Genomic DNA, 140507 nt, shown 5'->3' with positions numbered 1-140507 from the left:
AAAAAAGGCACGTTTTTGGGGCTCTGTGATCTTGTGCAGGTCGAATAGGAAGATGCGAGTCCTGGTTTGGGGACTCAAGATATTGGAAGGTACCCATATATACATTTTTGTAAACCTTGTTGCTTGGAAAACTGCAATCAACCGAATTAAGATAAGTACCCCTTTCAAGTCAGGAGTGCCTGGCGTGCTCTGGTCCACGGGTCACGAAGATTCGGACACAACTAAACGACTAACAACAAAAACAACAACACCCCTTTCAAGGAATCACTGTCTTTCGGTTAATAGGCGTTAGGTGGCTGTGGTAGTGCCTCACGAGTAACCAAGCAGGAGCCCAAACAGTCTTTTGCAGTTTTATTGTGCAAACTATGTACAGTGCAGAGCTACAGAAAGCATGTCTTCCTCAGTCGCTGGCAGAATCCGGAGTGGCCCCTTTCGGCTTCTCCCCCAACATAAGAGCTTCGGCACCCTGAGTCTCCTCCTCTCCTCTTTGTGTTTCACCCCTCTATGCAACTGGGGCGATGGAAATGATATGCCTCCCTCCTGGCCAGCCGGGCGAAGTGAGCGCAGGCTCTCAGTGGCACCCCGAAGCCATCTCCCCACCAGGCTGGTTCCTTCCCTCTTCTCCCCACTGGAGGTGTGGCTCCTTTCCCCGCTGGAAGAGGTACTGCTGCTCAATTGGCTTGGGGCTCTCTGTATGCTAACGGACTCTCCCCCTCCGTTCCCCTCAGCGGGCCAGGTGGCAGTTACCTGACAATAGGTTTAGCTTTAAGTGTTAAACGAATCAAATTTCTTTTCCCTCCCTACCTATAATGAAGGTGCTACTGAAGCAGATGCCAGGTGAGCATCTATAGGGCTGTGGTTTGGGAAAGGGCTGAGGCTCAGTGGCAGAGTGTCTCCTTTGCCCACAAAAGGTTTCAGCTTCAATTCTCGTATCTCCAGATAGGGATGGGAGAGATTCCCTGCCTTGAATCCTGCAGGGCCACTGTCAGCTTCTTCTTCTGCTCCTGTTTAAAACCAGCCCCTTTGTTTGAACCATGAGGCCTGGAGCCCATTTTAAAAGGGGATTTTGATGACAATGAAGTTTTGTAGACAATGCAAGGAACACATTCCACAATGTGTAACATTCTACTACATCTAGAGGCAGCCTTAGTTTCCATTGGCTAATTCATCCACTTACTTGTTAACGAGGAGGGAATAATTTTCTATAGATGGTTGGCCAGAGAGGAGTATTGTGACCTAGCTAGCACCTCAGTTGTCTGTAGTGTATTTCATGGTCTCTGGCCACACACACACGCACACACACACACACACACACACACACACGTAGATGTTGCATGGGTGGTTTGGCAGACAGCCTTTTGGTAGTGGCACCCGCCTTATGGAACACCCTCCCATCAGATGTAAAGGAGATGGAGATAACAGAAATCACTGGGTTTAAGCTGACTGAAAGTCCAGAAGTAGCATTATTATATCAATTTACGATGGGGTGGAAGGTTCGCAGGCTATGAAGGACTTGCTCACAAATTTATTGACAGCTGCACAAATTATTATAGCTAGGCGGTGCTTTTTTCCTGGGAGGATGCAGGGGTACACAACCCCTAAACATTTTGTGAATCTAAAATAAATACACAACTTTTAAAAGACACCTGAAGACAGCACTGTATCAGGAAGTTTTTTAATGTTTGATATTTTATATTTTTATATCTGTTGGAAGTTGCCCAAAGTGGCTGGGGAAACCCAGTCAGATGGATGGGGTAACAAATATAACAACAACAACAACAACAACAACAACAACAACAACAACAGGCTGCTGATACTGCTTTCCGGACAGTCCCTATTTTTGGGTGAGATTCAATCACATACTGGCAAATTCAAGTGCAATTAAAACTCATTAAATAGCCAGTATTCTGCATACACAGCATAAATTTAAAGCACGTGTTGTTGTTTTTGTTGTTGTTGTTTTAAAAAATGAACAAATTCTGCCATATTAAGGGTGATAGGAATTGTAGCCCTGCGATGGATAGCTAAAGTTCCCAGGATTCTTGGTGTGTGTGTGTGTGTGTGTGTGTGTGTGTGTGTGTGGTGTGTTTGTTTTACATCTATGGAGTGTACACAGGGAGAAAACAGTTTGCCTGGAAGCACTCAAAAAACATATAGAGCAGGGGTCAACACATTTTTCAGCCATGGGGGGCGGGTCCACCATCCCTAAGACTATGTGGTGGGCAGGACTATATTTTGAAAAAAAAATGAATGAATTCCTGTGCCCCACAAATAACCCAGAGATGCATTTAAATAAAAGCACACATTTTACTCATGTAAAACACCCAGGCAGGACCCACAAATAACCCAGAGATGTATTTTAAATAACAGGACACATTCTACTCATGTAAAAACATGCTGATTCCCAGCAGTGGTGTCAAGTATCCCGTATTGGCCGGGATTCCCCCCGTTTTTAAACGTGTTTCCTGCTGCGTCCCCGGATGACTCAGAAACCCGTATATTCCCGAGTTGTCAATATACGGGTTTTTGAATCATCCGGGGGACGCAGTGGGAAACGCGTTTAAAAACGGGCCAGGTCAGGAAGCTGCTCCTTCCCCTCCCCACTCCACTGCCCGCGCACGTCCCCGCTCCTGCGCGCCTCTCCCTCCTGGGTGTGCTGCAGCTACTATTGCTGCTGCGAGAAGGGTGGTGGTGGTGATAGCCGCAGGCTCAGTCCCTTGGGTGGCTGCGCGCAGCGCTGTCCTAAGGCTTGGATCCGTTTGGCTTCGCCCCCCAGGATTTATAGCCAGGGAGGCTGCTCGTTGCACGACTGCATTCCCCTCCAGCTCACACTCCACCCGCCCCGCTCCCGGGAGAGCCCCTAGTTCTGGGCCTCGCTTCTCCCCCCGCCCCACTTCCTCCCCTCCCAACAAGTGAATGAATCAGCCTCAGCTCAGACCCGCTTCTTCGCTGCCCTCCCCGTCCAGCGCAGCCCAGCAGCGCCGCTAATGAAATCGCTGCCGATGGACACGCCTTCGCCTGTTCCTCTTGTTAACACCACCCGAGGCTACTGCTTCCTTCCCTATCGCTGCAGCAGGGTAAGGGGGTCGATCTGTTTCAGGTGCGGTTTGGATCCCCCACCTCGTTTAGGACATCTTGTTCTCCATAACTTATTAGAGGGGAGGGGGAGAACGATCAGTGAAGAAGACCCTGGAAAGTTCTGTTTGATCTAGGGAAGAGCGCGGGACGGCGTGTTCTAGCTGCTCTGCCCACTTTGCTTCTGGCTCCACCCACCACTGCCATGTGACTGTCATAGGTGAGGGCTGCTGATCCCTTATTTTCAAATCCGAAGGTTACAGCTATGATTCCCCAGAACTTTCCATGGGTCAGACTGAGAAGGCGTTTGGGCCACATCCGGCCCACGGGCCTAGGTTGCCTACCCCTGATATAGAGTCTCTTTCCAGAGAAGGGACTAATCCTGTTGAACTGCAGCAGCTAATGAAAGAGAGGTCCAAGCTTTAAGGGAAGGGATATTCAGCAGGGCGGGGGAAACGTATACAGTAAAACGTCTGGAATTCAAAATCAGAGCAGGAGGTGGAGCTCGCTTAAGATAGACTGTGGAAGTGGGGAATATCTCATGTAACTCCATGGCTATTCTTCAGGGAGGAGAATCTTTCGTTCCTTTCTCTTCCTTCCCCTCCTCAACCCACCTCTTCCTTTGCGTTAAGTAACCTCCGCCCCTCGCCTGATTGAGGACTGTCAGTCCACTGATGACACCCAGGGGGGGGGTCCTTTCGAGACCTGCTTAGAATCCAATAGCACAGAAAGGCTAGACATACCACCACAGGCAATACAACAAAACAAGTTTCGCCGTTAGGCAATGGCCAGTTGAAAGTACCACTATTGTGCCATAATCCAAGAGGTTGGCTCTGTTACCATAGAGATAAATGGTGGGCCTTTTCCCACCTCACCTGGCTAGACTTGGGGTCCATTCCAACTCTACAATTCAGTGAATGCCCAACCTGTTTGCTGGAGCAAGACAGCTGGCTGAAAAAAGCTGCCCTTGTGTGCGGTAAGAAATCAATGCGTTCAAGTAAGGAATGGTCCTTTGAGCCCAGCGCCAATCCAGTCACAGAGGAGGCTGCCCATTGGGTCTCTGGATGAGTCACTGCCTGGGTTCACCCTGATTTCCATTAGCGCCATTCAGAGGTGGGTCATTTGGCCCCATTATTTCACTGGCTGCGATTCGATGGTGTTGATATACAGTCAATGAGAAAAGAGGACAGACTGTGTGTATATAGGGTCAGCTGAAGTATATGCCAAGAAGAGCCTTCCAGTTTTTCACCTGTGAACTGGAAAGGGTGTAAACTGGGGAGGTGGGGAGGGGTGCCTCAGGCCTGGGAGCTGAATGTGACCCTCTGGATTTCTGGGTTCTCAGAACTCTCCCAAGGCCACACTCTGCTTGTGCCCTCCTTGAGTGCGTTTATCTGCCTGCAACGTGTCCTTGCACTCTGACAATATCTCTCGCTTTTCTGGATGCGGGGGAGAGAGTGTTACATATGGAAACTAGCTGCTGTCAAAGGTAAAATCGCACCTATTTGCTCCACCCACTTATGCCTCTGGCCCTGCCCAGCCTTGGCATGCGGCCCTCGAGAATGATGCCCCAGAAAGGAATGTGGCATTTGGACTAAAAAAAAGGCTCTGCCACCCCAACCAGTGTGAGTGATTGCAAGCATTTCAAGTGAGAGCAGGGGGGAAAACAACGCATTGACACGAGAGCAGTGTGATGGTTTATTGGTTGCAGTTCTGGTGGTTTATTAAGATTTTCTCATATTGATCCACAAGGTCACAATGTGGGCTCTTCAGTTCTCATTCAGGTTCTAGAGGAGGAAAAGGGACCAAAAATATATATGTGAATTTGGGCATTAGAATTTAGGTATCAGAATACAGTATTGCCAGGATGGGCCAGATGTATACAGCTTGCTGAATTCGGTCTTTTTTTCCTAGACTAAGGCCGGCCAAATGCCCCTTCTGCATTTTAGTGTGGGGATTTTGGCCCCGATGAAAATGAGACTACGGTAAGTCATGACTTGACTTAAATCCCAGTGGGTTCAACGGAACCAAAGTTCAATTAACTTATTTATTTATTTAATAATTTTTAATATCCCTTGATTGATTTTTTTTAAAAAAATACCCTTAAGCCTTAAAGCTGTTTGCAAAAAGGAAACAATACAATTATCAGTAAGAACAACCCCAAAAAAGCTATTTAAACACGCAAAGGTTAATTAAAATCACAATAAACCGAAAACAGATTAAAAGACATGCCAACATCCTACATACCTGGGTAGGCTTGTCTAAACAGAAATGTTTTTAGCAGTTGCTGAAAGAGTACAGTGAAGGCACCTGCCTGATGTCAATAGGCAGGGAGTTCCAAAGTTTGGAATTTACAGCACAGTCCTACTTATGTCAACTGAAAAGCAAACCCTGCTAAGCTCAAATAGTGTTACTCCCAGCTAAGCATGTCAATTAATCAGTTGGACTTAATCTTTTTCCCCAAAAAAGTAAAAATAAAACCAGAATATGCCAAAACGTTGAAGATTTGACTGTGGACCATCCACTCTGCCCTAAAGGTGGAATGCCACTCCCAAACTGCTCACAATGAAATGATAAAATATGCTCCTCAGTTTCTAACAAAACACAAATGCTGGATTTCAGCATTTGGACACTGAGAACTCTTTTGAGTTCTGAACGAGAAATTAGGCAGACGCTAGATGTTAAAGTTTCCAAGATTGGCACTCAAGAAAAAGAAAAGTCAGCTGCACAGGTAGAATTAAGCCTTCCATCCAGACCATTGCAGCTTTGCTGGGCAAAAGACGGAAACCTCACCTTCTGAATCCAATCAATGTAAGAAGACACACGGGTGAAAACGGTCGGCTTCTTAGCGGTGTTGCAGCCCAGCCCCGATCCAAAGCTCACGATGCCATGAACTTCCCAGTTGCTGCCGCCTTGGCAGTTCAAGGGTCCTCCAGAATCCCCCTGCCAGAAGAAAAACAGGATGCATATACCTTCGTTTCCCTACTATGATCCATGGGCTGGGCAAAATGGAAGTGGAGTCCTGGGTTGACAAAGCTCACTTCTGTGCTTGACAGGGTCCATAGGTCTGTGTGTCTGTTTTATACAGGCTGAACTGTGGCTTTCCAGATGTTGCTGGACTACAACCCCCCCCCCCAATCATCCCTGAACATTGGCCAGGCTGGCTGGAGATGATGGCAGTTCAACAATATCTGGAGTGTTAGTGTGTGATGGAGGGGCACAGATTTCCCATCCCTGCCTTACAGTAGGGCTTTCAGGGTTGATGTTTGCATCCAATATTTCTCCCATATGTTCTCCCTGTCCTTTGGCCCCATTCACCCCCGCCACTATCCAAATCCCCTTAAAAAGAGTCCCACACACCTTGTTTCTCCATCCCTGCATACACACCATCCCTTTAAAGCACATTATAAATGCTGGAGGAAAAGCAAATTCATTTCCTTCTCCTGCACTTCTAGCTAATGCATGTTTACTTTAACCACCAGAGGAAACTGGTTGTGTAGCATTCTAGCCAGCACTAGCTTGTAACTTCTATGCCTAAGTTAACTCCACCCCTAAAAGCTGAGCCATTTTGTTTGTTGCTCTCTCCATACAATATGTCTCTTATTTTCTATGTCTCGTCTTCACACATTGCACGAACAGTTCCTGCATGAATAAAGCCTTCGAACTCCAGAAATGGTAAGTGATTGTTCCAATCTAATTCACCAAAGCTGCAAAGGTCTGCTAACACAACTTCCTAAGTACCTAAGTGGCTTGGCGAGGGTCACTTAGACTGAGTCGGGATTCAAGCAAGGACCGTTGTTCGTTTTCATGGAGAAAAATATGCAAACTAAGTGAAACCACAAGCAACGTTCTTCAGAGTGAGAAAGTAGGGAAGGCTCTATGAGGAAGGAAGTGTTTGGGGAGACTTACGTTGCAACCTGAAGTGACACCATCGCCTCCTGCGCACACCATTGTGGTCTTGACCATGGAGCCCCACCAGTCCCGTTTGGTGCAAGTCTGATGATCTACCACAGGAAGCAAGGCCTGCTGAAGGTTGTCAGAGATGGGGCCATTGGCTGCAGAGTGGAACAGACGGGAGAGTGGTAAGGAGTCTTTCCCAAAGAGTCAAAACCACATTTATTCACATCCTGCTTGCCCCCGTATCCTACTTTGATCTGCCATCTGGCCTTTGCCAGGCTACCTGAGTTTATGAATTCAAAGTTGGCAACTCTGCATGAATAGTGGGGAACCTTCTTTTGGGCAGAGGGTCACATACTCCTTGGGGTGCTGTTGGGAACCACATTCAAAAGTGGGTGGGACTAGCCCCCCCCCAGTGGCAGGACCAGAAAAGCCCACAACCACACACCCTTAATTCACAGACACACAGTCAACAGAGAAACACTTAAGAGTAGGGATGAGGAGGAACTTGGCTTGGTTTGGATTTTAATGCAAACTTATCTGATTTGCATTTTCTGAATCAATAGGCAGACTGGAACACAGCTACTCTTCAGTATTCACGCTTAACTGAATGTTGTATTATAGTTCTCCAACAAGCAGTGTGCAAAAAAAGTGTATCTTAGGAGACAGTTTGCATAAAATGCATAGATTAGTAAAAAACACACACACAACATGTATTCTATTAGGGAAAATTGTTGGCAAAGAAAAAAAAATGTGTATGTAAGGGGAAATTGCATCCAGAATGTGTGTCTTAAGAGAAATTCACTCAAAAATGCTGATGGTTTTCCATAGGTATTTCAAAAAAGAAATTTGCAACTGATGCGGAATGTGGAGCACTGAGCTTAAGACTGTAAAAATGCGAAACTGAGGGAATCTCAAATGACAGATCCATCTCATCTTCTTTTATTGCAAGTAAACAACACAGACCACTCAACTGCGAGAAGGGAGCCTCATTGGTGTACAGAGAAGAATCCTTCGAGAAGTTCTAGGGGAGCTTTGGTACATTTGTATCCAACTAAAGTTGCATTCAGAGTAGACCCACTGAAGTGAATGAACATAAGTTAGTAGTGTTCTGAACTTCATAGGGCCACTCTCAGTAGGACTGGCATTGGATGCAATACCTAAGGTCTGTTTCCAGAATGCTCATGCCCAGGACAGGGGGCACCCAACTTACTCCAGAGTCGTCCCCATCCAGGTGATGTAGCAGGGGTAATCCTGGGCTAGCACGGCATCTGCAGCAGGGAGGCAAGAGGCCTGGATCGTGTCACTGTACTGCACATGCTCGGCCAGTTTGAGGAGGGCAATGTCGTTGCTGAAAAGCGAAACCAAGAGGGGACAGGGGTTTATGTTTTGGTTTTTGAAAGCAGCTTTTCACCCAGAGGAGTCAAACTTCATATTCTCCAGCCTTCCCCAACCTCACGCCCTCCAGATGTTTGGACTGCAACCACCACCAACCCAAGTGGGTGAAATCTGTTATTCTCCTGGCAGCTTCCTGAATGATGGATGTGGGGGAGAGAGAACGAGAGATTGAGGGACAGAAGAAGAGAGAGAGAGGGAGGTGTCAGGAACCAGGACAGTGAAGGGTGGCAAAAAGAGAGAGAAAAGGTGCGGAAGAGAGATATGCAACTGTGTTAGGAAAAAAGGCAACCTATGTCTGCAACAGTGCCTGCATTTAAAAAAAATATATTACAAAGGTATGCACAATGTCTCTTTTTTCAAGTTACATTTTCCATCGGTCAGTTTCATTTGTTGAGACATTAGGGTTACATTAGGAAGAAAAAGGGGGGAAGAGGTGGAGGGGGCCATGGTGTGTGGGGGTTAAAACCCACTTTTCAAGTTCTCTAAGCCAGCAGCCATCATCGTATGTCTTAAGGCAGTGCTGGTAATTTGCCTGTCAGCAATGGCAAACCAATTTAACAGGTCGTCCCGTAAGCAGACACATACCCAAAAACAGCAGCAGCAGCAGCTAGCAGCAGCAGCAGCAGCAGCAACAACAACAACAACAACAACACACTCAATTTCTATGTGATTTCTCCCACTAGCAAAGTCAGATAATGGCAGAAATTAGTTTGGCAGGATCAGGAATTGGGCAGCTCTCTCCTGACTCTCTGGATCCCAAGTCAACTTACATGACCAAGAAGGAGTTCCACTTCTCGTGGACGATCAACTTCTCCACAGCAACAGCCACAGAGCCGGCCTCCTCTTCTTCCAGGTTTTGTTTGCCCAAAAGGACGCGGTAAGTCCGACTGGAGCTACAGACATAAGGAACAGGTAGTGGCGGTGTGTGTGTGTGTGTGTGTGTGTGTGTGTGTGTGGGAATATCTAATGAAATGCAGATCCCTTGATGCCTTCCCCAATAGCTTCCTTCCTTCGTAGATGGAGTATTCTGTCCTCCTAGAAATGAGCAGGGTCTTTCGGCCGGTGTGTGTTATTACTGTGCTGTGTGTTATTACTGCGCCAAATTCAAGGTGTTAGCAGCTTAGGACTAGCTTACCTGCAAAATGCCCTTACCCACTTGAGCACTTTGATCTGCGGAACTGGCATGGTTACAGGCACCACATATATCTGTTCCACCTGATCAATCTTTTAGTGTGGCAGCACCTACACTGTGGAACTCCTTGCCTATTGACATCAGGCAGGTGAATTTGCTGTACATTTTCCAGCACCTGCTTAAAAACACTTTTGCTGAGACAAGCCTACCCAGCTATGAAGAATGTTGATGTGGTTTTAATCTGTTTTAGTTTATCGCCAATTTAAATATTATGAATGTTTTAAATCGTTTTTAATCGAAATTTTACCCCCCCCCCTTTTGTAAACTGCTTTGAAGGTTGTTGGTGTTTTTTTTTACAATCATGGAGTATATAATTTTTTATGAAATAAATAAAACCAACATTTTTATTGAAAAGACATTTGATTGTGTGCATAAAGAAATAAAACCTATCACCCCCCCTTTTGTACCCATGACCCTGAGATTAAGAGCTCCATGTTCTACTGAGTGAGCTATCCCAGATCTCCTACCACATATTTGCAAAATTCTCATTAGCAGTGGTGAGCTATGAATGACCACTTTTGGTTCTACGAAACGGTCTTGGCTTGAGAGCGCGTGATTTTGTTGGTACTTTTTTTCAACTTGAACAAGGGGACCTTATAGACTCATTCCATCCAGAAAAATCCCGTCGCCATTCTGAACAAGTTCTGAAATTCTGTCACAAAAACAGTGACCTCCTGCAGGTGGCTTTCCCATTTTGATTTTTTTTTTAAATTAAAAAAATTAAGTCTAAAAGGTTAGGCTCAGGGTTCTGCAGCGCACACTGATGTGAAACAGGAAATCTGAATGGTTAGCGTGGTTAGAGCTGCCATATGTCCATGTTTTCCCAGACACATCCAGGAATCGGGCTGCAAAAAGTCTGGGGAAACCTGGGCATGTGGCAAGTAGGCGGGTTTTTTTTTTTTTTTTAAATGTTTTTATAATCCCCAAAAGTTCCAAAAACTCAACAACTTTGCCCAGATTTTCATTTCTGGAATATGGCAACCCTAAATGTGGAGACTGTTCCATTGCAGCCTCAGGACCATTGCAGCCTGATGGGTTTCTGCAGTATCCTTGCTGTTGGTGGGGGCTGCTTACCTGATGCAATGAGCAGCTGTCAAGACCCAGTTGGACTCAATAAGGGTTCCTCCACATGTGTGAGCCCAGACGCCATTCTTGTCATACTGGAGGGAGACCTGAAGGTAACCCCCCCCCCCAAGGCAGATGGCTGTTAGTTGTACGCGGCAAGAACAATTGTTTTGATGTGTCGGACCACGTATCTTTGCCACAATATTGGCCCACACCTTGACGTTCCTTATATATCAATTCATTGCATTTATATCCCACCTGTTCCCCCCAGCAGTTCAAGGCAGCACACCTGGTTCTGCAGCCTTCCCACATTTCATCCACACACACACCAACCCTGCGAGGTAGGTTGGGCTGAGATGTAGTGACTGTCTCTCCTCCAAAGCTGGAGATGGGAGGCAGTGGCAACAGCTGACAAACCATTTCTCCCCTTCAGCATTTAGATCCAGCCCACCGTGCTGGATCACCCACTCTGCTAACAGGTCGTGATAATCTTCCTGTCCATGGCTGGGCCTGAGAACATCAGAACCTGCAGCCGCTTCTACCACTTCTGGTGGCGAGATGTTCCGCAGGACGACACTGAACACACTGGCCATATCTCCCCTCCTAAAAAGCAAATGCGACACTTGCTTGCACCCCACTTTGGGGAAAACATTGTGAATTTACCTGCCAAGGCCAGCTATGGGGTCTGGCATCCTCACCTCCGACAACACGGGAAATGTTGGGTGGATAAGCAGATTTGCCACAGCCGTGGGCTGGAAGAAGACAGCAGGTGTGGGGGGTGATGAAAGAGAAAATTAGGGAGAGGAAGGAGGAGACAGAGACTGAGAATGAGCATCTTGGGTACCACAAGGGATCCAGAGCTGGACACAATGGTATTGTCCATTATTGGTTTAGAGAGGCTACTTCACCAGAGACAAGAACCTGAATTCATTGCATTTCCAAAGAACTATTTTGGGCTGGACTGAGACTCGTAACAATGAAAAGACGAATTGCATGCCAAAACAGCCCCAACTAAACTGCTGTATGTACTGCACCAAAGACACTCACCATAGCCCAGGATCAAAGCGATAAAGACCAACTTGAACATGGTGACCAAGTGATGGTGATCCAGGGGAAGTCAGTGTATTTATAATGGAAACCAGCCTTGACCTAAACCGGGGTTAAATAACAGGCTATATCTGACATTGCTACGTTATGGCTTTGCAAATAGAAAGAGCAAAGGGAACGCTGGATTTTAACTATGTGCCATTTAGCAGCTGCACAATTGAGCAATTCAGAGTTGGATGACTGCCATTCTTTATCAATGTTTATCACACAATTATAAGTTTTTCTTTTCATTCCTTTTTTATCTCTTTATTAACTCTTATTTAATTTCTCATCTGGTTCAGTCTAATTCTGCTAATAGGAATCTTCCTATACCATTATCCTCCATATAATCCTTAAATAGTTTCCATTCTTTGTGGACTTTTTGTTTTGACTGCTCTCTTACCCTTCCCGTAGTTTTTGCTAGCTGTCGATATTCCAGCATCAAATTTGCCAATCAGTTGTTGTTGTTTCAGTCGTTTCTGACTCTTCGTGACCCCATGGACTAGAGCACGCCAGGCACGCCTATCCTTCACTGCCTCTCGCAGTTTGGCCAAACTCATGTTAGTAGCTTCGAGAACACTGTCCAACCATCTCATCCTCTGTCGTCCCCTTCTCCTTGTGCCTCCATCTTTCCCAACATCAGGGTCTTTTCTAGGGAGTCTTCTCTTCTCATGAGGTGGCCAAAGTACTGGAGTCTCAACATCAGGATCTGTCCTTCTAGTGAGCACTCAGGGCTGATTTCTTTAAGAATGGATAGGTTTGATCTTCTTGCAGTCCATGGGACTCTCAAGAGTCTCCTCCAGCACCATAATCCAAAAGCATCAATTCTTCGGCGATCAGCCTTCTTATGGTCCAGCTCTCACTTCCGTACATTACTACTGGGAAAACCATAGCTTTAACTATACGGACCTTTGTCAGCAAGGTGATGTCTCTGCTTTTTAAGATGCTGTCTAGGTTTGTCATTGCTTTTCTCCCAAGAAGCAGGCGTCTTCTAATTTCATGACTGCTGTCACCATCTGCAGTGATCATGGAACCCAAGAAAGTGAAATCTCTCACTGCCTCCATTTCTTCCCCTTCTATTTGCCAGGAGGTGATGGGCCAATCAGTAGTATTTGGTAATATCTTGTTCTTCCAATTTCTAGCTACCAATATTCTAGCCGCTGTTATTCCATACAGTACTAATGTTCTTTTTGATTTTTTTAACTCATCTGGCACTATACTTAATAAGAATAATTCTGGTTTTTTTCTTGAATGTACATTTCAATAATTTCTTCAATTCTTCATAGATATTATTCTAGAATATGCTAACCTCTGAACAATGCCACCACATATGCATAAAAGACCCATTTTCCTTACCACATCTCCAACATAGAGGCGACCTATTTTTATACATTTTGGCTAGCTTTTCAGGTGTTTGGTGCCATCTATACATCATAGCAGAAGAATAGCAGAAACAGCGAGTTTAATTGGAAGTCTTTTTATTTAACATCAAGAATGTTTTATTTTGTGGAAATTATGTTACAAACTTTGTTCTTGAATTTTGTATTGGATTGTTTCTTAGTAATATTGTAAATACCTTTATTCTTCTTCTTCTACTACTCTTTCTTCTTCTGCCTTTTCTTTTTCTTCTTCCTTTTTGTTATGTCTTAATGTATTTTATTTTTAATGTTGCTGTGTTTGTTAGATGTCTGAATGTTTTTTAAAATAATAAAAAAAATTTTTTTTTAAAAAAGAGTTGGATGACTGCCAAATAGTCTGAGCAGAGAACTCCTTAATCTGCCTGGAGATATGGGTCCCTGGTAATAGTCCGGTAATTGGAGGAGGTTCCCATAAAGGCAGGAAGACTCATGAAGAAGAAGAAGAAGAAGAAGAAGAGTTTGGATTTGATATCCCGCTTTATCACTACCCGAAGGAGTCTCAAAGTGGCTAACATTCTCCTTTCCCTTCCTCCCCCACAACAAACACTCTGCGAGGTGAGTGGGGCTGAGAGACTTCAAAGTGTGACTAGCCCGAGGTCACCCAGCAGCTGCATGTGGAGGAGCGGAGACACGAACCCAGTTCACCAGATTACGAGTCTACCGCTCTTAACCACTACACCACACTGGCTCTCTCGTGACCTTCCTCGTCGTGGTGGGTTGATGATTTGTGGTTGAGAGAGGTTGGTGTGTTGAGTTAGAGAGAGAAGTGTTAGAGAGGAAAAGTTTTTTGTTTTCCTAAGATCCGTGTGTTATGTATTGAAGTTCTCACCCTAGGCCACGAGGGGTGTGTGTATATAGTTCATTCTGCTGCAGTTTTCACTCAGGTCCGCACATGCAAATGAGGGATTGAAAGTGACGTTCAGGGATTGGGTAACTACAGAAAGTTGTTACTGTTGCTTGTAGCTGAGTTCTATATAAGCAGGCTGCTGAGCCCTTCAGCTCACTTCTGTTCCAGCCTGAGAATAAACAGAGCTGCTTAGAGAATCACTGTCGTCTGCTTTGTCCACCCACTATTTAATACCGTGTCTGTATATATTGTACATAATAAACGTCTTTAGTTAATCCGGTTACTATTGGCAGTGTCTTGGTTCCTGCTTCATCCTGCGCAGCCATCACCACGCTACCAAAGCTTCCTGGAGGCCTGTGTATACTCTGCTATGTCCAACTGGTTCTAGTTGGAGCACTTCACAAGGTCACGTCCCAACAGGGGTTCAGGTTTCCCCAACAGGGACAGCTTGCTCAAAGGCCCTGACTGGATTCCACACTCTGGTTGCTGAAACATCTCACAGCAGGGGTGTTGTTCAAGTCCTTTGCACAGGCCTGAGGACCCCCCCCCCCTTTTATTTTAAGCTTAAATTTTCTTTTAACAAGCAAGAAAAATTGCTTCTAGGGTGGCTTTCTCTCTGGAAACGAGCCTGATTTTTCATCTATGCATCTAAATCAGAGGTAGGGAATCTTTTGGAAGGGAGAGATTCCCTGCATGGAATCCTGCAGGACCACTGTCAGCTTCTTCTTCTGCTCCTGTTTAAATCAGCCCCTTTGTTTTGAACCATGAGGCCTGGAGCCCATTTTTAAAGGGGGATTTTGATGACAATGAAGTTTTTTAGACACTGCGAAGAACACATTCCACAATGTGTAACATTCTACTACATCTGGAGGCAGCCTCAGTTTCCATTGGCTAATTCATCCACTTACTTGTTTAGTGAGGAGGAAATAATGTTCTAGAGATGGTTGGCCAGAAAGGAGTGTTGTGACCTAGCTAGCACCACAGTTGTCTGTAGTGTATTTCATGGTGTCTGGCCACACACACACATAGACACACATGCAGAGGTTGCATGGGTGGTTTGGCAGACAGCCTTTTGGTAGTGGCACCTGCCTTATGGAACACCCTCCCATCAGATGTAAAGGAGATGGAGATAACAGAAATCACTGGGTTAAAGCTGACTGACCCCTTCATGGATCACTGCCTTGTCGTGGCGAAGGGGCTTGAATTACTCAGGGAAGCTATGGACAGGTCAAGATGGACAGGTCATAGTAGAGAGTTTGGACCAAACGTGATCCACCTGGAGTAGGAACTGGCAACCCACTCCAGTATCCCTGCCAAGAAAACTCCATGGACAAAGACAACAGGCATATAAAAGATATGACGCTGGAAGATGAGCCCCTCAGGTCGGAAGGCGTCCAACATGCTACTGGGGAAGAGCGGAGGACAAGTACAAGTAGATCCAGAGCTGATGAAGTGGCTGGGCCAAAGCCGAAAGGACGCTCAGTTGCTGATATGCCTGGAAGAGAAAGGAAAGTCCAATGCTGTAAAGAAAAGTATTGCATAGGAACCTGGAATGTAAGAACCAAGTAATCCAAGTTTATGCACCAACTACCAGTGCTGAAGAAACTGAAATTGATAAATTCTATGAAGACTTACAACACCTTATAGAAATGACACCAAAGAAGGATGTTCTTCTCATTATAGGGGATTGGAATGCTAAAGTAGGGAGTCAAGAGATAAAGGAACAACTGGCAAGTTTGGCCTTGGAGTTCAAAATGAAGCAGGGCAAAGGCTAATAGAGTTCTGTCAAGAGAACAAGCTGGTCATCACAAACACTCTTTTCCAACAACACAAGAGACGACTCTACACATGGACATCACCAGATGGGCAACATCGAAATCAGATTGATTATATTCTCTGCAGCCAAAGATGGAGAAGCTCTTACACTCAGCAAAAACAAGACCTGGAGCTGACTGTGGCTCAGATCACCAGCTTCTTATAGCAAAATTCCAGCTAAAACTGAAGAAAGTAGTGGAGCCTTATTTGCCCCTACGGGTTCCCATTGTTGCGCCCGGTGAGAAAACATGGAAGCAGAAAAAAACACCTGAGGCTTCTGGCTTCAGAGAGAGAAAGATTTAATCTCTGCATGCAGAGGTACTTCGGTGTTTAGATAGCCAAGCAAGTACAAAACTAGCCAATTTTCAGACAGTTCTTATAGACAGTTCTCTGGCTCTCTTCCCACCCCAGAAAACTTCCTCTTGTCCATATAAGGAACATTTCCTGTTGTACATATAAGGCAAATGACATTTAGCCAGAGTTGGTTCATGCGCACTCCAGCAAGGCCATCCTATCTCTTGACCTAGGCAACAGTTCCTCTCTGCAAGGACAGCTACAGTACTCTCTGTGTAAGGTCTACTGTTCTTATCTCCAGACACTTAGTAAGGCAAAGCTTGCCAGAGAGAAATACAATGCAGATCAAAGTTCACAGCTTTACAGAGCAGTTTCATACAGAAAAGCTTAACAGGGGCACTTTTATACTTAATACATTCACTGGACTAACAATACATTCAGGTAAATATATAGGTTAGCCAATTAACCCCTTCCATTCCCTCCTGTTCTCTTGGACCGCTGGAATTCTTTATCCAGCGCGTCCCTGGGAAATGACTGATATTCTCTAGCAAGGGCAATGAGCTAAAGAATCCATGACACAACTTTATATGCGTGCATTGCATTAAACAGAAAATACAGAGGCATTGAAGCAAAATAACAATGGGGGATACAATACCAACAGATACAACAAATACAACTAAGGATCTTTTACTTCAAATATTCCTAACACTAATTACAGAAACTGTTCAACTGGTCACATTATCTGGTAACTGGTCAACACAAATTAAGGCAATATGATCATTCAGTCCTCCCATTCAGTGTTCTTTTCCTTCCTTCCTTTTCTTCTATAGGCGTGCACAGGGCCAATGGCCCCTCCCCTGTGCATTGGCAGCAGGCTTGTTGCTTCTTGGCCTTTGTTGCTTCCCTGGATCTTCAGCTTCAAGGGATGTTTCAGCACACTGTGGCAGGTCCTGTCTCTACATGAGGAGGCAGACACCAGCCACTTTCACCACTGGCAGTGTTGCCAAAAAGACTCTGCAGGATCTTTGCCACTTAGGTTTCAGAGTCTCTGCATAGGGATAAAACTGGCTTAGCAAAGCTACATGGCATTAGGGCACTTGCTAAAAGAATAGGAGATAGTTACAGAGACCATATCTGCCCCTGGAGGGTGGTGTCTTGGGCCCCTCCTGCTTTTCTTTTGCCTCACAGATTAACCTCACAGGTATCGATATTGATCACACCTCAGTCCTCCTCCCTGTTGGAGGTAAGCTAGAATAACCCAATCAAATAAGGACAGCCTCCCATACACTCACAAGATATTACTGACCATGCCGAATCACTATCTCCTCGAAATACAATATTCTTCCGCAATGATTATCCCATAGCTCCTTGATCTACTTCTTTGGCCCAGAGTAATAATTTAGTTCATTTTTCCAATCCATGCAAACACTCTAAACTTGGAATACACACAAATATAAACAAATACACAATACAATCATACACACTATCATCATTAGCATCACCACAATTTCAGACCAATTTAACATAAAACTCTGCTAATGTCAGGGAATAGAAAGATACAATTTCCCCCCCAAATAAAATCCATTTCCTCAACACCACCTTCAAACACACTACTAGAGCCATTGCAATTCTCACTATCTTGACATCCTTCAGAACATTCTCCTTTTAAGAAACTTTTACATAGCATCTAATCCACTCCAATATAACATTGTACAAGTGATCTAGGGTGTTTGGGTATAGCTATTTTCTCCTTACTGTCTTCTCTTTCCTAATATTCCATTTCTCCATCCCAATTATATTACCAGTTCCAACAGCCATATCAGAGACTAACTTTCCCTCCTCTTCTGTTTCCTGCATCCAAGCACCAGCCATTGATCCTTAGTACCTAATTTTCTACTTACCACCTCACCAAGCCTATCAGGACCTTGTGTCCAAGAATTAACTCACCACCACCAACCTATTTTTGACCCTCAGGAGGACTTAAGGTGGGAACAGGGCAGTAGGGAACAAATTCTGACAGAGTTGGGTTGTCAGACAGAATAGAACTTGGCTTATTTATCTCGCTTCAGAGCCATCGGTAGGTCACTCTCATCATCTCACACGTGGCGGCCAGCTTAGCAAAATTGCTAACTCCTCACAACGGTGTTTCATTGATGTGCTCATTCAAATAGTGACAATTTTCAGGTTTCTTTTAGGTAACAACAAATTATGGACAGGGCAATAGGGAAAAGCTCCTGTCTTTTTTTTTAAAAAAAAAAACAATCTTTGAAGTGCTTACTATATCTACCACCTCTTGAATCAGAGCCATCTTCAGGCCTCTCTCATTGTCTCATGCTTCCATGGCAACAACCTGGTGGTCCTCTCCATGGTTTGGACAATGGATTCACCCCCCTAGATGTGCTCTGCAACCTTGGCATGGAGGGTGGTGTATTGCCTTCAATATTGTTTCCTGCTGGGCTGGGGGTTGGACTAGATGACCCTTGGGGTCCCTTCCAACTCTATGATTCTATGATTCTGTGATATGTATACCTTCACTTTATCTTCAATTTTTCTTCCAATCATTCCAAAATTTCTGCCCCCTTTTCCTCCTGAGGTTCAAACTTCCTTCAAATCCTAACTTACACTGTCAGGGCTACACTGTCAGTTGCTAACCATGAGCCCCTTCCCATTCTACTTCAACATTCTCTTCTCCTTCATTACACATTACACATCCCACAAACCTACATCTACATTCCAAAATACATTCTGCTTAGAAGGCATTTCTTCTATTTCAAAACCTTCCCTGAAAAACTTAAAACCTGGGATATAAAATAAAACTTTCCCCTCTAATCAACTTCTGTTGGAAACAATCAAACTGCTCAGAAGACATACTCTTCTCCCCATAATCTTCTCCCCCCCCCCTTGTGGGAGGCAAATTCCCTTCCTTTGCAAGATTCACTGCTGCAAAGAGAAAAATCCTTGCTGTTTAAACTAAGGCTTCTCTCCATTTCTGTCCATCTCCCCACTCTCATTGCTTTACCAAAGGTCAATTAAAAAACAAAATAAGACTGTACCAGCTTTAAAAACAAACTAACAAACATTCCTGATTGCAAGAGCAGCCCTCCTTTCAATGCTTCAGACACACTTTTACATTCACCTTAACATTGCAGAGAAATACTTTTACAGCCCATTCTATTGAAGGCACATGCCTTGGCACACAAACAATTTCCAAAACACACTCACCAAACCCTGGGGTTCAAACAGATTCCTTGAAGGGACAACAAAACAAAACAACAAATACAAATTGTGCAGCCACATATACAAGGGAAAAAAACAGACTTCCCAGACTTCGTTGGCAATGCAGCAAGAAATGAAACCACAATTTTGGGAACACAGAGTTTGGGAACACACAGATTAGGGCTGCTTTCTGCACCACCTTTCCAAAATAAATGCAAGCCTCAAACAGGGACCAACACACACACACAGGCACTACAGACACAGACAAACTCACAAAAATCACACTGCACAATCACTGCAAACACAGAACTCATACAACACACACATACTGAAGGAAAAATCATAAAATTATTACAAGTCATAAATTTTTACACAGCAACAAAAATTCCAATTCCCCATCTCAGCAAGCTCAGGTTCAACCTGGGACAGTGGGACACTCCTTCCACCTAACCAGACTTTTTTCATGCACACACTCTCCGCTTCGCTAGGGACACTGAGTTCCTGCGTCTCATTCACTCAATACATCCACTGGAGCATCCCCACACACCATTCCCATACACAGAGTAAAATCACAGAAAAATTCTTAACCCCCTTCTCTCTCCTCAGAGAGGGCACCCCCCTTCTTTTCCCCACAGCCAACGGCACTCTTTTGCTCTCTGCTGGCTCCTTCCTGGCGGCCCTCTACGGCTCACGGCCAGGCTCCTGGCGGCCCTCTACGGCTCACGGCCAGGCTCCGGTGGCAAATCTACTTGCACACTACCGGATTTTAGCGGCGGCCCTCTACGGCACACGGCCGCTGCAGGATCGATCGCATCCCGCGCTTCCCCTTCCCTGGGAAGCTGCTCCCCCTGTGGAGCTTACCTGTCCTCTGCAGATCTTACTTCCCTTCCCCCCTGCGGCCGCTTTCTCTTTCTCCCGTCGCCACAGTGCAGTTTGGCTCTCCCCCTGGGGTAAGCCAGTCCCTTCCCACAAACAGGCAGGAAGCGCGCTTGGGGCCAGCAAACGCCAGACCAGGAGAGCCTTTTCGCTGTGCAGCGACGCCTCGGACTCCCTGTTTTCTCAATCCCGGGGAACAGCGAAGGGTTCCCGGCCAACGCACCACGTAATGGAGCCTTATTTGCCCCTACGGGTTCCCATTGTTGCGCCCGGTGAGAAAACATGGAAGCAGAAAAAAAACACCTGAGGCTTCTGGCTTCAGAGAGAGAAAGATTTAATCTCTGCATGCAGAGGTACTTCGGTGTTTAGATAGCCAAGCAAGTACAAAACTAGCCAATTTTCAGACAGTTCTTATAGACAGTTCTCTGGCTCTCTTCCCACCCCAGAAAACTTCCTCTTGTCCATATAAGGAACATTTCCTGTTGTACATATAAGGCAAATGACATTTACCCAGAGTTGGTTCATGCGCACTCCAGCAAGGCCATCCTATCTCTTGACCTAGGCAACAGTTCCTCTCTGCAAGGACAGCTACAGTACTCTCTGTGTAAGGTCTACTGTTCTTATCTCCAGACACTTAGTAAGGCAAAGCTTGCCAGAGAGAAATACAATGCAGATCAAAGTTCACAGCTTTACAGAGCAGTTTCATACAGAAAAGCTTAACAGGGGCACTTTTATACTTAATACATTCACTGGACTAACAATACATTCAGGTAAATATATAGGTTAGCTAATTAACCCCTTCCAGTAGGAAAAACCACTGGGCCACTAAGATACAATCTAAATCAAATTCCTTATGAATACACAGTTGAAGTGAAGAACAGGTTTAAGGATTTAGATTTGGTGGATAGAGTGCCTGAAGAACTGTGGATGGAGGCTTGTAACATTACAGGAGACAGCAACGAAAACCATCCCAATGAAAAAGAAATGCAAGAAAGCAAAGTGGCTGTCCAATGAGGCCTTACAAATAGCGGGGGAGAGAAGGCAAGCAAAATGTGAGGGAGATCGAGAAAGATACAGGAAATTGAATGCAGATTTCCAAAGAATAGCAAGGAGAGACAAGAGGGCCTTTCTAAACGAGCAATGCAAAGAAATAGAGGAAAATAACAAAATGGGAAAAACCAGAGATTTGTTCAAGAAAATTGGAGATATGAAAGGAAGATTTCGTACAAAGATTACCACAATTAAGGACAAAAGTGGAAAGGACCTAACAGAAGCAGAAGACATCAAGAAGAGGTGGCAAGAATACACAGAGGAATTATACCAGAAAGATATGGAGGTCTCATACACCCCAGGTAATGTGGTTGCTGACCTCGAGCCAGACATCCTGGAGAGTGAAGTCAAATGGGCCTTAGAAAGCCTTGCTAACAACAAGGCCAGTGGAAGTGATGATATTCCAGCTGAACTATTTAAAATTTTAAAAGATGATGCTGTTAAGGTGCTACACTCAATATGCCAGCAAGTTTGGAAAACTCAGCAGTGGCCAGAGGATTGGAGAAGATCAGTCTACATCCCAATCCCAAAGAAGGGCAGTGCCAAAGAATGCTCCAACTACCGCACAATTGCACTCATTTCACATGCTAGCAAGGTTATGCTTAAAATTCTACAAGGCAGGCTTAAGCAGTATGTGGACCGAGAACTCCCAGAAGTGCAAGCTGGATTTCGAAGAGGCAGAGGAACCAGAGACCAAATTGCAAACATGCGCTGGATTATGGAGAAAGCTAGAGAGTTCCAGAAAAACATCTACTTCTGCTTCATTGACTATGCAAAAGCATTTGACTGTGTCGACCACAGCAAACTATGGCAAGTTCTTAAAGAAATGGGAGTGCCAGATCACCTCATTTGTCTCCTGAGAAATCTCTATGTGGGACAAGAAGCTACAGTTAGAACTGGATATGGAACAACTGATTGGTTCAAAATTGGGAAAGGAGTACGACAAGGCTGTATATTGTCTCCCTGCTTATTTAACTTATATGCAGAATTCATCATGCGAAAGGCTGGACTGGATGAATCCCAAGCCGGAATTAAGATTGCCGGATAAAATATCAACAACCTCAGATATGCTGATGATACTACCTTGATGGCAGAAAGTGAGGAGGAATTAAAGAACCTTTTAATGAGGGTGAAAGAGGAGAGCGCAAAATATGGTCTGAAGCTCAACATCAAAAAAACTAAGATCATGGCCACTGGTCCCATCACCTCCTGGCAAATAGAAGGGGAAGAAATTGAGGCAGTGAGAGATTTCACTTTCTTGGGTTCCATGATCACTGCAGATGGTGACAGCAGTCACGAAATTAGAAGACGCCTGCTTCTTGGGAGAAAAGCAATGACAAACCTAGACAGCATCTTAAAAAGCAGAGACATCACCTTGCCGACAAAGGTCCGTATAGTTAAAGCTATGGTTTTCCCAGTAGTAATGTACGGAAGTGAGAGCTGGACCATAAAGAAGGCTGATCGCCGAAGAATTGATGCTTTTGAATTATGGTGCTGGAGGAGACTCTTGAGAGTCCCATGGACTGCAAGAAGATCAAACCTATCCATTCTCAAAGAAATCAGCCCTGAGTGCTCACTAGAACAGTGTTTTTCAACCACTGTTCCGCGGCACACTAGTGTGCCGCGAGATGTTGCCTGGTGTGCCGTGGGAAAAATTGAAAAGTAATTATAAAATACTTTCTTTGTGTTTATTTGATTCCTATTCAAGAGAATTACTTTATATATAGTCAATATAGGCACAGAGTTAAAATTTTTAACATTTTCTAATGGTGGTGTGCCTCGTGATTTTTTTCATGAAAAAAGTGTGCCTTTGCCCAAAAAAGGTTGAAAAACACTGCACTAGAAGGACAGATCCTGAAGTTGAGGCTCCAGTACTTTGGCCACCTCATGAGAAGAGAAGACTCCCTAGAAAAGACCCTGATGTTGGGAAAGATGGAGGGCACAAGGAGAAGGGGACGACAGAGGATGAGATGGTTGGACAGTGTTCTCGAAGCTACTAACATGAGTTTGGCCAAACTGAGGGAAGCAGTGAAGGATAGGCGTGCCTGGCGTGCTCTGGTCCATGGGATCACGAAGAGTCGGACACGACTGAACGACTGAACAACAACAAAGCTGACTGAAAGTCCAAAAGTAGCATTATTATATCAATTTACGATGGGGTGGAAGGTTTGCAGGCTATGAAGAACTTGCTCACAAATTTATTGACAGCTGCACAAATTATTGTAGCTAGGCGGTGCTTTTTTCCTGGGAGGACGCAGGGGTACACATACCCCTAAACATTTTGTGGATCTAAAATAAATACACAACTTTTAAAAGACATCTGAAGACAGTACTGTATCCGGAAGTTTTTTTTTAATGTTTGATATTTTATATTTTCATATCTGTTGGAAGTTGCCCAAACTGGCTGGGGCAACCCAGTCAGATGGATAGGGTAACAAATATAACAACAACAACAACAACAACAACAACAACAACAACAACAACAACAACAACAACAACAACAACAGGCTGCTGATACTGCTTTCCAGACAGTCCCTCTTTTTGGGTGAGATTCAATCACATACTGGCAAATTCAAGTGCAATTAAAACTCATTAAATAGCCAGTATTCTGCATACACAGCATAAATTTAAAGCACTTGTTGTTGTTGTTGTTGTTGTTGTTGTTGTTTTTAAATGAACAAATTCTGCAATATTAAGGGTGATAGGAATTGTAGCCCTGTGATGGATAAACTAAAGTTCCCAGGATTCTTGGGGTGTGTGTGTGTGCTTTACATCTATGGAGTGTACACAGGAGAAAACAGTTTGTCTGGAAGCACTCAAAGAAACATATAGAGCAGGGGTCAACAACATTTTTCAGCCAGGGGCCAGTCCACCATCCCTAAGACCATGTGGAGGGCCGGACTATATTTTGAAAAAAAATGAACGAATTCCTGTGCCCCACAAATAACCCAGAGATGCATTTTAAATAAAAGCACACATTCTACTCATGTAAAAACCCCAGGACCCACAAAACATGCTGATTCCCAGACCGTCCGTGGGCCGGACTGAGACGGCGTTTGGGCCGCATCCAGCCCACGGGCCTTAAGTTGCCTACCCCTGATATAGAGTCATCTTTCCAGAGAAGGGACTAATCCTGTTGAACTGCAGAAGCTAATGTAAAGAGAGGTCCAAGCTTTTAAGGGAAGGGATATTCAGCATGGAGGGGGAAACGTATACAATACAAACGTCTGGAATTCAAATAAGAGCAGGAGGTGGAGCTCGCTTAAGATAATGGCTGTGGAAGTGGGGAATATCTCATTGTACTCCATGGGCTATTCTTCAGGGAGAGAATCTTTCTTTCCTTTCTCTTCCTTCCCCTCCTCACCCACCTCTTTCTTTGCTTTAGTAACCTCCCTCCCTCTCCTGAATTTGAGGAGTCAGTCCAGATGACACCCAGGTCCTTTCGAGACCTGCTTAGAATCCAATAGAAGAGGCTGCTAAACCAGCCAAACCAGTTTCTCTGTTAGGGCAATGGCCAGTTAAATACCGCTATTTGCCATATCCAAAGAGGTGGCTCTGTTGCCATAGAGATAAATGGGCGGGCCTTTTCCCACCTCACCTGGCTGGATGGAGAGCAACAAGCCAAGTGGGCTGTGTAGGAGAGAGTTGAGGGCTGGAGTTGGGCTGATGCTGGAAGATGGACGGACAGACAGACAGACAGACAGACAGGGCTGGGCTATTGTTATTTAGGTGGTTTTGTTCAGCATTTTTGTTGCTGTTACTGACATTAGTCTTTTTTTGTATCTTTATGATTAGGTCTTATGATTTATGTGATAATGGTTTCAATCTTGTTGTGTACTTTTTGATGTATTTTATTTATTGCTAATGACTACTTTTGTAATTATGTAAATATTTTCTTGTTGTAAGCCGCCTTGAGGGTGGTTTTAATCTGTTGGGGTGTTAGTGCTGTGAGCTCCTCCATCCTATGCTCTGGTTGTATTTATGTCTAGAATAAACCCATATATCCTAAAAACATCTCACTCTACTGACCTTTATTGCAAGGAAACTAAACCCTGAACAAATGCAGGCACCCTGCGAGTCTCTCATCGTTTAAATATTTGGGTGCACACAACTCTATCCTCCCCTCCCTCCCTCCACTTTCTTCCAAATGAAACTCTTTCAATTGGCTTTTTTCTTCCAGGATGAAGGGTAGGATCCTGTACCTGACAACCACGTACAATTATGGCGTAACATCCCCTCTGTAGCCTTTTTGCAGACCTTTCCGTTAACCTTGGGTTCTTTGTTGCACCCAGGAGGTGAGGGAGGAAGGAGTAAAAAAAACACACACCGAGGATTTGAAATAGAGAAAGAGTTTATTATTCCTGTCATTTAGAATGGCAGGAAGGCACCCGCGTGATAACTCACAGCGAACTGCAACTAATGGAAAGATACACACAGCTTTTATGCCTTTTCAGGTTCCTCTTCCCCCCTCCCTAGGAATCCAGCTTCGTAATGTTTTACAACCTTGTTATTGGGTGAAAATTCCTGTCTCGCACTCTTATCTCAAAGTGGGGGTTAAGCAGCTCCTGGCTGCTCCTGGTACCTCCTGCCTTTCCCTCTAATTGGCAGGACCACCCATCAAAGAATTATCCTGTCTCTGGCTATCTGGCAACTCTCACATCCCTCGGCCAGGAATTCCTGTGCCATCCAGGGAAGGGGCGCTCCAGGGAAGGGGCGCTTTTCATTGATTAATGATATGCCAGCGAAGAAAGGTATGCACTAACAAGTTTCAAATAATACAGAGGGCTAGAGTTCTACAAACTCAGGTTAAGGCTAAATATTATACCAGAAACTAGGTATGCTAAACATCAATAATACAGAGAGGCAAATAATGTAGAGCAATTAATACAGAAAGGCAAATAATATAGAGGCTATATATCAAATAAAAGAACTTATAAAAACGTTAGAGAGAAAGAATCTCAGTTTAAAAGACTTAAAAGGGAGAAGAAGGAATGTCAGTTAAAAGGACTTAAAAAGGGGCTTACCTAGAAGAAGGAAAATCAGTTATCCAGGGGAGGCTTCCAGTCCATTATAAATATCAGTTAAAAAGACTGACTTTCAGAGAAAGCTGAAAGTTCCAGTTATTCAGAGAGGCTTTAAGTCAGTATAAATATTAGTTTAAAAAAAAGAAAAAAGACTGACTTTCAGAGAAAGCTCTCTCAGTACCATTCAGAGCTAGGAAAGATAAGGGAGGAGAAGGAGGAGGAGGAGAAGGGAGGAGAAGGAGGCCCCCTTAGCTGCTCACTTTGATTAACAATGTGTCAGTGAAGAATGCATTAGCAGACCAGCTCTTAGCTAAAAACTCCCCCCCCCCCCAAGTTATACAGAGAGAGAGAAAGCTAACCAAGAAAGCTTGGTTACAAAAGGACAAAAAGACTTATAGAGAATAAACTAGAGAATAAAACTCTCCCTCTTCACCTCTTGCTTAGACTTTCCAAAGCCATCCGATTACTGCATTGCAGAGAGTTGGGCTAGACTTGGGGTCCCTTCCAACTCTACAATTCAGTGAATGCCCAAGCTGTTTGCTGGAGCAAGACAGCTGTGCTGAAAAGAAGCTGCCCTTGTGTGCTGTAAGAAATCAAGGCGTTCAAGTAAGGAATGGTCCTTTGAGCCCAACGTCATCCAGTCACAGAGGAGGCTGCCCATTGGGTCTCTGGATGAGTCACTGCCCTGGGTTCACCCTGCTTTCCATTAGCGCCATTCAGAGGTGGGTCATTTGGCCCCATAATTTCACCGGCTGCGATTCGATGGTGTTGATATACAGTCAATGAGAAAAGAGGGACAGAATTTGGTATATAGGGTCAGCTGAATATATACCCAATAAGAGCCCAACTGGGGAGGTGGGGAGGGGCGCCTCAGGCCTGGGAGCTGAATGTGGCCCTCTGGATCTCTGGGTCTCAGAACTCTCCCAAGGCCACACCCTGCTTTGTGCCCTCCTTGAGTGTGTTTGTCTGCCTGCAATGTGTCCTTGCACTCTGACAATATTTCTCGCTTTTCTGGATGCGGGGGAGAGAGTTTCATATGGAAACTAGCCTGCTGTTCAAAGTTAAAATTCGCACCTATTGCTCCACCCACTTATGCCTCTGGCCCTGCCCAGCCTTGGCATACGGCCCTCCAGAATGATGCCCGGAAAGGAATGCGGCCTTTGGACTAAAAAAAAGGCTCCACACCTCAACCAGTGTGAGTGATTGCAAGCATTTCAAGTGAGAGCAGGGGGAAAAACAATGCATTGACACGAGAGCAGTTGTGATGGTTTATTAAGATGTCCTCATATTGATCCACAAGGTCACAGTGTGGGCTCTTCAGTTCTCATTCAATTTCTAGAGGAGGAAAAGGGACCAAAAACATGTGTGTGAATTTGGGCATTAGAATTTAGGTATCAGAATACAGTAATTGCCAGGATGGGCCCGATGCATACAGCTAGCTGAAGAGTACAGTGAAGGCACCTGCCTGATGTCAATAGGCAGGGAGTTCCAAAGTTTGGAATTTACAGCACAGTCCTACTTATGTCAACTGAAAAGCAAGTCCTGCTAAGCTCAAATGGGGTTACTCCCAGTCAAGCAGGTCAATCAATCAGTTGGACTTAATCTTTTTTTTTCAAAAAATAAAAATAAAACCAGAATATGCCAAAATGTTGAAGATTTGACTGTGGACCATCTACTCTGCCCTAAAGGTGGAATGGCACTCCCAAACTGCTCACAATGAAATGATAAAATATGCTCCTCAGTTTCTAACAAAACACAAATGCTGGATTTCAGCATTTGGACACTGAGAACTCTTTTGAGGCCTGAACGAGAAATTATGCAGACGCTAGATGTTAAAGTTTCCAAGATTGGCACTCAAGAAAAAGAAAAGTCAGCTGCACAGGTATGAATTAAGCCTTCCATCCAGACCATCGCAGCTTTGCTGGGCAAAAGACAGGAACCTCACCTTCTTAATCCAATCAATGTAAGAAGACACACGGGTGAAAATGGTCGGCTTCTTAGCGGGGTTGCAGCCCAGCCCCGATCCAAAGCTCACGATGCCATGAACGTCCCAGTTGCTGCCACCTTGGCAGTTCAAGGGTCCTCCAGAATCCCCCTGCCAGAAGAAAAACAGGATGCATATACCTTCGTTTCCCTACTGTGATCCTGGGCAAAATGGAAGTGGAGTCCTGGGTTGACAAAGCTCACTTCTGGGCTTGACAGGGTCCATAGGTCTGTGTGTCTGTTTTATACATGCTGAACTGTGGCTCTCCAGATGTTGTTGGCTACAACCCCCCCCCCAATCATCCCTGAACATTAGCCAGGCTGGCTGGGGATGATGGCAGTTCAACAATATCTGGAGTGTTAGTGTGTGATGGAGGGGCACAGATTTCCCATCCCTGCCTTACAGCAGTTCCCAAACTATTTGGATTTCTGCCTGCAATGCAACTTGTAGGTAGGGCTTTCAGGGTTGATGTTTGCATCCAATATTTCTCCCATATGTTCTCCCTGTCCTTTGGCCCCATTCACCCCCGCCACTATCCAAATACCCTTCAAAAGAGTCCCACACACCTTGTTTCTCCATCCCTGCATACACACCATACCTTTAAAGCACATTATAAATGCTGGAGAAAAGCAAATTCATTTCCTTCTCCTGCACTTCTAGCTAATGCATGTTTTACTTTAACCACCAGAGGAAACTGGTTGTGTAGCATTCTAGCCAGCACTAGCTTGCAGCTTCTATGCCTAAGTTAACTCCACCCCTAAAAGCTGAGCCATTTTGTTTGTTGCTCTCTCCATACAATATGTCTCTTATTTTCTCTGTCTCGTCTTCACACATTCCACAAATAGTTCCTGCATGAATAAAGCCAATATTGGGCATTTATATCCCCACCTGTCCCCCCAGCAGGTCAAGGCAGCACGCCTGGTTCTGCAGCCTTCCCACATTTCATCCACACAGACACCAACCCTGCAAGGTAGGTTGGTATGAGAGGTAGTGACTGTCTCTCCTCCAAAGCTGGAGATGGGAGGCAGCAGCAACAGAACTTCAGAACCTGCAGCCGCTTCTACCACTTCTGGTGGCGAGATGTTCCACGGGACGACACTGCACACACTGACCCATTTCTCCCCTCCTAAAAAGCAAGCGCGACACTTGATTGCACCACACATGGGGAAAAACATTGCGGATTTACCTGCCAAGGCCAGCTATGGGGTCTGGCATCCTCACCTCCGACAACATCGGAAATGTTGGGTGGATAAGCAGATTTGCCACAGCCATGGGCTGGAAGAAGACAGCAGGTGTGGGGGGTGATGAAAGAGAAAATTAGGGAGAGGGAGGAGGGAGACAGAGACAGAGTTGAGCATCTTGGGTACCACAAGGGATCCAGAGCTGGACACAATGGTATTGTCCATTATTGGTTTAATGAATCTGTTTGCGGCTTTTTGGCAGAAGCACCCTTTTTAAAAAAGCTACCAGAGGCTATTTATTCCATTAATTTCTTAATTTATACATTGCTTGATTGTAAACAACAACAACCTCAAAGGAGCTTATAAAATAAAAATAAAAATGAACTCATTTAAAAACTAGAACCATTTTAAACCCACAAAAATATAATTAAAATCAATGATAAGCTAAAGACCAGAGTAATCATGTGTCAATGGTCTACATGTACGGTAGGTTTGCCTAAGCAAAACGTTTTCAGGAAACGCTGAAAAGAGTACAGTAAAAGCGGCTCCCCGATATCAATAGGCAGGGAGTTCCAAAGTTATGTTCATTTTGTGCAAATTTGTATGCTCTTGAACCATGACGAAGCTCATCTTGGAGAGAGAGGCTACTTCACCAGAGACAAGAAACTGAATTCATTGCATTTCCAAAGAACTATTTTGGGCTGGACTGAGACTTGTATCAATGAAAAGACGAACTGCATGCCAAACAGCCCCAACTAAACCGCTGTATGTACTGCACCAAAGACACTCACCATAGCCCAGGATCAAAGCGATAAAGACCAACTTGAACATGGTGACCAAGTGATGGTGATCCAGGGGGAAGTCAGTGTATTTATAATGGAAACCAGTCTTGATCTAAACTGGGGTTAAATAACAGGCTATATCTGACATTGCTAAGTTATGGCTTTGCAAATTTAAAGAAGAAAGGGAACGTTGGATTTTAACTACGTGCCATTTAGCAGTTGCACAGTTGAGCAATTAAGAGTTGACTGACTGCCAAAAAGTCTGAGCAGAGAACTCCTTAATGTGCCTGGAGATATGGGACCCTGGTAATAGTCTGGTAATTGGAGGCGGTTCCCATAAAGGCAAGAAGACTCATGAAGAAGAAGAAGAAGAAGAAGAAGAAGAAGAAGAAGAAGAAGAAGAAGAAGAAGAAGAAGAAGAAGAGTAGTAGTAGTAGTTTGGATTTGATATCCCGCTTTATCACTATCCAAAGGCGTCTCAAAGTGGCTAACATTCTCCTTTCCCTTCCTCCCCCACAACAAACACTCTGTGAGGTGAGTGGGGCTGAGAGACTTCAGAGAAGTGTGACTAGCCCAAGGTCACCCAGCAGCTGCATGTGGAGGAGACGTGAACCCGGTTCACCAGATTACGAGTCTACTGCTCTTAACCACTACACCACACTGGCTCTCTAATGACCTTCCTCGTCGTGGTGTGTTGATGATTTGTGGTTGAGAGAGGTTGGGGTGTTGAGTTAGAGAGAGAAGTGTTAGAGAGAAAAAGTTTTTTGTTTTCCTAAGATCCGTGTCTGTATATACTGTACAAAACAAACGTCTTTAGTTAATCCGGTTACTATTGGCAGTGTCTTGGTTCCTGCTTCATCATGCGCAGCCATCATCACGCTACCAAAGCTTCCTGGAGGCTTGTGTATACTCTGCTATGTCCAACTGGTTCTAGTTGGAGCACTTCACAAGGTCACGTCCCAACAGGGGTTCAGGTTACCCCAACAGGGACAGCTTGCTCGAAGGCCCTGACTGGATTCCACACTCTGGTTGCTGAAACATCTCACAGCAGGGGTGTTGTTCAAGTCCTTTGCACAGGCCTGAGACCCCGTCCCTTTTATTTTAAGCTTAAATTTTATTTTAAGCAGCAACAAAAATTGCTTCTAGGGTGGCTTTCTCTCTGGAAACGAGCCTGATTTTTCATCTATGCATCTAAATCAGAGGTAGGGAATCTTTTGGAAGCCTGAGGGCCACATTAGCTTCCGGGTCATCTTCCGGGGTCCACATTCTAGAGGGGAAAGTGGGAGGGGCAATAAATATAGATGTGATCTCATTGCAGGCGTCTAGTTTCTACACACATTCAGCACACCCCTCATCTATCAGAGTTCATGGGGCGTTTTCCAGCCAGGCAGAAAAACATCAAGGAGGGGGTGAAGGGCATTGACGGGGGAGAAAAAAATTAAATGAAGGTGTCATTAAAAAGAAACATGCCAATTCAGTCATAAAGGAAAAGATGCACCCAAGTGGGAATGATTTATTGTCCCAACGCATTTCAAGCATTGTGACTCTTTTTCAGAGGCAACTGATTTCACATATTCTAAGGACTGGCAGCAGCTATCCACAATTTCAGATAGGCATCTTTCTTGGCCCTAACTGGAGATGCCAGGGATTGAATCTGCGACATTTCCTCATGCAGAACAGGTGCCCTTTCTCCCAAATAAAATAAGATTATAGTTATCATGGACTCCAAACAAAAGGATGATTTTAAGAAGTTGCCTTTATAGGGAGTCCATCTAGTTCAATATTGTTTACACTGACTGGCAGCAGCTCCCCAGGATTTCAGATGGGGTTCTCTTCCACTCCACCCTGAAGGTGCTGAAAACTGAACCTGGGACCTTCTGCAAACCCCATGGCCCCTACGCCTGGTCCCAGGACTGGGTGCACTCAAAGTCTGCCAAGGCTGCCAAGGGCACCCCCACCACCACACACACATCTTCAGCAGGCATCGAAGCCATGGCCTTGACGGGAAAACAGGTGTTTGTGAGACTATCTTGGCATGGCCTTTGGAAAGAAGGAGACAGGAGCATTCCAACTGCCACGTCTCCCAGTGGCACACAGCCAATGGGGACCTTTCTGTTGTTGACGGCATCCTTGGCTGGATCTGCCTCAAATCCAGCCAAGACCCACCCAGAATATAAGATTGGATGGAGTTCATCTGGTGAGAAGAGCTGGGCACTCCACCCGAGGTGCCCTCAGCCATGATTGGAGTCCTCTTCGCTGCTCTGGCGTTGGCCTCCGGGGGTATGGGTCGAACTCAGGATGAATAAGAGGGTGTAATTGCCTGGTTCATAGCCACAGCGCGTGGAGGTGGCCGGCCTCCACTCCTTTAGATGGCTTTCAGAAAAAGAGTATCTAGATTATGAATGAAGGAGAGCTCAGCCAAGAGTTTACTGGCCAGGATAGCAAACATAATAACAGAACTTCCACATGCAGAGGCATTCTCTCTTGGAGGGTCTGATACCAGGGACAAACCATGGGGTTTGTCTCAGTCATTCAGGCTCCTCAGGGGCACCTCTGTGTCTTCTTCTGGAGACACATCACTCGGCAAGTGGGCCTCTCTGGTCTGAATCTGCAAAGCAAGTGGTGTGTTTGAATGGGAAGCCTGGAGAGCAGGTCAGACACTAGACAGTCCTTGACAGGCTGGCGAGGTGTTATCAAAATGCAGCCCTGAGCGATTATAGTCTAGGTATGAAGAATGAGCACCAGTTGATAACAGCAGCAGAGTAGGAATATATATATATATATATATATATATATATATATATATATATATATATATATATATATATATATATAGGCAGGCTGTTCATATGCTATTCTACAGAACTCCTGCAAGCCTCAAAACAAGATGCACAATCAATTCTTCCAGGAGATGTGGAAAACCTCTCTGGATGCTTTTCTGATATGCATCAGGCACTGAAAGCCATTTTGTGGGCTCTGTGTGCAGATATTGTGGGATGGGGAGCAGTGGTGAAGCCACCTGCTCCGGTACTGGGAGCGCCGTACATCCGGGGTTGTGGCTGGCGCGCGTCCCAGGGGGCGTGGCACACATCCTGGGGTGTGCGCAGCAAGCAGCGAGCGTCCCGGGGGTGCGTGATGAGCGCCGAGCATCCTGGGGGTGAGGGTGGGGCAGCCGTGATGTCACCCCCCTGGGTGGCACCCGGGGCACACCGCCTCCCACACCCTCATTCTCCAGTGATGGGGAGGGGTCTGCATTTCCAACTCACTCAGGCTGCATACGCAAAATAGCTTTGAAGCACGTTCAGAGCACATTTCCATTATTATTATTATTATTATTATTATTATTATTATTATTATTATTATTATTATTATTATTATTATATCAGGGGCTCATGTCCCAACCCTGGGAGATATAAGCTTCTTCTTCTTCTTTTGTAAATAGTTTTAATCAGTTTTGTCACCTCTTCCCCCCAAACCCTGAGACAATGAACCCAGCCACCTTTTATTCACAGTTGCATAATCACTACACTACAGAATGGCCTGCACCCAATCTTGTTTTTGTACAATCTTATTTGTCCTTAGTAGCCAAAATTATATTATCAATGTATACAGGCAGAAATCTGGTTCTGTTAAAAGCAATCCTTTTGCTTGGTTAATTGGTTAGGCAACTTCCAGGCACATGATGTGTGGTGCTAATTCCCCCCCCCCCAAGAGTTAATTGATAATTCAGCAGAGGCAGCTGCTGAAGAGCTATGGGAGTCAGGTGAGGGTCATGTGACTTGTCAATTCCAGCAGCTATTGGAGAGGGTCAGATGACTTCTCAATCCCAGCAAGTATAAAACAGGACGACCTGCCCAGGCCACTGGCCTGCCCAGCCCCAGCCCATGCAGAGTACAGACTCAAGGCCATTGGTTTGCACTACACTACAGAATGTTCCAACATTGTGTATGCAATCAAATGCCAACAGTGCCCTTCAGCTCTCTATATTGGACAAACAGGCCAAACCCTACGCCAAAGGATAAATGGACATAGATCTGCTATCAGGAATCACAAAACAGAGAAACCAGTAGGAGAACACTTCAATCTCCCAGGACATTCTATAAAAGATCTCAAAGTAGCTGTCTTAATACAAAGAAATTTCAGAAATAGACTGGAAAGAGAAGTGGCTGAATTACCACTAATCACCAAACTTAAAACCACAGAGAAACCTGGTCTGAACAAAGACATTGGATTCTTATCTCATTATACATAACAAAGCTATCTTTAGCCATCTCACCCCTTGCCTTTCCCTGCAAGACTAATTACAGCCGTTAAGAGTCGTCAACAGGTTTTCCACACCTATCAGCTGATCACCCATTCCCACCACCCTTCTGAGCAATACCCCTCCCCACTCCCTCACTATATTTAAGGATCTGGTGACTTCTGTTTCAGTGTATCTGAAGAAGTGTGCATGCACACGAAAGCTCATACCAGGAACAAACTCAGTTGGTCTCTAAGGTGCTATTGGAAAGAATTTTTGATTTTGTTTTAATTTTATATTCGTCACAATCACATTATCTCAAAAAGAAAAGAAAAAAACTCCCCAGTTCCCCCACTCCTCCCCCCAAAACTTCATCTTCTGGATGTTTACATATTAACTTCTCCTGCCTGTTATATTACACCTTAATATTACATTCTTGAATTGAATACTGTTCTATTCTTGTCATTTTTATATCCTAATTATTTTCAAATTGCCTCATATGCTTTGCTATTTTCCAATTATTACGTCTTAATCTCTATGTTTGTTTTCTTGATTGTGTTTGCTCAAATCCTGCTAGTGAGTCCACCTCTTTACAATATTTCCGTGAGTACAAGATAAATGATTCTGTAGTGTAGTTCAAGCAAGCCAAAGTTAAGCAGGGGGATTCAGGCTATGCCCAAAACGTGATCCAGCGGCAGCCGAGCATGGCTTGGCTCAAATTGCCTGGTAGGCCAGACTCTCCTCACTTCTGTCCAAGAGCCTGTCCGGTGGAAGGGCTTAGATGCTTGGAAACAATCAACTTTGACTCCCCAGTCGTCTCCAAGAAAATTCAGAGCATCCTTCCAAAAAAAGCAGCTCAATCATATTCTGTTTGGTTCTTTCCAGGGGGACTCGGGCGGCCCACTCAACTGCAAACCCTCCAGCGGAAAGTGGGAGGTTCATAGTATAGGCAGTTTTGTCTCCTCCAGCGGGTGCAACACCTACCACAAACCCACCGTTTTCACACGGGTCTCCGCTTTCAACGACTGGATCGCTCAGGTGAGCTCTGCACTTTGAGGCGGATCGACAACCCTTGCTGCTTAACAGGGGACGCATCGCAGAGCCAGTGTGGTGCAGTGGTTAGGGCGTCTGCCTAGGAGCTGGGAGAGAGCAGGGTTCGAATCCCCACTCGGCCATGCAGCTCGCTGGCCCAGTCGCTGCCTCTCGGCCTTACCTACCTCACAGGGTTGTTGTTAGGATGAAATTGTGGGGGGGGGGATGGAACTATCTAGGCCACCCTGAGCTCCTTGGAGGAAAGGCGGGATAGAGATGTAATAAATTAGTAGTAAACAATTATCGTCACCCCGGTTTGGGTTTCTGGATTTTGTACGTGTGTTGAGCTTGCCGTAGCTATTAGCTTCCTCCGTTCCTTTGGGTGAGAGAGCTGTCCCTTCATTACCAAGAGGCAGCCTCACATTAAAGAAAAAACAATAATTTTCCTTTGCATTTTCTGTAGATGATGGCGAAATATTAACACAAGGAATGTCGGAGTGCAGTGAGAACCTGCCACATGTTCCGTAACGACAAAACCAGCTGTGGAATAAACTTACATCTATCTATCTATATAAAGTTTTTATTATAAGTGCATGTGTGTGCCAAGTTTTTGGCAATTTCAGGGCTTAATTTGTTTCTGTCCAGGGCTCTTCCCCTTTGTACCCACCATGTAATGTCCTTACTGATCTATGGTCATTCCACCTTCAATTGCAAGCTGCCCATTGCCCACATTCAGAAGCAGCAGGGAGAAGGTTCTGTAGCCAGAATGTGCATTGAAGCAGGAGCTCAGCCACTCTCTTGCTCTTGTTGCATGTTAAGGGACCACTTTTGGAAAATTGGTAGCAGCCACTGAGAACCAAACAGGTGCCCTCAAACAAAGGAACCCTTCAAGGACACCCACGTCTCAGCCCTATCAGGGAACCAGTGCAGAACCAGCTGGCGCTTCCCAGTGCCCCCAGCATTGCTAAATATCAAACTGGAGAGCAGCGAGGTGGGGTGAACGTCTGGGAAACCCTTGATCACCAAAGAAATAACAAATAAATTAGCCTCGCCAACCTGTGGCCTTCCAGATGTTTTTGGATGTCAACTCCGATCAGCTGGTAGATATGACAGTCAAAAACCGCAGGAAGATGCCAGATTGGCATAGCCTGAAATTAGGGATTAAAGAAGGCATCGTTATTTGTTCTGCCTTTGTGTTGGCCACGTTCAGTATTGTCAGTACAATCTTGTTCTAGCAGAGGGTTTTAAGGGCTTGGCTAATTTGATTGGGTTATATATAGCCAGTTTTTTTTTTCTGGGGGGGATGCATACCCCTAAACATTTTGTGAATCTTTGTACTTATGTCCATTTACTGTATTTATTTTTTCCAATTTGAACTATAAAACGGCGTTTTTCTTGAGTCAAGATGAGAGTACCCCTAAACATTTTTTTTAAAGGAAAAAAGCACTGATTATAGCCAATGCTAGAGTTACTTGGAGTAGACCCATTGATGTTAAGTGACGTAACTTTTTTGGACTGAGTTTTACTGTTTGATCAATAATTATTTTATACGTACCACTTACCTTTCCCCCCGATTAAGCGGTCTATAAACCTTTCCAAGTAAAAAAAAAAACAGGTGAGGCTCTTTTTCGTAAAGCTCCTCACATTTCCTGAGTGTTTGTTCGCGGTCTTAAATCCTAGCTTCTTCAATGCTACACTTTCAGACGCGCTTCACGGCAAACTCAGCCACAAGAACTTGAGCAGCTGGCAAAATTCTAACCTTAAAGTGATATCAGTTTTTGTTTTTCTCCGAAAAAAAGGAAGTAAACACAGCTCTGGACCACACAACATGCTTATGAAATATATTTTTTAATTACTTTTGGTTAAAAAAAATAAAATCATACCACTGAAATGGAGCAGCTTTTGGAATCAAAAGCAGAAACACATTCTTTTCAATCCATCCATTTAAACCTATTTGGTGGGTGGGTGGGTGGAGGAGGAAGAGGGAAGCGGGTTGAGAAGAATGGAAAGAGAGACTGAATACAACACTTTCTGGAAAACTCTCCCCACTCCGAACCCTCAACCACCTATGGTCACAATATGAAAAAATAAACAAATCCTCTGAGATCAATGGGAGTTTTGCAAAAAAAATAATATAAAGGGAAAGAAAGGGAAGGAGGGGACCGGAGGGGATTTCACATGGCAAATGGGAGAGAATGGACTTCTTCTTCTTCTTCTTTGCTGGGTAACAAAATATATATGTAACAAAATATAATGTCAACTCTCTGGCTTTTAAAGCTCAGCTTTGCTCAGGGAGCTTATTCTGCCAAGGGCACGGATTTCCCTTGTTGCTGCCTCAAGTCTCAAAAACAAAGTGGTCTATTCAGCATTGCCAACTTCTAAGAAAAATAGTTGCCTGTCCTCCTCCTCTGCAATAATCAGAAATGAGCAGGTCGAATATGGCATCAAGAAACACACCGCCCCCTATCAAAGTCTGCAGGTCACAATAATTTTTACTCTGCACATCCCAAAGGGGGCACTTCAAGTGTATGGAAAAACACCCCTTCCCTCCAAAACCCCCCAAAAACCACCCCGCCCCTGGAACCTTTATACAGGAATGCTTCCACGGAATGAAAAAGTTGGCAATGCTAACTATCACTTTCCTTTTCAAGCTTTGAGCTAAAAAAGCATATTTTTTAAAGTAGATTTCTCCCCTTGTCAAACACATTGAGGGTTTCTGCTTCAGAACCTGAACTTGACAACCGGGGGTTGTCTCTTTCTTTAATGATCACAGTGCATGCAAAAAATTAAAACAGAATAATAATCCAGATTAAGCCATTGGAACATTTAAAAGCACTTAGGGGTGGTCTCCCAGCCTGAACATTCAACATGAATATAGACTATTACACTTTTCATACAAGTTTTGCCCATGTGTGGTTCTAGATTTGGGTGGATTTGCCCAGAATGTGTAGGTATGAAAAAGGCTTTTTTTCTTTTTTAAAGATAGCTTCATACTTTTCTGCAAGAAGAGTTGCCTGTTGCATCACAACTTCAGCACTTGGGTTATTGCCATGATATAAAACACACACACACACATGCACACACACACACACAGAGAGAGAGAGAGAGAGAGAGAGAGAGAGAGAGAGAGAGAGAGAGAGAGAAATATGCTTTTTTCTGGACTAGCTCAATTGGTAGAGTTGTGGGTTCAAGCCCTACCTTGGGCAAAACAAGCATTGCAGGGGATTGGACTAGATGTCCCTTGAGGTCCCTTCCAACTCTACAATTCTATGATTCAATGTTATGCTTCTCTAGCAATAGCCCAACTTACAATGCCCTTTGACCCCACTGCCCCATGCAGCATGGTTAAGGCCTTCATCCACACTGCACAAAGTCAAGTTTACTGGAAGTTGAGGGCATCTGTGGATGGTGCTAAAATAAGGGTGGGGGGCAACACCGTAAATAACAACAACAACAACAACAACAACTATTATTATTATTATTATTCCACCAAAATATGCATGCCAGACCACTTTCTTTTTCCTGAGCAGCAGCACCTTTTAAAATGGCAAACTTACGGAGCGATGAACTAATCAGCAGCAGGAAAATAAGTCTTTTGAACGCAAGCCGACAGCTTATGAGAGAAAGGACCCCTCAGATGTTGGAAGATGATGCCCATTACCCCTGACCATCAGGAGCTGATGGGACTTCAAGTCCATCAGCATCTGGTGGATCAAAGGTTCCCCATCTGCGACTTACAAGGACAAGGTTCCCTATCTAGTGCAGATATTTGATGGGAGGCCGGGAAACTCACCGTATTGAGCGGATGCAACTTAGACGCAATGGAATGTGCCAACTTTGTCACAGGCTTAGAAGAAGACGGCTGCCCTTCAGGGCAATGGGTTTCCTGTATTGGCTAGTGAACCTATGAACCGTGAGTCTAGGATGACAAAACCTTAAGGCTCCAGCCTAATTGGGGGGTGGGGGTGGGGAGATAATCATTGGGGTGTGTGTGTGTGGCCAACACAGCTTTCTCTCCTCGACAATAAGGCTGAACCGTAGGCAGTCCTAATACTCCCAGCCAGTTAATGGCCAGGGAGCCAACACAACACCTTCCTGCCCGCAGTGCGAGCAGGAGGAAACACAACCCACTCCCCAAGGAAGAAAAGCGACCCCCTGACCAGGTGAACAAAAATGCAATGCTACGCTACCCCTTCTCTTAAGAGGGGGGAAACGCATCAGCCCACCCTCACTTCAAGCAGTGGTAACCGGTGCCCACTGGGACCAGTAGGGTGGAAGGCAGGGGGGCCAACAGTAGGTGGTGCCAGAGACAACGACAGGCAGTGCCTGCTACTCATTCTGGCTTTGTTGCCATCCTCTTTCCTGCCGATTTCTACAAGGGGCAACATTAAGACTCAGGATACAGGAAGGGCCACTCCTTTGGATTGGCTGTAAGGGAGGCAAGTGGGGGGCTGGCTAAGATTGGTGAGGAATGGACCAGCCTCTGTTGCCTACAGGCAAGGGCAGGGGCACTTGGGAAACACATTCACGTAAACTAGCTTGAGCTTAGCTTTGATGCTCCAATGTGGTAGGAATGGGTCCTTTTCGGTTTCAAATTTCCCCAGTCTTCGGTTCAGCTTGCCACAGTCCTACACTGGTTTGCCGTTTTTTAAAGCCTTCATGAAAATTACTCAGCATTTGAGTGCACATTTCCGTAACACACAGATTTGTGTATGCATTTCCCCAAGCATTTTTGCTCTAGTAAGATGTATGGGGGGGGGGCTATTTCCATGACAACGTCCGTTTTAGGTGCACTTCCGCCTAAAAAACATGCATTATTTCTTTGGCTAGAGTACCGTATTGCAAAAAGAAGAAGAGAGGAATGCAGATTTTAGAAAGATGCATTTCATTTCTCGTGTTGTTCAGGAAAAGGGCAAATTCTGCAGGCTGGCATTGCAAACTGAGCCACCCTGGAGAGTCTGCAGATTTCCCACTTTCCATCTCACACACACACACACACACACCTGGTTTTTTGGCAACACTTCAAGCAAAGGGACTTTAACGTGACCAATTAAAGCATTTTTGATTGGAAGGGATTGCACACGCTAAAGTTGCATTATTATTATTATTATTATTTTTGCACAAGCACAGCTGTCGGAGCAAGGGTACGTTCAGGCCTTCCCCACAAACCCCGGTCTTCGACCATGAGCCACAATCACAGCGATCACCAAACCGGCTGGGAGATGAAATGGTTCACAAGTCGAAAGTGCAAAGCCTGAGCTCAGGGCACGCCACGCAGTTACAAAGAGTTAAGAAACTCCCACCAGACAGACAAGACACGCCATTCACAGGAAAAAGACACGGAACTGGCCCACAGGGAAGTGGATGGGAGCGGAAGCCTCTGAGATGTTTGCCTGTGGTATTTACAGGTCAAGAAGAAACAAGAGAGGCGTTGTTTTCACAGCCCAAGGCCTGAATGACTTCAGATTCAACTGCAAATTCTTTTCAGCATTGGTCCAAACACAAACCACAACCTAGGGCTTCCAACTGACCGGGAAACCCCTAACTGGGCCTGCTCTTGCGCCTTCAACGGCTGCCTGAGCGGCAGAAAATGGGAATGTTTCACAGCAGGGAGGTAAGCCTCATCACCTGCAGATCAAGCGGCCGCTGAAGGCGCGACTCAAAAGGTGGGAACCGCACAACCGCCGGCAACCTTGCATTGTTCCCGGTTTCGCTGGAGGACTTTGCCAGGGCGGCTTTCACCGCCGACAAATGTCCCCCCCAGCAGCGCTCGGGCTGGCCCTGTCACTGCTTGAAGGCCGACTGCAGTTCTTTGAAGGCTGCTTTCCTCTGCTTCATCTCCTCCGCTTGCCGCCGCTTCTCTTCCTGCTCCGCCTTGATCTCCTCTTCGAAGCGGCTCGTGACATTCATGGCTTGCACCTGGAAGCAGAAAAACTGGACAGGTGAGATCAGAACGGTCCAAACGGGCAGCTCCTCTCACTACAAACACTTAGCGCCAGGAAGCGGAAGCAGCCGATGAGAAAGAGGAAGTATGAACCAAAGATCCCAGCAGTGCAACATCAGAAAAATGCCTGCAAACCGAGCCTGGCCATTGGTCCACCGACCTCAGTATTGTCAACACAGACCAACAGCAGTTACCCCATGAGTTTCCCTATGCATAAAAGAAAGGTAAAGAGACCCCTGACCATTAGGTCCAGTCGTGTCCGACTCTGGGGTTGCGGCGCTCATCTTGTGCTACTGGCCAAGGGAGCCGGCGTACAGCTTCCGGGTCATGTGGCCAGCATGACAAAGCCGCTTCTGGCGAACCAGAGCAGCACATGGAAACGCCGTTTACCTTCCCGCCAGAGCGGTACCTATTTATCTACTTGCACTTTGACGTGCTTTCAAACTGCTAGGTGGGCAGGAGTTGGGACTGAGCAACGGGAGCTCACCCCGTCGCGGGGATTCAAACCGCCGACCTTCTGATCAGCAAGCCCTAGGCTCTGTGGTTTAACCCACAGTGCCACCCACGTCCCTTCCCCATGCATACCTACCTAGAAATATCAGAGATTGAGCCTGGAGCCTTTTGACTGCAAAGCATGTATGTGCTCTACCACGGAGCTAAAGTCCTTTCTCTAAAAGCGAGGTAAGGTTGTAGTCCTCATGGTTTTGAACAGAGGGCTGGTTTTAACAGGAAATTGCCTTTTTCTGGTCTATCTAACTCCATACTTGCCAATACTAACTTGGACGTAGCTTGTCAGGGTTTCAGACAGGACTTTCTGTTTCACACACCTACCAAGGAATATCAGAGGCTGAGTTCTGGACTATTTGCATACAAAGCCCACCTTCTGCTACTGAGCTGCACCTCTTTTCCGTCTGAAGATGTCCATTCAGTGGATTCAATTGGGAAGGGCCAGTGTGGTGAGTGTCTGACTAGGGCTGGCTCCTGTTAGTAAACTAACAGGAAGAGAAGGTGGTCTGAGGACTTCCTTTGCTTATTATTATTATTATTGTTGTTGTTGTTGTTATTGTTGTTGTTGTTGTTGTTGTTTTAAGGTAAACTTGGGCATCTAGAAATGCTGTTTCTGACGCGCACTCCATAAATGGTGCTGGAATGGCACTCCCTGCCTGCATTATCAACCTCTGCTTCTAACCAAGCAAGTTTCTAGTCCCTCTTACCTGTGGAAAGCATATAGGGAGGATTCTGCCCAATCGCTCCTCAATAAGTCACCTTCTTCCCGCCTACCACTGCTCTAGCCAATGAGTGGCAAGGCAGCAGGACCGACTGACAAGCACTTGCCTCTGAGGGCTATTTTTTATGGTTTCAGGGAGGTTGGAGGCACCACGAAAGGCCTCTATGGGCACACAGGCACTCACTCCCTGCTTCCAACCCCTGCCTTGGGCTATGTGCAGACGCTGGTGTGATCCCAAGGGAACAGAGGACCCAGCCGCTCCTTACTTTGGCCTCGAAAAAGCTCTTGGCTCCCTTGACACCCTCCGTCGAAACGTCGATCTCTGACAGGCGGGCTAAGGCGTGCAGGCCGCTGTCTTCCTCCAACTCGCCTGCTGCAGCTTTGCGAAAGATCAGAAGAAACTGGAGCCGGGGGGTGGGGGGGAGAGAGAGACAGAAAACACAAACCTCCTGTGAATTTCATTCCTCCAGAATCCCGTGCGAATCCTGCTTGCAAAAGGGACAGAGTAATACAGCGCAATTGCACCGTAGGCGCGTTCAACTGTGCAACTGCAACCAGACAGTGTTGAAAGCTGGCAATAATCTTGCAAAATTAAAATGCATGAAAGTTGGAGAGCTTTTAAGCTTCCAGGCTTACTTACTAGGCTCTGGGATGTTCTCATGAGATCTTAAAAGCTCTCTGTCTTGCTTGGGGTGAGGGCAAGGGAGACTGAATTGGCTGCGGGAGTCAGGGGCGGAGGGAGTAATCTGTGCTCCCCTCCCTCCACTGTACAAAGCAGAACTGAACCAATATTTCTCAGAAGACATTTTATTTATAAAGAGCCTATGTACCCTGCTTTTCAGCCCCAAAAGGCTCCCAGAGCAGCTTACACACAACCAAAACACGACCATCGCTACCTGCAAAGCTTACAATTTAAAAAGAACACGGCGTGCAAAGGAAAACAGACAGGGAGGGAAGAGGAAAATCAAAACTCCCACACTGATTTCTTCGAACGGAGAGATGATGAGCAACCCTACTATATGCATATATATCTATAAACTTTTGTATTTTATTAGGATCATTATTATTTTTGTCACCGGAATTAAGATTGCCGGAAGAAATATCAACAACCTCAGATATGCTGATGACACAACCTTGATGGCAGAAAGTGAGGAGGAATTAAAGAACCTTTTAATGAGGGTGAAAGAGGAGAGCGCAAAATATGGTCTGAAGCTCAACATCAAAAAAACTAAGATCATGGCCACTGGTCCCATCACCTCCTGGCAAATAGAAGGGGAAGAAATGGAGGCAGTGAGAGATTTCACTTTCCTGGGTTCCATGATCACTGCAGATGGTGACAGCAGTCACGAAATTAGAAGACGCCTGCTTCTTGGGAGAAAAGCAATGACAAACCTAGACAGCATCTTGAAAAGCAAAGACATCACCTTGCCGACAAAGGTCCGTATAGTTAAGGCTATGGTTTTCCCAGTAGCGATGTATGGAAGTGAGAGCTGGACCATAAAGAAGGCTGATCACCGAAAAATTGATGCTTTTGAATTATGGTGCTGGAGGAGACTCTTGAGAGTCCCATGGACTGCAAGAAAATCAAACTTATCCATCCTTAAAGAAATCAGCCCTGAGTGCTCACAAGAAGGACAGATCCTGAAGTTGAGGCTCCAGTACTTTGGCCTCCTCATGAGAAGAGAAGACTTCCTAGAAAATATCTTGATGTTGGGAAAGATAGAGGGCACAAGGAGAAGGGGACGACAGAAGATGAGATGGTTGGACAGTGTTCTTGAAGCTACTAACATGAGTCTAACCAAACTGCGGGAGGCAGTGGAAGACAGGAGTGCCTGGCGTGCTCTGGTCCATGGGGTCACGAAGACGCGGACACGACTAAATGACTAAACAACAACAACAACAACAACAACAACAACAACAACAACAACAACAACATTGTTTTTGTTGTTGGGGGGAAGCTGAAGAATGGAGACAAAACAAGCATGTCTCCTTTAAATAATAAATGATTTCCCTGCCTATAAAGAGGATGGAGAATTTTGAGAGGCGGTTTGGATACAGCCCAAGCCCAAAGCAATTCAAGTGGCTGCTTTAGGGTAAAACCAGGGACCTATTTTACATCAGAGCCATGGAATCTTTCCCCCTACAATGTTTCCTCGCTGCAGATTTCTCCACCTCCACGAGAAGCTATTCGTGGCAGGGGGAGTGGCAGTATTATATATCCCATTGGTCCTCTCAGCCATGTAGGAAGGAATCAAAAGGAAACCTTTCTGAGCTGCATCGCTGCAAAGGCAGCTAGCTCTTTTTCAGGGCACTTGCCCCAGAGCTTTTGCTTCTTTTTTTTCAAAAGGAGAATTTTCCTGCCGTCCCCATTTGAGAAAGAGTTTGATTTTTCTGCCTTGGCTTTATTTTTATTTCTTGCTTCTGGGCAGAAAAGAAAGAACGAATTAAGAGTCTATTGCAGCAGTCCTACAGAACAGCATCCACTTCCATTTGGGGCAGTTCATTGTTGCACTTTGCTTTTTAGTATTTTTTTTTTAATACTCCTCCCATCCAAAGCGACTGGAGGCATCATTTTTGAATGGGGGGGCCCCCTCTTCTGTTGAATGGATGGCCATAATTCAAACCAGTGACCCAACTGGCAGAGTCCTTTTCCTGCCCCCAAATACAACTTTATCTCTAAATTATATGCATGAGTATTTTTTCCAATGATGTTTATCTATTCCAGAGGGCCGCATTCCTCTGTGGGCAGTCTTCCAGGGGCCAAAAGCTATGTTGGGTGGAGCCATAGATTACTGTATGGCAGGCTCCGTTCCAGAGCACACGGCCCCTGTGAGGTGGTCCATGAGGGAATGTGGCCCTCAGGTTCCCCATCCCTTATTGAAAGCGTTCTAAACCCTACTTTTTGAATCGGGTAGGCTCTCTTGCCATAACCATTACCTCCCGAAAGCTGAGTTTGCCGTCAAAGTCTTCGTCCACCTCCTTAATCATGTTTTTCAGCCCCAGGTGCGTTTGGGGAGCCCCGAGTTTCTCCATCATCAGCTTCAGTTCCATCAGGTCAATGAAACCGTCTTTTCCTGCATCGTACCTGCAAAAAAGAAGAAGGAATCTTGAATCTAACCAAAATGCCAACTACAGTTTGCAGGCACAAAATCCAGAATGGGCTTGCCTCTCTCCCAATAAGTTAAAAGCCCTCGTGTCAAAGTGTTTAGTCTTTTTTATATAATCTTTTTTATTAATTATTCCAAAAATAAAAAACACACAACAAAAAACAATACATAATCCAAATATTGAGATTACTCTGAATTTCCTGACTTCCCCCCATCCCTTCCATGGGTCCTTTTGATTCAATTTTCAACTGCTTATCAGTACTTCTCCAATTTTCCTTTCCCCCAGATCATCTATATGAACTGTTACATTACAAGTGTATTTAAAATCCTGCTAATGTTTTGACATGTTTACAATAATTTTGCATATACATAATAAACATTTCCCATTCTTTTTGGAATTTCTTGTCTTCCTGATTCCTGAGCTTCCTAGTTAATTTTGCTCGAAGAGTTTAGTCTTCTCCCCCTGAACCCACTAAAGAATCACCTGTTCAGTACTGTATTAAAAAAAAAAAAAAACCTTTGCACAACCTCTCTGCTCTTATCATACCCTCAGAGTTTCCATCCACCCGTCTTTAAGGTTATTGTTTGGGTTTATGTAGGCCTTTCCTTTCGCTGTACAGTTACAGATTAACTAATGACACAACAAGTTCCCTTCTTTACGATTCTCCACGCAATTTGCAAGTCAGGCGTGCTGCTTTTCCAAAGTTAATTGGTGGCAAATGAGAGTAACGAAGGCCACCTGATCAGTACGAGACGGCAGTTGCTTACGGCTCCAGGGCGGCCCAAGGCCTAAATGGCCGCCAATCCAAATTAGCAATTGAGTGGGGTAAGGCTAGTTAGCCTCTGGGCCCCCAACATGGCTTATCTTCAGGGAGAGATGCCCAAAGGCTGTTGAAATGTGAAAGGTTCTCTTATATGAGTGGGGCTGTGTGTTATGTTAACAAATTTTGGGATCCAATGGATTTTGAACTTGGCACCACACGAAAATATCTACATGGACCCCGGCTTGGGCTGAGCTTCCTGCGTTTGTGGGAGATTTGCTCCAGTTCGCATAGCACAAGTTCCTTTAGAAAGATGAAAAACGGAATTTAAGAATGGAAAAAATGAGAAACCAAGGAAGCTGAAACGGACATATCCTTCCCTCTTTAGTATGGACTACCCAGAGACCTCAAAATGGAAGTGGTGCTGGAAAAACCATGGGCCAAAAGCTAGGCTGGTCTTGGTGGCCTGTTTGATAATGCAACCCTGGTTAAAACTGGATTCCATCAGAAACAATAAATCAAGTCTGGGTGTTCCTGAGTGTTCCACTTTGGCCACACTTCTTACATAAGGACGTCAAGGAACAGTCCTTAGTCTTAACCAGTTTTGTTTTGTTTCGGCTTCCCAAACTCCAGATCAGAAACCAAAGAGAAAGCTTAGAGTCTTTTATCTAGGATTGTCATATGTCTGAATTTTCCCAGACATGTCTGGGATCCCAACGACGGGATAGGCATCCGAGGGGAATTTCAGGAAATTGGCAAAATGTCCGGGTTTTTGTAACTTTAGCAAAAATAGCTCAACTTCCCCCCCCAAAAAAGTTGGCCTGATTTTTTTACTTCTTGAAATATGGCAATCCTACTTTTATCAGAACTGCAAGGGTGTGATTCTCTTTGCATTCCGGTTCCAAGATAGTTCTTATCATGAAGTCTGCAGCCTTTTAAACCAGCCAAAGGGCAAATACATATGCAGATCAGAGCTGTGCCCTGTGAGTAAGGGCAGTGTGTCAGGGAGCATTCCTATGACAACCCCCTTTTGCTTCAGGACAGAGCAAAGGCACGTAGTCACATCAAACCTCTTGTATATTAACCCTCAAAGGTACGCAGTGCAACCTTGGGTAGCAGCCTCTGTGCAGCCAGCCGCACTTGATAACTGGAGAATCCTTCAAAACTCAGCTTCCCCAACAAAGCTGCTAGTCCTCATGGGTACAGATAGATGTCTGGGGAAGTGTCTGCAAAGGACGCCAACATTCCTAAAATGGAGCTAACCAGAAAGTGTGTGACAACATGTCCTTTGCACATGTCATAAATATTCAAACAATTTTTTAAAATGTTGCAGAATACACCTGCAAAAAACCATAACAACCCTTCTGTCCCCACCTATCTGGAGGTGCCCTTCTCAGCTGGGAAGAGAGGAGTGCAAGGGTATTTTGTTTAAAAAAATAATTTTATAAGTTGTGTGTCTTTGCTTCTCAATTTGTATTACGTTATTTTATGCACTGTGACTTGCTGTTATTTATTTATTTAATAATTTTTATTGCATGGCTTTAATTAACAAAACAAGATTACACGATAAGATTACAAACTTCCAGCCATTAATCAAATCATTTTCAAAAATAAATGTGATTACATACAAACGTATTTGGTTGTTTGTGTTTTGATTTCACTATTTTGCATATAATACAATCATTACAATAAATAAATAAGTAAATAAAAAGTAACAAAAGGAAAATAATGATAATAATGATAGTAATATTGATAATATTCTGTTTGTTCTTCCCCCACTTTACCTCTACTTCCTCCACATTGACTTCCTGTCAACTCCCTTTGCATCAACTTATGTTAACTTGAATGTTTACAACACAATAAAATATCTTGTACCTACTATCCAGTACATTCTAGGTAAAGTTATACCTTCACTTTCTTTTCACCTACTTATTCCCATTGCCTTTATTCCTCAAAAGCTGGCATGGAGACAAAGCTTTTGTTGTGTTTTAACACATATCTCCTGTAGACATCCCATTTTCCAATGAATTTTTGCTTTGAATTTCCTCTTATATTATTTGTAAGAAAAGCCATTTCGGCTGTTCTTTTTTTATGGATTACATTTTAGAAATTATTTGTTGTAATTGTTAGGAGTGAATTTATGTTTAATCATTATTTGCTGGTATTTAATTTTATTGTGCACTAGTATTCTAGTCTAATGGATTGTTGAATATTACTTTATTTGGTATGCTGCTTATTTTAAAGTTGTTTTTATTATGGCATTCTTCTATTGGGTCAGGTTGTTAAAAAGTGTGTGATCTATGTTGTTTCTTCAGCTTGTAAACCACCCTGTGTTTGGTAATATAGAGAGGCGGTTATACAAATTAAAGGTGAAATGAAACGAAACCTAATTGCAACTAAAACCAGTAGCTGCACTTTAAGTAGGAACGATCTGGGGGCTATGGCAGGTTGGGTCACCCTCCACTTGGCCTCAAGAGTCCCCTGGTACTGTTGCTCTGGGAACATCTGAAAACTCCAATATTCCAGATCTCATTTAAAAAAAAAAAAATCCCAACTCACTAATATTTGCACTGAGTGTGTTCCAAACCACTGGAGTTATTGCCAAACCGCTAAATGGACCCTGGAGGGTTTTTAGGCTCTCAATGGAGGTGGTTTCTTCGTACTTGAAAGGATGCATTCAATGCACCAAATTGATGCTTTGCAAACCTGCCCTGCTGCGGTCCGGCGGAGGTCGAGGCTAATGACATCCTTCGAAGGCTCCCTGACAATACAGATACTCTCAATACAGGCACAAAGCTTCCATCAAAAGATGACCGCCAGGAAACTACCAAACTCGCTCCCCGCAAGAGGTAGTGATGGCTGCCAACTTGGAGGGCATAAAAAAGAAAAGAAAAAAGGATTAGACAAATTCATGGAGGATATGGCTACCAGTGGCTACTAGCCATGATGGCTATGCTCTGCCTCCATGGTCAGAAGCATTATGCTTCTGAACAGCAGTTGATGGACGGGAGAGCGGTCGTGTGTTCAAATCCTGCTTGTGGGCTTCCCATTGGAGCACCTGGTTGGCCACCGTGAGAACAGGATGCTGGACTAGGTGGGCCTTTGGCCTGATCCAGCAGCAGGGCTCTTCTCACATTCCCTTGCATCCCTGACAAGGATCATAGAATCATAGAATTGTAGAGCTGGAATGGATCCTGGGGGTCATCCAGTCCAACCCCCTGCAATGCAGGAACAGGCCGCTGTCCCATATAGGGATCAAACCTACAATCTTGGCATTATCAGCACCTCACTCTAACAAACTGAGCACACATAAATATGTGATATTTATTATTAGGGCAGCATCCTCCGTGTGCAGGGCTTAGCCCAGGCCGCTTGCTGCGTTTGCAGCAGGCATGAAATTCGAACTCAGGACCTCCTGACTGACAGTTCCATCTCTTCTCCCACTTTTTTTTAAAAAAACCCCGATGTGATAGATATATAGACCTCATTTAAGCCCATTCTACCAGCCTTAACTTGCACACAGGATTTTTTTTGGTGCTTCTAAACAGGCAGAACGCTTCCGACATTATTCCGTTTGGTGACTAATTGAAAGCTGCCTTCCGACCAACCGCAAGAGATTAGAAGGAAGAGGCCCACTGATCTAAAGTAGCTCTTTGCTCCCGGTGCACGAGATTAATGCCCATGACGATTCTGCAAAGCTGATTAAAGCTAGATACATGTGTGGAAATTGCTCGTACCTGGCTCAGAGGTGGAAATTGGGTTTTTTCTTGGGATGCAAAGGAGAACGGCTGCATTGTTTTGAGTGCACCACTACTGAAATCATCATGTGCTGCAGCTGCTTTGCCCAGACTTCCATGGCGAGAATTTGAGGAGGAATTAAGGGAGTGCCAAAAGAGGTTCCACTGTACATGCAATTCCCCCACGCCCCTGGCCTTATTGGCGGAGGCTGGTGGAGTCTCAGTGGTGGGCGGGGCCCAAGGCAAAAGTGGGCGGAGCAACAAATGCAGATTTGACTTTGTAATGAAGGCTAGTTTCTACATACAGACACACCTCTCCATCCACTGCCAAGGCAAGTGAGAGGTTTTAGCAGAGGTCAAGCGAGTACATTGAAAGTCAGACACTCCAGGGCTGGATCTACGCTGATTGTAAAACGGACCACTCTTCTACAGAGCCCTCTTGTGGCACATTTTTATAATGCATTTTTAACATTACAACTGACCAGTGTAGATTTGCCCCAGGAGTGTGCAAAGTATAGCTAGGAGGAGCTGCAAGCGCTAGTTAAGCGATGCCCGGAGGGCTATGCTCCCTGCCCCCATTCCTGGGCCTGAGTTTCTCCACTCTTGATGTAGGCTACAGTGGTACCTCTGGTTAAGAACTTAATTCGTTCCGGAGGTCCGTTCTTAACCTGAAACCGTTCTTAACCTGAGGTACCACTTTAGCTAATGGGTCCTCCCGCTGCCGCCAGCGCACGATTTCTGTTCTCATCCTGAGGTAAAGTTCTTAACCCGAGGTACTACTTCCGGGTTAGCGGAGTCTGTAACCTGAAGTGTCTGTAACCCGAGGTGTTTGTAACCCGAGGTACCACTGTACTTGGAAGGAACCTCCATATCCAGTGGCAGTCTGCTGCTGAATATCAGCTTGGTTTCCAGACCTATTATCATATTGGCCGCCCTCCTCTCTACACCTTCCAGCTTGTCAATATCCTTCTTAAACTGGGGTGCCCAGAACTGGACACAGGACTCCAGGTGGGGTCTGTCCAGAGCAGATTACTTCCCTTGATCTGAACACCCTACTCCTGTTGTTGATGCAGCCCAGAATAGCATTCACTTTTTTTTTTTTTTTTTTTTGCTGCAGCATCACACAATCGACACATTAAGCTTGCGGTCTACTAACCTCCTAGATCAGTGTTTTTCAACCACTGTTCCGCGGCACACTAGTGTGCCGCGAGATGTTGCCTGGTGTGCCGTGGGAAAAATTGAAAAATTACTTTATATATAGTCAATATAGGCACAGAGTTAAATTTTTTAACATTTTCTAATGGTGGTGTGCCTCGTGATTTTTTTCATGAAACAAGTGTGCCTTTGCCCAAAAAAGGTTGAAAAACACTGTCCTAGATCAGTGGTTCCCAACCTTTTTTTGGCTATTCACGTGGAGGAAGCCTAAAAGGTCTAACATTCTCAAATTGCCCCCCTGTGGGGCATGTGCCCCATGTTGGGAACCACGGCCCTAGATCCTATTTTGCATGCACTGCTGTCAAGCCAGCTGTCTCCCATCCTATCTTTGTGTCCCTTGCCTAAGTACAGAGCCTTACGTCTGTCCCTATTGAAATTCATTTGGTCAGCTTTGGCCCAGTTCTCCCATCTGTTGCGGACATCTTGAACCCTGGTTCCATCTTCTGCAGCATTAGCATTACCCCTCCCAGTTTGGCGTCATCTGCAAAGGCAGGCAAAACTGTCGGAATAAAGCAACTTACTATGCAGGAGCATTTTGAGTAATTGTGGGCTCCAAAGACATGCCCAACCTTTCCGGGCAGCGGTGCAGCAAATTCGCCATAAAGCCACCCCCAGCTCTTGCATGCTTACCTTTGCAACACATAGCAGAGGCTGAGTCATTTCCGACACAAAGCCCCGCATCGAGGAGTCTGAGCAAATTGGCAAGCGGCCCGGCGTAGCCCGGCTCAACCCTATCAAACATCCTGCTCAGATCGGTGCGGCATTCAGAACAGACACAGGGCGGGGAAAGCAGATTTGGCAGACTTGCTCAAGAGATGCAGAAACTTGTGACTATTTCACACTTTTGTGTGTGTGTGTGTTTTCACACCCCCAATCTTATAGATTGGAGGGGTGGTGGTTTACTCATCCACAGTTACCAACCTACTGGTCTGACTAATTTGCAGAAAGGCAAGGAAGCTGTAAAAGCTTTATTGCTTAATGCAGAGTTCTTCCACAGGCTATGGCACAAATAAAGGAAACTTCTTGTTCCTACTCTGGGGATTGGTGGGGGGGGGGGGCAGCAGCAGGAAAGATTATTGCCTCCATGCAATGCTCTCTGGGCATCAGGCTGGCTAGTATTTTTTTTATATTAAGAATTTATAAGATTTTCCAATTAAAAAGCCAATTAAAAACAATACAATAGAATACAATACATGGTTAAACACTCCAAACTCCCCCCTCTCCCACCGAGGGGAGCAACAAATACAAAACCCCCCTCTCACAGAGGTAACAAAAATCATTTCACATTTAACCACATATTTTCCAAATCATAGCCTGGAGCTGACCCTCTTCCTAGGTCAGTTAGTTAAATTCCCATCATTGCTTCTTACAGTGACTTCCTCATCCCCCCCCCCCTTACTGATTTCCAAATTATCACATAATTCCAGATTTTTTTTAACTTTAACTCTAATTTAAAATCCATCTCATCATTTTTTCTATTTAACATTTCTCTACTTCCGTAGAGAAGTATTTTCTCTGTATTTTCTGTATTTTCTCTGTATTTTCTCATTGTCTTAACCAAAATCTGTATTTTCTCATTGTCTTAATCAAAATTTTCCATATTACTCGTACTCCTCCCTCCCTTGTGGTCCCAGAATTTATCTTTCAAAACCTTATCCATTATCGCATTAAGGCTGGCTAGTATTCACCTGCCCAGATTAAGATCGACAACTGAGCAGGAGATGTGAGATATGGTTAGGGTGACCCATCTTAAAACACAACTGCTATGAATCACCCCATGTTGTCGGCGCCTGAACAAATGAAGGCAGCTGAAAGCACCCTGAGTGAACTCAGATTGCCAAGCTGAGAGGTGTGGGTATCTCCCCCAACCTCCAGAGGCTGTTGGACTCCACTTCCCATCAGCCTCAGCCAACATGACCAACGGACGGGGATGATGGGAGTTGAAACCCACCACAGGTGGGGACCTCTTTTCAAACCAAGGGCTGCAAAAAGCATTATCAGAGTTCAAGGACAAATCACATTAAGGAGTGCGAGTGGGGAGGGGATGTGGCCGGAGTAGGTTTCTGAGGGCCGGGTGGAGGGGCTTAGGGGGTCACATTGGGTCCCTGGGCCTGAGGATCCCCCCCTACCCATGTTCTACTGGTATATGTTAGTTCACACATGCAAGCATTCTTCCCTCGACTAACTTGCAACGAACCAAACCAGTTGAAAAGGACTGCATTTGGGACAAGACAAAGCCTATGTCCTGGCAAGACATTGCAATCTCCACCCCCACCCCCCGATCTTTCTCCGCTAAAAAAGAAAGTATGAAATATTCTCTCAAGTGTTCAGCTAAAATCAGACTGCATGTGACATACTGCATTACTAAATCAATTACGGAGCCAAGTTGGACGGCAGCCACAGGGAGAGTTTCAGCCGTAGGGGGTGCCTGGAAACATCTTTATGTCGGGTGGAAAAACCCCCCGCTCCGATAGCCTCCTGCGTCAGCCCGGCTGAATTATTTGCAAGGTCCAGCCACCGTGCATCTCTGCGGAGCCTGCACAAGATTTGTTTCCTGTGAATTGCGCTCCTTAGGATGACAGAAGGGCATCACTGCAGGTTTACGGTCTATTAAATCTATGTGCGGACAGATTCAGGTGCTTTGAAAAATCAGAACAATTATCATCTCAGGTCTGCTCTGGGTAGGCAGAGGGAAGTCCCACTGAGCTATATGAGAGGGGAAAGTCCTAAAGCGCCCTGTGGCACCTCAAAAGACTCACAAATGCATTATGTCAGAATATATTTGTGATGCCATCGTTTTCTTCCTCCATCTATATCTATATTTCGAAAAGTTATTTGTCCATCTGTTGTCTATGCATTCAGACTCAAGATATCAGCACCAAATTTGGCGTGATGGTTCCGATCAAAGAGAAGATTTGCATTCATGTTTGGATACAACTGGACGCCATTTTGAATCAAGATGGCAGATAGAAACTTATAAAACTGCATTGGTTTTAACCAAATTTGGGCAGGATTGCACATAATAGTTTACAGTGGTACCTCGGGTTAAGAACTTAATTCGTTCTGGAGGTCCGTTCTTAACCTGAAATTGTTCTTAACCTGAGGTACCACTTTAGCTAATGGGGCCTCCCACTGCCGCCGCGCGATTTCCGTTCTCATCCTGAAGCAAAGTTCTTAACCCAAGGTACTATTTCTGGGTTAGCGGAGTCTGTAACCTGAAGCATCTGTAACCACTGTACTCAATAGCATTAGAAGGAAAACATTGGTTTTCTTTCCATTTTGAAACTAAAACATTTTTTCCAGTTTATATATCTTAGTAGTTTTTGGTTTCTTAGAATTCCCAAGCAATGCCAGCTACTGTCTGTTAGTCTACTATATTACACACTGGAAAATCACCTGTCTGTTTGCTATGCACTGGGATATCCCTTAAGATATTGTAACCATTTCCCCCCCAGTTCCTGGGACTGAAAAGGAGGATTTCACCTATTTTTGGACACAATTGGATGCTATTTTGAATCAAGGTGGCGAACTGAACCTTTCAAAACTACACTGATATTATCCGCTGATTTCAAAGGTTTGCTGATTTTGTTTGTTTGTTTCTTAGAACTCCCAAACAATGCTGCGTACTAGAGTGCATAATAATCTGCAGCAGACCCAGATCCAATTCTGCCTCCATGTCCACTCTGGCAACACTGTCACAGGACCTAATAATGTCATCCACAACACCAGGGGTTAATTCCCCAGCTCATCTTCCAATGTGCTATCGCTTGCATTCTACATAGGACAAACAGGACCAGCTCTACAACAGGCATTGGGAACCAGTGGCTGTCTGGATGTTGCTGGACTCCAACTCCCATCAGGCCCAACCAGCACAGCCAATGGTCAGGGGTGATGGGAGCTGGAGGCCACAAATCTGACATCAAACGGCAATATCCAAGAAACTCAGTGGCAAAACATTCCAACCTCCCAGGAATTCTGAAACTAAAGATGGCTGCAGACTAAAGCAGGACAACTTCAAAGGGAGAGTGGAGTGTGAAACCAGTGAATTGCAATAAATCAGGCGGTTCTATGCTATCACTGAGTCAGGAGGGTGGATTTTTATCACATCACTTGTGTTTGTTGGCTAACCAATGCTGGCCTTTTTTTTAATGAATGGCCTGAATGTTTACTTTTCTGCATTTCATTTCCCTTCTGACTTGATTTTACCTTGAAGTAAATCTTCCCCAAGGAATGCGGGTGGCGCTTTGGGTTAAACCACAGAGCCTAGGGCTTGCCGATCAGAAGGTCGGCGGTTCGAATCCCCGCAACGGGATGAGCTCCCGTTGTTGTTGTTGTTCAGTCGTTCAGTCATGTCCGACTCTTCGTGACCCCATGGACCAGAGCACGCCAGGAACGCCTATCCTTCACTGCCTCTCGCAGTTTGGCCAAACTCATGTTAGTAGCTTCGAGAACACTGTCCAACCATCTCATCCTCTGTCGCCCCCTTCTCCTTGTGCCCTCCATCTTTCCCAACATCAGGGTCTTTTCTAGGGATTCCTCTCTTCTCATGAGGTGGCCAAAGTACTGGAGCCTCAACTTCAGGATCTGTCCTTCTAGTGAGTACTCAGGGCTGATTTCTTTGAGAATGGATAGGTTTGATCTTCTTGCAGTCCAAGGGACTCTCAAGAGTCTCCTCCAGCACCATAATTCAAAAGCTCCCGTTGCTCGGTCCCAGCTCCTGCCCACCTAGCAGTTCGAAAGCACGTCAAAGTGCAAGTAGATAAATAGGTACCACTCCAGCGGGAAGGTAAATGGTGTTTCCGTGCGCTACTCTGGTTCGCCAGAAGCGGCTTAGTCATGCTGGCTACATGACCCGGAAGCTGTACGCCAGCTCCCTTGGCCAGTAAAGCGAGATGAGCGCTACAACCGTAGAGTCGTCCACGACTGGACCAAAAGGTCAGGGGTCCCTTTACCTTTACCTTTACCTCTTCCCCAGTCATTTACATATGTACAACCCCCACTTCCACAATCAGACATACTCATGTATGTCTATACTATACAACAATATTGTAAGGCTGTCATCGCGCTGCAGTGTGTGTGGCTGCCGATAGACAGCCACAGCGAAATGACAGAACAGCAGGCAAGCAAGCAAGCAAGCAAGCAAGTAGTCCAGGCAAGCTGTTTCAAGGAGGGTGAGAGAGTGTTTCAGAGAAGGTCTCACCAAACCGCTCTCTGACGCGCCCCTCTTTCTCTGTTAAACAATGCTATTAAAAGGAGTTGGGGATCGGGGTGAGCTATGAGGGGATGGGCAAGTTGTGAAGAAACGAGTGTGGGGGAAGAAAAGTTGGCAAAGGTGTAGGTGGTTTTGGCGAGGAGAGTAAGCAAGCAAAGCAGTCCCTAGTGTGTGAGAGAGAGAGCACAAACACCTGCCACAAAGCATAGTACTTCAACGATCTGTAGTCCACGAAATCTTATGCCATAATAAATCTGCCAGTCTTTAAGGTGCCACAAAAACACTTCGTTGCCTTTTCCTCTAGATGATAGTTTCTTTCTGGCTTTGTCAAACTAAGCAATGATAAGTGACGGCAAGTGAGAGCGGAATACTTAAGAGATCTCACAGGGAGAAGGTTGCTGTTTTGAAAGTGTCTGAGCAGGAAAAGCAACTACAACCAGGGGGAGGACCTCCAGGTATGGAAGGCGGCATGGGAAATACTGCAAACTGGCCACAGCCAGAAAAACAGCAACTCAGTGTTAATAACAGTAAAGGAACAGGACGCAATAAGAGGAACGCGAAAATGCATATTACGGGAACGAAGAGACAGGAAGCCAAGAAACTTGATAGTTACGTCTTGTGGTGTCAGATGCAGAGGGAAAGCGGTTTCAGGTTTGTCACACCATTGTCCATAAAACAGCAAATTTTGTGTCCTGTGGATTTGGTTTAATAAGGCATGCTGTGTGTGGTGAGCTTGTGGCCCTCTAAACTTTTTTTTTTAATCCTCATGAAAATTCTTCAGCATTTTAGTGCAAATATCTCTTAAGGAACACAACTTTGTATAATTTTAACTTATGTGCACATATTTGCAAGCAATTCCCCCAATAAATTGCGTTTTTGTATGTTATTCTCACAAGTATATTTATTTTAGGCACATTCTCTCTCCCCCCCTCCCACCCCATATATGAAAAACATACAAAACATTGGTTGAAGGGTGGTTTCTTTCTATTTCAGAAAGTGTGAATTAGATAAAGTTTGGCTTTAAATGTGAACTGAATTGACTTTCTCTCCCCCCCATCTGCTCCAGATGTTGCTGAACTTCAACACCAATAATAATAATAATAATAATAATAATAATAATAATTATTATTTATTTATTTATACCCCAGCCACTCTGGGTGGCTTCCAACAGAGCATTAAAATCTATTAAACATTAAAAGCTTCCCTAAACAGGGCTGCCTTCAGATGTCTTCTAAAAGTCTGATAGTTGTTTTTCTCTTTGACATCTGGTGGGAGGGCGTTCCACAGGGCGGGTGCCACTACCAAGAAGGCCCTCTGCCTGGTTCCCTGTAACTTGGCTTCTCGCAGCGAGGGAACCTCCAGAAGGCCCTCGGCACTGGACCTCAGTGTCCGGGCAGAACGATGGGGGTGGGGACGCTCCTTCAGGTATACTGGACCGAGGCCGTTTAAGGCTTTAAAGGTCAGCACCAACACTTTGAATTGTGCTCGGAAACGTAATCCCTAGCCACTGGCTATACTTGTGGGGCAGATGGGAGTTATAGTTCAACAAAATCTGGAGGAGTATAGTATCATAGAATTGTAGAGTTGGAAAGAAATTGTCATCTGGTTCAACCACCATGGGTTCCCTACACCTGGTTCAAGAATAGCCAGCAGGATCAGCCTGACCCCATGTTTATCTGCCTTCCTGGCTGCCCTAGTAAACTGTAGCTAAGATGTACAGAATCCGACAATTTGGGATTTCACTAAAGTGGTTTTTTTTTCTTATTCCACTCTTCAATTCCATTTACCACACTTTGACATTAGTTTGTGATTTATTTTTTAAAAAAAAGAGCACCAGAAAAATCCACTAGCATTTTATTGCCCGTTCCTCCTAAAGCACACATTTCTGTGTGCAATTTTGGCTTATATACACATTTTCCCAAGCAATTTTCGCTAATGTGTTTATTTTCATTATGATTTGCCTTGCCATGCACACTTCCCCCTAACAGACGCATCTTTGTACTCCTGCCTTTGATGTGAGAATCGCACGGCAAAACTGGGAGACATGAGGATTTTAAGAGGCGGCTGGCTGTGTTTTGGTCCGCAGACTGTTTCGGGATGTGGAAACGAGGTAGATTCGCATTGAAGTGCAAACCTACACCATAGATGATTCCACTTGAGTTGTCCCTTGTAAGGAAGCGTAATGGAGCCCTGTAATCGTTTTACATCAAGTGTATTGTTACTACTGAAGCCTTGCAGGCGCCATGCGGAGTCCCACTGCCCGTCTGTTTCTTGCTGAGATCCTTCTCAAAGCATATCCATGGTTTCTCTCTCTCCCTGTTAATGATCCTAAACTTGATGTGGGGAATTGATGGACCTCCAGATGTTGGGGACCCCCCCCCAACTCCCATCAGCCTAGCCTGGACATTTCTACCTACAAACATTCGCACACATCACTCTTATCCAATGTGTCCCAAGTTCTTTAGGACCCTGGACCATCCATTTCTGGGCACCACAATTTAAGAAGGATATTGACAAGCTGGAACGTGTGCAGATGAGGGCAACCAAGATGATCAAGGGCCTGGAAACCAAGCCTGATGAGGAACGGTTGAGGCAGTTGGGTACGCATAGCCTGGATAAGAGGAGACTGAGAGGAGATATGATAGCCATCTTCCAATATCTAAAGGCCTGTCACATGAGAGGTGGAACAAGCTAGTTTTCTCCTGCTCCAGACGGTAGGATCCAAACCAACAGATTCAAGTGACAGGAAAGGATATTTTGTCTAAACATCAGGAAGAACTTTCTGACAACAAGAGCTGTTTCACAGAGGCGTGGACTCCCTCGGGAGGTTGTGGACTCTCCTTCCTTGGAGGTTTTTAAGCTGAGGTTGGATGGCCATCTGTCATGGATTCTTTAGTTGAGATACCTGCATTGCAGGGGGTTGGATGAGATGATCCCTCCCAACGCTACAATTCCGTGATTCTATGATCCCTGGACTAACTGATCATCATTTGCTGCAGCATTTGGGTTATTCACACAACTAACTTTCTCAGAACGTTCCTGTTCAGCTAATATTTGATTGTTCCCTCTTAGCACAGGGTTGCAAAAGATAGGTGACACAGTTGCTGCTACGCTGCTGTGCTACATCTGTGCATGCTCCTCTCTGTTCTGCAGCACTTTCACAGCACGGGGTGAATAAACTAGGGCAAGACTGACCCAGCTTCCTGGGTACATCAGCCTGCAACTTCCTCTCTCTTTTCCTGGCCAGCCTCTCATCTGCAATTGCACTCTCAACCCTGCACTGCAGCCAAGGATGCATTTCAAACAAGGAAGGCAACTTTAGAGGGAGTGGTTCAAGTGCTCTGCCTCTGGGACACCCCCAGCACTCCAGGCCGCTTTATATTTCCCTTGCTAAGGACAGATGCTGCCTCTTTTGGCTTGACACCAGCAACAGACACAGGTAGAGAAATTTAGCAGCAAGAGATTCTGAACCAATGCAGGCTCCAGTGTGATACCAGATTTCAGATGCTGAAAACGTTGGATTTCAAAAGAGAAATACAGTACTAAACACAGTTCACCTGCCTGCTGTCTCTCTGCAGCTTCTGCAATTTAAACCAGCAAGGTCATCTCCCACAGCATTATTCTACTTTCCCCAGCTGGAGCAGTCATTTATAAGTTAAACTGCAGCCTCCTTGGGGCAGGGGACCTCTCTTGCCCTATGAAGAAAGACTAAAACACTTGGGAGAGTTATAGTTTAATAACAACACTGAGGCTCAAACTAGACATGGCACTAAACATCCCATTTAAACACCCATAAAATAATAATTACAGAAATAGCAATAGCAGCAGCAGCAAGTAACTGGAGGGGGGCACTCCTGATTTTCAGCATGGAAGGGGAGGGATTTGCACCAGGAAGGCAGCAGTGGAGAAAAAGGTTAAAGCTTCTCTCTTCACATGTCAGAGAGAGTCAACGTGGTACCCCTGCAGATGTTGTAGACTACAACTCCCATAATTCCTGAGCACTAGCTATGCTGCTGTGGCTTTGGGGATCGTCATCCACAACTGTTCTTCCTGCTGCAACCACGCAATCAAACTAATAAACCTGTAATTAAATATAGTTTCCTGTATTTTTCCATGCTGGGAAACAAGGGTTACCCACTTAGGAACAAGCCAAGGCATTAAGCCAATTTCAAACCGTAGTTTTATATCCTGGCTTATTCTGAAACTGCTAACTATAATTTCCTGGTTTGGGTGAAACAGGAACCGATATGGAATTAAAGAGACTTCCTGGTCTGATTGCACATGCCAGAGAGGAAGTGGAGAAATGGACTGTGTGTGGCAGTGAAACTTGTTCTATCTCAGCTTCTGAAGCTGATGAACTAATAATAATAATGATGATGATGATGATGATGATGATGATTTGCGCCTTGCCCATAGCCACTCTGGGCAGATTCCATCAAAGTATAAAAACACAGTAGGACATCAAACATTAAAATTTTCCCTATACAGGTCCGTCTTTTTCTTAAACTCATATAGTTGTTTCATCATGAAATGCTTAGCCATTTGACCAAGTCCAATCTTAGCTCATTCTAGCCCAGAGAAGAGTCTGCAGTGACCACTTCCTATTCCTTGGAACGTTAAGCTGTTTCACTGCAAACCAGCATGAGTGGCTTTGAGTTTAGAGGTTGAGGGTTTTTTGGTGGAGAGGTGAAGGATGAGGCCAGGGATCTAAAGCAAAACACATTTCATAGCCTATTGTAAGAACACACTGCAGATCAGCCGTAAAGGTTGTGCAAGGCACAAGGGCTTGAGTGCGCTTGTGACTGCATTGCACAAGGACAGAAAAGGACAATTTGTGATCGAGTTGCCTTAGGGCTTGTGCCTTCATAGGCAGCTTAGAGCCCTTCAGACAGGGGTAGCCAATGCCGTTCCCTACAGATGTTATGGACTAAAATTCTCATCCCTGGCTGCTGGCTGGGACTGAAGGGAGATGCAACATCTGGATGGCAACACATTGGCTACTCCTGCCTTAAGCCAAGGTCTTATTTTGTGCCATTTGTTAAGAGCAACCTTGCTGAAACAGGTCAAGGTAGGTCCATCTACTTCCAACAATTATCAGATGGAGATCTATGGCAAGAAGACAACAGCTGTCACAACTTGTTCACCCCCAAAATCTGGGTCTGCTGCACCTAATAAGGGAGCTTTGTTGAGCTTTCACACCTAACAGCCATTGGCAGACCTATGTGACTTATTCTCCTGGAACATTTCCCAACTTTGGGTCCCCAGATGTTGGGTTTGTTTATTTATTTGACAAATGTATAAATAGCCCTTGAAACAGTGCACAAGAAGATAACAATGAAGCAGAATACAAGAAAGTACACAATCTAAAAAACAAAACCATCTCCACAATTACTGTTCCTCTATGATTATCATTCTATCTGACTAACTATGCTATTTATTATAATTATATACTACTTACTGCCCAGCTAAAAACATAAAAACCTATCACACAACCTTGTTAAGATTCAGGATAATTAAAAACACGCAATCAAAGAATCCCATTATTACGACATTAAAATCTATATGACCACAATGTAAACCATTTCTACACATGTTCAATCTGTAGCTGAACCACAGCTTGCATCACCTTTTACTATTGGCCATAGTCCAGATGTTGGACTATTGGCTGATGCAGTCAAACGTCTGGGGACCCAAGGTTGGGGCTACCAAGTTACTAAAGAATTTAGCACATGACCTGCACAAATGGAAACTGTGCAGAGAGCCCAAGGGGATCTCCATTTTCATCAGACACGCAGGCAACTCATCTGGATCAAAAAAGCACAGCAGTCCTTTGAGGGCATAACCCTGGGATTCTTGCACATTGCACCCAAAGACTAGCCCAGAATGGGGCTGTGGCAGAAGAAAAGAACAGGGAGCTGGGAAAGGTACGGCGGCCCTTGCTGTGTCGCTTTGCCTCTTGCAACCCAGCTCTTCCGGAGAGGAAATCCCTTTACAGACAGAGAGGTCACGTCTGCCGGGAAAATAGGAGCAAGATGTCTCTGGTTTTACGTTTGCATCATCATAGGCTTATCTCTCTGGGGCTGCCCAGGTCGCATAGACGTACAGTCTCCCCCCTTGGGACTGATTTTGTGGGCATCACTCATCACTAAGCAGGAAGTGTTCCTGTCTGGAAATGCGTTTACATGGGGAAGAGGATCGCAGCCCAGCAACAGAGGTTCTCTGCTTTGAAGGCAGGTCTCAGGTGCATCTCCAGGTAAGGTGCATCTGCCAGTCACTGCGGACAATCCTGAGCTCAATGGACCCATGGGCTGACTTTGCCCAAGTGTTCCTCTCTTCTACACAGAGAGCCTTTGCGGGGGGGGTCACCTTTACCTTGCCCTCCTGGCCTCTAACTTCAGGTGTGTGGCAGAAAGGTATGGTTCCTCAGTGGTGAGCAAAGAGCACTCTGTACATGCCTGTCTGCTCCATCTCCATCTCTCCCCCTCCCCACACACATGCCTTTCAGGAAACTGAGACAGTTCATTCCCACATGCAACTACATCCTCCTAATGTTAGTGTGTGTGTGTGTGTGTGTGTGTCTGGATTTTCTTTCTTTGCAGAGAGAGAGAGAGAGAGAGAGAGAGAGAAAATATCATTTTATTTTTCTGATCTGCACATTGCACAAAACAGTTCCAGGTTTGCAGCGCTGCAGAAAACCGGAAAGATTTAAGGCAGCCCATTTTCACCCAGCCAGCTCTGCCCCACCCCTCCCTGGATTTCCCAGCGACTGGCTGGCATGGCTCAGAATACTAATGACTCCCCTCTTCTGTCAAAAGGGAGCAGAATTTAGTGGTGGTGACGTGGTGATGGGAAAGGGGGAGGAGCAATAAGGTTTGCAGACAGGTAAGGAAAACAAGGGAAAATCCCCTCTCTGTTCCCCACCCACCCCACAATCCGGCTGCAGTCTCGGCAGGTTCCATTCATACATGAAAACTGGGCGGTGCAAATGTACCCATGTTCATGAGTGTACAAGGGGAGTGCACACAGAAGGGAGGGGGGATTTAGATTTTCTGCATCTGGCATCCAAATGTCTTAGCCCTGGCACCTTGGTGAAGGTGGGGGGGAGAGAAAGAAGAGGGCACTTGAGAGAAATGGTGGCACCCCCCCCCAATCTCCTTCTTTGCCCCCAGACCAGGACTTGAATTACAAGTGGTTGTTGTGGGGTTGTTTTTTTTTAATGAAGTTCTAGAGAAGGCATAGAGGGGAGACATCAGTGGGCCAAAACCATTTTGGGGGGTGGGTGGGAAGAGAAGAGAAGAGAAGAGAAGAGAAGGGGAATCATTGGGGATTTCTTTAGCTGTCACTCAACCTCTCCCCACCCCCAGAATCCAAGCACTGCCCCAGACTTCAAACTTGCAGATGCAGTGCTGTAACAAAAAACCCCATTTCTCTAGAAGTGGGGTTCTCCGCAACCTCTCGGTATAACCTTAAAAATACCTCTGAAATGCTGATGTCGTACAAAGAAGGGCAGATCTCAAATTATGGGAGAAAAGGTGTGTCTATGTGGGAGTTTATAGACCCCGACTTTAACCCCCAATTTTAACCATATCCTATCTCCTCCCTGCATAAAATGTAAGGAAGCCCCAGGCCTTCCATCCAATCAAACTGGTTTTCTCCTCCGGCAATCAGAAATACCAAAGCAGACCAGCAGCCCCTGGAACGTACGAAACAGAAAGGCTCCTGAGCTAGTACAGAGCGCATTTCTGTAGGGAGAGAGGGAAAAGGCTGCCCGGGTCAGAGCAAGGGGTGGGGCGGGTGCAGGAAGATAAATTTCCCCATCGCAGCGTTTCCAGATTCCGGGAGGGGGAAAGGAAAGGAAAGCAAGAAGGCACTCTGCTCATGCTCAAGAGGCCTCTTTGCCACTCACTGTCGAAAGAGCCGCTCCATGTCCTTGATCTGCCTCCGGGAGAACTCGCGGAACTCGGTGTAGGGACTGAAGACGCGGTGCTGGGCGCCGCCACCGGGGGAGAGCTGCGCGGGGTCGTTGAGCTCGGTGCGTCGCTGCAACTTGGCGCTCAGCTCGCCGTCGGCGCCGCTGTCCAAGGCCGGCGGCTCGGGCTCCGGCTCGGGCTCCGGGTGGTGCTCGGGCGGCTGCGGCTGCTGCTCGGCTTCGCCATTGTGCTCCTCGACTTGCAAGCGGCGGCTCAGCTTGTCGGCCAGCTCGTCGGTGGCCATCGCGGACGAGAGGCGAGCGGGAGACAAGCTGATCCGGCCCGAGCGCGCCTCCTCCCGCTCGCTCGCTCGCCGCCGGCTCCGCCCCGGACCCGCTGACTGGGCGCGCCGCGGCGCGGATGGGCGGCCGCCGGACGATGCCTGCGCAGGAGACGCCCAGACAGGCGGGCAGGGCAGCAGCAGGAGGAGGGGGGTTTCTGCTAACGCTTACTCCCGAGTAAGCCTGTAGGGGATCGCAGTGCAAGGAGGGAGAGAGGGAGGGGGAAGCAGGGCTTGTGGGCAGCAGTGCTGGGGGGATGGACTCCAATGCGTCCTCTGCGGTTTACTCCAGAGTAAGCGTGTAGGGGAACGCGGTGCATGGAGGGAGGGAGAGAAGGGAGGAAAGAGAGTGGGGACCCACAAAATCCACCAGGGCTTGTGAGCAGCAGTGCTTGGGAAAAGGACATGAATGTGTCCTCTGCGGTTTACTCCCGAGTAGGGGGTAGGGGTTCAAGGTTGGGGAGCCCCACAGAATCCACCAGGGCTTATGGGCAACAGTGCTTAGGGGGTGGACTCCAATGCGTCCTCGGCGGTTTACTCCCGAGTAAGCGTGTAGTAAGGGATGGAGTGCAAGGCTCTGGAGACAGGAAGCTCCATGCTTGAATTCTCTGGGACTGCTTCCCTAGTAAACACGCACCCCAGGGTGCATTCCACCCTGTGGAACGCCCTCCCGTCAGAAGTCAAGGGAATAAACAACTACCTGACATTCAGAAAACACCTAAAGGCAGCCCTGTTTAGGGAAGTTTTTAATTTGTGACTCTGTATTGTATTTTGATATTTGTTGGAGGCCGCCCAGAGTGGCTGGGGAGACCCGGCCAGATGGGCGGGGTATAAATAATAAATTATTATTATTATTATTATTATTATTGCATGGGAGTGATGGCTTTCTGTGAGGCATGCTCCCAAGTATACAGGATCCGGGTGCAAGATGGAGGGGAGCCCCACACAACCAGCTAGGGCTTGTGCATAGGGCCAGGCTGCAGTGCTTGGAGTGGGTGGCATTGTGTTGTCTTGGGTTTTGCTCCCCCCCCCCAAAATAGGTGTGCAGTAAGGAATTACCTCTTTGCAAGGCAGAGCATGCAAGGATTTGGGGGAGCTGCTTAGGGAGTCAGGATGGAGGCAGATCACAGCGTCCATCCATAGCTTCTTTGGAAGAGCGGCCTGGGTCAGAGCTGACACTCAAATGGGCTAAAGTGGCCCAATCTAGCCTGATCTAGCAGCTGCCTCTGTATAGATGGAACATCCAGGAAATCCTCTCCATCAGATCTTGGTCTAGGTTGCACTACCATCAAGGAGGGGAGAGAGGCATTCCTTCCTTCTCCCTTCTTCATCACAGGCCTCAGCCTTCATGGCAAGAATAACCAGCCACACTCCAATAGGGCATTTGTCAAGATGATTTGAACAACCTTCCTGGCGAATCTCAGAGGAATGCAAAGTGTCCCTTGCAATTCACAAGTGACAGAGGTCATTTAAGAGCGCGGGATGAGCCTGCCGCTTCAGGCCAATGACCCATCTATTAGCAGCCTCTTCTAGCAGTGGCCGACCAGATGCCCGTGGGATGCAGCAGCCAGCAGATTTGTAGGAGATATTATCAAGCCAGCGCCATCCGCTGACCTTTTCCTTGGTGAAATTTGTACAATCTGTCTGGAGACTCAGCAGTGGGCATCTTGTGGAGTGGGGGGGGGAGAGTAGGTGCCAAAGATGGGGCGGATCAGTTATCATGCAGAGGTGTAAAACTGCTTACAAGCCCTGTCTGTGCCGCCCCCCCCCATTATTTCTTTCAAACTACAATGGAATCCTCAATCCTGATGGTGAAACATTTTTTTTTTAATGTTAAGGTAATTAATTGCTTGCAGAGTCATGGACTCAGTTTAAATACTTGAAAAAATCAGTGTTTTTTTTTTTTTTTTTAGAGGAGGGGCAGCTAAACATTAAAGCTTCTGGCACAGCTTTCTAGCTTCCATACTCTAGTGCAGGACCCCCCAAGATTCCTGCAATGCAGGGGGTTGGACTAGATGACCCATGGGGTCCCTTCCAACTCTATACAGTTCTGTGATTCTAACATGGTACTTGTGGGCGCAAAGGTTCCAAGGCACCCTTGGAGTTTTTCTGAGGTGCCCACAAAACCTCTCAGCCTCACCCCCCCCCCCCACTATCTCCTTCGGTCACGAGGGATGGTTGACGTTCTTCTCCCTCAAAAAATCCATAGAACTGAGGGAGTTTGGATGATCGTCACCCTTTCTCACTTCCTCTTTCAGCGCAATGCGCTCTTCGAGGCTCAGATCAATTCTGCCGGAACCCATTTCCACTTGGAACTGTAGAATAAATGAAGTATCTGAGTGCTTTTCTTACATTCTCTCTTACATGTCTCTCTGCAGGGAGAGAAGTGGCTGGAAGTTTGGAGCCCCCTTCACTTGCTCAGCCCAGCTGGCTATTTGGGGTGGGGTGGGGGGCTGGATTCAGTGTGCTCTCCTTCATTTGCTGTCAAACATCTGAGTGGCAGAGCCAGTGATGGATGCCCTGCTAGTTTAGTTGATTAATTCACCGAATTATCAGATTAACGCCACAACAGACACCTAACTTCTAGGTAACAGAAAAAAGCAAAGGAAGTAGTGTCAGCTTAATAAAGGTATTGCCCTACTATGGATTCTGGTCTAATCCAGTTAAGACTACAATCTCCTCCTACGTGATGTCTTAAGACCCTGACGAAATGCAGACTTCAAAGCATCAACATCAAGAAAACTTTCTGCTTATTTCCCTTTCTTCACTGCTTTGCCTGATAAAGAGTTCTGGAGATATTGAAATCTTGCTTGCAGTTTTTGTGATAGATGAGTATTTTGACTGGGTATTTCGGTGTTTTTCTAGATATACAATCGAATTCCAACAGATGCACCAGAACTACTCTGCAGAAAGCAGTTGAAGATCTGTGTGCACATTAGTGTATCTTGCTGGGCAAGATAAAGCAAACAGCAAATTCAATAAGTAATAATAATGATAAACTTCCTTTTCAAGCGGCAGCAACCAAACTTGTACACACACAGTCTGTTCCAAATGTGGCCACATCACAGATCTGAATAAGGACATTTACATGCAGTATATGCAGTATTTTTATTATTTATTTCTGAATAATCCCTAACAGTAACACAATTCTACATGCTCAGAGGAGGCTGGCTGTTGAGCCTCTGCATGCATTACTGCTCTGGGCTTGCAGTCACCCTCTGCGGGGTTATTGTGGTCTCCACATCAGGAGTAGTATCAGCGTCCAATTGCTGCAGATATGCAGCAGGGGGACAAACCCTCCTTCAAAGGTGGCGGCAGTCGTGTTCATGCTCTGCTGTGGATCTGGGCACGCACAATGGGCTTTTTAGTGACATTAAGCCATACAGTGGTAATGATCGCAGGGGGCTCCTTGGATGGGGAAGTGTTTTTGCTTAGGGGGGGGGACACAAAACAGGCAGGCAATTTGCTTTAAATTCTGCTTCGTCTATCCACTGCCTCTGACATCTTGAGTTCTGATGAGCTTTCTCCTTTCCAGCTCAGCTTCTGTTTCCGCTGGAATCCCCTGCAGCGGTCATAATCCTCCATTTGTGACACAGGAGCCTTTGCTCTGCAAGGGATTATGACGTCCCAGCGCTGGCATTCTTAATACTGATTGCCCTGGCAGAGCTGGGTCACGCAGGAGAAACGGCGCTGCCAGCCTCGGGGGTTCAAAACCATAGTTTAGGCTGTTTGTGCATGATGTCCTTATTTGACAGCTGCAGCCCTGATTTTTTTAATGCTCGTCTCTGGAGAAATCTCATCTTTTTGTATCCCTTGTTATACTTTTGTTAAGTGTGTCAAAATAAGACAGGGCATTAAATGCATCCTTGGAAAGTGCATTAAAATAAAAACCGTAAGTGCAGAAGGGGAGATTTGCATTGGGGCTTAAAAAATAAAATAATAAATACATAGGTGTGCCATTTTCTTTGCATATGGAGGGGAGGTTTATGTCTTTCGTCCCCAGCTGGGATCCCAACAACCCACCCACCCCTGGTTCCACTATTAGCCTTAAAATAAAAGTCCCCTTTCCTTCGTCTTGTGGGGAAAGAACATAGGGACTTAGGAACTTTACAATGAGTGAGGCCTTCGGGAGAAATGTGCTCTAAAATGCTGGCCTATCAATAGCTGCAAATTGCTGTGGAAATGTGGAGAACTGAACAAAAAACGAGAAACTGAAAAAATATGAAATTGACATATTTCTCCATCTCTGTCCTGGAAGCAAGCCTTTGATGAGACGTTGTTACGAGTTCTGCCCTTAAGTGCACTAGAAACCGGGTTTTTAGCATTGCCACTCTAGCCCTCTGGAATCAATTACCAATGGAAAGGCGAAAAGTGCCTGGTGTTTTTGACATCTATTGGAGATATTTTTGTTTAAGAAGACTTTCTCTGAAGGACGGCCTAGTCATTTTACGGAATTAATTGTACAACTGTAGAGATAGTATTATTGCTTATAGATTACAGTGGTGCCCCGCTAGACGAATGCCTCGCTAGACGAAAAACTCGCTAGACGAACAGCAGTCGTCTAGTGGAAGCTGCCCTGCAAGACGAAAAAGTCAATGGGGCTGCTTCGCAAGACGAAAAAAAATTGTCTTTTTTTTTTTCATTTAGCGGAGCGCGGCTGTCATTGCCGCTTTGCTAGACGAAAAAACCGCTAGACGAAAAAATTCGTAGAACGAATTATTTTCGTCTAGCGGGGCACCACTGTACTCTGTTTTGTAATCTTTCGTAGTCTATCTTTGTCTTATTATACACTGGTATGGTAACTTTTGGTTGCAAAACAGTTTAGGAATCTGCAAATAAAAAGTAAAAAAATCCCCTTTGGACTTGTGCAAAATGCTCACCCCTGTAAACGTACAGCTCGATCCCTTCGCAATCGTGGCAAACCAAGATTTGTACCCAAACAGATCTGAGTCCAGATGGAGACGTGCTCTTCTAAATGATGGCTTTCTGGATTTCACAGAACGTTCATAACTTGAGCGTTGTATTTTTGAGATTCCTGGCAATGTGCATTATTTGGATAGCTTTGATTTGTGCTTGTTGATGCCTATTTTGACAACACCGCGGACGGTAACAGGTTGGTTCCACATGGCACTTCTGGAGAGTCAGTGATTTCCTAAGAAAACAAGCTCCCCCCCCCCCCCCCCCCGCTTCATGATAGGAAACCAATCTGGATGAGTGGGGGATTTTTAAAATTTATTTAAGGATGGTGGTTTAATCTGTTTTGATGGATGACTGGGAGTGGTGGCAGTGAAAATGGGAAGAGAACCCTTTTCTGTGCTTGAAAGTGTGAAGCTTTTCATTAATGTAACAGATTGTATTATGGAAGGTGGAATTATCAGAGAACGTTTTGAATGGGATTAGAAGAGCAAAACTCATCTAGAGCAAGAGGAGGATGATGTAAACTTCTGACTTAGAGCCTCAAGACGCAGATGCCAGGAGTTGGCTGCTGGCAAGGTCAGCTCCCGGAATTGCTGGGAACTAACGGGGGCTAGCAAACGGTTATTTTTGGAGGGTGCAATTAATGCTAACGGAACATGAACCAATTACTCCAGAATTCTATTGGGAAGATCTGGTGCCAACCAGTCCTCGCGGAACAGATGGGGATGGCTGTTGCAAAATGTTCTGAGGCAGAGGAGACGTGCAAGGTTGTGTGCTGTCCTGAAATAAACCCTTGTATATTGCAGAAAGAGAGGGCGCAGACGTGGCCAAGGGGGCTCTGGAGTAAACCGGAAAGGTTCTTGGTTATGGATACTAGTGTTATCAGCACATCTGTATGCAAAACATTCTGATTTCTCCCAGATTTCTCCGGGCTTCCCCCAACTACGAAGGCAAGAGTTATCAGTGACACAGTTCCATCTTTTATATGTGGTTTGTATGCCACGTGTCTTTTATCGTGGTACCCAGGCGGTCTCCCGTCCAAGTACTGACCAGGCTCAGGCCTGCATAGGAACACGGGAAGTTAACCTCTTCCACCTTTTGCAAAGTTTAGAAACATGGGAAGTTTCCTTATACCAAGTCACACTGTAGATTCATTTTGCTCAGGATTGCCTACAATGGTTGTGGCCAGTGCTTTTTTTGGGGGGGGGTATGCAGGTGTACACATACCCCTAAACATTTTGTACCTTTTTTCCATTTACTGTATTTATTTTTCCTGATTTGAACTATAAAATGGTGATTTTTCTGGAGTAAAAATGAGAGTACCCCTTAAAAAAATATATTATTATTTTAGAAAAAAAGCACTGGTTGTGGCTCTTAGGGTTGAGGACAAAAGACTTTCCCAACTTTATGTAGAGATGCCTCTGAATGAAAAATTTTCCCTTTGCAGGACTTACTAAAACTCTGTTGACTCCAGATCAGTGTTTGGCCAACATTCAAAGCTATTCCTCTGTGAGCTTGGTACTTGGTATCTCCTGTTTTTGCTAGTTGTGGTCCTGGTCATTTGCTGTCTGACTTGGTGCCTTTTCCCATGCTTGGCCGAAATACTCCCACAAACCTTCATCTAAGATGGGAGGCAGATTTGGAAGAGACCTCAAAGATCATGTAGCTCAACCTCCCCACCAATGCATGCATAAATAAATAAATAAAATCTGTCAAATAATGATGTACAAAAGAACCAGGTCCACGATTCCAAAAGATGGGATTCCAGATTGGACAAAAGGTTGCATCCAACCAAGTCCTACTCAAAAGTAACACACTGAAATTCATGGACCTAGGTTAGTCATGACTACCTCCATCAATGGGTCTACTTTGAGTAGGACTAACACTGGATACAATCCATCTCTCTTCCCTCCCCCACAAAAAAACCCTGTTACGGGTGTTGGAAGATCTTAAGAATTTATACATAATTTTGAGTTGAGTCTCTTTACATTTCTCGTAATCAAGATACAATGTACCATATATGAGTATCATCTGTACAAGTAAGTCTATACATACATACATATATATATATATCTGTATAATAAGACACCAGGTGTTTTATGCAATGTTGTAGCAGCATCTTCTATTTACAAGCTTGGACAAGGAGCTGGCCAGAATCTCCCTCCTCTTCCTCTGTTGCTTTCCTTGGGCAAGCAGGATTGTTCCTACGCAGAGGCGCTGCAGTGCACTCGTTTCTTACAGGCTTCTCCTGGCCTCGCAACCACCTGGTTTTCAGGGCATGGTTTCTTAGGGGCTGCCGTCTGCATAAAACAGAAAAGGGAAGATATAGAGCAAAACGCATGTGTGTGCTTCTACATTTTTACTTTAGCAAAAACGGCGAGTCAAATGCCTGTCAAAAGCCAGCTTGCCAGGGTGGGGGCAAAGAGCAACCGAGTAGGATTGAAAGCTCTACAAAGGGTGACTTGAAGGGTTTCAGTCATGCTTTCTGCAAGCTCCCAGCACACCAGCGAGTTCCCTGTGGGTGCACTCAAACCAAGCAGGATTAAACTCTCTGCTCGTCATCTGATGAACTCAAGGATGGGTGTGCCAGCAGGCTCCTCCCAGGGAACATGCTCACACACCCAAACCAAGCAGGACCGAAATCCCTGCCTATCAGATGATGTGCGGGGAGCTCGATCTCACTGCTGCGTTCCCACCTGCCCCACACCAGATATCACTTATGACACCAGTTGTGGGGCAAGTGGTGTGGTTTGGGGGAAACGGCCTGGTGGGCCAAGAACGCACGAAACAAAGTTGAGAGCTTTCTGAAAAAGCAATCAGGTTTCTACCAACAATACCCCTGCTCTTCAGGACCTCCCCCTCCCCACTTATATTAACCAACTATCTTCATTTATGGCTTGTTAGCTAAGAGTGGCCGGGCAATTTCCTACCTTCCTATCCCTGAATTTCAGAGTGCAGGCATAACACGACGAAATCTCACTCTTCTTCTCCTCTAACTGATTCTAGGGTGGAAACAGCAGGGAACAAATGGCAAATCTCTCTCTGGCAAAGCAACAGAGCTAAGACACAATGCAGCTGTCGCTTTTCTCCGAGCTGTGTTGGTTGAGTGCGCTGGAATAAGTCTCTGTGTTTTCAGTTAAACTGGCAGGGATGTAAGTAAGTGAAGGATTGCAGCCTAAAGCAATTAGGAAAGTGCACTTGTGTATATAATTGTCACCTAACTCAGTTTGCAAGTCAAGCCCCAGCAACCTGCTGCCTTTAATGAGAGAGAGAGAGAGATGCCCTAACAATACTCCATCTCTAGCATCGGGGATGAGGACAGAACTCGGTGGCGTGTGACTATGGGTTTCTCCAAGTACAGGGATTTCTCATTCCTTGCTCCTAAGTGATGCCTTCAAGCCTGTTCACCCTTGAGAAATGCAGAAAGAGAAAGGCTGCTTAGTATGGACTAAAGGTAAAGGTAAAGGGACCCCTGACCATCAGGTCCAGTCGTGTCCGACTCTGGGGTTGCGGCGCTCATCTCGCTCTATAGGCCGAGGGAGCCGGCGTTTGTCCGCAGACAGCTTCCGGGTCATGTGGCCAGCATGACAAAGCCACTTCTGGCGAACCAGAGCAGCGCACGGAAACGCCGTTTACCTTCCCGCTGGAGTGGTCCCTATTTATCTATTTGCACTTTGACGTGCTTTCGAACTGCTAGGTGGGCAGGAGCAGGGACTGAGCAACGGAAGCTCACCCCGTGGCAGGGATTCGAACTGCCGACCTTCTGATCAGCAAGCCCTAGACTCTGTGGTTTAACCCACAGCACCACCTGGGTCCCTAGTATGGACTAAGGACTCCTTAATGCTGTGGAGGCGATGCTTTTCAGCAGTTAAGCTGAACCTGGAACAAAAATGGCACTTAAGCTAGTGCCATTAGATCTGGAAATGTCTATCCTGGTGGCCAAGATGCTTCTATCATGTTCACTAACAAGTAAGTTCCATTCTACAAAGGTTCCCTGCAACTTAAATTAGAAGTTTCCCCCACTTGTGTTGTTACTCACTTCCTGGTTCAGTGCAGCCACACCATTACTGATTAATTCCCCCCTAATTAGCAAGTTTAACAACATGAAGAAAATAAATAAGGAGAACAGACTAATAAAACCACTCTCAAGGGAATAGGAGCTCATTAATTAAGCGGCAACCCATCAATAGTGCCACTAGTGTTGAACAGGAAGCAATTACAGGGGGTGAAGCTGAAAGAAGGAAGTTTTTAATTAGAGGAACAGAAGTCCTGTTGGCCCTTAGCAGCACTTTCCTAGTCAACTGGCGCTGCAGTTGCATTTTAAAAGGAGAGTGGTCATTGCAGATCTGGAGAGAGACACAATGCAACATATTGGTGATGATGTATGAATTTTCTGCAAAAAGTGAGTGAAAGATGGGTAGTAATTTCAGCTGAAACAGCTAGTGTAGAAGTGGAAGTTCTGACTAGCGGAGTGGTTTACATACAGAAGTTCCCGAGCTCAATCCCTAACATTTTCAGGTAGGGCTAGGACAGAGCTCTGTCTGACACTTTGGACAGCTGCTGCCAGCCAAGGCAGACAATACAGAACTAGGTGCACCCATGATATGATTTGGCATACGATAGCTTCCTATATCCTACAGTGTGCTGCTGAATGGTAAGACAACCTGTTGCATAGTGGCCTTAGCTGGCATAGCCTTGCTTGGTGGGCAGGTGGTCTACAGACTGGGCAGAGCAGCCCACATGCCCCTGAAACTGAAAATCAGACGGCAGCTCATGCAACCAGGAGGATCCCCAATCCTGATACTCGTGGCCATGGAAAACAAGCAGACCAGGAGAGTCTTCCTCTCCCCCAAACTCACCCTTGCATTTAAGCACTAGCCTGGTAGCCATAGGCGACCAGGGATAGCATGTGGGTGAGCACACAAGAGTTCCATGCAGAAGAGTGAGGGGGCTGGCAGGTGAATGTTCCATCCCTCCCCTACAGTCAATGTGAAAACCAAGTTGGCTGCTAGAAAAAGAAAGCCCCTTCCTTAGCACCCAGCAGTACACAACTCTCCATTTCCCTTTCTGCTAGCCCCCCAGCAGGGAAGTAGTATCTTTTTCTGCAGTCTAAGAACTTGATGGGGGCAGGCTTACTTACAAGGCTGCTTGAACTAGCTTCTGTGCAAAGGGTCCCTACGTGGAAAAGACTTTCTTTGCCCCTTCTGCATCTTGCCTCCTACCCCCAATTGACTGCATCCTGTTCTCCTTTCGCCCCATGAATGAAGCTGAGCTGGATTCTCTCCCTGGGATGATGGCGACCCATCAAAATTTGGCTCTAAGGGGATGGCACACACACCCTCCCCACTGCTCAGCCAGTTCTCCTCCCCAAGGGGCGAGCAAAATACAAACACAGCAGCTGCATGGAAGATGCTGTCAAACATCACCTGCCTAAGTGCAGAGGTTGCTAAATGGCCTTCACACCGGCAGTGTAGCTGTGCAGAGGTTTGCCAGTGGTGCTGTGGATCTCTGTTACCTACCTTATGGTGTTTGAGAGCCCTGTTCAGCTTCTTCTCCTGAGTCAGCTGCATTTTAGTCCTCTCCAGAGCTTCTTTCAGCAAAGCTTTCTCTTCAGCTTCTCGGTAGATCTTGTCAGCCAATTTGGCCAGCTCAGACTGGCAGGCTTGCAGAGTCTGCTTGTTTGTCCTGTGTGATGAGACAGACAGGGTAGCTGGAAGTTGGTGTGTTGCAAACCACATTTTAAAATGGGAAACATCACCCTGAAGCTGACAATAAGCGAAATCTGCAAGTCATTAGACGTTACTAATCAACAATAACTTAGTAACCAGTGCTTGGAATTCCCAAAAGCACACCTGCTTGGTCACCTACAGGCACTCTTTACTTGCCTACAGACGATGTTCAAGCATGAGGCTATATTTAACTGCACTGAGGACATCACTGAGTGGATGGTAAAGAAACACCCAGAAAAAATGAATACATTCCACCACCCCTCATAATAAACGGAATGAGCTTCAATCATGACAAATTTATCAAGCACTACCATATCTATTTCATTTCATTTCTGAATTCCTTTCCATGAAACAATTCAAAATTAACAGAAACATGATAAAATCATTAATAAAAAAATGAATAAAAACATATATAAAAATAAAAATAATTTCAAATCCAATACAGACTAACTAAATTGTCTTCCCTTAATGAAAGGGCTGGTGCCATGCCATTTTTATTGCAATCATCTCTATTTTTAATAGATCTTTCATATACTGTATATATATATAGAGAGAGATTGTTTTAATTTTATTAGTGTTTAGTTGTTTTTCTCCCGCTCCCCAATGTTTTTAGCTGTTCTTATTTTATCTGGAAGATGACTTGAGTCCGTAAAGGAAAAAGACAGTGTGTGCGCGCGTCACCTTTGTACCTGAACTGCCCGACGTCCCTTTCGTACTCTTTCAGCAGCGACTCTTTCCTCTCGAGTCGATCCTTGAGCTTCCTGATCTTGTCGAAGAGCAGCCCAAGGTCCTTCTGCCGTCGCACCCCGAGCTTCTCCCTCTCATCGTAAGGAAGATGCTTCACCGTCTGCATCCCCGTCAGCTCCTTGACGTTCACCAGGTTGGCGAGATCCTGGATCAGGTTGAGGTACTGGAGGGAAAGAGCAGGGAGCAAGCTATTGGCGAGAATGGCAAGCTTTCCCCAAGCTGGAAAAAGAACCCCCACTCTGAAATCAAGCGGATGTCTTCATTTTGCATTACCACTGGAGCTGCAGAGCTAAGTGTGCAACCCACTCATGTTCCTGATTCACCCACCTGTAATCCATAGGAGGGCTATGATCAGTACTATGTAGCCACGTAAAGCAGCAGCAGGGTACCATTTTCAGTCTGAGGGCCATATTCCCTCATGGGTAACCTTCTGGGGGCCACATGTCAGCGATGGGTAGGGCCAGAGGCAGAACTGGGTGCAGCCAGATATGACTCTTACCCTTGTTATGTCAGAGGTTTCTACACACAGCCAATCCTACATACATCTCCCTGTATAGTCCACCCAGCCAAACACACTAGATCCAGAGGAGGGAAGCGGAGGTGGCCTGGAAGTTCAGGTAAGAGAGGCCTGGAGGGCCACATTTAGCACCCGAGTCTGAGGTTTCTGTGCCCTGATGCAAACGAAGGTCAGTGTCAGCTTCTGGCACCTTTAGGAATTTGCTGAAACCAATCTGCCCTCGAAGGGCATGCCCATCTGTCCCCAAGTCATGGGAACATCTGGAAGTCTTGCCACCATGGCAGAGTATGCCTGCTAAAGGCAGGGGATGGGGTGGGTACTTGAGGGCACTTGGTGATGGGTGGGCTCAAACCTGACACCATCGCTGATATGAGTGCATGGTAATAACAGTATTTGTAGCATGCTCTCTTGGGAGCACATCTCTGCCCCTAGACACAGATCAGGAGAGGACTGCATGCTGTGATGTCCTCTGCAACATAAAGCCCCACCCATCCACCCCAAAGTACTTTAACACATTCCTCATTTTCATACCATGTTCTCACTGAGGTCTAAAGCATCAGCCATTTCCAGCTTCGCAGTCCTCTCTATGGTCAAGTTGAGATCTGTTCTGGAAACACTGCTTTGAAGCTGGGAGGGTAAAGGAAACAGAATCATAACATTGTAGCATTGTGGAAGAGACTCCAACCACCTGCAATGCAGGAATCACACCTAAAGAATTCATAACAGATGATTGATCCACCCTCTGTTTAAAAACCTCCAAGGATGGAGAGTCCACCACCTTCTGAGGGAGCCCATTCCACTATCAAACAGCTCTTACTGTCAGAAAGTTCTTCCTAATGTAAAATAATGAATTCTGAAATATTCATGACACGTTTTCTAAAGAAAGCATCACCAGGATACCGTGCATTGTTCAGTTTACCTGATTAGCATCCGCTGCTGTCATCAAGGTTGTCACCTGCTCCTTCTCTGTTCTTTCATCTCCCTTCTCAACTGGGCCTTTTTTAAGCACTCTAAGTGGCTCTCCAATTCTCTCTTCAGAACCTGAGAAAGAGAAGTCATACTGTGCCACTTCCCGTTTCACTTGAAACTCACATTAAACAAGTTTTGCACAGGATGAAAGATTCCAGGGACAGAGGATGAAGACTATGGGGTGGAGTGCTTGGGACTAGGGCAGGACAGGCCCATGTTCAAATCTCCGCTCAGCTGCGAAGCTCACTTGGTGATCTGGACTAGACACTTTCTATCTCACATGAAACTCAAAATTCAACTGGAGAAGTGGTGAGCAGGTGTTTAATCCTTTACACACACACACACACACACACACACACACAATGGCAATTCATTAAATTGCTCTCTTTCTATTAATTCACAGAATGGGGCAGGGAATCTGAGGGCCACGTGCCAGTGGTGGGTGGAGCCAGAGGCTGAAGGGGGTGGAGCAACAAATGTGAATTTTTACCTCTGTGAGTTTCTGCAGACACTTGCACCGTTCTCCACCCGGGCAAGCAAGGAGCATTATCAGACTTCAAAGACTCAGTCCCACCAGGCAAAAATACTCAAGAGGGTGAAAAGCAGGACTGGTGAGGGGCATAGCTAGGGGAGAAGGGGTGTGGCTGGGGAGCATCCCAAGGGCCAGACAGAGGCTTGGAGGGTCACATTCGGCTCCTGGGTCTGAGGATCTCCACCCCTGCTATAGAAGTTTCTGACACAAGGATGTGGTGATGTCTATTCTGGGCCCATGGAAGAGCCCACAGAGCAAGGCAGGTGTTGCAGCGCTATGAAGAACTACTCATGAGCAACTTGCTCTGATGAGGGAGAGAGGTGGAACATAGCCCTTTTGAGCATTTGTACCTGAATTTAAAGGCATGTAGTAGCTCTGCTAACAAGCTACTTGTGACCATGTGTGTGTTTTACACTAGACCTGTGCAGGTGCTTGCAGAAGAGAAGCCTTATAGCAATGCTTGATTTCTTACTGCTGTTTCTCAGGTACTCAAATTCATCCCACAACTTGCAAAAGCTAACTGCACAAATCACTGCCTGCAAGCATTCCGTTAAATGTAGCACTCACCTAATGGGTGACCCCTTTCTAGCATTCTGACTCTTTGCCGCAGCTCAGCCAGGGCACCTTTCTGGCGACTGATGATTTCCTCGTGTCTGGAGCCTTTGCATCTTGCTCCCAGCTCAGCCAGGCTCAGGGAAGATGCCTGAAGGAAACAGGCTCAGGTTAATAATTCTCTTCTGAGGCAACAAGGTGATAAGGGCCCCCTCTGGGCAACTCACTTCCATGTGGATTCCTCTATGCAGAAATTACAAAAGGCGCTACATGAAAAGGGGAAGAAGGTCACCCGCAAAGAGTTACTTTTTTTTTTTTAAATGGGGAAGTAACTCTCTTGCATCAAAATGCCTTGGCAATGTTCCAGCTCACCATACAGGGAACAGAGACTGACAGAAACCTCAGGGCACAACCGGTATCTGGATTTTACAACATCAGCTAAGCTTGGTTCCTGTTTTTATCTTTCCTTATCTCTGCAATTCCCCCCTTCCTCCACTCTGCATGCACACACATTTTTCTCCCTTAAACAAATCCTTTGGTCTCATATTAGATCTTCTAAGAGCCCATTTATTTTTTATCTTTTAAAAAATTCCGAATTGACACATTTTTAACAGAGGCGTATTATTGATTTTATGGGTATGTAGTTTTTTAAGTGTTCAGAATTTGAGTATACATATGGAAATAGTTTATAAGATGTTTTGTGTACAGAAATTACAGAAATTATAGTAATGAAAGAGTTATATATATATATATATCTGTCCTTTTTAAAAATCAGAGTAAGAAACCCTTAAAGTCCACCCTAATCCACCAATGAAAAGGAACTATTCTTGTCCAAATTGCTCAGCAGACGCAACCTAATTAGTTGCTGCTACATATGGCTCAGAAAAGACTTTGAAAATTCACTTGTGGCTTTCCTTAGGGTGGATAAAACAGTCATTTGCAAAGATCCTAGGACCGTAAGACCATTCTGCTTTGTGTGCACTTGTGCAAGTATTTGTGAAATATAATGGGAGCGCCTGAGCACGTCCCTTTTTATTTTTTCCCACAAGCTGCCTTTCCAACTCTAATGAGCAATTACAATCACACTTAGCAGTTAACAAGACTTCACATTTTGCAAAGCGCTATAAAAACATTTTCCAGTTACCTATCACAACATGCCTGGATGATAGGTACTTAATGAGAATCAAGTTATATGGGACATGAGATAAATGTTAGCAAAGTCCTGTGCTGTTGCTTAAGCTGCTGGGGGTTGCCTCCTCTTGGGGAACAATCCTGCACCAGCTCCAGGGAGGTTTTGTTGGACAGAACAACAGGCTTCTGGGTCCTGCTCCGTCCACCCAAGATGAAGAAGCTCTTTGCCCAGTTCAGCTGGGCTTCACAGCAGCTGTACTGGAGCCCTGATGCCGCATCATCAATGGCAGTTACTTGTACTAGCAGCACGGACAGTTCCTATCACTGGAACAGAAGGGCAAGCTGACCTACCTACTGTGCAAAGGCTCTGTGTTTCGCATCTTCACCAGATGGGAAGACAGCAGGCTGCACGAATGCAAAGTGCCACATGAATACCGGAGAGTGGTTAAACTATGACATGACCAATCTGCTCCCCTGAGCAGGTATCAGTTTACAGGTAAGAGCTGGCACAGCCTGTTGTTAACAGTGCAAGTGGCAGCCCCTGGTTCAAATCTCAGCTCTCACTAAGTGGCCGTACGCAAGCCACTAGCACTCAGTCTCAACAGTTCCGTCTGTAAAATGGGGATAATAAGATGGCTCAGCTTGCAGGATCATCGTAAGGAATGCAGGAAGCTGCTGCAGACAGAGTCAGATCATGGGTGCGGCTAGTACTGTCTGCACCAGCGGAGGAGAACCTCCAGCCCGTGGGTTAAATAGGCCCCCAATTTGGCCAAGCCACGCCCACTTGCTCTGCACCTTACACCATATATAATGCAGGGAAAAGACAGAGCTGGTCTACACTTGACTGGCAACAACACTAAAAGATTTCAGATAGAAGCATTTTCCAGCCCAACTTTGTGGTGCCAGGGACTGCACATGCAGCCTGTTGCATTCCAAACAGGCTGCCTCCCTTCCCTGAATATTAATGAGATGTGTAGGTTATGTGACCGCTCATCGTGATGATAATCGCTTGGTGAGATATGCGGGGGTCTCACTTAGTCAGGCTCTGGGTACGCTGTCATTTTTCTAGGTTACAATGGATCATTACAGGCACAAAATGACATTTTGGCAATGCTGACTCATTCAACAGCTTTAGAGCAATTTAACATAAAGGGCATCTTCAGTCATTTTGTTTGCTTCCAACAGGCACAATTCTTTTGGAGCAAGGTGTCATGGGCTGGTTGGACGCAGAGGAATTATGGGAGGAACCAGCTGGGAAATCCCAAGGGAAAAGGCTCTGAGCTTGGGGACTGGCAGTGGCACGATGATGAGTGGTCAGAGGGAGAAAATTGGGAAGAGGTGTTGTAAGCTGAAGAGGTAACAGGGCTTAGTGAGCCAGGAGAGTCTGTGGCTGAGAGAAGTCCAGAAGCAGAGGCAGAAACTGAAGCTGAAGCAGGAGAAAGGAGGGAGGCCAAGAGGCGGAGATGACTCACGCTGGAGAAGAGTCATGAGGGTCTCTCCCTTCTGCTGTGACAAGCTCCCCTCTCCCCTGGTCTCCCAGAACCAGAAGAGGCATGAAAAGGGTGGAGGGGTCTGTGTCTGCATGCAGGCGCAGTCTCTGGTTCCCTGGAAAAGCCCTGGAGAGGAGGGGGCTGATTTTCATAGAGGAAGACTATGTGCTCATTAGGCCTGACACTCAACCATGTCTGTGGTGATCATGTGTTTGCTAATAAAGAGTTTACTCCAACTTTGAATTGTGTGATTACTGACCGGTGTGCTCTTGAGACACAAGGGTGGGGAACCTCAGCCCCAGGGGCCAAGTCATGCCACCCTCTTCCCAAGCCACATCCCTCCCCTCTGACAAGTAGCCCCTGAAAACCTGCCCACAAAGGAATTCACCTTTGGGCCAAAAAGAGTCCTCCACCTTTGTCCTGCAGGCACATAGATAAGCAGTTGGAATCAATCAGCCATGTGGCTGTTTCAAGACAAGATTCCTGACCAAGTTCAATCCTTGGCATCCCAAATTTGGGCTAGAAAAGACGCCTATCTAAAACCTTTGAGCACTGGTTACAGGTGGGTAGCCGTGTTGGTCTGCCATAGTCAAAACAAGATAAAAAATTCTTTCCAGTAGCACCTTAGAGACCAACTAAGTTTGTTCTTGGTATCAGCTTTTGTGTGTATGCACACTCCAAGAACAAACTTAGTTGGTCTCTAAGGTGCTACTGGAAAGAATTTTTTATTTTGTTTTGACTTTGAGCACTGGTGAGTGTAGACCAGCTTTGCCTTATAACTGCCCGACACCTGACATTGTATATATGGTGTCAGGGTAGAGTAGATGGGCATGGCTTAGCCATTAGCCCCGTGGGTTGGAGGTTCTCCACTGCTGGTGCAGACAATACTAATTGGACTCATAATCTGACTCTGCATACAGAACTCCCTGTGTTCTTTACAATTATCCTGCAAGCTGAGCCATCTTATTATCCCCATTTTACACCTCGCCACTGTCAATCTGGTTGACAGGGATTTGGTGCCCCAAGTCTTCTGCATCCATGTTCCCAGTGCATTGCTCTGAAGGCAAATACCAGGTGCAGGAGAGGTCCCCACTAGTACTACCAGAGTGCTCCGCAGTGTTCCCTGTTTCGAGTGCCACTTGCCTTCTTGCTTGTGGGGACTTCGTCCGGGGAGGAGGACCTCGTCTGCACGCTCTTGTGCTGCACAATTTTCTTGGGCTCACCTGCCTTTTCCTTCATCTCTGTCGCCAGCTCCTGCAGCTTCCCTCTGAGGTTGCTGTACTCCAAAAAGGAAGAGGAGGAAAAGGGGAAGGAGGAGGAGAAGTTGTTGCTAAAGGAGAATGATGGATGGTGGACACCAAAGGGTACACCAAAGGTTGATGTTAGCAAGCATCTAGTGAAGAACAGATGTTAGGAGGAAGCAGCAGAGTCAACCTACTGGCTGAACAAGCCCAGCAAACATCTACTGCATCTGGGACCAGCTTTCTATAGGCTTTTCCATCCCTTCTGACTCCGCTTTTTAAAATTGAGATATCAAGGGGCTACACCTGGGACCTTCCAACTGTACTCCCAGAGCTACCACCATCACCAGGAAAGAGTTTTTAAAACACATGGTTCTGGTGCAGCTGTATTTAAAACACATGGTTCTGGTGCAGCCCATCCAAGGGAGCCTCCTCGCCCCACCCCCCACCCCTGCACTCGCAGCAATGGCTCACACTAGAGATCAGTCTGGCATAGTGCTAAGAGTAATCAGGCTGGGACTGAGGAGACATGGGTTCAAAACACAAAACTTGCTGGGCGGCCCTGGGCTAGTCACTATCTCTCAGCTGAACCAACCTCATAGGGTTGTTGTGAGGGCAAGTCTGGGAGGGAACCATGAATGTTGCCTTCAGCTCCTTGGATGAAAAGTGTGATACAAACAACCCCCCTACCTTAATTCTTTGCTTTGTGCTTTGAGGTCTGCATCTTTCTGGTCCACAAGCTTGGACATCTCAAAGAGTTTCTCTCGAAGCTGGTTGAGTTCGTGGGCTTGGCTGTGGACAAGACGCCGTTTCTGCTCTAGCTCCATCTTCTGTTTTTCACTGAGTTCTCCTGCACAAATAGAGTTCGGAGTGGATTTGGGCTATCTTAGCTGTAGATCCTATAGATTTACATGCTGGCTGGGGCTGATGGAAGTTGGAGGTCCAACATCTGGAGGGCCAGAGGTTTGCCACTCCTGATGCAGGCACACACACCCAGGAACAGGAAAGACAAAGATGATGAACTATGACCAAACTTTCAGTAACTTGGCCCGATACACCTAAGAGGGCTTCACTTCCTAGGTCTGACTCGGAAGAGGGGGATTACGCTGTGGGCTCCCACAATACTTTTCATTTTCTCTTTCCTCTGGTACATGCGACTGTTCACCTTCTCTCTGTTTTTTTGTGTTAGCTTTGTGGAATGTTACACCTGCAGCGATTTTAAAACTAACCATGGTTAGTTTCAAACCGGGGTTTACAACCTGGGGGTGCACACATTCTAGTGTGAACTGGATTAACATTGGTGTAGATGAAATCCCAACTAAAAGGAAGAAAAAGGAAGCTCTGTGCATGATATGAGAGGAGGAAGGATTGTGTGAGCTGATAGGTGCTCCCATTTTCTCCTAACCAAACTTTGGATATTAGAAACTTAGGTCTCCATAGGGGCATTTGTTCAATTAAGAAATATCTTCTTTTAAAAGCATCTCTGTGTCGCATTAGCACAGCAAAGGATCCTAGAGCCATTTACAGTGTTGGCTCTACCACAGAGGTGGGCAAGCTGTGGCTCTTCAGATGTTGGTGAACGCCAACTCCCATCAGGCCCAACCCCCATGGCCAAAGCTCAAGGGCTGATGGGAGTTGGAGTCCAACTGTTTCCGGAGAGTCACAGGATGCTCACCCCAACTCTATAAATGTGGAACTCCCTCTCTCAAACACTTTCCAAACTGTAGGCACCTATGCACGCTTGCCAACAAAGTAAAAGCAAGGATCATAAACAAACAGCAACAGGGCCATCATGCACCATAAAAACTGGCACACATTTTATATATGTATTTGCTGCAGCCCAGACAAAGGAAGACACTTTCCCAGCAGTATCTTTCTCTGTATTAGGAAGCAAAAATTTGGTATCTGATTGAACTGATCCACTGTCCCTTTCTATTAAGGTGTTCCAGTTTTTTAGTTCTTAACAGTGCAATCCTATGTTTGGCTGAGTTTCACAGGCCTTGCTCCCAGATAGGTATGGGCAGAGCATTCCTGCTTTAGACTATAACTCCCATCAGGTCTGGCCAGCTGGGAGTTGTAGTTGGAAAACATCTAATAGGTTCCAGGCTGAGGATAGGAGGGAAGGTGGTAAAAAACATATTAAGTTATGTGATGCCATTTCACAAACCAATCACATCAGACACCCTGGCTCTGGCTTCTGAGAGTTCCTTCTTTAACTCTGAAATGACAGCCTCGTTGGACGCGATTTCATGCTTTGCAGCTGCTAATCCTTCCCTGAAGTTTGTGAAACAAAAATGAAGAAGCAAAAAATTCAGTCTGAATAACGCAGCTTGAGATGCTCGTTCTTTATCAGATTATTTTAAAACCTTTTAAGTCTTATCATGAGGAAGATTATGGAAAAACAAATCCCTCCAGTTTTGATGGGAGTCAATACGTATTTTGTGGGTACAAATGCAGATGGCTCTCATCAAAGTGGCTCATTAGCATACTGTCAAGTTATGCCATCAGAATGGGAGACTGATTAGACAAGCCTCAAAATATTACAATGCACTTTGGAAATATGACTCATTACCCCTGTTTAGAATTCTCACAAACATATGTTGCTATTTCCAAGACTTCCTTTTCCCACAGCTTTTGAGTAATTTATGCTATAGAGAGCAGCAATAGGAAGCCAATAGGACGTTTAGTGACTTACTTCAGGAAAACATTGGACCCTTCCGGGCAAGGAACCTCTGGTGGACGAGCTGGCAACAACTTGCAAGATTGCATGTCTGAGGAAAAAGAAAGACACCCGGCAGAAATATAAAAATATTCTGAGAAATGTTTCACATCTGGATTATTATCCTGATGACTTCTCAAGAAGAGAATGGAAAACAGCAGAGTAATAAAACCATACAATTAAAAACAAAATAAAAAAACTATTTAAAACATTTTAAAAAGAAATTGAAAGCATTAAGAGAACATTTAAATCGGTCTGGAGACCAACAAAAGGCTTTTGATCAGTAAACTATTGAGACTGATCAGCTGTCCCTAAAATGGTAGTTCCTTTAAGATCGTTTTTCGGACTACAACTCCCATCATCCCCGTGTTTGCTGGGGGGGAAAGAGAGTCGTAGTCCAAAACATCTGGAGGCCACTAGCTTAGAAAAGGCTGATTTAAATCAACATTTAATTGTTTACTCAGTTAGTGATTAAAACATTTTGATTTAAGAAAAAAAGTCACCCCTTGAGTTAATCAATCAGCAGGTTATTTTAGAAAACTTCAGTACAGTTTGTTGGCATGAACTGGCCCCAAGTATGACAGGATATGCCAAGGGCACCAGGCAAGAGCATTCTCTGTTTTCTCTGCTGACCTTCTATTTGCTTCTGAAGCTTTGCATTTTCCTCCTTTGCCGCCTTCAGCTTCTGGACAGCTTCCACAAATTTGTTTTCCAAGTCCACTATTGTCTTTGAGTGTTGCTTGATCTGTTCCTTATATTCTGTTATCTCCTCCTGATGCTTCTGCTTCTGCATCTCATTCTCATTCTCAATGCTCTTCAGACGTTTCTCCCAGACGGTTAGCTTCTCTTCCGCCACTGTCTAAAAAACAAACAAAAAAACAACAACACCCAAACAGAACTCATTCATTTTGCTCAGCACGTGGGTGACTTTTTCAGATAAAGCCATTGTCAAGGGGGCTAGGAGAAAATCAAACCAGCAAACCTTCATGTTTAGTTATTTATTTTATATGGTATTTTCTGTAAAGGCATGGACCTCATAAATTTAATAAACTTTTGTTGTTGTAGTTATTTATTTGTTCAATTTACATCTTGTCCTTAATCAGTTTCCTTGTCCCCAGGGCATGTTATTCTTAACAAATGTTGGGGGCAGTTGGGAGGGAGGAGATTAAGATTCACTTGAATTAGAAAACTTTCTTAATACAGCACTTAAATCAGTAACTGGTTTATCTCAGAGACGTGCTTTGAGATGTGGGAGGTGGGTGAGGCCAGACCTTAATCTCCAACCCTGCAAAATGGCCTGTCACAAATCTCCCATTCCAGCAGCTGCTGTCTTTCACCTCCAAGTTGAAAACGTGGGAGCAGCTGTCACTCCTCAAAGGGCCAAATCTGGGGCTAGGAGTTTCTAGCTGCTGAACACTCAAGCAGAATTGTTTGCAGTCTTCTGTCACCAGTTACCTTTCTCCTCATAGCCTCTTCTAGGCTCTGCAGAGCCTTCCTTATCCTGGAATTTAGAGCTTCTTCTGATTTTGTTTTAAGTTCAATTACCTGTAATGAACATATTATCAAGAAGTGAGAAGACAGAACCCAGGCTTCAGAGAATGGAGTGTGGTTTGTCTTAGCTAAAAGTCTGGCAGACCAGAGTTTAACTTGCCAATAACTGTGCTGCAGGAAATCAGACACCAGGAAGAGTCTGGATTAGAGAACTTCAGGTGAGAATGGCGGGGTGGGGAAGCAATGAGACGACACTTTATGTTATCCCTCTTTCAATCCTAACTTAGTTCACATATATTGCCATGCTACCGCAAAGGAGAACATGCTTCAAAGCTTACTAACTGGTGTTTTGCATTTATATCCCACCTTTTACTAAATGCAGCATATCTAGTTCTCCACTGCAGCCTCACAAAGAACCTTGGAAGGTTGAAAGACAGTGACTGGTCCATCATCACCCAAGTGAGCTTCATGGGCAAGTAGGGAATAGAATCTGGGCTGCCAGTATCCTAGTCAAGAGCCCAGTTTGCCTCCCTCCTCCTCACCACCACCTCCTCCTCCTCCTCTGTGATCTGGCTCCCTTTGAGACATACTGTCTCAGACATCCGGATTACATGAGCTTGCCCTGCAAATGAGGATCAGAAGCCACATTCAAACCATAATGCCCATTCTAGTGAAGAGGGCAGCACAGACCATACTGTACTTGGCTTTGACTCAATGTAGTGGAATGGTCAGAGTGTCAGGCTATGGCTGGGTAGACCTAGGTATGAAACTCCCGCTCAGCTACTTGGTAACCTTGAGGCACCCATGCCCAGTCTAGCTCCAAGGGTTTTTTCGTTTGTTTGCCTGTTTGTTTGTTTTTGAGAGGGCAAAATGTGGAGATGAAGGGAGGCAAGAACCACATACTCTGCCTTTAGCTCCTTAGAATAATAGTGGGATATAAAAGCGGAAAAGGACCTATGGTTAGTAAGTAACGTAATGTAGGAAGAAGTGCTTCCTTTGAACATTCAAAATGCAAAATATAAATATTTATCTCTCTAGCTGTTTGCTAGAGGAGATTGTGGGATGGCAGTGAGGAGGCAGGCACACGGATTTCTACATACTTCAGCCGATCGCTTCATCTGAGCTTCCAAATCTCGGACCTTTTTCTTTTCTTCATCAATGGCCTCCTTTAATTTTGCTTCCTCCAGGGCAGCCAGCCCCTCCAGAACCTGGGAAAGTAATTTAATTCTTCTTGTTAACATGGTTAAAGCAAACGAAGGAAATTTGCTAGGCAGAAATGGCTTGGTGACAGATGAACAAATGTTAAGTTAACATTCTGGTGGGAGAGGCCCTAAAAAATAATTAGCTGCATTGGGCACAGCATTGGGGGAGGGGGGAGTTACAAAATACCAAGCATATGAGCTACTGAGATGTAGTTTCACAGCATGATTGGATGGAGGATCAGAATTAATAAGATACCAGTTCCAAAGGGGGTAGACTTAGGTAATTGCATTTTTGTGTTGTTTGTTTGTTGTTACTATTACTATTATTGTCATTCATTCAAATAACCAGCTGCTTGCCACATAAAGAGTCTCCAAGAAACTTACAGAAATTTTAAGAGCATAAAGCATATCATTAAAAATGAACAATACATTTTAACAAAACCATACAATACCCCATAAAAAGAGCAATAAAAACATATAATCAAATAAACAGCAAAATCATCACCATCTATTAAACACTTGGGAGAAGAGACAAATTTTTTACCTGCCACCAAAAGGATGTTAATGACAGCACCTGGTGGACCTCACATCAATAAAGTTTGGTTAAGGACTGGAAATGAACCAGAATGCTAAACCATATAAGTGGTTTTGCAAACCATGGTTTCTGTTCACCATGGTTATGTGTTATATCTGTGCTGAGCAAACCCTGGTTCAAGAAGTTTCTCATCACCTCTCTGCTGGAAAGGTGATAAGCTGGTTCTACTAGGGCCCAGTGCTGGTGATCAGAGGACCACTGGAGCAGAGTCTGGAAGGCAGGTGCCTACTGAACTGAATACCATAGCACCAGGTCCCATAGAACTGAAGCCATGATCCTCATGAGCACCTTTCCCTAGGTCAAAGGAGCCAAGTACCCTTCAATATTGTCAGGTGGTCTGGGGGAGGGAAGGGTGTCAATCTGGATCATATCTGTGCTCCTCTTCCAGACATGTGATTCTGTATCAAGGAGGCTTAGAATGTAGTAGGAGAGGCCACTGAACCAGTTAGCTAAGTTTCTTCAAAGATAATGGCCTTGGCTGGCCAGTTAAGTACTGTTATTTACCATATGCCAAAAAGGTCTGTTGCCACAGAGGCAAATAGGTCATTCTAGGATGCACAGCAATCAGCCCAGGGGGCTGTGTGAGTGTGTGTGAGCTGGGCTGATGCTGAGAGTTGGAGAGACAGGCATGTCTTGCTCTGTGTTGGATTTGGGGCCCTCTTGGAAACTGGATGGGGAAGCAAGATCTCAGGATGTAGATATGTGAAAATAAAACCATATATACCAAAGACACCACAGTCTCTGCTGACCTTCATTCCAAGGAAACCAAACCCTGGGTAAGCATAGGAACCCCTAGCGTCTCTTGCTGCTCAGAGACTGCAGTGGTACGTAACCACACCTTGCAGGGAAGGCACCAGGTAAGAGCAAAGGAGATGTGATGCCTTTGAAAGAACATGGTTGTCCCAAAGGGACAGGTGTGCTTTTGTTGAAACACGTTGCTCACTAGGAGCTCTTTGTGATGCCGCAACAACTGACCTGCCTTGCTCTGTGGGCTCCTCCCTGAAAGCAGATCAGGGCATCTTGTTCCACCTTCTTCAGTTCTTACTATGTAGGCCTAGTATGTCCCCATTGCCACTTCCATTTAGCAAGGTGGATTCAAACACTTTTTAAAACACCCCTAAGCTTCTGCCTTTCTGTGTACCTTCTCATTCTCCAGAAGTTCTCGGTCTCTGTCTCGAAATTGCTCCTCAAGTTTTTCTTTCAGTTCGTTTAGCTTCTCCTGCACGAGGGAATCCTGAGACATCTCTGCCATCTTCAGCTGGTTCTATGGCAAAAGATTCAGACCATCAGGCCTGCGTTGGGCTACTGGCCTCAGCCAGAGAAGCTCACCTCAGGGAAAACACCTTTTACCTGCAATGTCTGGAGTTTGGCCATGGTCTCATGGTGTTTGCCCAGCAGCTTCTTTATGTAGGAAGCCATTCCTGACAAAAAAAAAAAAAAAAAGACAAGCATGATAACAGAAGGGAGTGACCAGGCTTCATCTCTCTCCCCTGTTTCCTGGAAGATTCCTTTATTTAGCCAGGTTTCCTTAAATGGAGCTCAGTCTGGTGCAGCAGTGAAAAACGTTTTGGACTAGGGCAGGACTAGGGATCCTGCAGCCCTCCAGAAGCTGACGGACTCCAACTCCCATCTGCCTCAGCCAGTATGGCTGATGGGTATTGTAGTCCAACAATGTCTGGAGGAACACAAGTTCGTGGACTAGGGAGACCCAAATTCAATTCCCCTCTCAGCCATGAAGACTGCTGGGTTCCCTTGAGCCCGTCACTCACCTTCATTCTAAACTACCTCACAGAGTTGTTGTGAGAATGAAATGGGGTGGGAGGGATCATGAACACAGACCTGTGCTCAATGGAGGAAGTTCAGGATTGAAAGGGGTGTGTGCTCGCACATGTATGTGTGTATGTACATACATAACGCCATTTCCTTCTACCTGGACAATTAAATTTTCTCTTTCCTGGATTACATGTTCTATTTTCAGGATCAAAAAACACATGGTTTGAAATCCCAATGTCTTTTTATTTTACAAAAAGCAGCTATAGCAGGTTCTGTTTATTTGTTTAGGAAACTATAAACTGCAGTTCTGCCAAAAATGGCACACAAAGCAGTGTACAATACTAAAAACTAAAAGCAAAATTATTACGGTCATGCTTACTAACTTATCAACCATTATAAACTTATGGCAGGTGGTGGGGCAGATCATGGTTACAATGCGGGTGCTGGATTTTGATTATGATGAGGAGGGAAGAGGGTACTTTGGCTAGGGCAGTGAACTTAGGGCAGCATTGCACTCTCACTTAGGGTCCTACAGTATGATTAATGTGCACAGAAAATGTAAGACAGACAAGGAAACCTTTTTCAGAGCCAGACACTTCAAGCCCCACATCCCGAAGGAGACATTCCACTGCATCCACCCAGCCCAACAAACTGCAGAGGACTCCGGCTGTTGAGGTCTGGACTCCCAAGGCAGGCGGGGTCAGGCACAGATTCTGGAGATTACAGATCTCTTTCTTCAAGCTGCTGCTGCAGTAAGAGGTTCCCAAGAAATCCTGGCAAGAAAACAGGGAAGAGAAGAAGCAAACTCACACAGAAATGAGTGTGGCTCATTCTTATCTTGAGGAAGCAGTGAAGACCCATTTCCCCACATAATATTCTCGGCTGTTTTTGTAACAGCTAGTTGCTCTAGCGATAAATCATTTGGTGTTGTGTTTCAACAGCCCTCATCTTCCTGTTACAAGGAAGGAATTCAGAAAAGACAACAATCCCCCCAAGTCATCTCTCAACACTCCAGAGCAATTACCCAGGCCAATTATTTTTCTTTCTTAAAAAAAAAGTAATTCCCAAGTATAAGCCTGATGAACTGGATACTGGCAGGGGGCAGACAGACGGATTCTTTTGGGGAGTCGTTTTAGCAATCTGGACTGGACTTATTTAGATGACCAGTGGAGCCTTTTTCATTACAGTGATGGGTGGGGCCAGAGGAAAAAAATGGGTGGAGCAACGGGGGAAATTCTTTCCTTTGTACAATTGGCTACATCCTGGTGGTGCCTACATCCATCCATTTTACCATCAGGTAAACCAGTGACATTACTGCAGTTCAAGGACACTTCCAGCTAGGCAAAAGCATTCAAGGAGGGCATGGAGCAGGACTGGTGGGGGGTAGAGCCTGGGAAGAGTCCTATGGACCAGGCTGAAAGCTCTGGAGGGCAGCATATGGCCCCTGGCCCTGAGCTTTCCTGCCCTTGCTGCAGACCATTCCTGTTTTCTATTTCTCTCTTTCACGCTTGTGTAGAATTCCACCATAACTCATCTAAACAAAATGAGAAAGCCAATATCCAATAAAGATGTGTCTAAAGGCATTACCTGAAGTTGATCCAATGCTTTCTTCAACAGCTCAATATTTTTAGACACTTCCTCTATTTCAGAGTTCTTGGCAAGTAACTCCTCTTTCAGCAGTGCCTCCCTTTGGCAATACTCTTCACTGATCACCTGGATTTCTTCTATCTTCTCAACGATCTGATATGTGTGGGTTAACAAAGAAAAAGTCAGTATATATTATTTATCTGCTCACTCCTGGGATTTATGCTTCACTTCCCAGCTGAAATACATTTGAATATTCATTTCCTCATTAAAAAGTAAAACTGTGTGTTAAAAGCACATGTCCCCACCCCGTTTTGCTCAAAATTCACCTCTTGTATCAGTGCAACAATAATGGGATCTGGTGAATTATCGCCATATACCTCCACCCCATAAGGAAGTGTGTGTGTGTGTGTGTGTGTGTGTGTGTGTGTGTGTATGGTTTGTGTGATGCTTTTAATCAGGGCTGGCCTGCTGGGGGACCTTTCAGTGGTCTCCTATGGCTTGCAGGCACAGCTTGCATTCACCAAGAGTTGTGTGTTCAGTATCATGGGTCCAATTGTTTGGAACTCACTTCAGACAGACCTCCTCCCTACGCAACTTCCAGCACCTACTGAAGACTATATATATATATATATATATATATATATATATATATATATATGTGTGTGTGTGTGTGTGTGTGTATGTGTGTGTGTGTGTATGTATATATATATATATATATATATATATATATATATATATATATATATATATATATATATATATATTCCAGAAGGCATTTTAACTGATGTTCAATTTTATAGCTTTAACTTATTTTGTGTACTGTATCTTTGTAAACCGCTTAGGGACTCTTGTATTTTAGAGGTATATAAATAATTTAGGTAATTTTTTAGTGCCCATGGCATGGCAAGGAACTCACCAAAGGCAGTGGGCAACAGCATGGTCCACAGCACAACATTAATCTTCCTTTCTTTAACGGGTGAAGATCTTACCTGCTGATCTGTTAGTGCCTTCTCTGGAAGTTGTGAAAAGAGAGCTTCGGTAAGTTGGTGTCTAAAGCGCTGTGCCTAATGGCAGAAAACAAAAAGTAAAAAAAGGTTGATGGTAAAACTTAACTGACAGCAGGGACCCCCCCCCACCTTCCATCACAGAACTGTAGAGTTGGAAGGTACACCCAAGGGTCATCTAGTCCAACCCCCTGCAAGGCAGGAATCTCATCTCAAGAATCCCTGACAGTGAGCCATCCAACCTCTGCTTAAAAACCTCCAGTTAGTGCACTAACTTCCTTGCTGAGAAATACAGTGGGTTGGAAAAGCAACTACGAATCTTGTGGAACCCAAAACATTTTCTTGTTGTATACATTTTAATGGACCAGAATCCACTTGATCATTTAAACAAGCCACACTTTGGCTAATTAAACCATGTGCAAACCAGGCCACCATTTCTGATGTTTCAGGTGCCCCTACCTGAGTTGCTGCCAGATCCAGATCCGACTTAATGAGGCGCTCCCTGCGCCCCATTTCTTGTAACTGTTGGGATCGCCTCTCACACTCTTTTTTCAGGTCCCCTTCAGCCTGAAACAGGGAAAGTCTGGGGATAGCAAGGCTGTACAAAAATAGGGTGGGGACCAAAAGGAGGGCAGACTTCAGGCTTACTGCATCTGCTTTGCTTTGCTTCTTATAAGGAATGCAAGACCTACCAACCAGACCAAACTGCAAAAGATACAAAAATCAAAGGACAAGATGCATCTCTCCCAGTTAGCTTTTCAGTAGCCTAAATTAGGTGCAAAAAGTCGCTTTGTTCTTGCTATTGTTAAAACAATTTGGAGTCAGAAACCCTTGCAAACCACCCCAAAATCTACCAGTAGATCATGTTCTATCTACTCTCCACTCTTGGTGTAAGTGATTCATAATGCTGCTTTTTTTCACCAGTATCATAGCTAATTCCTTTCATTCCAACTCTTTGATTCAATGAATCTATGATCAATGTAATTCTCTATGTCAGCCTTTCTCAACCTTGGGTCCCCAGATGTTGTTTTCTACAACTCCCATCATCCCTGACCACTAGTATTGCTAGCTAGGGTTGATGGGAGTTGTAGGCCAAAAACATCTGGGGATCCAAGGTTGAGAACCACTGCTCTATGCTTAATGTGCTTGACTGGAATGTGCCATTCTGCACTGGCCAGTCTCTGACCAGATGCAAACATTTTAACCTGTGGTTACTTTGCCATCTAGTGGCAAGATAGGATATGCACAGAAAGGCCACTTTTGGTGGGGCACTAGCTTTCATCAATGCTCTTAATGGTGTGTGTGTGTGTGTGTGTGTGTGTGTGTGTGTGTGTCTGTGTGTGTGTTCTACTTTTCTGTTTGCTGCCCTGGGCTCCTTTGGGTGGACCCATGGAATAGAAATTTAAATAATGGTAATAACACTGATTTATATTTATTTTTATAGGAGGAATGTGCGGCTGGTACTCTCATTCCCAGAACTCCTATATTCCCTTAAGGGAAACTGTGAAGAAAATAGCCATTTACCTTTGTTTTTTCAGCAAGTTTGTTGGTTAACATTCCGTGCTCCGTGCGTAACTTATTTATGTCTTCTTTGGATCTTTTGACCTGTAGCTCCAGCTCGCTGATTTGCTGTAGACACCAGAGGGAAGTGGGGAGGATCAGTTGTAGAAAACCACACCAACCTTTATCCCAAGGATGTTTTTAGTATGTAAGAAACACAAGCAAAGGTCCTCTGAGCTACGGGTGGAAAGAAATTCTAGTGGACTGTGGTCACAGTTTCCATTCTGATTCAAAGCAGAACTGATGCCTCTCAAGCAGTTAATGTTGGTTGGTTGCCGACTAGATCCGATTTCTATTCCAGTCATATTTAAACATGTAATACTTAAGTCACACCTTCTGATATTGAACACGACTGGTGTGTGCTGAGAGGACTGCAGCCAAAACAGAGCCAATAAGGAACAAGAAGGAAGGGCAGCCTGCTTGGGGGAGCCTCAAGCTTTGCAGAAGTTCAAACTATAGATAGATGCTAAAGGAGCAACCTCCCCTCCCCCGAAAAAAGGAAGTTTGAGCGTGCACAGCGGCCACAAGATTATATTTAAAAGCAGTCCTACTTATGAGTAGACTCATTGAAATTAATGGGCATTAAAGTATTTCAATGGGCTTACTCTGCAAAAAAACTTTAATGTAGTCAACTAAACACTACTCAAAATCAGACCCACTGAAATTAGTGGACCTAAATCAGACATGACTCTTAATTGCAGTGGGTATACTCTGAGTAGGAGTAGCCTTGATTCAACCTAGAATGTTTACTGCCAGCTGGAAAAGGGAAATAGAAAGTTGGGGTGGGGGCAGAGAAATGGGATGGAGTTTCCTAGAAGAAAATGAGGCTGGAATGCTCAAGAGGAGCATTCCAGCTAGGAGGAAAGCACACAGTGTGAGACAGGTGCAATAGGCAATCTTAAAACTAATAAAGGATTAAACTGCTATCGAATCCATCTATCATTCTAAGTCTGCATGGGTGTTATATTCATAAGCAAATGTTAAGTAAACTGAAGGCTAACTCACATTCTGATAAGCATTTACTTCTCTCTCTTTGAATTCACGCTTCATTTCCTCTTTAATCCTAGCACACTGCAATGAACAGAACAGCAACGAAGGGAAACATGATCAAGCAAGGGAGGCATTACCATGTTCACACTGGCGCTTCTGGTATATAGAAGGGTACCTCATTCCCATTTGAAAGTTCAAATTTCACACCAAATGATGTTTTGTTGTTGTTTTTAAAAAAACATAACCCCCCCCCAAGCAAAATATCATTTCTAAATGCAGGCGCCTTCAACCAGCTCCCTGATTATTAAAGACTTCTGCAAGAGTTTTACAGCAAATGAAGAAAAAACAAAAAAGCCACGAGCACTGAATCTGAGCAAGAACAACACAGGTTAAAGAATGTCAACTACATTGCCAGTCAAAGCCAGCTTGCTTTGGGGAAAGCAGGAGAAGAAGACCTTTTCTTTGCCACTTAAAACATAAGGTATCCTGGACTGTGATCACTTACACACAGTAGTCCATGTGTTGGTAGTCTCAAGACTTGATTACTGCAATGTGCTTTATGTGGGGCTTCCCTTAGGCCTTGGTCCAGAATTTTCAGCAAGGCGACTTGGTTGCTGATGGGAGCAACTTTCCAACAGCATGCAATACCTGTGCTGCATGAACTGCGCTGGCTGCCTATACACTACCTGTCCAGGTTCAAAGTTTCGCAACTGGTGTACAAAGCCATAAACAACTTGAGCCAGAGGACCTTAAAGAGCACTTCACCCCCTTTTAGGCTGACCAGAGCCCTGAAATTTTGGGAAGTGGCCCATGTCCCAGAAATCAAATCTCTTTATGTTTCAAAGGTACCGTTCAACAAAGTCACCGAGCAAAGTAACCGGTGAAGGTTTCTGGCATGCTGTGAAAACATTTTTATTTCAACAGGCATTTCCAGAACACGGATTTCATCTAGCCACTTTTAATGCTCCTGTTTTATTTATGGTGTATGTTATTCTGTATTTCTATAGCTTACTGGCCTTGCTTTGTACCCCAAATTTTATTGCCCTTGTGTCCCTGAACTCTGATAGTGCTTCTTGCTTGCCTAGACAGAGGATAGAGGGGGTGTGCGAGTGAGTGTAGAAACTAGCCTGATATACAAAAGTAAAGTTCACATTCGTCAATGTGCCCACTTTTGTCTCTGGGCCACCCAACAATGGCATGCGGCCCTTAGAAGGTTGGCCAGAAGAGAATGTGGCCCTCAGGCTGAAAAAGGCTTTTCAAATATCATGAGATCAAAACCAATAGATGATTTCCATCATTATGATTGCCAGCATTTTATGGAAACTATGTGGTCTTCCCATCCCAGATTTCTTTTGTAGAAAGTGTCCCCTCGGCCATAACTTTTGACAAAACAATGAGTTTATTGCTTACGATATGCTTGCGAAATGTGGCCAATATCCAGGGAGTTTATAATGTTCACGCCCATTTCTTTTTTTTATGTTTTGCCTCTTAGGGATGGAGGCTAAACTTGAGCATTTATTAAGCCAATTATTTATTGCAGATGACACCAGCAAATAGCAAGCTATATAAAAAGATACTCAGATAACAAAAAGGATTTTAGAAGACTGAAAACTACCTGGTAACAATTGCAAATACTTGAGCTAGATGCACATTATAAGAGCAAGGCCATTAACAAAATATATTACCTACTAAGCCGCTTGCTTTTTTAAAAAAATATATTTTTATTAAAGATTTTCTTGATTTACAAAGGTAATGCAATGTCTCTCTCGAGCCCAGTAGCGCCTGAAAGACTAACAAATTTATGTGGCGCAAGAAGACTTTCTTGTTATTTTGGAAGCAACAAAGTAACATAGCTGCCCCCTCTAGAAATTGTTTCTGGTTTTGATATACTTGATTTTATCAAGCAACCGGACCAAAGGATGCAAAGTTTGCAAAGCCTGTATTTAAGGGAGGTGATTTTCTTTTTAGTCATTTTTGTTTGTTTTGTTTTGTTTTGTTTACATGTTGGCTGCAAGCCACCCTGAGATTTATTTACATACTGTAGATTATATTTATTCCATATTTCAGAGAAAGCTCTGAGAAGTTTACAGCATCATAAAAATACCAGCAAAAGGCATTTTTTTTTTAAACCCTACATTTTGAAGCCACGGCACAACAATTAGGTATGCCATAAAATAAAATAAAATAAACCAGCCAACATATAGGGACCATAATAACTACTAGCAGTTCCAAAATACAGAAACTCAACAGAGACAACCAGAGCTACACATCAAGTATACAAGCATGTATTTATAAGTAGCAGTAGCTTTCTCACATGCAAGCTAAAGAAGAGCTTAGTTGCTGGATCAAGACACAGGCTGATCTAGTCTACAGTGTTCTCACAGTGGCCAACCAGATACCCCAAAGGGAAGCCTACAAGCAGGTCCTGAGTGCAGCAGTGCTGTCGCCACTTGCGATTCCCAGCAGCAAGGGTTCACAGATGTACTGCTATCTCCCATAAATCCAAACACAGTTTTCTACTGAGGAGATAAAAAGCAGCCTGGCCTGCTCCTCTGCCTTGAAACAGCTGCCTGGTCTGCAACAATCCACAGGCTATTTTCAGGGAAGTGCTACTCTCAGCAGCAGACCAGCTGTTCTAAGGGATAGGGACAGACGGGTAAAAAAGTTGCAAGCAAATCCAGACCAGGGTGCACGTGTACTGTGGACCAGGTGATAAACAAGCCAAGCGTCAAAGGAAGGACCAGTAGTAGCTCCTTGAAAACAGGTGAGGTGATGGCCAAATGAAAAGAATGCCCCAAATACAAAACGTATATTTACTTGGGAGTACTTTGATCGCAGGAATGCAGTCCTGAGCCATATTCATTAAAAACATTTGTTGTGAATTAACCTTGCCAGCTGGAAACCAAAGCACCACACACTGTGAATGGTTTCATTGTCTTCCAGTGGTGTCACAGTATATTTTTAGTAGAGTATGGGAGTGAATGGGTAGATGGTGTCTTTGTGTGGATTGGTGGATGACTGATACTGCATGAGCAGGACGTACCATATGATTTGTGTAAATGCATGGCAGAGTTTGGATGAGAGGTGTAGTGGGATGCATATTTTGAATCATGCTTTGCCTTTGGCAAGACAAAGGCTGAAGAAGCAAGAGGTCCCTGCTAAGGCGCTTTCAAAATGTGATGGGGAATTTTACTGTTTTACATTACATTGCACTACATCATTGTATTACACATTGTTTTCCTGTTTCATTCGACCACCACCACCCCTTATATATCAGGTGTGAGGAACAGTTGGCCCTCCAAATGTTGCTGAACTACAACTCCCATCAGTCCCAGCAAAAATGTGCAATGGCCAGGCATGAACAAATGTTCCCCACCTCATATATATATATATATATATATAGATAGATAGATAGAGAGAGAGAGAGAGAGAGAGAGATTGTGTATGTGTCCTTGTGTAAACCACCGAGAGACTGCCTTAGGGTTAAGTGTATAAATAATATGAATACTGTGCATAGATAAAACAAGTCAGCCAAAAAGCATCTGAATCAGTATTTTTAACTAAACTAATTGAAACAGAGGGTGGCAGCATCCACACTGCCTTTTGCTCATGCATGCCTAGAAAACTGGTTCTGCGTGTTTGAAGCAGAAGCTGGCTGTGCACTATGCCAGCTGTCTACAGCTTGTGATGGGGTGTGTGTGTTTGTGTGTTTTAAATAAGGATTCGAGCACTGGGATAAACTTCCAAATTGCATTTGAATTAATGTTTATAAAATTGCAAGTAGTTTGCCTGGAGTGGAGGTGGGGGTGGGTGGGGGAAGAAATGCATCGCACCTGGCATATTTGGGCAGCTGCCAAGGCCCATGAGCCCCAGCAGAGCTCGCCAGGGCTGGTATTATCACCTTGCCTCGGCTGCTGCTTACGATACTGGCGCTGGCAGTGCTACAGCCTCCAGTTACCCTCTCCCTTCAAAAAGCATTACGTGCTGCAGTGCAGTCTCTGTTGGGAGCCAGGTGACGGCTCAGCTCTTGACTTCATGCCATGCAAAAATTCCAACAATGCAATGCCCAGATTAGCAATGAGCTGTGGGAGTTGTAGCACAGGAGTCCTGAGCACTAAGTGGAGCAGAAGCTGCTCAGCTCGTAACAGTAGCTATGCCATGCTGGGTAAGCCCGTCTAGAAGGTGACAGGCGACCACAGTTGTGCCAGGGGAGGTAAGTGGTAGTGGGCACCAGCAGCAATGGTGGCATGGGGTGGCAATGGGGAACTAATGATTTAGGGGGTTCCTGACTGCTGGTGCTAGGTGTGGGTGGGTGTCCAGCTGGTAAATATGTACCCAAGCCTGGTGCCATTCCTGCAACCCAGTTAGTAATTGATTTGCAAAGGCAGTGAGAAGGCATGCTTACTTGCGGGGCAGGTAAAATGCAGGGAGGTATCTTCGGAAGGTACATCAGTGTGAAGGGACTTTCAAAAACAGGTTGCAATACGGTGTGGAGAAAGTCAGAGATTTCATTAGGCATGAAGACCTCTTTGGATCTTAGCCATTTCCTGTGATAGTAATGATCAGGAAATTTATTGGCTTAAAAAAATACATCCCCCAAGTATCAAATCACTGCAGGAGTACTAGTGAAAAATGGATGCAGGAGAGGTACTGTAAAGACCTTTGTGCAAAAGTGAAGGTTTGTAAGAGCACTCATCGGTTAAGAACATTACAAAAGACGGGGATAGAATCAGCAATGCACGAAGCAGCACAAGTCAAACCTACAGTTCTTAGAAAGGGCTTTGATCAGTCAGAGATGCACAATAATCTCTTTTAAGTGTCCCTTTGCCTATTGCTTTTAGAATGCTACGGGGGGGGGGGCATGATTTGGCTAAAATTGGGAGGAACTAGGGGCTGAGACTGTGTAGTTCGTAAGACGTCGCATAACACCTACCCAGCCCCAGAATTTAAATACTCTGAAAGGGAGCCTTATTGTTACAAAGGCAGGCATCCAACATAAAAAGACTTCCATGGTTTTCAAAGACACACCTAAGAATCAGGAGTGGTGATAGAAGTGGAAGTGCATTAATGAGTCACAGTGGAATTCAAGAGCCAGACGAATTCAAGAACCAACCTGAAAGTGAGCATGGGAGGCGCAGCATCGTGCAGCGATGGAAATAAGGTAGAAGGAATGACTCACGAAGCAAAAAAATGGCAGCCAGGTGGCCTTTCCTGGTTACTCCAAGGAAGAGCAGTAGGAGGCCATGAGGCTGCAGAGCAGGCTGTGCAGAGGGGTTGGTTCTACTGCATCACCTGACTCTCTAGGAGAGAGTTCTGCGGGACAGTCTCCAAATACCTACAGTTCCCTCTACAGTGAGTGGAGCCAGTCTACAGGTGTCACAGGGCTTGAGCTGCAAATCTCTACTGCAGGGGTGGGGAACCTCAGGAACCAAATGCAACCCTCTGTATCTGGATAACTCTCTAAGCCACACCCTTCACTGGCTCTGCTTTGCCTTGCTGGAATCTAATCATGCACTGATTAGAGGATAGAGAGGTGTGTGCGGAGAAACTAATATACAGAACAAAGCTAACATTTTCAGCAACTGCTCTGCCCACTTTTGCATCCGGCCCTGCCCACCTCTGGCATGTGGCCCCCAGGCTGAAAAGGGTTCTGAGCCTCTGCTCTTGTGAGATGTCGTAGGTGACTGAATCAGAAGTGTTCTGAACTGAGGAGCCACAGTTCCAAAACCAGACAAACGTGTCAATGTTAATCCAATATTCCTACAATTTAGTTATTCAAAAGACTTGCATGGGTGTGTGCATTGTGAGGGGTAGCACCCCACATACTAGAATCCAAGCAGGGTTTTAAAAACATGATTATTCACCTGGGCAGAAATCTGGGCAAGCTGGTTATCCTTCTCCCTGCTTTCTCTCCTAAACTTCTCCACATCTATTTTCAATTGCTGGATGTTATGATCCTTTGATGTAATGTCTTTTTGCAAACTGGTCACCAGTCCTGCGGGGGAAAATAATAAGGCATAATTTTTTTAAAAAAAATCTTCATAATGTCTTAAAGAATATTAATGAAATAAATAAATTGCTCAGAGGAGACTCATTGAAATGAGTAGACTTCACTTAGTCATGTTCATTAATCACAGTGGTTCTACTCTGTGTAGGATTAATGCTGGTTACAACACTAGAGGTTCTTGTGGATGACTGCAAAAAGGAAGCCCTTAAAAGCCAATTTGAGCTTCCCAAATATAAGGCGGCGAGGGAAAGAACTGACCCAGGCTGTACAAAATAAGGAGCAATTGATCCTGAAGTTATTGCTGACTGGACAAAGCACACCTGTTGTAAGAGAATAGCTCTTCTTCAGCGCCTCAGTTTCTTGCTTCCAGTGTGCAATTTGTAGATCTCGTTCAGAAAGGGAATGGTACAACACTTCACTCGTGTTACTCTGCAAGTTGCAAACCTATTGCAAACATGATTACGGAAACAAAAGATAGAACACAGCCAGTTCACACCAATTTGGATTCAATCGTGCATTTCTATAGCACCAATGCAGACAACAAAACCCCTGTGAGGCAGGCATGCAGAGTGATCCTACAGTCACATTACACTGGGTGGGAAGTCTGGAGAAGACAGGATCTGTGCAGCTCAGCAAACCTAAGTCAGAGGGAGATGGCAATCTCACTGTGGCAAGTGACTGTGGCCCCTGGTCAGGCATTTCAGGCATCACAGTAGTGTAGCTGCAATGGGCATTAAGGCTGCTGCAGAACTGTTTCATTTCCTCCTCATTCACTCATTACCTTCTGGAGCAGAGGTGGGGGATCTGGGGGCCTCCTGGTACAGTTGGACTCCAATTCCCATCAGTCCCAGCCAGCGTGGCCAATGGTCAGAGACGATGGGGAGTTGGAGTGTCACATGCTCCATATCCCAAGGGGCGTAGGAAGGGGTGTGTGGCCCGCCCCAGGTGTCATCCTTGAGCGGGGTGACAAAATGGCACACCGTGGGGATCGGCACTTACCGCGGGGCCTGGCCTGCAGTGCACCCGAGCCCCACGTCTCTATTGGGAGTGATGCGGTGGCTCGGGCCCCGCACTGTCCAAAATGGCAGCATGGGGCTTGCGTATGGCAGGCGGACTCCGTTGGCAGCTTGACACGCCGCCCCCCTGGGTGGATTGCCGCAGGGCCCCCGTGCGTGGATGGCTGCGGCGCCCCTGTGGACGGCTCGCCCCGCCCCCAATGCTCCGGGTGCCGGAGCAGCTAGCTACGCCCCTGCATATTCCTACAATGTATCTTCATCACCAGCTCTCCAATTTTGCTGTCAGGCTGCCGAACCCCAGGCATTGGCTCTTCCATTCTAAACCCAGACATCTATGCAGATCTCTACAGCTGTGCATTATTTTATGCTTATCTTTATCCCACTGGCAACTTCCTTGGATCACCAAATAACCTGTGAGCCCCCAGGTGCAGAATGTCTACAAATTTAATAAATGCAGCCCGGGAAAAGGGCTGATAGTGGTGAGAACAGCTTTGTCTGTTTTCATACATCAAGTTTAAACTGCTTTTGAGTGCCTCTTGCAGCATTCACACACATGTTGTTAATAAATAAGAGAGGTGATTGGAATGCAAGTGAATATACTGCCCAATGTAGGTATTCCATTAACATTAAAAAGCCGGATGAAAGAAGCACCGTTAAGCCGTAAATGTGTGTGTGTGTGGGGGGGAACCCGAAGAGCCAAAAGCAGTTGCATTCCCTCTTCCATCTACATGCTCCAGTTCCCTCCATGACTTCCTGATTAATAACAAACTATTGCTCACTGCTACATCCAAACTGGGCAAACCATGGCTTGCCACTGATCATTAAGTTAGAAGGAATAAAAAGAAAAGAAAAAAGAGAGAGATGGAAGGAGGGGGTTGGTCCAATCCACCCTGTCCTTTCCCATTTTACATAAAAGACATCCTTTCCAATGTATTCACCAGTAAAACAAGCATTTTGTTATGTAAAACACCTCTTTTTGTGTGCACTTTTTGTGCAGCAGAAAAAGGACTCCAAAATCTGAAGAAGAGTGCAATCCAACCAGGAGTTGCATTACAATCTGCAAGCCAGTTCATGAGTGTCGGATTGGGTTGGTCCGCTTCGAAAAAGTGGACTGAACATACTCCTCTCCAACCCCAGCTGTAGCTCTGTGATACAAGTACATGCTTTGAAGGCAAAAGGTTGCATGTTCAAATGCCGGCATCCGTAGATGGGCTGGGAAAGCCCCTTGTTTGAAGCCTGGAAAGATGCTGTCAGTGTAGACAATACCAAATAACAGGCTAATTCAGAGAAAGGCAGCTTCCTATATTTCTGAACCTCAGGTCCATCACTGTCCCCTGTCCCTCCATACCTCCTCTTTCAAGGTTTTAATCTCTTTTGTCTTTGCGGCAACATCTTGTTCAAGGTCCACCAGCTTCTGATGAAACTCAGCGTCCTTCTGGGCAAGAGCTACCGTCATCTTCTCTGTCATCATGGCAATCTCATTTTGAAGATTTGCTATCACCATGTCTTTGCGACTGCACTCGCTTTCAAAGCCAGAGAGGCGGCTGATTTCATTCCCCAGCTTCAGAATTACTTCGTCCTGTGTAGAGGAATACAGCTGCTTGGGACCATAATATGCCTTTGTCCTTGACTAGCTTCTGTTTTTTCTTATTCCTCAACAAAGTGAACAATGGATTCCTTAAGAAATGCCAAATCCCTCTATTCTAGTTATTAATTATATACACATTTCACCATATGAAGCAGTAATCTGCATAATATTTACTTGCCCTACACCAGGGATGACTAACCTGCAGATTTCCAGATATTGTGGGACTGCAATTTCCATTATCTCTGTCCACTGGGCATATTAGCTGGGCCTGGTGGGATGTGAAGTCCGTGAACATCTATCTGGAGAGCCACAAATTTGCTATCCTGCCCTTTTCCCTAAAATTCACCTTCTAGTAACGTTCTTATCAAACCAGTACTCAGGCACCATGAAATAAGAAGTGCTTGGATGCCCTTCACATCTAGCATTGTCTTCTCCCAGCTGCTAATCAGGTGCCCCTAGGAAGCCCGCAAGCAGGATATGAGAGCAACAATCCTCTCCTGATTCCCAATAACCAGTACACTGCTTCCGATACTGGAGTTAGTACTATTAGCCACATTCACTGTTGGTTTTGACTTTCAATGCCCTCTACAGCTTGGAACCAGGGAAAGATTGCCTCCACATATGCCTGTCCAGACTTTGAGATCTTTTTCCAAGGTCCTTTTCCAATTGCCCCAGCCAGGTGAGGTGTGGCAGGAGACTAAAGTGGGGAAAAGCTTTTTCAGTAATAGCTCCCCAACTACAGAATGCTCTCTCCAGAGAGGCTCGCCTGGCGTCTCCTCTGACATCATTTTGGTGACAGGCAAGGGCCATTTTTGTTTTCTCAGGTCTCTTAATCTGTTCCATCTTTCAGCTTTATCTCTGCCAATTGATTTTATACTGCATTAATATGCCTTATTCCTGATAGGGTTTTATTTATGTCTTTGCCTGCAACACCTTCCTGAGAACTTTGTTAAAGGGTATGATATAAAATACCAAGAATAAATAAATATCATTCTCATTTACTGCTGCTGCCTCCTCTGATTGTAAGGCTCTTGGGGTGATAACTGTCCAGGTGTTTATAAAAATATCATGCATACAGATGGTGTTACATTATGATCATTAATAAAATAATTTTAAAGAACGTAGTAAGAGGCCAGCCACTTCTGACCAAAGGTCAATGTAGACTTGAATCCTAATTCCCCAGTGGCCAACCAGATGCCTTTGGGAAGGCCACAATGAGGACATGAGCTCAAAGCCCCCTCCTGCTCATGTTCCTCAGTACCTGGCATTCAGAGGCACTCTGGCACATTAAGTTATATAGAGTCATTGCCACTGGTTACCTTGCCTCCTCCATGAATCTGGCTAATCCCTCTTTAAGGCCACCCAATTTGGTGGCCATCACTACATCCTGTTTCACAATGTGCTCCAGGAAGAGGCAGTTGAAAAGTCATCACCGTCATCATGCTCAGATGGCCTTGGTTTTGGGAATTCTCCTGTTCCAGCATGTCTGATCCTTCTGTCCATGTTGATCCCCAGCAGAATTCCCCATTAAGCATGACAACAGGGGTGATACTTCCCCACTAGGTACTAAAGACAGTTTAGTTACCTACTAAGAGGCCTTCAATATGTCTCATCATCCCTTGCAGGACTTTTCATTGGAACCAGGGAGAGGGTCTTCTCTGTAGCTGAATTTAGGCTTTGGAATGCCTTCATGAAGTTAAGACCATTTCATCCTCTCCTTAATAGCATTTCACTGTATTGCTAAAAACTTCCTTTGTGACCATAAAACACATCAACCCTACAGCTATTTTAAAATGTTTTGTTCCAATGCTGTCTGTCTGGAAATGGTTTTACTTGGTAGACTTATCACTGTTGCCCATCTATTATTTTTCTGCCTTTAGCCTTTTAACTCTGTTGTTATTTTTAAGCTTGTTTGTCGCAAAAAGGTCTCCAAGTGACTTACAGCAGATTGAAAAGCATAAGCTAAGTATAAACACATTATAATACAGACACATTCACATAAAAACACATGCAATTGATAAAAAATAGACAAAAAAACTCCCCATAACAGCAGCAGAACACGTTGGAAGTACACCAGCACCAAAACAACATAATCATTGCCTATCAAAAAAACTGGGGTGCCGGCGGGCTGGGGAGCTGCAACAAGATATTCAAAATTATTTATTGGTTTCAAAGTGTTAGCAGCCTTGGAACTCAATGGAAGGTGGAATACAAATGTTCTTAGTCGGGCTTTTCCAATCTGATGCCCTCCAGATGTAGTTGGACTCGGGGACGATGAGAGGTGGAGACCGACAATACCTGGAGGGCACCAGGTTGAGGAAGACTGCTTTAAACACTTAGAGATAATTGTACACTTCCACGTAGGAACCTCACCTTTTCCTTGAGAAGTGCATCCCCTTGATGAACGTTTGTCAAAGACCCAATAGCAGCTCCGCTTCCTGGAACAGAACAAGACACTCAGAGAGTGACAGTGAAAAAGTAATCTTACCCTGAGTTTGATGGTGCATTTTTATTGCTGCTTCTTGCCAAGGCACTTCTGTAACTTGGCTTCAAGCACTGATAAGCCAGTCTCCCCACCCCACCCCTCACTTCTGCCAACTCATTAGACAATAGCAATTTGGGGACAGAAGTGCGGGGTGGGGGGGTGGGAGGAAGTACAATGCTCTATTATTATTCATCACTGTTTGGTTTTCTTATAAGTGCTTAAAGTATGGAAACTAAAATACACCAGCAAGTGATGCTGACACCTTCCAGGCTTAACTACCATGCATTTTTGAAAGCTGCTTGTTTGCTTGGATACATCTTAAGATATTTTAAACAAATTTTGCATGCTCGTTCCTGAGATCAGGTAGCAGATTTTTGTCTATGTTTGGATACAATTGGATGCTGCACCTTTCAAAACTGCACAGATTACAAAACTGCACTGACTCCTTGATTTCTTAGAATTTCTGAGCAATGCTGGGTACAAGACTGCTAGTTGAAATAAATGCTAGATTTGACATTTGAACACAACTACACATTGCAAATTTGAAAATATGTAGACTTTGGATTGTGTCGCTGCTATTAAGCAGAAATCAAGTAGTGCACAACAACCTGTTGTTATTATTACTCACCCATCACCAGCTGGTCCCAGGGTGGGTTACAATTTAAAATTCAGAAAAATACCGGTAGTTAAAACTTACATCATTCACAAGGATGGGGGTGGGGGTGGGTCCTAAATTCTCTCACCCTTCAGATCCCTCCCCAAAATTCTTCTGTAAAGCATTTGGGCTCACTCCCAACCCAAGTAGAACCATTCACCTCTTGTTACTCTTCTCTCACTCTCTTTATTGCACATTCTATTCCTTTCCCCCTTCCACCCCTTTGTTTTCTCTTGCACATATGCCATTTAGATTGCAAACTCCTTGCAGGCAGGGACCTGTGTTTTTGTTTATGATGGTCTGCAGAGCGCCACAATGCCACCATTTACACAATAAATAACCACTGATACCTAGAACCACATTACTGGGCCTTCCAAGCAATGTGACACGAGGCTTAGGGCAATACCTGGTATTGGTGCAGAAGGCTTGATGAACGCATCAGGAGAGAAAGAAGGTGAAGCAACTGGTCTGCCCCAAGCATTTACAGGCCTTTTCCTAAGCGGTGGATGTGGCAAAGTCCCACTTCCGCCATAGGACCAACTGCGGCTAATGGGCGGGGACCTTTGAGACTGAAGGGATGGAAACTGAGAAGCGGCCACTGGCGAAGGAGGCTTTGTCTCTGTGACTAAATGGAGCTGCCCCGGCCAGGCTACACGGCGACTCACAGGAGGGCGGGAGACCTATGGGGGGGTAAGTTTTTAAAAGTCCATTAAAATAATAAAACGTAGGCATAAATCAAACCCTCCCAATAAAGTCTTATTGTTAGAAACATGAAAAAAGAACCACAACAACAGATTCCATGTATTGATTAATTATAGCATAGTATCTAATACACTCCTGCCCACCTAGCAGTTCAAAAGCACATCAAAGTGCAAGTAGATAAATAGGTACCGCTGCGGCGGGAAGGTAAACGGCGTTTCCGTGCGCTGCTCTGGTTTGCCAGAAGCAGCTTAGTCATGCTGGCTGCATGACCTGGAAGCTGTCTGCGGACAAATGCCGGCTCCGTTGGCTTATAGAGCGAGATGAGTGCTGCAACCCCAGAGTCGTTTGCGACTGGACCTAACGGTCAGGGTTCCTTTACCTTTACCTATCTAATACACACACACACACACACACACACACACACCTTCAGATAAAGACCCTCTCCCAACCAGGTAGACCACTAGGATAGGTAGAACTCTGCTTATCATTTTAGTTTATATGAGAAACATCCATCTCAAATAGGTCTCAGTTGCCTCAGGCATAATATGGAAAGCTGTAAAAATAAAACTGGCATTAAGTGCTTCAAGTGTACTTGGGATTCAATGCACTAAGTGCTGTCTGAGCAACATGGCAATCACTGTGATACAACTCAGGTTATTGTACATGTTTAAGACTGAAGTGCTAGAAGCAAACAGCAAAGTATAAAAGGGCCTATGAAAAGCATTAAACAGTGACCTTATAAAATGAATGATATCACCTTTACCTGAGGTCCATTTTCTAGCACAAGCTCAAAGGCTGTTCCATTGGAGCCAAACCGCAAAATGTCTCCAGGGCTCACTTTCACTGCCGCGTTCTGAATGTGGCAATCATTAACAAACGTTCCATGGGTCGAGTTGAAATCCCGGAGAATGAAGCTGTTTTCTGAATCACTGAATTCGATGGCTGCATGGTGCTCTTCAATCCCTAGAGACTGAAAGTTACATTTCAAAACTCAGCAGCATAAAAACTTCCTGGAGATACAGACTTGTTCAATACTACTGCTTGATACTTGTTTCTCAAACCAGCTTCACACCTACTAGAGTCATTAAGCAGTTCCTAATTTGCCTCTAGCCAAGGTGTGAACACCATTGCATAGACATCCCTGCTCTGTCAACTTCCCCTGTTGTGTACAATTCTGACACTAATGAAACCATACTGATGTGAACAGCTGGGGGCGGGGGAAGAACTGTGACATGCACTGAAAAACAAAACAAAAACAAAAAACTGCTCTCTAAGACAGTAAAGTGAGCATCCCTTAAATTAGGCTGTTAGAATCCCTGATTTGTAGTAACTAAGATGTACGTTCCAGGGTATGCTTCTGCTTTGCTCTCTGTCTCTTTCTGTCTCTCTCACTCTCCCCCCTCCACTCCCTGCTCCCCTATTTTGCATCTGGCTCCAGTTGGTGGACCCCAATTGGGATTCTAGTAAAAAGTGAAAACAAAAAGAAATTAGATCCTACAAGCCACAGAAGTCTACCCCAGAACACAGTCTGAAAGCCAACAATTTGGTGCAGGTCCCATCATCCTTTGTTGTTGTTTAGTTGTTTGGTCGTGTCCAACTCTTCGTGACCCCATGGACCAGAGCACGCCAGGCACTCCTGTCTTCCACTGCCTCCCGCAGTTTGGTCAGACTCATGTTGGTAGCTTTGAGAACACTTCCAACCATCTCGTCCTCTGTCGCCCCCTTCTCCTTGTGCCCTCCATCTTTCCCAGCATCAGGGTCTTTTCCAGGGAGTCTTCTTTTCTCATGAGGTGGCCAAAGTATTGGAGTCTCAGCTTCAGGATCTGTCCTACCAGTGAGCACTCAGGGCTCATTTCTTTAAGGATGGATAGGTTTGATCTTCTAGCAGTCCATGGGACTCTCAAGAGTCTCCTCCAGCACCATAATTCAAAAGCATCATTTCTTCGGTGATCAGCCTTCTTTATGGTCCAGCTCTCACTTCCATACATCGCTACTGGGAAAACCATAGTTTTAACTATACGGACCTTTGTTGGCAAGGTGATGTCTCTGCTTTTTAAGATGCTGTCTAGGTTTGTCATTGATTTTCTCCCAAGAAGCAGGTGTCTTTTAATTTCGTGACTGCTGCCACCATCTGCAGTGATCATGGAACCCAAGAAAGTAAAATCTCTCACTGCCTCCATTTCTTCCCCTTCTATTTGCCAGGATGTGATGGGACCAGTGGCCATGATCTTAGTTTTTTTGATGTTGAGCTTCAGACCATATTTTGCGCTCTCCTCTTTCACCCTCATTCATCATTCATCCTTAGCCACTGGCTATGCTAGCAGAGGCTGGTGGGAATTAGGGCCTGACAACATCTGGAGGGAGACAGAACAGTGAGCTTCATGGTTGATCAAGGATTTGAATCTGTATCTCTCTGGTTCTGGGTTGTGGGTGTAGCCAAGAGGGGGCAGGGGGAAGCTGCCCCCCCAGATCAAGTAAAACAATAGAAATACTTAAGTAACTGACCGATCCTGTTAGTTCTGCCCATCCTAACAAAAATCCTGCCTATGCCCATGTCCTAGGTCCATTATTTTTACCAAGGGGCAGGGAACCTGTAGGTGCTCCAGATGTTGCTGGGCTCCAACTCCCATCAGCCCCAGCCAGCATGATCAATAGCCAAGGATGGTGGGAGTTGTAGTCCAACAACATTTGGAGGGCCAGAGCATCCCCATCCATGCTCCAACCACCACACCTCACAGGCAATTCTGCACAAGTTAAAAAAGCACAGTTCTAAAATGTGGTAAGACATCTAACAGCAAATACAATAAGCAGAATCAGTTAATCTGATAAAATCACCTTCAGGATGATGTCAGAGTCTTCATGCCATCCTATAGTAGTTATCTTTGGCCTCAGTGCCAAGATGCCATCAGGACTCTTCAGAAAAGCCTTCATGGTGTTGCCTATAAAATGTATGCAAAAAGCAGGTTTGAATGCTCATAGGAGAGAGCACAGCCATGAATATCAATTTTTGTTTTGTGGTTATGCCGATAAAACAAAAGGTTGTTTTTCTTAGGTGTCTTAAATACCATTATTGCTAGAAAGGGAGCATACAAAGTTCTGTCAATCTTAGCCATACTCTGAGGAGGAGACCTAATGCAATCAATAAGGGGGTATTGTTTTTATCCTGGTATGCATTTTTTTATATACCCGGTATATTCTACACCCTGTAATCTTTGGAGGGAAGGTGGCATAGAAATTTAATAAATAATAATAAGTGCATTAATTTCAGTGGGTAGAACTTATATGGATGCATCCCATTTAGCTGTGATTTCTGCATTGGCTCCCTTCCCACTCTACAATTTTTTGTTTTCTTCTATTTCTTCAGAGAATAAACGAAAACAAACTCTAAGATCAAGCAGGTGAAATAAACAAAGCGAGCCAAAAATAAGCTCTTGCTCCTGCCAATTCCCTGCCTCCCAATTGCACAGGTGAGGTGGAGGAGGAGGGACTTCTCTACAGTTGTATGCCTAGGCCATGCACTCTGCACATGCTTAAGGGAGTAACGCTCTCACCTTTAGCTTTCTTCCTCCAGGGGTTGAAAGCATGTGGTCGGACTAAAGCTTGGAAGAAATTAAAATACAAACACACACAAAGAAACACACACGACACCCACCCACAGCCCCGCCATGGCCCCAACCAACCTCCCCCTCAATCCAGTCGACCAGAGCCGCCACCTTCAGGCCTGTGCGCGCTTGTGTAGCCGACGGACTCGTCTCCATGGCAACCCAGCTAGGCCGTGGCCTCCACCTGGAGGCAGAGCATGAGAAGGAGGAGCGAAACCAGCCCTCCGGTGGCCATGGCAACCGGATAGGCCCAGCTAGGCCGCGGCCTCCGTCTCCATGGCAACCAAGAAGGCTGGGCTAGGCCGCGGCCTCCATCCCCGCGTGGCGAGCTTTCCTTTCCCCGTCGTTTTCCCCATTCCGCCTTGACAAACCGCCTTTGCGATAAGGAAAAACTTGACAACACGCCCCCCCCCCCCGCAGTGATCATCTGCACTCACACGTGCGTTTTATTTGCCTGCTGTACATTTATTCCCCGCCCCTTTCCCCCTGCAAGTTGCCAACCCAGCATGGTTTCCTCACGCCCAATTTCATCCTCACAACGACCCTGCGAGGTGGGTTAAGCTGAGAGGCAGGAGCTTTAAACCTGAACAGGGATTCGATCCTAGGTCTTTCCAGTTCTATTCCAAAAAAGTGGCCACAATAAAGTGACCACAGTACAACTTAGTGTAAATTTCCAGGGAAAGCCTTTAAAGGCAGGTGTAATTTCACGGTGAAGCAGGTTGCATTCACAGTTCAAATTCAATGGTGCCACAGAGTACAGTATTGGTAAAGCTTCCTGGTTTGTGGGCAGAAGCTGCCCCCATAGTCAAGCCTTAACTGAAAGCACAGAGATTCAGCCATCAATGGAAAATGCTGTCTAGCAAAACAGAAATTCAAAATTCTTACAGCAAAGCATGTTTCTGAAGTGCTCTTTGATGCTTTCATTATGATCCATATTAGGACCTATCCTATTACTCGATTGTAAATAGCTACGAACTATTCTTAATATGGTAGTTTTGTATATGTGACTGGCCCTGGGAGGTTGTGCTGAAGGGAGGGTAAGAAATCTATTTATGAACAATTAATTAACAATTATTATGAACAGTGAGCCAGATGAGCCAGCACCCATAGCTTAGTGGTAGAACACGTGCTTACACTGCCAAAGGTCTTGGGTTCAAAACCCCAGCAGCTCCAGGTATTTCCGGGAACAGGCCATCTGAAACCCTGGAGAGGTGCTGCCAGTCAGTGTAGACAGTACTAAGATAGATGGACCAAAAGTCTGATGTGGTTTACCTCTTCCTGTGTTTAGTGCTTTCCCATACCCCATAATGAAAAACCAGGAGTCAAGGATGCTTTAGCTGAGATTCCTGCATTGCAGGGGGTTGGACTAGATGATCCTTGGGGTCCCTTCCAAGTCTACAATTCTGATTCTAGGACATGCTTCTAATGCCAGTTTTCATTCTAAAAAAAGGTTTGTCAGCTGATTGTCTCCTGTTCAGTATTACCGGTTCATACTGCTGAGAAAGCTGTATTGATGCTGCAACTGCCTCTTCTGCACCAAGTAAGTGATTTATGCATTTATAAGATATATAACTTGATTTTTTTATTGCAGCCCTATGTGTCTTCACAGCATTACCAAAATGCAGCAACAGATGCAAAGACACATATATAAAGAAAAGCAGTTGAACTAGAGCTACTAGCTGATGTCTCTGCTTACCTCCAGTAGTTAGGAAAGTCCAAGGACCACAGCAACCACTCCCCACTCCTATGACTACCCAGAGAACAGCAGGTGATGGACGAAGCAGCCATCAATCAGGCTTGGCGTCAGTACCAAGGCTGGCTTAGACATGTCGGGGCCCACCTGGACGCACACTGGTCACTACAGCATCCTTATACCCCACCCCCCATTTTATAGCCACAGAAGAGTCATTTTATTATTTTTACTTTAAAACTTTATTATCCTTTTCTACAACAAAATTCTGCTTATCCCCATGTGTGCTTATCTCCAGGCTAGCAGAAGGAAACTCCACCTCATTCCTGTAGTAACAATGTGCTTTTTGAATGCAAAATTGCACTTGCCAAGCATTTGGCAAGCTTGCTTTCGAAGCTGCATTAAGAAATGGGTGAACCCAAACAAAAGCGGCTGGGGCAATGAACATGAGTCTTCTAGTAGGCTGCATTCCAGCCCCTAAAAAGGCAAAGGGTTCTACACTCCCTGCTCCTCACTAAATTCCCAAGGAGGGTGCAAAACAACACTGGTGAAAGATGTGGCCTAGGGAGGGGAGGAGCTTAGGGAGAGCACTGAGGGTCTGATAGAAAGCCTCAACAGGCCACATTTAACCACCTGACTGCAGGTTCCCGAACCTCACTCTAATGTATCAGGAATGTAGACACAATTAAAAAGCACCTGAAGTATCTCCCCCGCCCCTGCATTGTAAGACCCTTTCATCCCGCATCTAAATTTATGTAGCTGTGTCACTGCTTATCTGCCTCCCTTTCCTAGAGGCATTTAGTGCTAGATGGCCCTGTGGAGGGGAAGGCTTAAAAGCCAAAAGGGTGTTTTAAAACATGTGGGGGGGGGGAATTAATTGTCCCACTGCAGGGATGGGGAACTTTTGTAGTTCCAGCTATTGCTGGAACCACTTTTCCCAACTTTCCAAACCACTGGTTGTGCTGGTGGGAGATAGGGTGCAAGAACATCTGGAGGGATATGCCCCCCCCCATCCGCTCTACAGTATGAGACCAAAAAGCAAAAATATTATAGCTTCTTCAGGAGCAGCATGAAAAATGGCAAACTGTGCCTTAGTGTTTATGTGCATGAGGCCCAGAATACAGCCTCTCCCTCCAGCCTCAGAGATTTAACCACCAGGAAAGATAGAGGACTAAACTTGGGGGAAGGTGAGGAAATGATGATTCTGACCAATTCACACCCGTAATAAAAATAAAATAAAATAAAGGGTGCTATATTGGGGCAGAGACCAGAAAATCAGGGACTGTAGGAGCACATGCTTATTATTGTACTTTGCACAATGTGTGATGCCCTTACACATTGCTAAAAGAAACTCCAGGTTAGACAACACACACATCACACACATTCTTTTTTTAATAACCCACAGCATCCCAACTCTGACATATTACATACTGGAAAAAAATTCTTATTTACAATACAGTAGCTAAAAAATTCAAAAAGGCTGTGTGTTAGAAAATCAGACTGTCATCTTCCTGTGGGAACCTGAATTTTCTTTGGTTGCTTTGGGGGGGGGGCACTAAAGATTACTCCTTTAGCAGCAGTAAACTTCCCTCTGTCTCCGTAACATTTTATTTCTCTGTGATGTATAGATATATATGGCACCTGTGCATACTGCACATAATCTAAAATCTGGTGAAAAGAGAGCCTTTGATATCTCAGTGAACAGAAACTGCCAAAGTAAAGATGTAACCATGTCAAGCATCTGGAGAAATCATTAAAAATGACTGCCAAAAGAGGCATACAAAAATGTGTCATAATTTATATATATACATATAAGCTCCCTATTGCTAAAATTCAGGTGCATCTTGGTGCAGGGCTGGGAAACCCCCAGCCCAGACTAAGGTAGTCACATGAGACCTCCTCATTTGGCCCGTGGGGCAGTTAAAGTCAAGCCATACCCACCTGTCCTCACTAGGCATATTTTGTGATGTCACGTGATTGACAAGTGGGCAGCCTCTCCCTCCTGTCACAATTTCCTCCACAGGCAGTGGGGCTGAAAAGGATCCAGCCCACTGACCAGATCTGAATTTCATTACATTAGACATAAGAGGATTCATTTGTGCTTTGTTCTCACCAAGGCAGCAGACCTGTCGCCTGGCTTCACTTCAGGACAAGGCTCTCATGCCAAGAGAAAATAAAATAAAATCCTACATATAAAAAACCTCTAGCATGTCAAAAAGAAGCTTAGGCAAGAATCCTCTCTCTGGCAGACTAGTATTATATGCACAAGGAAATTATTTTTTAAAATGGGGAAACATTTGACACAAGACCCAGGATCTAGCTTGTTGTGTCCCAGACTGATCCACCTCATTCAAAGAGTCACCAAAATAGGTGTGTGGTTCGCCCTGGCTTTTTATAAAGCCACAAACTTGACATTGCCGCAGAAATCAAGTTATTAATTGTTTTTAGTCAGCAGTCCACACAGTTGCCTCAAGTCTCTTCCCGGTTCTCTGTGTGCTTATTGGGAACCTCATCGTACTGGGGCGGAGGGGTCAGAGGCTCTATTGTTATCCGCCCCGTGTTATTTCCAGCAGGGAGGTCTAAGTTGAGGTTTTTTAAGTGTAGCTTTTCGGACATGATCCTCCGGACTTTCAAGGGTTTGAGTCTTTTGCTCAGGCGGGAACTGTGTCTGCTGGGCTGACGTTCAATGTTGGGCCTTTCTTCGGCGGCAGCAATGGGCCTGGTTGGTGTGGTTTCATCAATCCCGGTGAGAGATTCGTAGGAGGGCAGAGACATACTGATCCTTGCACTTCTGTCTATGTCACTCAGCTCAGGGTGCCCTGTGTTCATGACCTCTTCGTAACTGGGCACAGAGTAGCGAGAGGGTGTCTCGTCGTCCTCTTCTTGACTGCAGAGGGAGAATTAGAAGTCATCATTGCCTCACTTTAGCACTTTAGGTTACAATATCCCAAAAGCCAGAAAACTCACTGGCTGGTATTTATTTTATTTAAAGTATTTTTTATCCAGCACGTCTCACTAATGTACTAAGCCTTACACTATTAAGACTGTATAAAAAACCCTGCAGTTCTACTGTTCGCCAGCACCACAAAAACATGGGCCCGAGGCAAAGATCCTCATGGAGCTTTTCCTTTTTTTAACATAAGAAGATGAGAACAAAGCTACCAAGTCACAGAACACATGGGCAAGTGGATAGCTCCATTGGTAGAACATGAGATTCTTAATCTCAGAGTCATGGTTTCAAGCCCCATGTTGGGCAAAAAGATTCCTGCATTGCAGAAGGTTGGACTAGGTGATCCTTGTGGCCCCTTTCCAACTCTACAATTCTCTGGTTCCATCTGTGAATACAGAGGTGATATGATTTGACTGGAACTTTGAGGCTTGGTGCCACAGAAACATGCCATTTTTATGGTTCAGCCAATGGAGAAAGATGGGACCTGTGATTGGATGAGATTGGGGGAGGGGACCTGTGAAAAATAATTAATTTCAAGATTGGTTAGGGGATCCAATGTGTGCGTGTCTTTCCTTCTCCCTCTCCCTCTTGCCTTCTCTCACTCTTGACCCCTGTAGCACCCCACCTTATTCCCCCCCCCAACAAAGCCACCCTGCTTTTTTTTTTGGAGAAAGTAGTTCCCATCACCCCTGACCACTAGTCATGCTGGATGGGGCTGATGGGAATTGTAGCCAACATCTGGAGAGCCACAAGCTCTCCATCCCATATATCAATAATTTGCTTGCAAGGCCTGATCGTATCTGGTCTTGCGACAATCTTCTCACCTATCTTCCTGTGGCTGATGCTCAACCGAGACTTGCTGTCGTATCCTAGAGATGCTGTCACTTTCCCTTTGCCTCATTCGGTCACGGACACCCAAACAAATGGAGAAAAGCAAGAGCAAGACCCCAGCACCAGCCAGGACGTAAGCCACCGAAAATGTATTGCTTTTATACGTATTTCCTCGACCACCGTCTGGCTTGCTGCTGTTTCCAACTGAGTGTGGCTTCCCACTTGGGCCAAATCCCGGGACCATGTTCCAGACGGCCATAATGATCCCAAGAACAAGCATCCCCAACCCTATTGCTGTCAAAGCATAGTGAGATCCATTCGACCTGGAGTGGGCCATCCTGTTACAATGCTGGGGCCCCTTGATCTGGGCACGGGGATGGGGTGTGGGTGGGCAATTCAGAACATATCTTCCATAAATCAAGGAACAAAGTCCAGGAATGGCTCCAGTTTGGGTTCCTTCCAAATATCTGAGTTTAAAATGAGACCTGGAGAAAGAAAGGAGGAGCAAGAAAAAAATTAAAATGACATCATTTACAATGAAAAATCTTACCCCCTCCATCCCATATCAGTTAGGTAATTTTTGCAAGCCATTTTCTTCAACTTAATGTATTTTTCTGCATAATTTTCACTAATATGTGCATTTTGTGTGTGCTCACTTTTCACTGATACACATTTGTGCACACAGCTTTTGGCAGTAGAGATGCATTGCAAAATCCAGAGAAGCATGAATTCAGAAGCACACCTGCACTTTGCTTCACTTCACACTGGTCTGAGTAGTTCAAATCAGGCCAAATATTTTTTTTCTTTTATTCTTACCTTCCACTCCCATCATCCCTGACCCTCAGCCATGTTGGCTGGGGCTGGTGGAATTTGGGAGTCTGAAAACATCTGGATGGGACCCACATTGGCAACCTCTTTTGAACTCTGCAAAGCTGCCTGAATTTTTTTTTTGCGCTGGGAAAAACAGGACGGAAGTACTTTAATTTAAAAAATAAATACAGTGGAACCTCAGTTTTCGAATGTAATCCTTTCCGGAAGACCATTCGAGTTCTGAAATGTTTGAAAACCGAAAACTCAATACAGAAGCCTCAAAACGGGAAAAAATATGAAAAACTCAATACGGAAGCTGCCTCTGAAGTTGAAGTTCGAAAACGGAAACATTTACTTCTGGGTTTATGGTGTCTGAAAACCAAGGTTCCACTGTAAATAAATAAATCAAGGCTCTGTGGAAAATGCGAATTTTGGAGAGGGATCTGAAGGAAGTTGGAGAGTTTGGAGAGGCACCCCCACTGATAACAGCAGCAGCTGCTGCTGCCACCTTCAAAAACTACCACAGGCTTGGCACTTCCTCAGAGGTAACTAATTGCACATCTGCTAATTAGCTAGCTAAGGTAAATATACTTTAGCTAAACACCCAACACTAGTTGCTCCTCCTGGAATAGCCATCAACCCACTGTTTAAAGATGGGAATATAACAGAGAGGAGGCACATCTTAAGGGCTATAAAGGGAGAGCTGATGGAAAACTATGAATGCAGGATAATTCCAGTTTGCTTGTTGGTGCTGCATTTGTGTGAATCGTAGCTAAGAAGTTCCTAGGCATGTGCTCCACGAAGGGATGGAGAAATCTATCAATTTCACAGTCTCTCAGCATCTCGTTTTTTCCACCATTGGTGCATGGGATTTCTACCACTTTCCAATTTTTAAGACCTGTCAAAAATTCACCAGCATTTTGCACTGAGACACACAATTCTGTCCCTTACATGCAATTGTGCTGAATATAGTTTTGTATATTATTTTCATGAATATGTTCATTTTTACCTTCACTTTCCAACTATTAACACATTTTTTGGTTGAACAAGTACATGGCAAAATTATGAGAAGTGCTGATTTCAAAGGACTGCCGTGTTTCAGATCTCATGACTTAAAAGTGATTTATATTAAACAAATAATGTTTCTCTCCCTTCTCTCGAGCAGGGGGCTTTGGGAATGTGGGTATCATTGATTTTATACCTGTGAAATGTTGGAGGCCACGAAAATGGTGCACGAAACACCATTAAAATAAAAGAAAACCAATGCAAGAACAATATACTCATTTATCTATAAATGCACTCTATTTTTTTACATTTTGTTGTGAGTGCCAATGCTCTGGACAGCCAAAACAGCACCATCCACTCATAAGAGGGAGGTATCAATAAGCATTCACAGAAGTTTGTTTTTTTTTAATTGCAAAACAGCCAAGCAAGGGCTGAACATGATCAGTGAGCAAGAGGGGAAGGGAGATTTGAATGGAGCACCCTGGGAAAGTACCTGGTAGAAATTGTGTACAAGGACATTTTGTTACTAGTCCCTCCGGTAATAATTTACATCCCACATCTTCCACCCAAGTATGGTGCTCAGATGCCAGACAAGATCTACAACATTTTGAACTTGAATGTAAGAGTATAAACAAACACCACATTAGTATAGGAAACTACTTGACTAGCTGAGGCTGTGCAGGGCTTCAGGCAGAGTTGTCTCCCAGCCCAACCTGGGGTTGCTCAAATTTGAACCTAGAATCTTCTGCATGCAAAGCAGTTACTCTGCCACTGAATGAAGCCCTCCCCTGCATATAGATGAAGCAGAGCATAGCAATGGAAGAACCTGTCCTTAAACTGAGCCATACCACTAGTGAATTAACTGTTGCCCACACTGACTGACAGTGGCTGTCCCGAGGTTCAATCCAACTAAATCCTACTCAGAGTAGACTCACTGAAACTCATGAACCTAAGTCATGACATGGTGCGCTCCTTCTGGGGTAGTTTGTCCACCTTTGGTCCCCACCATGCACTCAGCTCTCACCTGTGGCTCCTAGAAGCTGTCGGCATGCGGCAGCAGCCACGCCCCAGGAATGGCTTTGGCTGGCTGGCTAAACCAGGTGAGGGTAGCTGATGGGTCTCAAACTCTCGGTGAGTTTGGAACTTGCCCTGCAGGCTCTGGCAGATTGAGCAGACAAGACCAATAGTAGGTCCAACAGCCAAGAAGGCTGTTTCTGCATGTGCTGTAGAGGGAAGTGAGGGGATATCTTTGGGAGAAGGCTAAGGAGTAAATCCTACACAAACCCAGAGTGGAGTCCTTAAGACAGTTGGATGGCGCCTTGTACACCTTCTGGCAACTCCTGCTGCCAGGCTGGTGCCAAACATATTGCTCTGCTTTCTTTGGGCCACATCAGCAAGGTTGAGACAGAAATCTTGTTGTTTGAGCAGCCCAGGGCCTCCATACACTTGTGCCCCATGGAGGCCACTTTGGTGCTGCTAACACTCCATTGTCTCTCAAGATAGACAGATGCCAACAAGAACTATTAGTAGGGCAAGCATTGGAGTCCTTTCCAGCCCTACTGGGAGATGCTAAGGATCAAACCAGGGACCTTCTGCATGCAACACAGATGCTGTCCCAGAGCTACAGCCCTTCCGCAGCACATTCAGCAATAGTTCTGTGCAGCTGTCTGATTGAACCCAAGATCCAATAATACACCTTGCTCTGCCCGTTTCCAACTCTGCCTTCCCTAGACTAGAAGTGAAGGTTCAGCCTTAAACCAGCTAGGTTAGAAGGAGCTGTTTAAGCAATCAGGATCTTTGAACGTGAACTAGCCAGTAATCATTACGCTTAAGAACAACGCCCAGCATTAGCAATCTGGCTGTGTGCCAACATTTAAAGCACTTTGTTAAACTCGGTCGTCACAAAGGTTACCTGGGATTCAGTCACTCACTCTCAGTTGTCAAGCAAAAAAAGGAAGAAGATCAAGAGAGAGCTTCTGACTGTATTTATTTAGACTTCTGGTCCACCCTGACTTTGGATTCAAGTGACAAGGATATTATGACTAAACATCAGGAAGGACTTTCTGACAGGAAGGACTTTCTGACACTAAGAGCTGTTTGACAATGGAGCAGCCTTTAGGAGGTGGTGGACTCTCCTTCCTTGGAGTTTTTTAAGCAGAGGCTGCATTGCAGAGGGTTGGACTAGATGACTCTTGAGGTCCCTTCCAACTCTACAATTCTGTGATTCTATGATTCCCAAGACTACAAAGCTATGGGGGAACACAATCATCTGCAGAGCAGACTGAACACCTGTTTCATCATCTCTGGATTAAACTTTTGCAAGCTCAGACAATAAACTCTGCCGAGCTTCAATATGACTACATCATTGTGTGTGTGTGTGTGTGTGTGTGTGTGTGTGTTAACCCCTGAATCTTTTGCCCCTGTCAATGATTTACCCCATAGACTCGAAGATGTTGGGAGGTAGCAAAAGTGAACCCTGTCCTTCAGGCCAGTTATGCCCGTTAAATGAGGCCCTGATGAGAGAACTCACCCAGTTAAGAAATGCCATTGCGTTCTTTCCACCTCCAACCCCACCAATTTTGCAACTGCTAATGGTACTATGGTGCGTCTGGAAACAGAAGCCAAAAGTCGCTGCCGGTTTGCACAACCGATGATGAATCCAGCATAACCCAAAACAGCCAACATGTTTGAAGTGCATAAACAGTGAACGGCTTAGCACTGGCAATGGAGAAAGAGCAGACAAGCCAAGGCGCATTCAGGAAAAAGAAAGAAAGAAACATTATCCACGAGCAATTCCAGATGGCTGTGCTTAAGTAGAACTTGCTCACTGTTTAGGTTTGGGGGGGGGGGCAGAGGGGAGGAGCTTTGGAATAGCCCTTCTGCCAGTGGACACTCTTCCCCACCTCTCCAATTCCTGTCCACTGCACTGCTGCTTGCTGAATGGTAGCGTGGGGTAGTGATTAGAACCCAAGCTACCAATGTGGTGTCTGTGGGCACAATGACGCTTTTGAGGACATCTGAGTCACCCCCTCCCTGGATTTTTATTCATCCTCATAATTTTACAAGGGTCCCCTCAAAACCATCATCAAATGGGAAGGCAGTGACACAAGACCAGGCTTTCTCAGTGGCAGCCCCAAAGACCAGAATTCTACCCCAAAGGATATTTCACCTGCTCCCATTGCAAAGGTTATTGAGAAACTGGTTCCAGGCATTTTTTCATAGAATTGTAGAGTTTGTCCATGCATTTGGAACCTGAAGCTGAAGTATTATTTGTAGTCCAGTCCTAATAATAGCTTTTGCAATCACTGTTTAATGTGTTTTATTTAAATTGTTGGTTATTTAAAATGGTTTTATTATAATTACGGTGCTTTGTTGTAAGTGATGTAGGCTGCACCATGGTACCTTTTGGAGGGCTAAATCAATCAGTATAATCAAACAAACAAACAAACAAACAAACAAAGGACAATGCTAGGTTCAGAGATGCATTTGATGATTTGCTGGTGGTTTTGCTCTCTCATCTCATATAAATATCATGAAGATCTATGAGGATCCACATCTTGAATGGATTTTTTTTGGTGCTGGCAAACAGATCTATAATTTTTTTACTTTGCAGTCTGATAACAACAGCAACAACAATGGTGTGTTAAAATGAATCAACTTCAAAGCAGAGTCTGAGAAGCTGGCTTGTTTCAAACGAACCACAGTTAAAATTAACCACAATTGATGGTTTGGATGTAACATTACACTGTGGTTATTCTACTATGAACGTGAAGGAAAAGAGGGGAGGGAGCAGAGTGCAACATCAGATTTACAGTGGTTCATCCTTGCAACACTAAACCATGCTGGAGCCACCGTTGCATTAAAAAGCTCTCCATCTTCAATAGAGTAATTTCTTAAACAAATGAGCTGACAAGGTTTCTGTGTCGGGAGCACCCTAGCAAATACCTAAAACCCTCCAAATCAAGGTAAGGTGGGCGGGAGATTTTCCATTAAGTTAAGTGCTTCTTGGTAGCTCATCAGCTGCTAACCTAACAAAGCTAATGGACATTGTCTTTGCTCCTCTGTTTCGTTTACAGAGAAATGGCAGAGATATGCTTATAGCTGCTTTTAAGCAGATAAAGTGGTCGTTCGGAGGTTAATTACTCCTGATAAAAGCCATTTTGCAGAACAATATTAATTTGGTCCAACCTCCTCTTGAGCTGTAATCGTGCATGTCTAATGAGAAGCAGGGCCAGGGATCATCATCATTAACACCTGTTCCTCACTCTGCATAGGTCCTCCAAGTGTTTGGTGGCCCCCCGAGGACGACTGGGCTGCTGGAGAATTAATTCAAAAGCATCGGCCCCTCGCATGGGCATGGCTGGGGAGACAGGGTGCAGCTGCCGCCCCAAATGAAGTAAATAAATAACAATAGTTAACTAACTGACCAATCGTGTCGCAAATAGCTTTGTTCTACCCCACCCCCAACATAAATCCTGCCCAGTTAACATAAATCCTGGCCATGCTCATGCTCCCTTGATGTCATGGACTGGCTGGACACAGAGGAATGGTGGGAGGATTCAGCTGGGGTATTCCCAAGGGAAAAAGGCTTAGAGCCCGGGGATTGGTGATGGGATGACGATAAGTGGTCAGAGGGAGAAGATTTAGGGGGAGGTGTCGAAAGCTGAAGAGGTAACAGGGTTTAGTAAGCAGAAAGAAACCGTGGCAGAGAGAAGTTGGCAGGGGTGTCAACTTGAATAAAATATGGGGGGGGGGCAGGTAAGACCCGCCTCGCATAATCAATCACAAGACACCACGCATGCACACCATTTGATTTCGCCGAAGATGAAATCTTGGAAATAAGCCTGGAAGAAGGGGAGGATCTTTCTCCAAGGTAATACTGTGCTAATCCCCCCCATCATCAATTGCTTTCAAAAGTCCCCCTGCCCCGGTCCATTTCTATGGTGGTGCTGCTTGGGGTCTTTGAAGGATGGGAGGCAATAGAAGCTGCTGGGGACTTCCAGGGAATTGAGGGATCTCAACTGGGGGTTTGAGAAGGGAGCCATTTCCTTTCTGACACAGACATCCCTGTTTCAGTTCTATTCAATGGGCCATGAATACTGTAAATAAGCAGTATTTTATAAAATACTTAAAATAATAAAAACAGTTAGGCTGAGTGGCACTTCAAACCTTTTTCTTACACAGAAGCTGTTGCTAATACAAAACCTGGGGTGGTGGTGTGGGGAGACAGGGGGAAATGTGAAATGTACAAAAAGAAAGGACACAGCAAAGAAAAAAATTAATAAAGACTGTGCAGGAAATTACAGCATGACAAACTGAGAAGAACAATAAGAGGAAGTGTTAGGGTGCACGGCCAGAAGAGGCCAAACCCAACTGTGTGACCCAAACAAACTAATTTACAGCAACCCACTGGTCCTAGTTAAAGACCACGTCTAAAATAAAGCATACCTGTCACTCGCCGCAATTTAAATTTGGTGCCAAATACATGGTGTGCCACTTTTGGCTGGGATAGGATGACCTCGTGTCATACAACATCAAGTGATGGATAGGTGGGCAGCCCCACCAACCCATCAAATGTCATCGGTGAAAGGTTTGGGGACAAATAGTTCCCTAAGGTTGATGTAGATGGGAAGCATAGTATAATGGGATGAATGTCACACTCTTGACTGGAGAGAGATGGGTTTGAATCCTCAGGAAGAGCTCCAGGTGACCTTAGGCCAGATGACATTTCCTCCTCCTTCACCTCCATAAGAACATAAGAAGAGCTTGTTGGATCAGGTCAATGGCCCATCTGGTCCAGTCTCCAGCCAGCCCCAGAGCTTCCATTACAGTTGTGGATATTTTTGGTACAGTATTTTTGATCTGGATTGGAGAGCGGCAGAAAGGGCATTTAAAGGATATTTAGAAGGTGTCCCCCAGTTTAGGCAATTTCACTTATGCACACGGGGTCTGAAACGTAAGCCCTGCATAAGAGGACAAGTCACCAGTATGTTTTAAATTTCCTATTTGGGAATTCTGTGTGCTGTCGTTAAGTTGCCCACCACAGAGGCTCTGGTATAGGCAATGCGTATATCCCATGAAGAAAATAATTTTTTAAAAACACGGATGTGGAGCAATTGGGAAGAACCCTGGTGTCCTTAGAGGAAGGGTGTGGTACAAATGAAACTTAGTCATAGCAAACAAGGACTGGAGGGCCTGTTCCAGTTTGTCTGGATGCTTGAAATAACACCATAAACAAGCAGGTATACAGGTGGGGGCACACACAGACCCTACTTGGTATATTCCCCAAGCACAGCAATGGGGAACCTCAGGCCCCTTCAAGTCTCACTATCTAGCCTTCAGGACTCTTCTCAGGCCGCACCCCCTTTAAGTGCTTACGCCAGGTGAAATGTGTCATCAAATTCTGATAATGCCTGAATGCAGGACGAAAAGAGGCATATTATGCGGGCATAGATACTCTCCAATTTTTGTGCAGTTGGAATGCAGTCTCCTTTGGGGTTGTAGCCAATGCTGGCCTTACTCAGAGTAGACCCACTGAAGTTAATGAGCACAACCAACTTAGGTCTATTGATTCCAATGGATCTCCTCTGAGTAGTACTTAGCTGAATGCAATGCTAATCCAGAACCACTGATCCACCCAGCTTTCCCCCTTCGCCCTGCCCAGTGCTGTAATGCGGCCCCCATGAGGTTCTCCACGAGAGTATGCGGCCCTCGGCTACTCTGGGAGCATTTTTGTAACTCAGTCTTTCACCAGCAAGCACTCAATATCTACAAGGTGATTAATGCAGTTCGTCCCTCTGCCTAACCTACCTTGTTGCTAGGATAAAATGTGGGGGAAAGGTGGAAGAGTCATTAATAATGATTAAATTGCATTTTTAAAAAAACATTCTGCTTTTAGAGTATATGCATTTTAATGCTTTTTATTTCTTTGATCTTAACAGTAAGCTGCACTTTGGGCTTATCTGGAAGGTGAGCTAGGTACCTCCATAATAAAATGATAAAGAAATAAAATAACTTCCTGCTTCCTTGTTCAGTAGGTCAGGCTTGGTAGATGCTCTAGCTAGCAATTGCAGGAGAGTGTGGTGTAAGTTCTTGGCTCTGAACATCTAAGCTTGAAGAACTCTGTAGGTCACAAAAGCTTGCCTCTGGCGTTTTATTCGTTTTCATTCACAACCGTCTTTTCCACCCATGCTTTGAAAAACCAACTCTTGAAGAGCAGCGAGGTTAATGAAAGGAATCTCTCATGAGAAAAAACCATGAGGTGAGTGTAGAAGAAAATGGAGCTATAGAAGGCAAGTGTGACATGTGTGCCTAGTGGAAAACACAAGCATTCTCAGAGAAAAATGCATGCATGTTTCTAGTCCTCACAGAGGTAAAAATATGAAATTATGCTTAGAAACACAGGCAGTGCTTGGTAGTGATATGGCTTCTGGGATCCAATTTAGAGTGCTTGAGGTGAAGCATAAGTATTTCAAAGTGGTTCTGTAGTCAAAAACCCTTGAACTTAAATATTTGATTAGGAGTTGTTGTTCAATAAAGGACACAGGGCTGGATTTAGGTTTGATGAGGCCCTAAGCTACTGAAGGTAATGGGGCCCTTTATATGTCCAGCTGTCCTTTGTCAACAACAAATTGTCACTGCTTTTTGTGTTGAATATATGCTGTATGATAATTTATGGATCTAATAAGTATCTTAAGCCATTTGCACATAACAAAATATGTATTTTATCAAAGTAATTGTTAAACTGAAACACAATTAAGAAGTCTATTAATAGTGAAATACAATTAAGAAGAAGTATATTAATAGTGAAATAATGATTAAGCCAGGCGTCGGCAAGGTTATCCAGCCATGGGCCAGATCAAGCCCACGGAGAATGTCCGTGGGCCGGACATGTGCAGTGCGATGCCGGAAATCGCGTCTGCGCATGTCTGTGATACCGAAAATCATCTGGACATGCACAGACACGATTTCTGGCATCGCGCTGCGCATGTGCGACGCCACGAACATGCACAGACGTGATTTCCAGCACCGGTCGACAAGTCCCCGCGCTGCGCTGCTTTAGCGCGGTGGGGGGGAGGGCTTGCCGAGCGAGCGGCTCAGTTGGCAGGCAGCGCATGGGCCGGTAAAACGGCCTTCGTGGGCCGGAGGTTGCCGACATCTGTATTAAGCTCTAACTTAAAATGATTGGGGTCCCGTTACTTACATCATAGGAGCCTACACAACACAATACAAAACAAAACACTGTTGCTGTATGTAGGTTTTATTTTACAGTAGTACCTCGGGTTAAGAACTTAATTCGTTCTGGAGCTCTGTTCTTAACCTGAAACTGTTCTTAACCTGAAGCACCACTTTAGCTAATGGGACCTCCCGCTGCCGCCGCGCCACCACCACATGATTTCTGTTCTCATCCTGAAGGAAAGTTCTTAACCTGGGTTAGCGGAGTCTGTAACCTGAAGCGTCTGTAACCCGAGATACCACTGTATTTGTTTTTTTCTTTTATTATGGAAATGTACATCCAGTTTTTTTTTCTTTAAAATTTTTAGGGTCCCCCCCAAGAGAGTGGGGCCCTAAGCTATAGCTTGTTTAGCTTATATGTAAATCCAGCACTGAAAGGACACAACACAGTGCTGCAGAGGTTTTCTTGGAAGTAAGCACCAAGTATTTCAGTGGGACATACTCAACTGTAAATAAGTTTAGGATTGCAGCCTTACAGTAGTTTTTCTTTGGTGTGTGATCCAGCATGGGGGTGGGATGGGGGGGGGGGAGACCAGCAGTGAAAACCAGAGGCTTTTGAACTTTGATGATGATTATAATACTTTTATTATTTATACCCCAACCATTGGGTATATGATCTTTATATTGTTATGGCAAGAAATGTAATGATTTATGTATAGGTTAAACACACACACACACACACACACACACACACACACACACACCACCCCATAATTGTCATAGGAACCTCAAAAATTTCCTTTGTGCCTGACCATTACGGAAATCTAATATACCGGTAAATTCTTAAGTGAACCTTAACTCAGGAACAGACCTTGAATCACATTCCTGTTTATGCTTCCAGTATGACTTTAGATTTTTAGGAGAATTAAACGCCACAGCATTGCATTGGGATATAGTGGAGCTGGGGCAGTGGACGAAAAACTGAGCTACAAAATGACATTGAGCTGAAGCCAAAGTTGTAAGAAATCATACCAATTGTTCTGGGTACAGAAGGAAATTTCTGATCTGCTATCCTGCACTATGGAAAGTAGTTCAGAAGCTTGTTGTTGCATTTTCAACATCCAATTTAGTGTAACGTGGTTTTAGGGTGGTTGTCCAACTTCTCTCCAAGCAAAGAAATCAACACGAGATTACTAAACATGGTGGTTTAAGATTCCTGCTATGTGACTTTAAAGCAGAGAAACTGGTATCACTTCATCAAGCCCATGCATCCCATAAAGAATTTACTAAACCATGAAGTAGTTAGTAAACTAGACTCTTGCTAAATGATTATGAGACTTTGAAAAGTTGGTATCATTGGAGCAAGTTCATCGGTGTTGTTGAATTAATTAAACAATATAGTTTTAATTGAATTTTTGAATTTTATTGTGTTATTATCCTCCTTAGTGGGTCATGCAAACGGCTTTTCTTAACAATACTTTCAATAGGGTAGGGGGCACTAGGAATGAGTTTATGGCACCGAGGGGGCAGTGCCTCGAAAATGGGAACAACTGCTTAAAAACATTTCTGAGCCACTTAATATTTTAAAAACTCTTAAGTGGTACAGGAAAATACAACATAAAAATAATAAAACAGAATTATGAAAATAGAACAGAATAAAACTATTATCCTCTCTCAGGAGCAGAATATTAATGCAACTCCCTTCTTAGGAAAATTCTCTTTACTGACTTCACACTACCTTTGCTTCAATTGGCCTTTGGAAATTAACCACACTGTTATGCCTGTTCTATTTGGATTGCTGTACTGCTCTTCAGTTTTATTATATACTTTTTATAATCTTATAATTATATTTTTGCTCGAATTGCTATTAACTGCTATGGAACTTTAGTTAATTGTCATATAGAAATATTTAAAATCAATAAAGAAGCAAGGGGGCATTATGAAAGTTTGAGGATACATTTCACCCAGGCAGAAACACGCAAGGTGGGTGCGAACTAGTCAGGGGTGTATGTGGGGTGTGGTCTGCAGAGTCTGAGGACCAGATAGAAAGACTTGGCATTCAGTCCCCGGACCTGAGTTCTCCCTCTCTTTAGACTAACTTCTGGAGGACGTTGAGAGAAAACCTAACCCAGTGCTTACAAGGTCTTTACCACTGTCCTTAACTGTTGCAGTAAGTACACCCACTCCCATAATTGCTCAGTTATAACTTTTCTGCCAGTTTGATTGTATTAATCTAGGACACAATAGGAACCTAGGTTCTCTCTCCCACCGCAGAGCGTTAAATCAGCAAACCAAAGCCTGGGCCTTTGGTGATGCTGTAACATGCTCCTATTGCGAGTGATCAGTGCATACATTCAAACTCAGTCTACATTTGCCACAGACTGCAGATGTGGTGCAGGCAGTGTGGAGAGAACCGAGGCTAGCCATGCACTTGATCACTTGGATTTTAGTCCACAAAAGACAATGACACACACACACACACACAAATCTGCTACGCCATCAAAAGTGCCGCAAGGCTCTGTCTTTGTTACAACAGCCACTCCTCTGGAAGGCTTAAGAGTTGTGTGGGAAAGTGAATGCCAATCAGAACGGAGGAGAAAGCCTGTGGCCTTCTATATGTTGTCATATAACACAACTCTCATCAGCCCCTAACCGGGATGGCCCACTTGATCAGGGATAGTGGGAGTCACGAGTCCAACCATGTTGATAAGGTCCCAGGAGGCTGGCAGTGTAGAGCCCCGAGCTGCAATCTCCACTCAGCTTCCAAGTTCAGGCATGACTTTGGTTCAGCCTTCATCTCTCGACCTAGCCCACCTCACAGGGAAGTTGTGAGGACAGGAAGGGATCATGGGAAATAACTCTATGACAACCAAGTTTCAGCTAATGCAGCGTCTCTTGCAGCCAAAGTTTACAGATCTGAAGGCAAACGAATGTCCCCCTTTGCATCTGGTAATATTATTACATACTCATTTTCACCCACTTTTTGCAAAGCAAGCAATCCCAAGGCACATCAAATATAAAAATCAATACTAACAATACAACAAGCCCAATTAAAAACATTTCACACTATGTAAGGCTCTCCAAAACCAGATGCTTTTGTAGACAACACCCATCAGCTCTTGGCTTTTTGCCCTGCCATATAAATTTCGATAGGTCCTTTTGCCATTTTTTAAAACAGTCTAGTTTGTCCAAAATTGGTATGGCTTGGAATAAGAACAGCATCCTTGGTAGGACATTCATTTTGACCACTGCTATTCTTCCCATTAACGACAGTTTAAGTCTTGTCCAGATCTCCATATCTTTTTTTATCTCCATCCACAATTTTTCATAATTATCCTTATACAGGTTCAAATTCTTGTTTGTGAGATTGATACCTAGGTATTTTACAGATTTGACAAAATTGAGGCCTGTGGCTTCTTGAATTCTTTGGATCTGTTCTGCACTCAGATTTTTACCTAAAACTTTGGTTTTCTGCTTATTTAATTTAAAGCCAGCAACAAGTCCGAATTGTTCAATTAATTCCAAGGCTCTGGGGACACTGCCTTCTGGTTCTTGCAGGGATAGCATCAAATCGTCCGCGAAGGCACGTAATTTGTATTCCTTCTCTCCCACTTTAATTCCTTTTGTCTGTTTATCTTTCCGAATCATATTCAGAAGGACTTCCAGGACCGTAATAAAAAGTAAAGGGGAGATAGGGCACCCTTGTCTTGTTCCTTTCTCTACTTCAATCTCCTCCGATATCACACTGTTTACAATAACTTTTGCTCTTTGTTCTGTGTAAATGGCCTTAATGCCATTTAAGAATTTTTCTCCAACTCCCATCTTTTCCAAATTCTTTTTCATAAATGTCCAGGATACTTTGTCAAAAGCTTTCTCTGCATCAACAAACAATAGTGCTGCATCTGTGTTTATGTCTCTTTCCAATTTTTCTAAAATGTCCACAATGATTCTCGTATTATTACTTATTTGCCTTCCTGGCAAGAAACCTGCTTGGTCTCTATGTATATGATCTTTCAACACTCTTTTCAACCTTGTAGCCAAAACATTTGCAAAGATTTTATAATCCACATTCAAAAGGGATATTGGACGGTAGTTTTTCATTAGAGTCTTATCAGTATCTGGTTTTAAGATCAGTGTGATAAAGGCTTCTTTCCACGTCTCTGGTGCCCTATCTCCTTCTAGTATTCTATTGCAAATTTCTCTTAACGGCTGTGATAGCCAGTCTTTCAATATCTTGTAATATTTTGCTGTTAATCCATCCGGTCCTGGAGCCTTCCCCAGTTGCATATTGTTTATTGCATCTTCTATTTCTTGTGTCGTTATTGGGTGGTTGAGAATTGTTAGTTTTTCCTCTGGGACCTTTTGCAATCCGTTCTTCTCCAGAAATCGGTCTATCTCTACTTCATCTATCTTCTCCTCCTTGTACAGTTGTTTATAGAATCTCTGAAAGCACCATCTGATTTCCTCCGGTTTCTCTACATTTTTTCCATTTACTACCAATTTACTGATGACATTTGCCTTTTGTCTTTTCTTTAATTGCCAAGCTAGTAGTTTTCCACATTTATTTGCAGATTCAAATGTTCTTTGTTTCATCCTTTTCACTTTCCATTCGATGTCTTGATTCATGATATTCGCGTATTGGGATTGCAAGTATTTGATTTCTTTTTGGATTTTAACACATCTGGGATGTCCTCTTAGTTCTTTTTCCTTTTCTTTGATTAGTTTCAACAGTCTCTCCATCTCTGCACTTTGTTGTTTCTTCTTTTTTGCCTTTTCACTAATGAGGAATCCTCTCATTACCGCCTTACTTGCATCCCAGGCAATCCTTTTCTCCACATCTGAATTCCAATTAATTTGAAAATATTCTTTCATCTTTTTCGCCGCTCTTTCTACTAGCTTGGTATCTCTCATCAATGCATCATCCATTCTCCACCTGAAAGAATCCTTGGAAATCATTTTTAGGTTTACCTGTACCGGATTATGGTCTGAAAGCGTTTTAGGACCGATTTCTGCTTTTTGTAATTTTGGAGCCAATTCATTCGAGATCCAGATATAATCTATCCTCGACCATGACTGCTGAGATTCACTGAAATACGTTGCCTCTGTTTCTGTGGGATTTTTTAATCTCCAAGAGTCTACCAAATTCAAATTGTCCACCATTTCAAAAAAAAGTCTTTGGGAGTTTCCCATCATTTGTTAATTTTGTTCTTTGAGATCTGTCCATTAATGTGGAAACTGCCCCATTAAAATCTCCAAGGCAAACTACCTTATAGTCCAAATAATCCAACAGCAAATCATGGATTTTTTTGTAAAAAATCGACTTTCCATCATTTGGTGCATAAAGTCCCAGAATCAAAAATTTTTCGCCTTGTACATTAATTTCAATTGCGATGTATCTCCCTTCTTCATCTTTAAATAGCTGTCTTGGGCTATATTTCTCCTTTGCATAAATCACTACTCCTCTCTTCTTGACCTTATCCGATGATATGAACTCTTGGCCTAATTTTTTGTTCTGTAGCAATCTTCTGTGACGCCGAACTATGTGGGTTTCCTGTAGACATATTATATCCAAATTCTTCTTTTCTATGCTGTAAAACACTCTGCGTCTCTTTGGTCTCTGATTTAATCCCCGAACGTTCCAAGTCATTAACTTGAGCGCCATTTCTTTGTTTATTCCTCTCCTCCAGTTGCCTGTCCTTTCTTATCTTGTTCTGGATCTTGGCTTGGTCCTGGTGGTCCCGGCGGTGGTGGAAATACTTCTGGAAACTTGTAAAGCTGTGCTGAATCCAATGGAGTTCCTTTGAAATGTTCCAGATGCTTGTCCAAAAACTTTTGCTTATCCGCCAAGGACCTTATTCTTATCTTTTTCCCTTCAAACGTGAATGCCAGGCCTTCTGGAAATTCCCAACTGAAGGAGATCTTTCTTCTTCTTAGCTCCGTCACCAGGTCGTTATAGGGAGCTCTTTTATCTAAAAAGAATCTGGGGATATCCTTGTAAAAAATTACTTTATTCTGCTGTACCACCAGGTTATTTCTGTAGTGTAAATCCAGAAAGTAGTCTCTGTCGTGTCTATCATGTAGCACAATCAAACAGTCACTGACTGTTTTAGTGCTTTTCTTTCCTCTGGAACCTCTTGGTCCAAATCTGAAGGCCTTCACTATGCGTGCTGAGACGTTTACCTCTTCTAACTCCCAAAAAGTCGAGAATAGTTTCACAATATAGGCTTTCAGGTCTTCCCCCTCCAATTCTGGAAGACCCCTTATTCTTAGGTTTCCTTCTCTCTGATGTAGTTGCAGAAAAGCAAGAGACTCTTCCACAGTCCTCTGTCGTGTTCCAATATTTTCGATCTGCTCCAAATCCAAATTGTCCAATTTTTCCTCCACCTTTTTTATTTTTTCTCTGACCACTTTAATTTCCTCCGAGTCCTTTTTTAACGTGGTCACCTCCTGCCCAATTTTATTAATTTCGTCTCTGTTCTTTCTTACGTTTTCCTCGATTTGGCCAATCGATTTTTCTAGCGTTTGGGTGGAGGCTTTAATATCGGCCTTAATATCCACTTGGAGCTTTTCTATTGCAGAGTTAACTGTTGTATTCACTGATGCACCAATAGCATTCACCGATTCTTGTGTTTGCTTCAACCCTTCGGTGACACTTTTCAAGCCTTCTGCAATTTCTGCCACACTTGCAGCCAATTTCTCCATTTGTTCCTGAAGAGTTAAGGAAACAGAGCCTTTCCTTTTTTCAGAGCCAGTTCCTTTAGATCTAAGTTCCATTCCTTGTGGGCTCTGTAACTGTAATCTCAAGGTCACTCCAGTTGCTATAGTAACAATCTCAGACATTCACAGCAGAAGACCAACAGTCCCAAAAGTAAACACCAGGTGGCCTGCAGCTAGCTTTCTGAGAACAAAGAGGCTGCTGAGCCAGGAGTCCACAATAGTCCATTAATCCAACTTTTAGGCAAAGAGTTCAGATTTTTCAGAATTGTAAATTCCTTAAAGCCAAGAAGAGTCTATTTTAAATAGCCCAAGCCAGTAGCTGTTTTCTCACTTGCAGTGTAACCACCAAGTCTTTAAAATAGCTTGTATCTGGCTGTAAGAGAGTCAAAGTATCTCCACTGGTAAACAGTCACTGTAACATTGGAACACCAACAAAGAAAAAATGGCAACAATATATCCCAGCCCGCTACTGACCCGGAATCCTAATCCAGAGGGTGAGGGGCTTCTTCTTTTGCCATATCAACTGTTTTGGAATCTTTAAACAAACTTTAAACAACTTTTAAATCACTTTTAAAAAGTTTGGCAGAGTTCACAAAACTTTCCCGTTAGCCGCGGCTTTGATCCTTTAGCGCTACCAAGCTCGCGCAAACAGTTCCAAGGGAACAGGCTTCCTTTTGGAGTTTCCTCTGCAAGCAGTGCTCTTTAAACTTGTAAAATAATCCAAATTTTTGACTTACAGAGTTTCTTTGGAAGTTTCTATGTAGGAAGTGCCGGGTGCTCAGGTCTGGCGGGATCGCTGCTTTGATCCTCCGCAGGCAGCCGCTTCTTCAGTCCCGTGCTGGGGCTCCGCTCGCCCGATTCTCCCCCTTACGAGGGTAAATCAGGAGCGGAGACAGCACGTCTGGGACCCACGAAGCCGTCGGTCCACGGGACGCTCTTCCCGTGGCTTTAAGGGACCCGTGGCGCAGGCACGGAGCTCCCTATCGCCTAACGGAGGACGGAGCCGTCGGACTCCCGTCCGCCATTGACTCGGCACCTAACCGAGATTTTAACAGACTCTAAAGACAGAGGAGGCTTTGCCCTGCCGGACTTAAGGCTTTATTTTGAAGCTGCGGCCTTTTGCTGGTTAAAGGATTGGTTTAAACTAGAGAACGTTGATGTGTTGGACTTGGAGGGACATGATAATATGTTTGGTTGGCATGCATACCTTTGGTATGACAAGGTTAAAATCCACAGAACTTTCAAGTCTCATATTGTGAGAAAATCCCTATATCAGGTTTGGATTAGATACAAAGACTTGTTAGAGAGAAAGACTCCTAGATGGATCTCTCCAGTGGAGGCCAAGGCATATAAGAGACCGAATATGTCTGCAAACTGGTTAAGATATATGGACATATTGCAGCAGGAAGGGGACTCCTTTAAGCTAAAAAGCTATGATCAAGTAAAAAGTCAGGTCCCCGACTGGCTGCACTATTATCAGGTTTATGAAACATTTAAAATGGACAAAAAAGTTGGTTTTCAAGTAGAAAAATCAAAACTGGAAACAGAACTGATAGAATCGAACTTCAAAAACCTTTCCAAAATGTATAATCTTCTGCTAGAGTGGCATACAAAAGATGAACTGGTTAAATCCTCAATGATAGATTGGGCAAAAGATGTAGGACATAATATTATGATGGATGACTGGGAGAGATTGTGGCAAAAAGGTATCAAATTTACTGCTTGTCATGGTTTAAGAGAAAACATAATGAAAATGGTTTATAGATGGTACTTGACACCAGTTAAGATTGCTAAGATGAATACCAAAATGTCAGATGTATGTTGGAAATGTAAACATGCGAAAGGTACCTTTTTTCATATGTGGTGGTTGTGCCCAGCGGTAAGTGCTTTCTGGGATAAGATTTATAATGAGCTTAAGAAGGTAATGAAAGTTACCTTTTGTAAGAAACCAGAGGCATTTCTCCTGAGCATAACCAATGAAGAGATACCCAGTCAGGATAGAGTGTTTTTCATGTATGCCACAACAGCAGCTAGAATTTTATTGGCGAGAACATGGAAAGGTGAAGAGATACCAACGGTGGAGGAATGGCAGATGAAGATGATGGAATACATGGAACTCGCAGAACTGACCGTCAGAGTCCGGGACCAGAGGGAGGGGAAGGCGTCGCAGGAGTGGAAAAAATTTAAAGACTATTTAGTTAAATCAGTTAAATTGAATATTTGAGCAGAATTAAACAGAATATCGGCTTTGGTAGATATGTGTTAGATATGAATGGTAAGAGGAATTGTTGTTATGTGAAAGATGTATGTGTCAAAATATGTTAAGATAGGTTGTTAAGATAAGATACATAGTTATTGAGATATTTGACTAAGTAAAAGCTAAGTAAATTAAAATTTGGGTAAAAGTGAATTGAACAATATATAAAGCTACCTTGAAGAAGTATATGTTTTTTGAAGACAGTGGAGGGAACGGGGGAAGTCCCCAAATAGAGAAGTTAGAAACAAGAAATATTCAAAGAAATATATTGGTTAAGGTTTGTATTTTTTATGTTTTTATTGTTGTTATTGTTTTGAATGTTGATTATGTTTATTGTTGATTATGTTTAATGTTTATTGTGTTTTTATTGATGTTTATGTTATGTGTTGATGTTGTATTTTGTTCTCTTTTTCTTTTATTGGAAAATAATAAAATCTTATAAAAAAAAAAAAAAAAAAAAACACCCATCAGCTCTGCCAGCTGAGGATGATGGGAGTTGTGGTCCAAAACATCAGGTTTAAAGTAACAGCCACTGTACTTAAAAATCAGTGGACTAAAGAGTCAAGCTCAAAGCTGCTCACACTTTGCTGTGATTCTGGACACTCTGTACATGCTCAAAAATAAAGAAATCATCAGCATCTAGCGGTGTTCCAGTCATTCAGAAGCAAATACGAAATATATGTGTGTGCGTGTCTGCAAAACTGCCTTCCCTCCGAAGATCGGGCGTGTAAGGGCCACCTCCAAGATCCGGGAAGCAACAGTTAGGAGAAAAGCTCCCGCCTGGGCAAAGTCCTGCAAAAGCCAAGAAGAATGGAGAGAGAAGAGGAAGCGAGGGAGAGGCAGGGCTCCCTCCCGGAAACGTAGACGCTGCAGGAAGGGTGGAAAGAAAGGAGGAAGGGGAGGAAAACGAGAAGAAGAAAAAAGCAGCACCGCAACTTTGCATGCGCGCGCATTTTCGGAAGGCAGGAAAACTGCCATCCTAACCGCGTTCCTTAAGCAGGGCGGATGCGTCACTGAATCTCCAACAGACACACCTGCATGCAGGCCCCAAGTCCAGTTTGCTAGGTGTGGGGCTTGTCCTCCCCCAGCCCCTGGCCGAAGAAAACGAGAGTCCGGGGCTTTTTCAAGAGGAGAGAAAACAAGAAATCGAAGGCACGCACAGCGTCGCCACTCCCTCGCAAAGGCCTCGGATTAGGGCCTCCGGGATCCTGCGCCCCGTCCCGCGTCCCACAGACGGAGAAGCAGAGAAGCCAGACTCCTGCGGCCAGCAAGTGGTTTCACGTCACCTGCCTCGCCCCGCAGTGCCCAGCCCGCCCCGTCCTCAATGGTTCCCTCGCTTCAAAAGAGTGAAGCGCAGACTTTTAATATACGATCAACCCGACGGCGGGCACGGCTGCAATGTACGTCTCTCACTTAAACACGCACGCACACACACACACACTGCATGGTTCCTACTAGGGAAACACGCAGAGGATGGCAGCGCAACAGGCGCTGAACACCCGCCCCCCGTCGGCATTTCTGAGTCTCCCCATCGTCAGAAAGCGCACGTCGGAACCCCGGATAATATTGAAGCGGCCCCATCACAGAAATCTCCACCGCGGAGATGTGGGGGGGGGGGGAGCCCCCGTCGAGCGTGGGGATGGGGCTCTCAGCGCCCACCCCCACGAGGGGCGGGTTTGCGTAGGGAGGGGGTCCCGCTGGGCTGAGCTCACCTGCTCGTTGAGCTGCGCCCCGCCGGCGTCCGCGCATGGTTCCCGGAAGGTTACGAGCGCGCTCCGTCCTTCTCAGTGGGGGTGGCCGAGCGTCACGCCCGCGGTGGCCGCCCCCGGTTCCAGCGCCCTGCCCTCACGCGCTCGGCCAGCACCGGCGGAAGCAGCCGCGGGCCGGACGGGTCCTAGAGCCTGCGATCGACTTCTGCGCCCAGCTGAGCAGCTTGTGGGGCGCAGGAGGGCGGCAGTGGGTAGGCAGCCGGGCCAACGCTCGAGGCAGCCTTCCCTAAGCTCAGGAATGGGGGAGCGGTGTCCCTCCCGGACGTCGTTGGCTTCCAACTCCCGTCAGCCCCAGTCGCTAGCCTGGCCAGGGACGAAGTCCAAGAGCAGCTCGAGGGCCAAAGGATCCCACCTCTGTCGATAATCCTGCGCCCCCGCTGCCTGGAATTCCCCCTTGGCCCAGACATTCCGTGTATGACCTGGAGCACCCACGTATTCCTCTTCTTATTGCTCCAACTTTACAAGAGCAGAGCCGTCCGCTACATTGTGTGCCCCCCTCCCGCCCAAATCTAGCCCTGGAAAAGATTGACTCATGTTTGGGAATGGTTAGCTAAAATGGAGACCCCAGCTTCAGAGGCAGTCTACAGTAGAAAATCAGGTGCAATGAGATGTAAGAAGCGCTGCTGCTCATTGCGACCCACCCCTCAGCTTCCTAGAAGATCAGAACACTGAATTAGGTGAACCCATGGGAGGTATTTCCTGCTGCTGGAAATTATTTTAATTAGAGGTGACAGAAATCGAACTCAGGCCCCACTGCATGCAAAGCGGGTGCTCTTGCAGTTGGCCATGGGCCTTCCCCTATATAATCACTGGTGGAAAGCTGGAAGTAATTCTTCCTCCTGAGTACGCCCTCTGTGTCCCTGTCTTACTCTCCAAAGTGTCCTCTCACCCCACCTGCTCTGTCATACAGACATCCTCTTACTCATCACTCTCTCTACCAACAACCATGTATGCAACAACTGCATCCAGAACTCCATGCGTGCAGAAATGGAAAGAGGAAGAGATTCCAACCAAAAAAGAATGGCTTATAAAATTAACAGATTGTGCCAAAATGGAAAAATGGACTGTAAAAGTAAGAAACCCAAATGAGGAACTGCTTGTAGAAAACTGGAGGGCTTTTTGGGGGGGAAGGGGACACTATCTGTCAAAGTACTATAGCAATATGAAATCATGAGCAGGATTTGAGATATGGGGGGGGGGGAGAGAAAAGAAAACAATAACATGGAGTTAGGGGGTTTGTTAACAAGTAGAACACAGAAACCAAGGATAGGAACAAAAACAGGGTGGAAAGGGTGAGAAGTCCAAAAGAAAAATGTAAGCGAATAGTATATTGTATGCAAAGCAAAATCACTAAAAAAATTGAAAACTTAATAAAAATCTAACAACAACAACAACAACAACAACAACAACAACAACAACAACAATAATAATAATAGAAAACTAAGGTGCAGGTGATACTGACCAGTGGGCTGGTGTCAGGGCAAACTGGATTTTAATTGTTGCTTTCAAATATGTGGCAAAGGTATTTTAATTACTGCATTTGACTACCGGTAGTTTGCTTTCATTCTTCTGCATTTTACAAGTGATGTCTTTAAATGTTTTAAGCTGCCGAGAAAGGCGGGGTGTCAATATATTAAATAAATAAATAAGGCAGTGGGGTTGCGAGGGGTGGGCAGACTGCGCTTCAGTGGGGCAGTGCCCCCCATCAGCCCTTATGGACCAGGCCACATTGACTTGCATTTAAGAAAGGAAAGGGAAAAAGGACAATGGAAATTTGGGGGTGAACCCAGCGACTGCGTATTTGGAATCTTGTGTTCAGAATACTATGTACAGTTCTGGTTGCCTCACCTCAAGGAGGATATTGCTGAGCTGGAAAAGCTTTGGGAAAGGGCAACCAAAATAAACAAAGGAATGGTGTGACTCCCTTATGAGGAAAATTTGCAGCGTATGAGACTTTACAGTTAGGAGAAAAGGCAAGTAAAGAGGGGATATGAGAGAAGCTTGGACAGAGAAAGGTTTTCCTCGCTCTCTCCACCTAGAACTTGTGCCTCTCCAGTGAAGGTGAATGTTCAAGATTCAGGACAAAAGAAAGAAAGGACTTCTTCACACAGCCTATGGAATTCGCTGCCACAGGAGGCAGTGGCGGCCATTAACTTGGATGGCTTTAAAAGAGGTTTGGACAGATTAATGGAGGTTGAGGCTATTGATGGTTATGCTTTTCCTCCCAGGCAGCAATGCTTCTGAATGCCAGCTGCCAGAAACTGCAGGAGGGGAGAGGGTTCTTTCGCTTGGGTCCTGCTTACGGGCTTCCCACAGGCATCCGGTTGGCCACTGTGAGAACAGGATGCTGGACAAGATGGGCCATTGGCCTGATCCAGCAGGGCTCTGCTTAGGTTCTTATATTATGGGCTTCATTAACTACGAAGTGCAAAATTTGGGGTCCCCTTAATAAGCCTTATATTATGTGCAGGATGAGGAGAGGTTAGATTTATAGGGCGTAAATTTGAGGTTTGGAAGCACTCCTCATTTAAATGGCAACATCTTTCTGCATCCCGATCTTTATCTCTTACCACTCTGCT

The 140507-nt window shown here is 44.9% G+C and overlaps 4 protein-coding genes across 4 annotated transcripts; all 4 read right to left on the bottom strand.

The window, feature by feature from the left end:
• Window positions 1-4757: 4757 nt before the first annotated feature.
• On the bottom strand, window positions 4758-11774 carry LOC117050717 (chymotrypsin-C-like). Its single transcript, XM_033156498.1, is given in 9 exon segments — window positions 4758-4859; window positions 5866-6015; window positions 6982-7127; window positions 8183-8201; window positions 8203-8320; window positions 9138-9260; window positions 10634-10731; window positions 11288-11376; window positions 11672-11774. Coding segments are annotated over 9 exon segments (801 nt in total). The 5' UTR covers window positions 11712-11774; the 3' UTR covers window positions 4758-4841.
• Window positions 11775-40582: 28808 nt separating this feature from the next.
• EFHD2 (EF-hand domain family member D2) lies at window positions 40583-64957 on the bottom strand. Its single transcript, XM_033156496.1, has 4 exons — window positions 64580-64957; window positions 45579-45726; window positions 42908-43042; window positions 40583-41388 (listed from the first exon to the last, which is right to left on the bottom strand). The coding sequence occupies exons 1-4, from the start codon at window positions 64885-64887 to the stop codon at window positions 41254-41256; spliced, it is 726 nt and encodes a 241-aa protein (XP_033012387.1). The 5' UTR covers window positions 64888-64957; the 3' UTR covers window positions 40583-41253.
• A 6822-nt stretch (window positions 64958-71779) lies between these two features.
• Window positions 71780-111760, bottom strand: FHAD1 (forkhead associated phosphopeptide binding domain 1). Its single transcript, XM_033156495.1, has 30 exons — window positions 111674-111760; window positions 110958-111061; window positions 108886-109092; window positions 107827-108100; window positions 106654-106718; window positions 104041-104271; window positions 101997-102120; window positions 101534-101664; window positions 95685-95750; window positions 94644-94748; window positions 93579-93686; window positions 93105-93179; window positions 92116-92268; window positions 91106-91301; window positions 90106-90176; window positions 89897-90019; window positions 88059-88166; window positions 86923-87012; window positions 86101-86326; window positions 85444-85519; window positions 84916-85022; window positions 83439-83598; window positions 82651-82783; window positions 78902-79037; window positions 77753-77874; window positions 77365-77460; window positions 76259-76479; window positions 75360-75525; window positions 72771-72842; window positions 71780-72140 (listed from the first exon to the last, which is right to left on the bottom strand). The coding sequence occupies exons 2-30, from the start codon at window positions 111051-111053 to the stop codon at window positions 72045-72047; spliced, it is 3834 nt and encodes a 1277-aa protein (XP_033012386.1). The 5' UTR covers window positions 111054-111061; window positions 111674-111760; the 3' UTR covers window positions 71780-72044.
• Window positions 111761-114858: 3098 nt separating this feature from the next.
• On the bottom strand, window positions 114859-137999 carry TMEM51 (transmembrane protein 51). The gene is made up of 3 exons (XM_033156494.1): window positions 137872-137999; window positions 117189-117680; window positions 114859-116301 (listed from the first exon to the last, which is right to left on the bottom strand). The coding sequence occupies exons 2-3, from the start codon at window positions 117530-117532 to the stop codon at window positions 115884-115886; spliced, it is 762 nt and encodes a 253-aa protein (XP_033012385.1). The 5' UTR covers window positions 117533-117680; window positions 137872-137999; the 3' UTR covers window positions 114859-115883.
• Between the last annotated feature and the right edge of the window lie 2508 nt (window positions 138000-140507).

This window comes from Lacerta agilis, chromosome 8, assembly GCF_009819535.1.
Source record: "Lacerta agilis isolate rLacAgi1 chromosome 8, rLacAgi1.pri, whole genome shotgun sequence".
Lineage (NCBI taxonomy): Eukaryota > Metazoa > Chordata > Lepidosauria > Squamata > Lacertidae > Lacerta > Lacerta agilis.
Note: the sequence above shows the minus strand (reverse complement) of the source record. Positions and strands in the feature narration are given on the sequence as shown.

What these genes read in the sequence shown, in the direction of transcription:
- EFHD2 (XM_033156496.1), bottom strand. Translation starts at nt 64,887, where the DNA reads ATGGCCACCGACGAGCTGGCCGACAAGCTGAGCCGCCGCTTGCAAGTC. An exon ending in GCAAACTCAGCTTTCGGGAG is followed by an intron (nt 43,043 to 45,578) that starts GTAATGGTTATG and finishes CCCCGGCTCCAG; the next exon opens with TTTCTTCTGATCTTTCGCAA. An exon ending in AGAGCTTTTTCGAGGCCAAA is followed by an intron (nt 41,389 to 42,907) that starts GTAAGGAGCGGC and finishes TTCTGCTTCCAG; the next exon opens with GTGCAAGCCATGAATGTCAC.
- FHAD1 (XM_033156495.1), bottom strand. Translation starts at nt 111,053, where the DNA reads ATGAAGGCTTTTCTGAAGAGTCCTGATGGCATCTTGGCACTGAGGCCA. An exon ending in ATGCACTTCTCAAGGAAAAG is followed by an intron (nt 104,272 to 106,653) that starts GTGAGGTTCCTA and finishes TCCTCTACACAG; the next exon opens with GACGAAGTAATTCTGAAGCT. An exon ending in AGGCACTAACAGATCAGCAG is followed by an intron (nt 92,269 to 93,104) that starts GTAAGATCTTCA and finishes CACACATATCAG; the next exon opens with ATCGTTGAGAAGATAGAAGA.
- TMEM51 (XM_033156494.1), bottom strand. Translation starts at nt 117,532, where the DNA reads ATGGCCCACTCCAGGTCGAATGGATCTCACTATGCTTTGACAGCAATA. An exon ending in CATCAGCCACAGGAAGATAG is followed by an intron (nt 116,302 to 117,188) that starts GTGAGAAGATTG and finishes CTCCCTCTGCAG; the next exon opens with TCAAGAAGAGGACGACGAGA.